The 144,179-nt window shown below is 43.9% G+C and overlaps 1 long non-coding RNA gene across 1 annotated transcript; it reads right to left on the bottom strand.

The window, feature by feature from the left end:
- Window positions 1-45,797: 45,797 nt before the first annotated feature.
- LOC126149671 (uncharacterized) lies at window positions 45,798-118,566 on the bottom strand. The gene is made up of 3 exons (XR_007531077.1): window positions 118,415-118,566; window positions 92,295-92,355; window positions 45,798-46,073 (listed from the first exon to the last, which is right to left on the bottom strand). It is a non-coding gene; the product is annotated as an uncharacterized LOC126149671 (long non-coding RNA).
- Window positions 118,567-144,179: the final 25,613 nt, after the last annotated feature.

Below are 144,179 nucleotides of genomic sequence, written 5' to 3'. Positions count from 1 at the left end.
TACACCTTCTAGAGCACGTTGGGTGGCACGGGATACATGCGGACGTGCATTGTCCTGTTGGAACAGCAAGTTCCCTTGCCGGTCTAGGAATGGTAGAACGATGGGTTCGATGACGGTTTGGATGTACCGTGCACTATTCAGTGTCCCCTCGACGATCACCAGTGGTGTACGGCCAGTGTAGGAGATCGCTCCCCACACCATGATGCCGGGTGTTGGCCCTGTGTGCCTCGATCGTATGCAGTCCTGATTGTGGCGCTCACCTGCACGGCGCCAAACACGCATACGACCATCATTGGCACCAAGGCAGAAGCGACTCTCATCGCTGAAGACGACACGTCTCCATTCGTCCCTCCATTCACGCCTGTCGCGACACCACTGGAGGCGGGCTGCACGATGTTGGGGCGTGAGCGGAAGACGGCCTAACGGTGTGCGGGACCGTAGCCCAGCTTCATGGAGACGGTTGCGAATGGTCCTCGCCGATACCCCAGGAGCAACAGTGTCCCTAATTTGCTGGGAAGTGGCGGTGCGGTCCCCTACGGCACTGCGTAGGATCCTACGGTCTTGGCGTGCATCCGTGCGTCGCCGCGGTCCGGTCCCAGGTCGACGGGCACGTGCACCTTCCGCCGACCATTGGCGACAACATTGATGGACTGTGGAGACCTCACGCCCCACGTGTTGAGCAATTTGGCGGTACGTCCACCCGGCCTCCCGCATGCCCACTATACGCCCTCGCTCAAAGTCCGTCAACTGCACATACGGTTCACGTCCACGCTGTCGCGGCATGCTACCAGTGTTAAAGACTGCGATGGAGCTCCGTATGCCACGGCAAACTGGCTGACACTGACGGCGGCGGTGCACAAATGCTGCGCAGCTAGCGCCATTCGACGGCCAACACCGCGGTTCCTGGTGTGTCCGCTGTGCCGTGCGTGTGATCATTGCTTGTACAGCCGGAGCAAGTATGGTGGGTCTGACACACCGGTGTCAATGTGTTCTTTTTTCCATTTCCAGGAGTGTATTTCTTATGTCTATTGCGAATTTCTCTTATCCACTCTCCGGTTTCTCCAACACATTTATTGTTATTTTTATTTACTTTTTATTTTATTGTGGCCCTCAGACATTATCCACTTTGCCAGCTTGCGATACATGACATAGTACGAATAATAGGAAGACATTTTTAGTAACTGATCGACTATCGTGTAGTCTTCATGACCTGATCGTGGTGTTTCCATGACCTGATCGTGGTGTTTCCATTTAAACGGTTATTAATTACATTATACTTTTTGAGTCAGTAAAATGTTTTATGTGTGATTATACAGCGACACTTTATTCGTTGTAAGTAGTGTCTTCATTCTGGCGGGAAGTTGTCCACGAACCACGAAGCACTGTAGTAAATTGGTTGTCACATGGTATCATAGTGGGCAGGCGAAAACTACGTGATCGATGTCCTCCTCCACACAAGCACATACGGATGAGTACAAAAAACTGGTTCAAATGGCTCTGAGCACTATGGGACTTAACATCTGTGGTCATCAGTCCCCGAGAACTTAGAACTACTTAAACCTAACTAACCTAAGGACATCACACACATCCATGCCCGAGGCAGGATTCGAACTTGCGGCCGTAGTGGTCACGCGGTTCCAGACTGAAGCGCCTAGAACCGCTCGGCCACACCGGCCGGCTACGGATGAGTCAATCAGCTGTAGCCGACACAGGTGCGGTCGGAAGCATCCGTGGTTAAAGCGGAAGCGGTGTTTGGTAGCCAGGAATTTTCTGTGGAACATATCGAGATCCAAGGAAGGATAGCTACACAACGTCTTCCTCTATAGTGGTACGATAGATGCCACTTACTGCTCCACAAGGTTCTCTCCTGCCGCCGCTGCCCTTGCTGAAGTTCTGCGTAACGAACACGTTCTTACGACTTTGCCGCTTGCAGGACGGTACTCTTAGCCAAATCGTCGACAATTTCGTTGTTCCCGATACCACGGTACCACTTTATCCACAGCATGGTGATTTTCTTCTTACGACGCTGCAGTTCATCAAAATGGTCTACAATCTGGTATACCAAGTAGTTGTTGGTACTACCGACAACATGATTCTGTATGAGCAGCGTATTTTTTAGAATATTGACTGTATCTTTATGTAAATAGTTAGCACATTTAAGTCCCTGTATAATGCAATGAGCTTCGCAGTATGCACCGACGCTTCCGGAGGGAGTTGGAATTGACCACAGTGGCGTGTATGTTTGTCATAATACGCGCAACCGACACCATCTGAGTACGTGATCCATTTGTGAGTATGTTCTTATCCACTTAAAAAGTGCTTTAAGAATTTCGGGCTCTAATTAGGTTCCATGTATGGTACAGATCCGAACTGCGTCAGCCTTTCCGCTCTCTCAAGCCACTTCTCGTCTCTCGAGTTACGGTCGCTGCTCGTTACATGGCAATAGCGTCGTTTTCACAACTTCAATTCATTATAACTCAGACAATTTGGACGAAATATTTATAAATTATATAAAACTTACCTCGAAAATCAATGTGTCTGTTGGTAAAAGTTGGATCAAAATCCCTAAAAAAGTACCTGAGATTACCAGAATGAGATTTTCACTCTGCAGCGGAGTGTGCGCTGATGTGAAACTTCCTGGCAGGTTAAAACTGTGTGCCCGACGGAGACTCGAACTGGGGACCTTTGCCTTTCGCGGGCAAGTGCTCTACCATCTGAGCTACCGAAGCACGACTCACGCCCGGTACTCACAGCTTTACTTCTGCCAGTATCTCGTCTCCTACCTTCCAAATTTTACAGAAGCTCTTCTGCGAACCTTGCAGAACTAGCACTCCTGAAAGAAAGGAAGGTAGGAGACGAGATACTGGCAGAAGTAAAGCTGTGAGTACCGGGCGTGAGTCGTGCTTCGGTAGCTCAGAAGGTAGAGCACTTGCCCGCGAAAGGCAAAGGTCCCGAGTTCGAGTCTCGGTCGGGCACACAGTTTTAACCTGCCAGGAAGTTTCATATCAGCGCACACTCCGCTGCAGAGTGAAAATCTCATTATGGAAACATCCCCCAGGCTGTGGCTAAGCCATGTCTCCGCAGTATCCTTTCTTTCAGGAGTGCTAGTTCTGCAAGGTTCGCAGAAGAGCTTCTGTAAAGTTTGGAAGGTAGGAGACGAGATACTGGCAGAAGTAAAGCTGTGAGTACCGGGCGTGAGTCGTGCTTCGGTAGCTCAGATGGTAGAGCACTTGCCCGCGTAAGGCAAAGGTCCCGAGTTCGAGTCTCGGTCGGGCACACAGTTTTAACCTGCCAGGAAGTTTCATACCTGAGATTAGCCTGCACTTACAGACGGTCGGAGGAGGCGACATGAATGTATATATTGAGAGAAGCGACAAGATTATAGAGTTAACTAGGTACCTATGAACTCATCGTCTCCCCTCTGATCACCAACGCTGGTACTCTGGGCGCCTTCACAAACACGTGTATCCGTCCGTACAATTATACAAACTCCACATACTATCTCAACGCAACGTCGACCAACCCCTCTTCCAGGCAATGAGATGTGCCCCGACATTTATCCCTCCTACCAACTTTAACTCTTTCTCTCCTATCCCACTCCATATCAGGGCTTCCTTCTCTGTTACCTCTCTTCCACCCCCATCCCTGTTCTCTTGATGATGTGTTGGCAGAAGAGCCAACACCGTATAGCTAGAGGAGGCCGAAATGCACGCGTTAAAGCTCACGCAGGCCGGCGTGAGGTTTGGAAAATGACGAGGAATTATAGTAGCCAAAAATAGTACATAGCTTCTGGAATACTTAACTTTAATCCATAATTGTTGTACATCGCTCTTGATGATACATAAGTGCAATCTCAATATACACTGGTAATGGCGCCTTGCTAGGTCGTAGCAAAAGACGTAGCTGAAGGCTATGCTAACTATCGTCTCGACAAATGAGAGCGTATTTGTCAGTGTAGCATCGCTAGCAAAGTTGGCTGAACAACTGGGGCGAGTGCTAGGACGTCTCACTAGACCTGCCGTGTGGCGGCGCTCGGTCTGCAATCACTGACAGTGGCGACACGCGGGTCCGACGTATACTAGCGGACCGCGGCCGATTTAAAGGCTACCACCTAGCAAGTGTGGTGTCTGGCGGTGACACCACACTTGAAGTCACTGCCCTATCCACACACCACACTACACCTCACCCTCCGTATTTACCGCCAACTGTATTCGCGTTATCCACGTCCTCCCAATGATCTCCATCGTTTTCCCAGCTAACGGACCCCTATGTACGAGGGTTGCCCAGAAAGTAATGCACCACATTCTTTTCTCAGCCGAGAACAATGCTACGAATGAGAAAAGGTACGTATGTATTATTTGAAGTGTCCTGTGTGAGCGCGCCAAGTTCCTGTCATTTCCGAGAGATCGCGCAGCTGCAGGACAGTTTCAAACTGGCGTCTGTAGGTGATGTACGTTACAAGCAACGTGCCGTCATTGAATTTCTCACTGCAGAGAAAGAAACTGTGGGGAATATTCACAAAAGGCTTTGCAAAGTTTATGGAACATCTGCTGTCGGCAGAAGTACTGTTAGTCGCTAGGCATGGAAAGTGTGGCCGTCAGAAGGTGGCTCGGCGGAGCTTCACGATTTTCATCGGTCGGGTAGACCATTCACTGTTGTCACCCCTCGGACTTCCACTTGTTGGGGCCCTTTAAAGGATGCCATTCGTGGGAGACATTTTGAGGACGATGAGGAGGTGATTCATACAATGAATCACCAGCAGCATAAGGAGTGGTGCCGACAGGGCACACACGCTCTTGTTTCGCTATGGAGGAAAGCTACAGAACGGGATGGAGATTAGTGGAAAAATATAGGGTGTGTAGATAAAACATCATTCTTTCTTGTGTTTAATTCTGATTATGTTCAATAAACAGCTGTTGAAGAAAAAAAATGCGGTGCATTGCTTCCTGGGCAACTCTCATATTTACCCACATCCCTCAGACGTCTGGAACATATTCTCTTCTTCCACAAAACTTCTCACCGAATTTTAAGTAAAATAATAGTGCTGCAATGCTTTTTTGTAGAATATCACCCCACTACAATTGTGTTTTAAATTGTATATAGCAGCCGCGCGGGGTAGCCGCGTGGTCTCGGCCGTCTTGTCACAATTGGCGCAGCTTCCCCCGCCGGAGGATTGGACCCTACCTCGGGTATGGGTGTGTATGTTGTCCTTAGCGTAAGATAGTGTAAGTTAGATTAAGTAATGTGTAAGCCTAGGGACAGATGACCTCAGCAGTTCGGTCCCATAAAAAATTATTGTATATACAGGGTTATAACAATTGATTGAAGCGATTTCATAAATTCACTGTAGCTCCATTCATTGACATATGGTCACGACACACTACAGACACGTAGAAAAACTCATAAAGTTTTGTTCAGCTGAAGCCGCACATCAGGTTTCTGCCGTCAGAGCGCTCGAGAGCGCAGTGAGACAAAATGGCGTCAGGAGCCGAGAAATCGTATGTCGTGCTTGAAATGCACTCACATCAGTCAGTCATAACAGTGCAACGACACTTCAGGACGAAGTTTGTAACGTCCCCTTAGAAGAATTGTATACGAGACTGTGCTTAAACTGACACAATATTTTTAGCGCAACGCAATCTGACTTTCAAAAATCCCTACAAAAGAATGGCCCTGACTAACATTAACCTATACGTTTCACAAATCACTTAACTCACAAAAAATCTTCCTTACTCGAACTACTGCAATACAACGAGCGCCACTACTGCCAGCTAAATAAAAGATTCAAACTACGGAAGGCAGTAACTACTGATAGGCATAGTTAGCAAATGAAAGATTTTAATAGAGAACAAACAATGTATTTACCTTAATATCATCACAAGTCATAATATATGTAATTTCAAAACTCCGCCATCTCTCTCCTCACATCCACCACTGCTGGCGGCTCACCCCTAACTGCGCAACGCTACGCGCTGTTCACATCCAGCTGCCGCTGCCCAACTCTACAATGGCAGACAACAATGCAAACTAGCCACAGACTGCACACAGCACAGCCAGTGATTTTCATATAGAGCGCTACGTAGCGTTTCCAATAAGAAAACATAAACAGCCTACTTACAAGTTCAATAAACATCCACTAACTGCTAACTCCATTCGGCGATGGTATGCGCAGTTTAAAGCTCCTGGATGCCTCTGTAAGGGGAAATCAACGGGTCGGCCTGCAGTGAGCGAAGAAACGAATGAACACGTGCGGGCAAGTTTCACGCGTAGCCCGCGGAAAATTGGCTCATGCCAGAACTGGAGACCGACAGCGCCGACTTCATCTTTCAACAGGATGGTGCTCCACCGCACTTCCATAATGATGTTCGGCATTTCTTAAACAGGAGATTGGAAAATCGGTCGTGGTGCAGATCATGATCAGCAATTCATGTCATGGCCTCCACGCTCTCCCGACCTAACCCCATGCAATTTCTTTCTGTGGGGTTATGTGAAAGATTCAGTGTTTAAACCTCCTCGACCAAGAAACGTGCCAGAACTGCGAGCTCGCATCAACGATGCTTTGGAACTCATTGATGGGGACATGCTGCGCCGAGTGTGGGAGGAACTTGATTATCGGCTTGATGTCTGCCGAATCACTAAAGGGACACATATCGAACATTTGTGAATGCCTAAAAAAACTTTTTGAGTTTTTGTATGTGTGTGCAAAGCATTGTGAAAATATCTCAAATAATAAAGTTATTGTAGAGCTGTGAAATCGCTTCAATCATTTATAATAACCCTGTACTTTGCACCCTTTTACCTGTCTGTCTTTAATTTTTCAGTTTAAAAACGGAAATTAGTCCTCATATTTCTTTCTCATCTTTGTTATATTTTTAAGACTGCTCTTGGCTCAAGAGTGCGGTATTGTACGCTGACAGCCCACCCCATATATGGGCGAGGGGAATGAAATAACAATTAAAAAAAGACATTATAGAGTTTTGCCATGCATCTCTTATAGTTCTTACAGACTGTACTAGTTGGATCTTGAGTTTGTATTGTTTGCCTACTGTTAATGGTTTTCGCAAATCACACATCTAGGGAATGTGACGTTTCAATGTTGGGCTGCTATAGTTTTCAATTTTTTTTTTTTTTTGAAAGTTTACCAAAAGCAGTGGAGCAGAAATGAAACATTTGAACAGAAAAGGGATTCTATAGTCCACCCAACTCCTCGTCCATTAAATACAAGATACAGAGTATTCGTAAAGAGCTCATGATAGCGTGGCATCCTTTGCCTTGTCTAATGGGCGGTAAGCATATACAGGGTTATTACAAATGATTGAAGCGATTTCACAGCTCTACAATAACTTTATTATTTGAGATATTTTCACAATGCTTTGCACACACATACAAAAACTCAAAAAGTTTTTTAGGCATTCACAATTGTTCGATATGTGCCCCTTTAGTGATTCGGCAGACATCAAGCCGATAATCAAGTTCCTCCCACACTCGGCGCAGCATGTCCCCATCAATGAGTTCGAAAGCATCGTTCATGCGAGCTCGCAGTTGTGGCACGTTTCTTGGTAGAGGAGGTTTAAACACTGAATCTTTCACATAACCCCACAGAAAGAAATCGCATGGAGTTAAGTCGGGAGAGCGTGGAGGCCATGACATGAATTGCTGATCGTGATCTCCACCACGACCGATCCATCGGTTTTCCAATCTCCTGTTTAAGAAATACCGAACATCATGATGGAAGTGCGGTGGAGCACCATCCTGTTGAAAGATGAAGTCGGCGCTGTCGGTCTCCAGTTGTGGCATGAGCCAATTTGCCAGCATGTCCAGATACACGTGTCCTGTAACGTTTTTTTTCGCAGAAGAAAAAGGGGCCGTAAACTTTAAACCGTGAGATTGCAGAAAACACGTTAACTTTTGGTGAATTGCGAATTTGCTGCACGAATGCGTGAGGATTCTCTATCGCCCGGATTCGCACATTGTGTCTGTTCACTTCACCATTAAGACAAAATGTTGCTTCATCACTGAAAACAAGTTTCGCAGTGAACGCATCCTCTTCCATGAGCTGTTGCAACCGCGCCGAAAATTCAAAGCGTTTGACTTTGTCATCGGGTGTCAGGGCTTGTAGTGATTGTAAACGGTAAGGCTTCTGCTTTAGCCTTTTCTGTAAAATTTTCCAAACCGTCGGCTGTGGTACGTTTAGCTCCCTCCTTGCTTTATTCGTCGACTTCCGCGGGCTACGCGTGAAACTTGCCCGCACGCGTTCAACCGTTTCTTCGCTCACTGCAGGACGACCGGTTGATTTCCCCTTACAGAGGCATCCAGAAGCTTTACACTGCGCATACCATCGCCGAATGGAGTTAACAGTTGGTGGATCTTTGTTGAACTTCGTCCCGAAGTGTCGTTGCACTGTTATGACTGACTGATGTGAGTGCATTTCAAGCACGACATACGCTTTCTCGGCTCCTGTCGCCATTTTGTCTCACTGCGCTCTTGAGCGCTCTGGCGGCAGAAACCTGAAGTGCGGCTTCAGACGAACAAAACTTTATGAGTTTTTCTACGTGTCTGTAGTGTGTCGTGACCATATGTCAATGGATGGAGCTACAGTGAATTTATGAAATCGCTTCAATCATTTGTAATAGCCCTGTACTTTGCACCCTTTTACCTGTCTGACTTTAATTTTTCAGTTTAAAAACGGAAATTAGTCCTAATATTTCTTTCTCATCTTTGTTATATTTTTAAGACTGCTCTTGGATCAAGAGTGCTGTATTGTACGCTGACAGCCCACCCCATATATGGGCGAGGGGGTTGAAATAACAATTAAAAAGAGACATTATAGAGTTTTGCCACGCATCTCTTATAGTTCTTACAGACTGTACTAGTTGGATCTTGAGTTTGTATTGTTTGCCTACTGTTAATGGTTTTCGCAAATCACACATCTAGGGAATGTGACGTTTCAATGTTGGGCTGCTATAGCTTTCAATTTTTTTTTTTTTTTGAAAGGTTACCAAAAGCAGTGGAGCAGAAATGAAACATTTGAACAGAAAAGGGATTCTATAGTCCACCCAACCCCTCGTCCATTAAATACAAGATACAGAGTATTCGTAAAGAGCTCATGATAGCGTGGCATTCTTTGCCTTGTCTAATGGGCGGTAAGCATATATTGATGAAAAGCACAATGGTCTGGGTCATACCCGCTCACCACCACGCAATAGGCATAAAGCACTTCAAGCTACACAATTGTATTGGTCTTCTTTCTGGGAAAGATGGCTGAACCGCGACGCAGAAGAATCTCACTGCCGCTTCCGTCGTCCTGGCAAGAAAAGGCAATTGTCGCCGTAGCCAGCTCCAGCGTCTGCGTTCGCAGGCGACCGACCGATAACATAATGTACCCGATTCATGGCAACTGGCAGACTGAGGAGTCTGTCTCACTAAGCCCAACGCGAAAAAGTCGAAAGTTGCTGGCGAAGAGCATATGAATTACTTGGTACCTTGAAGACGCCACTTACATCGGAACATAGGTAGGCTGAAAATGTACCAAACAACCTCCCAAGCTGTCTCTCGCGATAGGGACTGCTCAGAGGAAGAGAGGTTTGGAAATGTCCAGCGGCATAACGGTATTTTTACACAGACATGTGACTCGGATAGAATATCAACCTCCAAATAACTGACATCGATAAAGAAATATCGAATATGCGTTTACTTATTATCTATCCTACCAACAACTGTTGGAGGCGTTAAATTCTCAGGTTGCAGACAGGTAGAAAGACGGACTGTAAGTGATTGGGGGACGCGAAGACACGTTAAAACAATACATCGCAGAAATGAAGCATAAGCCTTGGCCCAAACGTCAGGGCGGCCCAAGCCTCCCATAAGCGGGCGTCTCGCAGTAACCTCATAACCCACCCGAAACATAGAGTTTCGCCAGATAAACCGTCCAATAGTCATTGTAACTTTCTCAACATTACCGCAGGAAGGGGAAAAATTTGGGCAACAAGTAGGCTTTACTCAGCACATAAAGATTCCAAGGTTTGACCTTTTATTGAGCAACGAGAAGGAGCGACGCTCGTGTTCAAGGATCGCCCATTGAATTCTGTCTGTTAAGGACTTCTAGTCTTCATCGGAGAACAATCAATCATAACACCCAACAGCCACGTCTATGGAATCTCATAACCAACTCGTTCAAACGCATGATCAAAATCAATAAAAAGTAAAGCTCCCACAACAGGAACAATGGTAGTAATGGAGATGAGGTCGAGACATTCAGTATTGGGTGACAGGAGAGTAAGACCAGGGAGAAAACATTGGTAACGTGTGACAATGTCAGCAAGTAAAACTGACAAACGGCTATTTATCGTCCGTGCTACGATTTTGCAATCAAAGTAGAGTAGCGTTATCCGTCGGACCTGATAGACGGACAGACGTCCCGTATTTTTGGGAACTGTAACAATTTTTCCGATCTTAAAGGAGGGTGGAATGTGTACCCCTTGCACCACTTCATTCACCTTAGGTGTTACCGCATCTCTATTAGAGTCCAAAACCGAACATAAAATTCTTTGGGAAGCCCGTCCAAATCCGGCGGTCTGTGGGAAGGAGAGTAAATACAACGTCAGATACCTCATCACTGTGAAAAGGTACCAAAAACTCCTCGTGAAGAGCTGGCATAACAACACTATCAAGGAGGGAAGTAATATCAGCAGACGGTATACAATATGATGCCACTCATGAGTAAACGTTGGAAAAAACATCGGTAAAGTCACGCGTTATATCAGGTTGGTATGATCAGTCACGTTCATGTATAGAACGAATGATAGTGAAACACGTCCTTTGAGATCGCGTTAGGACCCTAATTAGATGATACAGAGACGCCAACTCATTCTGTCGAGCCGGCCGGTGTGGCCGTGCGGTTCTAAGCGCGTCAGTTTGGAACCACGTGACCGCTACGGTCGCAAGTTCGAATCCTGCCTCGGGCATGGATGTATGTGATGTCCTTAGGTTAGTTAGGTTTAAGTAGTTCGAAGTTCTAGGGGACTGATGACCTCAGTAGTTAAGTCCCATAGTACTCAGAGCCATTTGCACCATTTTTCATTCTGTCGAATCGAACGTGGCTGGGAACAAAATCGGAGACCATCTAAATTGAAGAGCCAAAAAAGCTGGTATATGCATTCGTATTCAAATACAGAGATGTGTAAACAGGCAAAATACAGCGCTATGGTAGGCAACGCCTATATAAGACAACAAGTGTCTGGCGCAGTTGTTAGATTCGTTACTGCTGCTACAATGGCAAGTTATCAAGATTTAAGTGAGTTTGAAAGTGGTGTTACACGGGCCAAAGCATCTCCGATGTATCGATTAAGTGGGCATTTTCCCGATTCCATGAATCCATGGACCCTGCATGTCAGCATGGGACTAGGCTGGTGGAGGCTGTGTAATGGTGTGGGACGTGAGCAGCTGGAGTGATATGGGACCCCTGATACGTCTCGATATGACTCTCGCCGGTGATACGTACGTAAGCATCCTGCCTGACCACTTGCATCCACTCATGTCCATGTGCATTCTGACGGACTTGGGCAGGGCAATGGCAGCAGGGCAGTAAGACAACCCTTAAGTCCGGAATTGCTACAGGGTGGCACCAGCAACTCTTCTGAGTTTAAACACTTCCCCTGACCACCAAATTCCCCAGACATGAACATTATTGAGCATATCTGGGATGCCTTGCAACGTGATGTTCGGAAGAGATCTCCACCCCTCCTACGGATTTATGGACAGCCCTGCAGGATTCATGGTGTCATATCCCTCCAGCACTACTTCAGACATTAGTCGAGTCCATGCCACATCTCTTTGCGGAACTTCTGCGTGCTCGCGGGGGCCCTACACGATATTAGGCAGGTGTACCAGTTTCTTTGGCTCTTCAGTGTAATTATCTTTTGAGTTGCAGGAGTTTCGCCTTCATGCGGTGAACTTCCATAACTTCTAAAGGGATGCCACGAGCACTATCATAAAGATCACAATGGACAGCATAAAAAAATTCCCGAGTGCTCCTAATTTCAACCGCTTTACCAGCACTAAAACGCATGACTGCAGTGCGAAGCCAAGGTTCGGCAGTGGCATTTTACCATTCCATAATTGACAGCTAATGCATTTGGGATAGGCTTGCCCACCCATACACGGCAGCGGTGCCTTCATCCAGAGAGGGGACCGCCAGATGTAAGATACACTACTGGCAATTGAAATTGCTACACCAAGAAGAAATGCAGATGATAAACGGGTATTCATTGGACAAATAAATTATACTAGAACTGACGTGTGATTACATTTTCACGCAATTTGGGCGCATAGATCCTGAGAAATCAGTACCCAGAACAACCACCTCTGGCCGTAATAACGGCCTTGATACTCCTGGGCATTGAGTCAGACAGAGCTTGGATGGCGTGTAAAGGTGCAGCTGCCCATGCAGCATCAACACGATACCACAGTTCATTAACAGTAGTGACTGGCGTATTGTGACGAGCCAGTTGCTTGGCCACCAGTGACCAGACGTTTTCAGTTGGTGAGAGATCTGGAGAATGTGTTGGCCAGGGCACCAGTGGAACACTTTCTGTATCCAGTAAGGCCCGTACAGGACCTGCCTCATGCGGTCGTGCATTATCCTGCTGAAATGTAGGGTTTCGCAGGGATCGAATGCAGGGTAGAGCCACGGGTCGTAACACATCTGAAATGTAGCATTCACTGTTCAAAGTATCGTCAATGCGAACAAGAGGTGACCGAGACGTGTGACCAATGGCACCCCATACCATCACGCCGGGTGACGAATACATGCTTCCAATGCGCGTTCACCGCGATGTCGCCAACCACAGATGCGACCATCATGATGCTATAAAGAGAACCTGGACTCATCCGAAAAAAATGACGTTTTGCCATTCGTGCACTCACGTTCATCGTTGAGTACACTATCGCCTGCGCTCCTGTTTGTGATGCAGTGTCAAGGGTAACCGCAGCCATGGTCTCCAAGCTGATAGTCCATGTTGCTGCAAACGTCGTCGAACTGTTCGTGCAGATGGTTGTTGTCTTGCAAACGTCCCCATCTGTTGACTCAGAGATCGAGACGTGGCTGCACGATCCGTTACAGCCATGCGGATAAGTTGCCTGTCATCTCGACCGCTAATGATACGAGGCCGTTGGGATCCAGCATGGCCTTCCGTATTACCCTCCTGAACCCACAGATTCCATATTCTGTCAACAGTCATTGGATCTCGACCAACGCGAGCAACAATGTCGGCAACAATGTCGCGATACGATAAACCGCAATCGCGATAGGATACAATCCGACCTATATCAAAGTCATAAACGTGATGGTACGCATTTCTCCTCCTTACATGAGGCATCGCAACAACGCTTCACCAGGCAACGCCAGTCAACTGCTGTTTGTATATGAGAAATCGGTTGGAAACTTTCCTCATGTCAGCACGTTGTAGGTGTCGCCACCGGCGCCAACCTTGTGTGAATGCTCTGAAAAGCTAATCATTTTCATATCACAGCATCTTCTTCCTGTCAGTTAAATTTCGCGTCTGTAGCACGTAATCTTCGTGGTGTAGCAATTTTAATGACCAGTAGTGTATTTAGCTTCGAAATTGTGCAAGAAATATGCACCCGCTGCGGGAGCTGGTTAAGTGTCATTGAAACAGCACAGTGGTAAGTGAACCATATCATTTATTTCACGACAATAGTTGTAACGGGAATCTGATCCAGAGGTCGTAAGACGCAGCTGAAACCTCATCCCCTTCCCCCCCGCCCCACCTCTCAGCAAATCAATATTTTTCGTGGATTCTGTCACATATACCAGACCCAGATGGAATATAAAGAAAAGTTAAGGTGAGGTTATAAAAAAGCCCCCTTTAAACCGACCGTCGTCCAGCGCTTCAAACTTCGTCAACGGAACACTGTCTCTACAAAGCACAGCCATGCCAGTAGAACTATCTGGTGCAACATTAAAAAATATGGAACACCCAGGGAGACAAAGTACATCAAATAACACTTCCTGCAAATACAAAACGTCAGCTTGGGATCCATAAATAAACTGTCGTAAGATAGCAAGCCATAATGGAAAGCTTATCCGATTAGCACTTAGGGGAAGAAACGTATACGCCTGCATTAGTTAACACGTGGAAGGCATGGGAGCAGAACAAGAAAAGAATTTACGTATCACGTCCCGCTCTTCTCAACACCAGCAGACGGCGGAGACGAAGGTACAGGTTTTCAATCCTCTGCACCGGAAGGTGCAGGTTCTATGCGTTGTTTTCTTCGGCGCGACGCTGCACGCTCAGGCTGGAAACGTTGTCTTACACCACTCCGTCTGTGGAAATTTGCGTTAGAATAGGGAATTCTACCATATCTGCAGTCACATTGTGTGGTTCTTGGCCAAACATCAATTCGCAAGGCGCAAAATCAGTTGCATCATGCCTTAAGTTGTTAATTACATTCTCAAAATACTTAATGTGTTCTGCCCAACTTGAGTGTTTCCGAGCACAATAAGTCCTGCAAAGCCTTTCAATTCTCTCATAATACGTTCACTCATATTTCCTTGGGGGAAATACGCAGATATTTTCAGATGTTTCACTCCGGCCTTATCCAGACATTCTTTAAATCTATCAGAAGGAAATCGAGGCCCATTGTCTGACAGCAAATTCTTCGGAACGCCAACGTTCACGAAGAAATCTTTTTCCAACTTTTCTACCAACGTTTTTGCATTTGCTCTTTTTTATTGGGTATAGCTTAACATAATTACTAAATCCATCCACAGCAACACAAACATGGCTGCACCCACCTCTCGAAGCAGGAAGAGGGCCAAACAAATTACAAGCCAGTAAATCTAGGGTTTCAGTTGGCTCTACTGAATGCATATCCCCTTGTATTCTGGTGTTAGCAGCACGGACTTTCTGGCACACTACACAAGATGCTAGACGCTTGGCAACACGGCGGTACATGTTGTCAAACACAACCTTCTCTTTTAATTTGGCAATGCACTTCTTTGCACCGTAGTGCCCATACCTCAGGTGTACATAGTCGGTTAGTATGTCTACATGTTGTGAGGGAAAGCACAGTTTCCACTATGAAACTCCTACATTTTTCTTACTAAACTGAATACCTTTATGCAGACAATAGTATTGCGAAACCTTAGGATAGTTCGCATTTCCTCAATAGTTCTTCACTAATTTCAGCTGGTCATCTGCATTCTGCTCACGTCTCAAGTTCTTAATCACCTTCTTTAATGCACTTTCTTCCTTTGCTTCGTGCAACGCAAACATTCGTACTTCACTTAGGTCTGTTGCTGTAATTCCCGAGTCATCACAGAGCTCCGCACTTCTAGATAACCCGTCACCTACCAAATTATCTTTCCCTTGAATATATCTAACCTCAAGGTCAAACTGCTGGAGATACACTGACCATCTTACCAAACGAGCATTCCTCAACTTACAGGTCTTTAAAAAGCTCAACGCCTTATGGTCACTGTAAACAATTATCTTGTAACCTAATAGATACTGCTCAAATTTCTGTACCCCAAATACAATTGCCAATGCTTCCAGTTCTGAGATGCCATAATTTCTCTCTGCAGCCTGTAAAGATCGACTTGCGAAAGCTATGGTCTTGTGCACTTCTTGTTCGTTCTCTATTTCTACTTGGAATATCTCCACAGCTATACCATAGCCACTAGCTTCAACAGACATACAGAATGGTTTTTCAAAATCAGGATGATGTAAAATAGGACTATTAATTAAAGATTGTTTAACACCTCGAACGCCTGTTGGCATTCTACTGTCCAAACCCAAGGGGTATTCTTTTTCAGCAGGAGGTGAAGACAGGGCGCATTAAAAGCGTGATCACTAACAAAACGCCTATAGAAGCCGAAAAGACCGAACATCGATCTCAACTGCTTCTTGTTTCTGGGAGCCTCAAATTTTTCAATGACTGCTAGCTTGCCTGGGTCAGGCAGAATGCCTTTTCCACTTATCATACATCCCAAGAAACCTATTTCCTCTTTAACGCACTCTGTCTTTTCAATCTTTAGTTTCATGCCACCTCTCTCAATAGCCTCTAACACTTCCTCTAATAAAACTATGTGTTCTTCCCAGGTAGGAGTTGCTATTAACAGATCATCTACGTAGACTGTGATTTTATTAATTAAGGCTGGTCCTAAGACATGGCACATCACACGTACGAAGGCACAAACAGAGGTAGTAAGTCCGAAAGGTACCACACGGTATTGGTACCAAACTCCTTCGTACAAGAAAGCTGTGTACTTCCTTGAACTTTCCGCCAGTGGCAAATTCCAATATCCACACGTGATGTCCATAGAAGTTAAGAATTTTACTCCCCGGAACTTTTGCAATAACTCGTCCATGTTCTGCGGTCTATCACTTTCCCTAACCACTATTTCATTCAACCAACGAGCGTCCAAGACCAATCTGACACTCCCGTCTCTTTTTGGTACAACAACGAGAGGATTATTGTACTCACTGACAGCTTTTTTAATCACGCCCCACTCTAGCATTATCTGTATCTCCTTTCGAACCGCCTCCTTCTTAGCTACATGTATTTGGTATGGCTTCCTGAAAAACACTTGGCCAGGTTTCTCCTTTAATTGTCATTCATAACCTTTGACCACGCCAGGTCGATTTGAAAATACCTTCTGATGCCTTTTTAAAACCTGTCTCAGTTCTTCCTTCTGATTATCTGAAATTTTATCGATTTCCTGCAATTTAGCTTCTATTTTGTCCAAAATAATTGCTTCTTCTTCTTCTGTGTTTAGCTTACTTTTACTAAGATTAACACCTTCGTCCCAATATTTCCTATTTTTCAGAACTCGTATAGGCAGCTCCCAAGTTTCATCATTAGTTACTACATGTTTATCAATAAAAGGTACCGTAATTACTCCGGTTATCGGCAAGACCATTTTCAACTGGCTTATTTCCAAGTCAATAACACTTTGATATTTTGACAAGAAATCTATGCCAATTAAAACCTCAATACTGAGATTATTTACAATTAAGCATGGATGATCAATTAAATTACCATTAATGTTAAAGGGCAGCAAAGCTTCTTGTTTCACCGTTTTTGACACCTTGTCAGTAGCACCAATTATTCTTAGTCCTGATACCCTCATTACGGTAAGCTTGTGGTGGTTGCTTGGTTGGTTTGGGGAAGGAGACCAGACAGCGTGGTCATCAGTCTCATCGGATTAGGGAAGGATTGGGAAGTAAGTCGGCCGTGCCCTTTCAGAGGAACCATCCCGGCATTTGCCTGGAGTGATTTAGGGAAATCACGGAAAACCTAAATCCGGATGGCCGGACGCGGGATTGAACCGTCGTCCTCCCGAATGCGAGTCCAGTGCCGAACCACTGCGCCACCCCGCTCGGTGCTTGTCTTTACTAGGTAATGCATCAAAGAAGGACTGAGATATCGCACTCAACTCACTTCCACTGTCTAAGAGACAACGTACATTGATACCCAACATATTCACTATTATTATAGGGTGGCTTATTCTAGGTTGTACAGGTGGTTCCTCAAACTCATCCAATAGTTCCTCTTGGATTTGTCTCCAACTAAAGTGATCGACATCTGTCTTCATTAAATTTAGTTCAAAGTGTGTAGGGGTTTTCTGAACTACATTTTCAGCTGCCTTTTCGAGTCGGTCTATTAATTTCAAATCGAAACACCGCACGACTTCATTACATTTAATTTGCTGAACATGACCCAAATTACTGTAGTTTGAGCGATTCTGCGCCTCCAGACCGGGCATAAAACTAGTTACAGCTAAACCACTTTCACTATTATTGTCGGGTTCCTTCTCAAGTGACAACTGGCTTCATCGACCCACAACAGGCTATCCTCTACATTCTCAGTTACCTCCTGTCCTAAATCTATTAGTACAGTATCAACAACCTGCACAGGCACTTTAGATAAGAGAACATCATCCTTATCGTAAATATAAGCATGAATTTCTTCTGCTTCTTCACCTGACAATTCAGTATTTTGTAGCTCTTCCCTACCGTTACACTGCTGCGCCTTCTCTTTCTCTTCCCACTTAGAAAGCGTCTCTAACACGGTATCTATCAAATACTGTGAGTGATCTAATATTTCTGCTGTATCCTTAGATGCTACCGACCCCTCATCCACATGTTCAGTCTGAGTATTCTGATATGTTGTAAGTAGGCTGTTTAGGTTTCTATATTGGTAACGCCACATAGTGCTCTGTATGGAAATCACTGGCTGTGCTGTGTGCAGTCTGTGGCTAGTTTGCATTGTTGTCTGCCATTGTAGTGTTTGGCAACGGCAGCTGGATGTGAACAGCGCGTAGCGTTGCGCAGTTGGAGGTGAACCGCCAGCAGTGGTGGATGTGGCTAGAGAAATGGCGGAGTTTTGAAATTTGTAAGACTGGATGTCATGAACTGCTATATATATTATGACCTTTGAACACTATTAAGGTGAATACATTGTTTGTTCTCTATCAAAATTTTTCCTTTGCTAACTATGCCTATCAGTAGTTAGTGCCTTCAGTAGTTTGAATCTTTTATTTAACTGGCAGTAGTGGCGCTCGCTGTGTTGCAGTAGTTCGAGTAACGAAGATTTTTGGTGAGGTAAGTGATTTGTCAAAGGTATAGGTTAATGTTAGTCAGGGCCATTCTTTTGTAGGGATTTTTGAAAGTCAGATTGCGTTGCGCTAAAAATATTGTGGGTCAGTTTAGTGTTGATCAGAATAGGTAAAGAGCGAAATGTCTGAGTGCGTTCAGTTCTGCTCAGCTGTTTGAAAATCAAATAATGTAAGAGGTTTATCAGCACAGAACGCGAGTACGGCTGTGGCAATGCTCTCATGTAATGTTACTTAAAATCCGTCTTGATTGCAAAAAATTTTTTATTCATATGACCGGTTTCGGTTCATTCAGAACCATCTCCACACGCAACAGTTGTCATCTTAGTAGGTCGTCATAAATGCTAAAATAGGCGTTATGATTGAATTCGTTTTGTTCGTTGAGGATTAAACCCGGATCTTTATTTTTGTGGGTGTATATTTCGATCTCTTCCAAAATGTTAAGAAACCGCCCCTTATGAGCTCTATGCAGGATTTCTAAATTGTTTTCAATATTCGTGACTGAGTGCTTTGTCGCAGCCATATGCGCCCCAAAAGCTGTTTTGTTTTGAGAGTAGGTGTGCGCATATGGCTGCGACAAAGCACTCAGTCACGAATATTGAAAACAATTTAGAAATCCTGCATAGAGCTCATAAGGGGCGCTTTCTTAACATTTTGGAAGAGATCGAAATATACACCCACAAAAATAAAGATCCGGATTTAATCCTCAACGAACAAAACGAATTCAATCATAACGCCTATTTTAACATTTATGACGACCTACTAAGATGACAACTGTTGCGTGTGGAGGTCCAGGCCGATGGACGAGAGATGGTGCACGGTGGAGAAGCCGGAAGACGCGTGCAGCGCCTGGCGTCGTTGACGGGGCCCTCCTGTGCGGCCCTCTTGCCCGCGGCGATGGACATCAGACGACTGAGCGCACCGCGGCACAACACCAAAATGGCGGGAACCACGGAAGCAGACCGTAGAGGAAAACAAGTTCACACCAGCACCATAGAAATATAAATCGCCCTATGCTTTTAGATCGTATAAAAATGATAATTTTACAGTTTTTTAATCCTGACAAGTACAGATTTTAACTTTGACATCTACATATTTTAACCAAATATTTTTAATATAAAAAAGATGTACTGAATACAGTATGTACAAATGGAATGTAACAAATGTACCAGACGCCACCTGTCGGTTATAGTGTTATAATTAATATAAATGACGTGCACTCTGCCAACCAATTTTATGTGACGTAGCATGTAAAAGTTGCTGGATTTGGACGGGTTACTCCTGTAACTGAAATATCAGGTACGTTCCGGTACATTTGATGTTGATTAGATAGGATGAAAAACATTTGCTTCCGTGAAATAGTAAATTAGTATAATTATTTTTACAGATCTGAAGATGGTTCTGAATGAACCGGGTTCTGAATGAACCGAAACCGGTCATATGAATAATAAGAAATTTTTTGCAATCAAGACGGATTTTAAGTAACATTATAAAATCACTGATTGCTGTTATCCCATAAGACATTATGTCTGTTTTTGCAATGCTCTCTTGGGCAGTAGTGGGCCGCTGCAGGTATTTCGCGAGACAGCCTGACGGTGAGGCGAGGCGACGTGCGAGAGTGCGTCATAGACTAAGTTAGATTAATCTGAATTGGACTTGACGTACGGCAGTATCGTCATACATGAACGACGTGTACTGGACACGAAATGGTTTAGGTTCCGCAGCAAGGTGACTTTTATGAGGTGACGTCGAACGTGGAGGAATCACTAGAGCAATGAACGTATACAACAGTGTTAAACTTGCGACGGACAGAACTATGCAACACGGCACGTGTGAATGCATTACTCAGCGATACTGTTCCAGAGCATCAATTGGCGAGTAGTGGTTCTGGGTCCACCTCCGTGTTGATGGTATTGACAGCGGCATTAGACTGTTTGCCGATTATGTTGATGATCTACAGGAAAGTGGTATCACACGAAAGCTGAGAACAGGTCAATGACGATTTGCAGAAAATAAATGCGTGGTGTAATGACTGGCAGTTATCTCTAAATATTAGTAAGTGTAACCTACTGCGTATAACATGGCGAAAATCCCCATTAATGTACAAGTACAAAATAAATGCCCAGTCTTTGGAAGTGGTAACGTCCGTCAAGTATCTGGGTGCGAATATTCGAAATGATCTCAAATGGAATGACCAGATTACACAAGTAACGGGCAAGGCGAACTCTTGATTGTGGTTTATTAGTAGAATCCTAAAGCGATGCAGTCCTTCAACAAAGGAAATTGATCCAATACGCTAGTTCGTTCAGTCTTATTGTTCGTCTGTATGGGACCCTTATCAGTTGGGCTTGTTTCAAGAGATTGAGAAGGTCCAAAGAAGAGCAGGAATATTCGTGACTGGTACATTTAGCCATCGCGAGAGCGTTACAGATCTCATAGAAAGTTTGAACTAGGACACACTTAAAGATAGACGACGCGCTAAACGGAAGGGGCTGCTCACCAAATTCCGAAATCCGATCTTCTCCGAGGATATAGAGCATATACACTCCTGGAAATGGAAAAAAGAACACATTGACACCGGTGTGGCAGACCCACCATACTTGCTCCGGACACTGCGAGAGGGCTGTACAAGCAATGATCACACGCACGGCACAGCGGACACCCCAGGAACCGCGGTGTTGGCCGTCGAATGGCGCTAGCTGCGCAGCATTTGTGCACCGCCGCCGTCAGTGTCAGCCAGTTTGCCGTGGCATACGGAGCTCCATCGCAGTCTTTCACACTGGTAGCATGCCGCGACAGCGTGGACGTGAACCGTATGTGCAGTTGACGGACTTTGAGCGAGGGCGTATAGTGGGCATGCGGGAGGCCGGGTGGACGTACCGCCGAATTGCTCAACACGTGGGGCGTGAGGTCTCCACAGTACATCGATGTTGTCGCCAGTGGTCGGCGGAGGGTGCACGTGCCCGTCGACCTGGGACCGGACCGCAGCGACGCACGGATGCACGCCAAGACCGTAGGATCCTACGCAGTGCCGTAGGGGACCGCACCGCCACTTCCCAGCAAATTAGGGACACTGTTGCTCCTGGGGTATCGGCGAGGACCATTCGCAACCGTCTCCATGAAGCTGGGCTACGGTCCCGCACACCGTTAGGCCGTCTTCCGCTCACGCCCAAACATCGTGCAGCCCGCCTCCAGTGGTGTCGCGACAGGCGTGAATGGAGGGACGAATGGAGACGTGTCGCCTTCAGCGATGAGAGTCGCTTCTGCCTTGGTGCCAATGATGGTCGTATGCGTGTTTGGCGCCGTGCAGGTGAGCGCCACAATCAGGACTGCATACGACCGAGGCACACAGGGCCAACACCCGGCATCATGGTGTGGGGAGCGATCTCCTACACTGGCCGTACACCACTGGTGATCGTCGAGGGGACACTGAATAGTGCACGGTACATCCAAACCGTCATCGAACCCATCGTTCTACCATTCCTAGACCGGCAAGGGAACTTGCTGTTCCAACAGGACAATGCAGGTCCGCATGTATCCCGTGCCACCCAACGTGCTCTAGAAGGTGTAAGTCAACTACCCTGGCCAGCAAGATCTCCGGATCTGTCCCCCATTGAGCATGTTTGGGACTGGATGAAGCGTCGTCTCACGCGGTCTGCACGTCCAGCACGAACGCTGGTCCAACTGAGGCGCCAGGTGGAAATGGCATGGCAAGCCGTTCCACAGGACTACATCCAGCATCTCTACGATCGTCTCCATGGGAGAATAGCAGCCTGCATTGCTGCGAAAGGTGGATATACACTGTACTAGTGCCGACATTGTGCATGCTCTGTTGCCTGTGTCTATGTGTCTGTGGTTCTGTCAGTGTGATCATGTGATGTATCTGACCCCAGGAATGTGTCAATAAAGTTTCCCCTTCCTGGGACAATGAATTCACGGTGTTCTTATTTCAATTTCCAGGAGTGTATTGTTACCATCAACTTTCTAATCGCGCAATGGTCACCATTCAAAGATAAGGGAAATTAGAGCTCGTACTGAGGCGTTCAGACAGTCGTTTTTCCCTTACGCGATCCGCGAGTGGAACAGGGGGGCGGGGGGGGGGGGGATATATACTTTGGCGCGAATTGTGCCCTCCGCCACACACCGCTTGGCGGCTAGCGGAGTATATATGTAGATTTAGAAAAGTTATATATGATCGATAAAAAGGATCTAGAGTAGGTACTCACCATCGGCTCCAATCTCACGTACTTTATTTCTAAAATCTACCCAGAGCAGAAGGAGGTAGTGTATTTATCACGAACTTAAAGTGAAATACGTATTACTGGCAACGTTTTTATTTTCACTGGATTATACAATTTGAAAAAAAAGGAACATGTAGTATGAAACTACAGAACAGACTAGCAAAAAAAAAAAAAAAAAAAAACAGATAAAAATATTAAAAGTGAATTCTTCCACCGAGTCAAGCCTGTCATGGCATATCACACTGCACACTGATAAGATATGAATTCCTGTGACAGCTCTTTAATATCGTAATTGTTGAAACTCGATTACATCAAAACTATATTTTTTTGTTTACATCCTTCTACCATTCATGTCATCACGCATTTACACCAACAAATATGTAACGCGCTATTCATTCTCTCTACATCTACAAATATACCCCGCAAGCCACAGCGCGTGGCGGTGGGTGTACCATTTCTCCCATGCAAGTGCAGTCCGATAGGACTTACCTCGGGTGATCTGGTGGTGGAGATCCCAGACATTCGAAGAGTTCTGACGTGTAGGTTTCATGGTGTCCTATATGCTGTCTCCTTCAACTGTCTAGCTACACAGATTTACCTGTCTGTTGACATGGTGTGTTTTATTAAATGCTTTTTCAAGTTTGAAGCGGTTTCCCGAAGACTTGAAACAGATTTTCCATCTCACTTTGATATTATCCAGTTTATATATCAAGTGTCAGTTTTTGTAGGCGCCATTCTGTCTGCTGGTTCAGCAGTTCTCGCACTTAAACTGTTTTAAACAGCAGTACAATAGCAAATAAGTAAGGCGAATAGTGAAAACAAGGAGATTCTAAATGAACAAACTGCTAACGTAATGCCGCCATAGTTGGCGTACAGTCAGTTGACCGCTCGTACGCATAGCGCTCGTTCAGTTGTCGCCCAGTTGGTGCTTCCTCGTTTAGTTTCGCCAAGTGTTCGAATGGAGTCCTGTGGCCAATATTTTGGGTAAATAGTGAAGCTGTAATAAATCACTACGAGGATCATACGTCCTGTAGCCTCATCGAACGCCGAATGCAGTACTGGAGCACTCAGCAGTCGCAGATATCGACCATCCCATGCATCTGCCGAAAGTGGAGGGCCTGTCTGCCGTTAAGTCATCACCATTAACTGTCGATTCCAGCCGATTCCATGTCCGCACCACGTCACACTTACAGGACACACTTACAGATAGACGACGCGCTAAACGGAAGGGGCTGCTCACTAAATTCCGAAATCCGATCTTCTCCGAGGATGTAGAGCATATATTATTACCACCAACTCAGCTCGTACTGAGGCGTTCAGACAGTCGTTTTTCCCTTACGCGATCCACGAGTGGAACAGCCGCCAGCAGTGGTGGATGTGGGGAGAGAAATGGCGTAGTTTTGAAATTTGTAAGACTGGATGTCATGAACTGCTATATACGCTCCTGGAAATGGAAAAAAGAACACATTGACACCGGTGTGTCAGACCCATAATACTTGCTCCGGACACTGCGAGAGGGCTGTACAAGCAATGATCACACGCACGGCACAGCGGACACACCAGGAACCGCGGTGTTGGCCGTCGAATGGCGCTAGCTGCGCAGCATTTGTGCACCGCCGCCGTCAGTGTCAGCCAGTTTGCCGTGGCATACGGAGCTCCATCGCAGTCTTTAACACTGGTAGCATGCCGCGACAGCGTGGACATGAACCGTATGTGCAGTTGACGGACTTTGAGCGAGAGCGTATAGTGGGCATGCGGGAGGCCGGGTGGACGTACCGCCGAATTGCTCAACTCGTGGGGCGTGAGGTCTCCACAGTACATCGATGTTGTCGCCAGTGGTCGGCGGAAGGTGCACGTGCCCGTCGACCTGGGACCGGACCGCAGCGACGCACGGATGCACGCCAAGACCGTAGGATCCTACGCAGTGCCGTAGGGGACCGCACCGCCACTTCCCAGCAAATTAGGGACACTGTTGCTCCTGGGGTATCGGCGAGGACCATTCGCAACCGTCTCCATGAAGCTGGGCTACGGTCCCGCACACCGTTAGGCCGTCTTCCGCTCACGCCCCAACATCGTGCAGCCCGCCTCCAGTGGTGTCGCGACAGGCGTGAATGGAGCGACGAATGGAGACGTGTCGTCTTCAGCGATGAGAGTCGCTTCTGCCTTGGTGCGAATGATGGTCGTATGCGTGTTTGGCGCCGTGCAGGTGAGCGCCACAATCAGGACTGCATACGACCGAGGCACACAGGGCCAACACCCGGCATCATGGTGTGGGGAGCGATCGCCTACATTGGCCGTACACCACTGGTGATCGTCGAGGGGACACTGAATAGTGCACGGTACATCCAAACCGTCATCGAACCCATCGTTCTACCATTCCTAGACCGGCAAGGGAACTTGCTGTTCCAACGGGACAATGCACGTCCGCATGTATCCCGTGCCACCCAACGTGCTCTAGAAGGTGTAAGTCAACTACCCTGGCCAGCAAGATCTCCGGATCTGTCCCCCATTGAGCATGTTTGGGACTGGATGAAGCGTCGTCTCACGCGGTCTGCACGTCCAGCACGAACGCTGGTCCAACTGAGGCGCCAGGTGGAAATGGCATGGCAAGCCGTTCCACAGGACTACATCCAGCATCTCTACGATCGTCTCCATGGGAGAATAGCAGCCTGCATTGCTGCGAAAGGTGGATATACACTGTACTAGTGCCGACATTGTGCATGCTCTGTTGTCTGTGTCTATGTGCCTGTGGTTCTGTCAGTGTGATCATGTGATGTATCTGACCCCAGGAATGTGTCAATAAAGTTTCCCCTTCCTGGGACAATGAATTCACGGTGTTCTTATTTCAATTTCCAGGAGGGTATATTATGACCTTTGAACACTATTAAGGTGAATACATTGTTTGTATTCTCTACCAAAATCTTTCATTTGCTAACTAGGCCTATGAGTAGTTAGTGCCTTCAGTAGTTTGAATCTTTTACTTAGCTGGCAGTAGTGACGCTCGCTGTATTGCAGTAGTTCGAGTAACGAATATTTTTGGTGAGGTAAGCGATTTGTGAAAGGTATAGGTTAATGTTAGTCAGGGCCATTCTTTTGTAGGGATTTTTGAAAGTCAGATTGCGTTGCGCTAAAAATATTGTGGGTCAGTTTAGTGTTGATCAGAATAGCTAAAGAGCGAAATGTCTGAGTGCACGGAGGGTGATGACGTGGACCTGCTCATTGGTCGCGATTGTCCTTCGTGGCACGATGGATGTTCACTCTACTATTCCACAGACGTCTGTAATGCGTCCCTACTGGTGCTTTCCTTTCAACTGAAATTATGCAGCCCTTTAGAGTTCGGCATTCTGTCCATAGGTAGAGATTAAGGGAACTCTGGGTATGTTTACAAACTACACAAGGAATGCCCTTCGAATCGGTACAGGAACAGTGACAAAAGCAACAAACCTGCGTGAGACATCGGAGTGATGCAACACTTTTGTTGATGTGCGCAGACAACTGCATCACCTGCCAATTGTGTGTCGTTTCTATTACTTCTACGAAGAGCAAAGACCGTAACACATGTTCCTGGGGCACGCCTGAAGTTACTTCTACATCTGTCGAAGATTCTGAATGCCAGATAACACGCTGGGTCATCCGTACCTGGAAGTTCTCAAATCAGTCGCCAAAAATAGTTATGTGGTACCGAATCAAATGCTTTCTAAAAGTGAAGAAATAGTGCCTCTACTTGATTTCCTTGATCTGTCGCTTTCAGCACGTCGTGTGAGACAGTTATGAAACGTCCCCTTAGAACAAATTATACATGACTGTGCTTAAACTGACACACAATATTTTTTAGCGCAACGCAATCTGACTTTCAAAAATCCCTACAAAAGAATGGCCCTGACTAACATTAACCTATACCTTTCACAAATCGCTTACCTCACCAAAAATATTCGTTACTCGAACTACTGCAATACAGCGAGCGTCACTACTGCCAGCTAAATAAAAGATTCAAACTACTGAAGGCACTAACTACTGATAGGGATAGTTAGCAAATGAAAGATTTTAATAGAGAACAAACAATGTATTTACCTTAATATCATCAAAAGTCATAATATATGTAATTTCAAAACTCCGCCATTTCCTCCCACACATCCACCACTGCTGGCGGCTCACCTCTAACTGCGCAACGCTACGCGCTGTTCACATCCAGCTGCCGCTACCAAACACTACAATGGCAGACAACAATGCAAACTAGCCACAGACTGCACACAGCACAGCCAGTGATTTTCATACAGAGCGCTACGCAACGTTGCCAATAAAAAAACCTAAACAGCCTACTTACATAAAGAAAACATAAACAGCCTACTTACATAAAGAAAACATAAACAGCCTACTTACACAGTTAACGCTTGCAGGCGACTTGAGCGCAATGACATATGTGCTACTCCTGCCAAACAGCGTGTACCAAGCCAATTAATTTAACTAGGGAACAACTAGGAGTCTCGGCTTCACCGAAGGTGTAGGAAATGAATCAGACTGTGGCTTAACAGTCGAGCTCCTATATTTTTTTTTTTGTACATACAACCATGACCTATAGTTAAAGGTATTCATGATTGTCTGGTTTAATTGAAGGAGAAACGGAAGATATCCAATCTAACGAAAAGGACTGATTAGCCACTGTAGAGTGCTTTATTCCTAAGTTATGGAATTGTTTTAATTGAAGGGGTCGGAGAGATATAGTCATAAGCCACATCGAACTACTTTTGAGATACAGCGAGTTTCAAGTTCCACGGAGGTCTGAAAATGTTTAATACAAAATAGAAACCTTATTTCTACTGCAAACACTTGCTTAATACTTGCGAAGCATGTTGTTAAATTGTCAACTCTCTGCATGCTATAAAATATTAATTTTAGAATGATTCTAATTAAGATGTAGTCAACGGTGGCTTATGACTATATCTCCCAAAATTGTTTAAAACATAAAGTATGAATTTGTAAGCATTTATTTTAACTACTCTTACACAGCAAGCAGAATATATAATTTTTACACATTAATATATACATATCAGGTATCTGAGATGTATAAATTACTTTTTCATTGATACAGTTACATCAAGGAAGTTCCTCTACGTCATCATTGTACACATTATTTCCAGTACATTACTGAAAGAAATCTTGATTTGCTGCAGGTATGTATGGCATAAGAGGCAGTACATCATCAATTTTTTTCTGGTTAACTGGTAGTGGCTTTCTGTACTTTATTAGCAGCTGAAATTGATTTGGTTCAACTAGCCTTCCTTTCTTTTTGACACGAATATCCACTGACATGAAAGCTCCTATGTATGAATAAAAGTGCTTTACACTTAGCTTGAGGGGATCTTCAGGCTCAAACTTAAATTGAGTAGCTTCACTGAAATGGTGGGAATCTCCAGACGTGGACTATGTACGTTTTGAGATCAATGTCTTCCAGCTTTCCAAACTTCTGAAGTCGTCTTTTTCCATTTTAGTTACAATGAAGTGTTTTGGACTCGCAGATTTTATTACTTCTGTCCATTCATCTGGAGTGTACACTATTGGACGTCTGTTTCTTGCATACCGTTCAATGTGACCAAAATCACGATCACAAGGTATGATGGTGTGACCTACCACAGGGAAGTAATGCTGGACAGAATCAAATCTTTTGGTAGCAACAAGGGACCTTTCCGAAGCAATAATAGTCCATTTCTTTGCCTGACCCTTGCAGTTGTCTGTGATTATGTGGAGAGGTTTTGTCTGAGGATTAGTTCTCTCCAAGTACTTTAATATGCAGCTCCCAACCTCATCTGAACCCCGTCCTCCATCTTTCTCGCTCCACAGAAACATATAACCCTTATTTGATTCACGGTCGTGGGTACCATAGTTGTATGTCCATATTTTCCTCTTGTAAAATGCTGGACCAACTGTTAGTTTAGGTGTGGGGAACGTTTGCTGCATGTCCTTTGCTATCACATGATGCTCTTTCGAAGTTTCTTTAGCCAGAGCAGCTAAAGACGGAATCATATTTTGTCCTCTGTCAGCCTTTTTGATATGCAGTTCATATTGTTCTTTCTTTTCTGTGACTTCTTCTGCACATAATTCTGGGTTATTTATTGCAGTTAGAAATCCATCACCTTTTGAACACGTGTCACTTTTTGGTAGTTTGAAGGTAGTTTGAAGGCTATGTTTAATTTAGATACGAAAATTTCTCTGAATTTACTTTCAGATACTGCAGGAACCTGCTTTTCCTTGCCGTATTCTGAGTATTTATCTCGAAATAAGGAATCAGTTGTGAGTTCACAATCCAAATACACTTTATTGGGGTTCTGTTGCCTACTGTAATGACTGTTATATTTCGGTATGTCGTTGAGAAATTCTCTAACACTTTGTACAGCTTCGTCTTGAAATTTATGTGGGTAGTTTCCATGTTTTCCTGAAAGAAAACAAAATATGAGCTTATATCCTCTTCCTAATAGAAATATTTGTGTAGTACTCAGTTTGAGTACATCCCTAAATTATAGCACAGAGTAACATACAAACCTCTTCCATCTTCTTTTGGCACTGCAAATCCCTGCTTCATTTGATGTTGCAAATTCCTCATTCTTCGTGCATGTATCTGTAAGCCTTGAATCATTAGGAAAGTTTCCTTGCAAATCATGACTCCTATTCCGCATGCCCTTACGTCATAAGAAAATGTAACATCCCTGGATGATATTTTCTTGGAAGTCTTTTTTGGATAGCTTTGAAAGAAATTATGACAAATATAACAAAATGAAATAAATATACAAAATATTAAACCACTTGTATTTAAATAGTGAACAAACCTACGCTTTTTCGGTTCCATTTTCATACAGATCATCAGGTAAGTATTCTGGGCATTAAAGTTTCCTATGTCCCAAAATGAATGAAAAATGTTTTCTTCCTCTCCAAGCAGTTTTGTGAAGCATTTATTTAAACTAGTACAGGGACTTCCTATAGTAGCAGCCTGAACAGTCTTGTAGGTTTTTAAAGACTTATACTGCTGACCAGCATTTCGTCGACGTTTTGCTTTATTTTTCTTCCACTGATCAATAGTTCTCTTTCTTTTCCGTGAAGGCTTTGGTTTTTCGAGTGATTCTTCATTTATTCTACTTATTTCAAGCTATAATACGAAGAGCAAAATAGTCCAAGAATTAGCGTGAGATATAGTCATAAGCCACACAACACATTAAATTTCGCTAAAATCACATTAATGAGAAAATATTTTTTACACATCTTTTGTCTTTGAAACTACATTATTGCACCATTAAGCAGTAATATAAATGTGCCCATCAAGTTTCATCATTAACACACAGGATGGCTGTCAAATGAGTTGGCAATGTTGAGAGAAACAAAGTCACAAGCCACAGGAAATTAATCACCAGAAATAAACCGTTTTATATACTTACCGAAACATCATCTGAGCTGTAACTGCTGGTCGATGGATGCCAAGATTAATCACTGTCAGGATCCAAAGGGTAAAGCTCTTCACTTCCACTACTGTCTGTGTCAAATATAAGTTGAAGACCCGAAGACGCTTCAGACGTCCCTGACCCACCTGCCATTTTGCCGTGGCTTGTGACTGTGTATCTTCTGAAACTACCATCAGATGGCACAGCATAGAACTGCACTCCGTCATAGACTGCCATCAATTGCAGTAACATGGAACTTTTTCAACACATAGTGAAGAAGACATTGTTAAGAATGCCGCAACATGAAAAACTCAATTTCGTGAAAGTTGTGGCTTATGACTATATCTCTCCGAGCCCTTCAATTGTGTACTTCTTCCTGATTTATCTTTACCAATTTCCATCCAATTCTGCATTTAGCGTAATTGATATTGTAGTTAATTTGTTTGTATTTTTCGACCCACAGACTTGATCATCAACCATCTTACTATTAAAGAACCTTATAATAGATGGGAATTTTGATTCACAGTTGTGAACACCTCATGTCAATATTTTACCATCTTGTACGTGTTATAATATATCATGAAGTCATACTTGGAGTGAAAGTAAACCTCATTTTTTGCTAACAAGTTGTTACACCTGAACCCATACTCTGGTTTCTGTTAGCGATAACGTTTCCTTTACAGGGAGCGTAGTGGAACCGACATGAAGACCATTGTCTGATTACATCACTGTCAATACTGCTGGACTCTTCTGAAGTCTGCATGTGTGAGATGGTATATCCCCAGCTCGCAGGCCGTAGGATCAGCACCAAATTCCTAAAACACTCACAGATAATACTTGCACAACTATTATAGGAAGATAGACTAGAACCAGTCTCACGCATGTTAGGCCATCTCCTTAAATTTTCTTTCCCCACAACTCGCTATCTCAGAAAACATCTATTTTGTACACCTATTAATTCTTTTTATATCTGCCACTATCATTATTGTTATTATTTTCATTGTGTTATTATTATTATTATAACATTATTATTATTATTATTAGTGGCTGCAGCAGCAGCAATAGTAGTAGGTGTAGAGCCAGTATTAACTTTATTAATTCATAGTCAGTATTATTTACTCACGTCGTCTATACAGACATTCAAATCATTTTAATAACACTTAAATTTTTTATTTATTTGGTAAAAATGTAAATGTCGTGCGACTAGGGCCTCCCGTCGGGTAGACCATTCGCCGGGTGTGAGTCTTTCGATTTGACGCCACTGCAGCGACTTGCGCGTCGATGGGGATGAAATGATGATGATTAGGACAACACAACACCCAGTCCCTGGGCGGAGAGAATCTCCGACCCCGCCGGGAATCGAACCCAGTAACTTAGGATTGACATTCTGTCGCGCTGACCACTCAGCTACTGAGGGTGGACATTTATTTGGTAAGTACGATGGGGAAAAACGTACTGTATGTGTGTAAATCTGGTCGGATATAAGAGAGGACCTGATGGCCATAACCAATTCAGATTAAATAAATAAATAAGATTGAACAAAGAGGGGCACGTTTCGTCACGGGATCTATTAGTGGAGAGGACAGCACTGTGGAGATGGTTAACATAGTTCTGTGGAAGACGCTGCAAGAGAGGCGCCGTTCTTAAAAGAGAGGTTTACTGTTGAACACACACGGTGTCTAATTCACAAGAGGAATTGGGTATCGTAATACTCTCTCCCACACACGTCTCGTAAAGTGGTCTCAATGAGGATCAATCAATTAGAGTTTCTATCAGGTGTAGAAGTATGAAACTAGAATTTGATTACAATAACTATACGTCTGTTGTTTGGAACTGATAAACTATATTTATTTCAAAATAATTTCCATTGCTCTTCGTACATTTCTCCCACCTCTCCGGCAGACTATGAATGGCACGCAAAAAAAAAAAAAAAAAAAAAATATATATATATATATATATATATATTTGTATATACATATATATAGGGCGAGTCACCTAACATTACCGCTGGATATATTTCGTAAACCACATCAAATACTGACGAATCGATTCCACAGACCGAACGTGAGGAGAGGGGCTAGTGTAATTGGTTAATACAAACCATAAAAAAATGCACGGAAGTATGTTTTTTAACACAAACCTACGTTTTTTTTTAAATGGAACCACATTAGTTTTGTTAGCACATCTGAACATATAAACAAATACGTAATCAGTGCCGTTTGTTGCACTGTAAAATGTTAATTACATCCAGAGGTATTGTAACCTAAAGTTGACGCTTGAGTACCACACCTCCGCTGTTCGATCGTGTGTATCGGAGAACACCGAATTACATAGGGATCCAAAGGGAACGGTGATGGACCTTAGGTACAGAAGAGACTGGAACAGCACATTACGTCCACATGCTAACACCTTTTTATTGGTCTTTTTCACTGACGCACATGTACATTACCATGAGGGGTGAGGTACACGTACACACGTGGTTTCCGTTTTCAATTACGGAGTGGAATAGAGTTTGTCCCGACATGTCAGGCCAATAGATGTTCAATGTGGTGGCCTTCATTTGCTGTGTCCGCCGCTCGTGGTCTCGCGGTAGCGTTCTCGCTTCCCGAGCACGGGGTCCCGGGTTCGATTCCCGGCGGGGTCAGGGATTTTCAGCTGCCTCGAGATGACTGGGTGTTTGTGTTGTCCTCATCATTTCATCATCATCCAGGAAAGTGGCGAAATTGGACTGAGCAAAGATTGGGAAAAGGTACGGGCGCTGATAACCACGCAGTTGAGCGCCCCACAAACCAAACATCATCATCATCTCTTCATTTGCTGCACACAATGGCAATCTCTGACGTAATGAACGTCGTACACGCCGCAGTACATCTGGTGTAATGTCGCCGCAGGCTGCCACAATACGTTGTTTCATATCCTCTGGGGTTGTAGGCACATCACGGTACACATTCTCCTTTAACGTACCCCACAGAAAGAAGTCCAGAGGTGTAAGATCAGGAGAACGGGCTGGCCAATTTATGCGTCCTCCACGTCCTATGAAACGCCCGTCGAACATCCTGTCAAGGGTCAGCCTAGTGTTAATTGCGGAATGTGGAGGTGCACCATCATGCTGATACCACATACGTCGACGCGTTTCCAGTGGGACATTTTCGAGCAACGTTGGCAGATCATTCTGTAGAAACGCGATGTATGTTGCAGCTGTTTGGGCCCCTGCAATGAAGTGAGGACCAATGAGGTGGTCGCCAATGATTCCGCACCATACATTACAGTCCACGGTCGCTGTCGCTCCTACTGTCTGAGCCAGCGAGGATTGTCCACAGACCAGTAATCCATGTTCCGTAGATTCACTGCCCCGTGGTTTGTGAACCCCGCTTCATCGGTAAACAGGTAGACCTGCAACGCATTCTCTGTTAATGCCCATTGACAGAATTGCACTCGATGATTAAAGTCATCACCATTTAATTGCTGATGTAGCGACACATGAAACGGGTGAAAGCGGTGACGATGCAGTATGCGCATGACACTACTTTGACTCAGTCCACCGGCTCTCGCAATGTCCCGTGTACTCATGTGTGGGTTCATGGCAACAGCAGCTAACACACCAACTGCACCCGCTTCTCCTGTGACGGGTCTGTTACGGACCCGTTAGCGTGCTACGACCATACCTGTTGCATACAGTTGGCGGTAGATGTTTTGCAATGTGCGGCACGTTGGATGCTCTCTGTCCGGGTACCGTTCTGCATACACCCTGCAGGCTTCAGCTGCATTTCGTCGACACTCGCTATATATGAGTATCATCTCCGCCTTTTCAGAGTTCGAATACACCATGGTCACAGTTCCTACAACACTACACTATCACAGACGTCTGGTAACACGGTGTACTACAGTTGGTCTGCGGGCGGAGACGAATGCAGAATAACAATAGCAGCAAGCGCTACATGCGGACACTGCGACAGCTAGACCAAACCACAACAGTGCACTACAGCCACACTCGTAAACACGGTCGTCATCGTAAACATGTCCCTGCAGATGCTGCTCGCTGACCGTGGCCCGTGTTTGTTACAACACGCAACTGAACGTCGGAGGTTTCAAGCGTCAACTTTAGGTTACAATATCTCCGGATGTAATTAACATTTTACAATGCGACAAACGGAACTGATTACGTATTTGTTTATATGTTCAGATGTGCTAACAAAACTAACGTGGTTCCATTTAAAAAAACGTAGGTTTGTGTTAAAAAAACATACTTCCGTGAATTTTTGTATGGTTTGTATTAAACAATTACACTAGCCCCTCTCCTCACGTTCGGTCTGTGGAATCGGTTCGTCAGTATTTGATGTGGTTTACGAAATATATATATATATATATATATATATATATATATATATATATATATATATATATATATATATATAATAAAAAATAAAATAAAAATAAATAATAAAAAATAAAATAAAAACAGTTCTTCTTTTGTAGCGAATCTGTCAGCTAGCCATTTTCGTACATTTTCATTCGAACTGAAGCGTTGTTCAGCGAGAGCGTGTCCCAATGATAATCGGACGGAGCCAAGTTTGGAGAATAAGCTGCATACCCTAGTATTTCTTAACTGAACGGCTCGATCCTTTCCCTGACCCGTTTTTCTGTGTGTGATGGGGTGTTATCGTGGAATAATATGACTTTGTGCTGACTGTTTCCGTATTACGGTCATTTATCACATAATGCTCGATTTAAATCGATCATTTGTTGTTGATTGCGATTAGTGTTAACGGTTTGACCAGGTTTCAGCAGCTCATACGACGGTAATCCCAAAAGAAAGGTCTCCTATTTTTTTTTTTAAGTTCAGAACTCTGTTTGTGTGGCAGTTGGTCACACTGTTATGTCGAGTGCTTCATGCTCTGTGTGTAAAAATGCGCACGCCGCCCTCAGGCGCTCAGTCTTAGCTTGGCAATCGTTGAGAATGGAGATACAGTCGGATGTTACCGCCAAGTGCGAAATGCGCGCAGTTATTCGCTTTTTGAAAGCAAAGGGCACTGAGACCACAATTAACGCTGACAGGTACTGTAAGACTCTGAAAAAACTCAAACGGGCAATTCAGAATCGGAGAAGAGGAATGTTGAGCTAGGGCGTACACATTCTCCATGACAACGCTCGCCCACAAAAATGATTCAAATGGCTCTGAGCACTATGGGACTTAACATCTATGGTCATCAGTCCCCTAGAACTTAGAACTACTTAAACCTAACTAACCTAAGGACAGCACACAACACCCAGTCATCACGAGGCAGAGAAAATCCCTGACCCCGCCGGGAATCGAACCCGGGAACCCCGGCGCGGGAAGCGAGAACGCTACCGCACGACCACGAGCTGCGGAAGCTCGCACATACAATGCTCGGCAAACTGTTTCAGTGGAACATAATCACCCACCCACCCTAGAGTCTTGACTTGGCGCCCAGTGACTATCACCTGTTCCCCAGGTTAAAACAACATTTGGCTGGAAAGCGATTCAGCTCCGACGACGAGGTGAAAGAAGAGGTTCATAACTTTCTGAACAGCATGGCGGCGAGCTGGTATGACATGGGCATACACAAACTGCCAGAGCGTCTACAAAAATGCATCGACAGAAATGGCGATTATGTCGAAAAATAGCTAAATGTTCAAGCTGTAACCTGAAGTAAACCATTGTAGAAATAAACAGATCTACAGGGTGTTTCAAAAATGACCGGTATATTTGAAACGGCAATAAAAACTAAACGAGCAGCGATAGAAATACACCGTTTGTTGCAATATGCTTGGGAAAACAGTACATTTTCAGGCAGACAAACTTTCGAAATTACAGTAGTTACAAGTTTCAACAACAGATGGCGCTGCGGTCTGGGAAACTCTATAGTACGATATTTTCCACATATCCACCATGCATAGCAATAATATGGCGTAGTCTCTGAATGAAATTACCCGAAACCTTTGACAACGTGTCTGGCGGAATGGCTTCACATGCAGATGAGATATACTGCTTCAGCTGTTCAATTGTTTCTTGATTCTGGCGGTACACCTGGTCTTTCAAGTGTCCCCACAGAAAGAAATCACAGGGGTTCATGTCTGGCGAATAGGGATGCCAATTCACGCCGCCTCCTGTATGTTTCGGATAGCCCAAAGCAATCACACGATCATCGAAATATTCATTCAGGAAATTAAAGACGTCGGCCGTGCGATGTGGCCGGGCACCATCTTGCATAAACCACGAGGTGTCCGCAGTGTCGTCTAAGGCAGTTTGTACCGCCACAAATTCACGAAGAATGTCCAGATAGCGTGATGCAGTAATCGTTTCGGATCTGAAAAATGGGCCAATGATTCCTTTGGAAGAAATGGCGGCCCAGACCAGTACTTTTTGAGGATGCAGGGACGATGGGACTGCAACATGGGGCTTTTCGGTTCCCCATACGCGCCAGTTCTGTTTATTGATGAAGCCGTCCAGGTAAAAATAAGCTTCGTCAATAAACCAAATGCTGCCCACATGCATATCGCCGTCATCAATCCTGTGCACTATATCGTTAGCGAATTTCTCTCGTGCAACAATGGTAGCGGCGCTGAGGGGTTGCCGCATTTGAATTTTGTATGGATAGAGGTGTAAACTCTGGCACATGAGACGATACGTGGACGTTGGCGTCATTTGGACCGCAGCTGCAACACGGCGAACGGAAACCCGAGGCTGCTGTCGGATCACCTGCTGCACTAGCTGCGCGTTGCCCTCTGTGGTTGCCGTAGGTGGTCGCCCTACCTTTCCAGCACGTTCGTCCGTCACGTTCCCAGTCCGTTGAAATTTTTCAAACAGATCCTTTATTGTATCGCTTTTCGGTCCTTTGGTTACATTAAACCTCCGTTGAAAACTTCGTCTTGTTGCAACAACACTGTGTTCTAGGCGGTGGAATTCCAACACCAGAAAAATCCTCTGTTCTAAGGAATAAACCATGTTGTCTACAGCACACTTGCACGTTGTGAACAGCACACGCTTACAGCAGAAAGACGACGTACAGAATGGCGCACCCACAGACTGCGTTGTCTTCTATATCGTTCACATCACTTGCAGCGCCATCTGTTGTTGAAAATTGTAACTACTGTAATTTCGAAAGTTTGTCCGCCTGAAAATGTACTGTTGTCCCAAGCATATTGCAAAAAACGGTGTATTTCTATCGCTGCTCGTTTAGTTTTTATTGCCGTTTCAAATATACCGGTCATTTTTGAAACACCCTGTATGTACTTTAAAAAAAAATAGGAGGCCTTACTTTTGGGATTACCCTCGTAATAGATGACACCATTCTGATCACACAAAACACAGAGCATTGTCTTCTTTCCAAAGCGATTTGGTCTTGAAGTGGATGTCGATGGTTTGCCTGGATTCACCCATGATTTACGACTCTTATGATTCTCAAAATATACCCATTATCACCAGATGTTACTATTCGATGGAGAAACGACTTTCTTTTGTATCTGACGAGCAGCATTTCACGTCTTTCGATTTGTTCGCAGTCTTTCGTTCAGTTCACGCGGAACCCATTTTCCTACTTTCTGCACCTTTCCCATAGCTTTCACCCGAACAAAAACTGCCTTTTGCATCACATTCAGATGCTGAGTTTGAATGTCATCTTCATCCAATAAGGCCTGAAATTCGTTGTCTTCGAACTTTTTTGTGTTTCTCGCGCTCGTCGTTTCTTAAGCCAGAATAACCACTTTAGAATGTTTTGAACCACTCAAAACACTGTGTTTTTCCTAGAGCATGCTCGCCGAAAGCTTCGATAAGCATTCGATGCGATTCTGCAGCAGTTTTCTTCAAATGATAACAGAAAACCAATGCTGCCCACAAATCGTAGTTCGCAGGCACAAGACTCGGGTTTGAAACAGGTACCGATGTTTGGAACTTGGGTTACTATGTGTTGACATTCGTCGTCAGCCGTTACAGGAAGCAGATGGCGCTTCAGACGCGGTCTACACTAACACTATAGGGAAATGCCGGTTTCATACTACTACACCTGGTAAGTAGTTTTTTTGACAACTATTCACTGCACGCGTCGTTCGCGAATGGAACAGGGAAGGTGAGGTAAAGTTGATGATACACTGTGACACTCTTTTTAATGAGTACATACGCAGCTGTAGAGCATGAACTCGTACTGACAGATAACAATTTAGTACCTAACTTTAACACAATACTCTGCAAGCAGTATCTTATATGGAACTTTTGTAGAACCTGAAATTACTTGGCACATGGTGATGAAATAATAAGTAACGTAGAGGATTTTAATTTCATAGGAATTGAGATAGACGGGAAGCTTTCTTGGGAGCATCACACTCCGAATCTTGCGGGGCAACTAAATTCTTCCGTCTTTACTGTAAGAATAATGCTCACTGAATCTGACATGGATAGTCTTAGTTCCTCTATGTTATCTACAGTAGTAGCATATTTCATCACAGCTCTGGTCTTGGCAGAGTATTTTATCAGCACAGAAGGCGACCGTGAGGACGATGTGCGGTGTCAGTTGCCCAACTTCATGCAGTGCATTGTTCGGGAGTCTCGGATTCTGTCGCCCATGTCCACATGGTGTTTGGGGTTATTCTCCAGTGCTTTTGTCTGTAAGATGCATTTGTGTTATGCACGTTCGCAAACTTCATTTGCCTTCTTTCGATATCTACACCTTTTATTTTCTTATTAGCGTTTTATGAATTAGATGGGCGCTCGTTTCATACCAAATACATTTGGTATACTTGGTCACGGAGAATCTGACGAAATAAACTTACTTTACATATGTCTTGCGTACTTAGCCAACTACGATTATTATACAGTAACATCATTTGTACTACACTAAGTGGCTGTTCCCTACCCAGTCCCAAAATGACGAGTAGTAAAATAATGCTCATCACCATCATCATAATCATTAATTAATCATTCACTGCTTAATTCGGCCTCCTGTCTCTTACTATCTGTTGTTTATTATCTTCAAAAAGCAATGGAAACGCCTTGTTCGTGTAGCCATCCTTCACTGTCACCATCTGTATGATTTGCTTATAGTGGATGCAGTTCATTTCACTGATAATACTTTGTAATACTCGATGTCCAGGACACACCTCTTCAAATTTTTGCACGAAATTTTCCTTCCAGCATGTTTTTATTGATCTGTTATGTAGAACTGTGTGTCCAGTTAAATTAGTTTTACTTCTCTCGATCATGTTAGACATTGCCCTTTTCCCTGTAATTTATTTTCTTAATTATTCATTAGATTTTTCTCTCAGACAAGGATTTTTTTCGGGTCCTTCTCCATTTCCACCGCTCTTTTGACTGTAATTTTTCCATTTCCTGTTTACCGTGAGTTAACACTTCATAATTACAACTTGAAATGGTGCAAATAAAAGTTTTGATGAATTTCTTTGTTGTTTCTACATTAAGATGGGTGTTTGTTGATAAATTATTCTTATTTCTGAATTCTTGGTTAGTTACTGCTGCCATCTGAAACGCTAATTTCATGAATTACTGATTTAAATCTTTTTTATAATTTGACTTTGAATGATCATAATTTTAAAGAATGGCTGCCAGTTTATGAGCAAGAACTGAAAAAGAAAGAAAAAACGTCCCTTACATTAATGCTACCTGGCGGATAGCCCTGGTAGCTCTGTAAAAAATAAAATCAGCCAAGTTGATTATTGACACCTAGTTCAGACATCAGTTTGATTGACTGACACTGCAAGTTATTTACAAGTTCTATGTTTTGATGGGTGAACTGCAAAATAACTTTTACTTTTGTCACCATTGTAACCTGATAATCTATCACAAAAAAATCTCGTTCTTATGTTCCTTTAGTCTTAATTACAGATGTGATAACGGCAGTAACAGGAACGACGTTATATATGAAGTAATATACTTGTATTAAGCGACCTAAAGATTTTCTTCACAAAGTATTTTGCTTTTCTGTTCTCAGTTCTGTCCCTATTTTTATGCCCAATGTGAATTTTTCCATTGCACATGTGGAAACATCACATTTTTGAACTGTTTGTATATTTGACACATGTGCTTCTTTTGCGTCAGAATTATGCACTAGTTGCAATCTTTTAGTAGTTTACTTCTGAATAATTTAGTTTTCGGAACTAGCTCAAAGCCATTTTTTTGCTCTGATTTATTTCTTTTAGTTTTCGTCCCCTTGTTTTCAGTTTAATAAATAAACAAATTCGCCAAGTTTTTCAACAATCCCATCACTTGCCGTTACTATTGTCCTATTCGTAGACTGTCTCTATATTGTTTTGGTCTTACTGTCGTTAATGTTGAACCTTACTGTCATACTTACATCGTTCAATCTGCCCATCATTTCCCGACGTTGTGCTGGACGGGAAGAAAGCAGATGTTAAAATGAAATTAGAGGTATGAACCATTGCTCGTGGCCGATGTCTGGTGTCAAGAGTCCTCAGCTCAAGACACGTGTTTTCTTGTTGAGTGTTGGGGGACAGTTGACACAGAGGGAAGGCTACCCCGTCAGAATAGCCAAACTTGTCTCATAACAGTCATGGATATGAGTCAAATTTTCTCCGGGTTTTTGGCAAGTTGAAAGCACTTGAGCTAATGGAAGTTATCAGTAACGTCACGTGTAATTTATGTTTTTCAAACCTTGCACATTATACTAAAACTTGCAAAAATTGATTTTCGGTCAGATGTTTAAATACACTGGAACACATAATAAAGCTTCTCTTTGCTAAGAAATGTGCACCAATCGCTCATGACTCTGAATGAAATAATTTTGGGTATTAGGCCGCCTCACTGTAAAACACTAAAGCAACTAAACTACCGACGTTTCGACCGACTTGCTACTCAGTCGTCGTGAAGAGAACCGCAGCTTGTCGGTCGAAACATCGGCAATTCATTCGCTTTAGTGTTTTACAGTGACCCTGCCTAGTACCCAAAACTATTTTATTCAAAATGATCGGCCGTGAAAGCATACGAACTTATACACATTACGCTGGTTGCAAAATAAAATAACTCATCTCCGAAGATTCGGTGTTTGATATGAAATACGCTGCTACAAATTGAAATGGCAACATCATAAAAGAGGCACGCAGCAAATGTCAAACTTCAATGCAGATACTAGGTGGGTGGAAACGCAGATGATTAGCTCTTCAGCCCAACCTCAGCCATGGGTAGTGCGTTACCCACATTTCTCACCCACAGGAAACATCTGGTGACTGTGTAAGTAGGCTGTTTAAGTTTTTATATTGGTAACGCCACGTAGCGCTCTGTATGAAAATCAGTGGCTGTGCTGTGTGAAGTCTGTGGCCGGTTTGCATTGTTGGAATTTGCTATTGTCGTGTTGGGCAGTTGGCTGTTAACAGCGCGTAGCGTTGCGTAGTTGGAGGTGAGCCGCCAGCAGTGGTGGATGTGGGGAGTGAGATGGCGGAGTTTTGAGAGCGGATGAGTTCTGAGGGGCTGTATGGGTTTGACTGGTACTGATTCTTGTGTAACATGTCTTCAAAATATTTCACAAGACTGGAAAATTCAGATTGTTCGAAATGTTTCATCATTATGATGCTATGTTTTACTCGGTCTTGTGTAGCTTGAGACCGATATTCTGAGAGGAAGGCATGATAAAATTCTCCTTCACTGTGACAATCGTGAATGACCGATCGCATTCTTGCAGCTGGTTCATTCTCTAAGTAGCCACACATAAATTCTAACCTGTGCTTCAGTGACCAGTTGGGAGGAAAACAATGAGACAATTGATGGAGCCGTGCTTGTGGATGAATGTCGTTGCCAGAATTCTTAAATGTTTTGAATTTACTTGTAGTAATGAACAGCTTATAGTCAAAATCATCATGTCGGCGAGTCGCATATCGGTCATTGTTACTGCTTTTCGTCGGTTCCATCACAAAATTCGGTGTACCTTGCCAATTTCTTTCATAATTTCCGAAGTGCCTTGTGTTATTATTTTGTGGCTGTTCCGTATTTCTATGTCCCTCTTCCCGTAGTGGAGCGCGAGTGTCCTCTGAAATATGTAATTCTTGTATAACCTGTGTCAACTGATCTTGTACTTCCGGGATTTATCTTTGGTGTTGCGTATTAATTTGATTCTGATTTTGTCTGAATTTCCTAATTTGTTCGTACTCTTTTGTATCATTAAAGACTACCGGTCTTGTGTCATTCAGATTATCATCTACCTTTGTAGATAAGTTAGTGAACTGATCCGAAAGTTTGGCTACTTTCTCCGATAGTGAACTTATTTCCTCAGTGTGTTTTTCTGAACTAAGTATCAGAGTGTTCATTTGTGTTGAAATCGTATCTACTGTCTCCTTTAAGTTTTCCCGAGTTTTTGCAAGTTGCGTAACCGAATCGATAGATGCAACTGAGTCAATTTTAGCTTGCATGGTGTCGTGATTTTCATGAACAATAGCTTGCAGTTCTTTTATGGCTGCTCCGTGATTCTGTAATGCATTTTCATGACGCGAAAAAATAGATTGAAAATGCTTACAAATTTGTGTGTTTACGTCATTACAGACTTTTTGACATTTTGATTCGATTTTAAGTAACTCAGCAGTTAAACCTTCAAGTGTTTGTTCAAGCGTTTGTTCCATTGAGTCTAACTTTTGAAGCTGTTTCTGTGTTTGTCTCTGATTTTGTTCCATCGTGTCTAACTTTTGCTGTGTTTATCTCTGATTTTGTTCCATTGTGTCTAACTTTTGAAGATTTTGTTCCATTGTGTCTAACTTTCGAAGATTTTGTTGCATTGTGTCTAACTTTTGAAACTTTTGTCCCATTTGTTGCATTAATTGTAATAACAATGCACTGGTGTCTGAAACATTTTCCTCAGTGCTATTCGGCTGTGCATTTCAACCGCCAATATGCGCATTTTGAAAAGCAGAAAATGTGACTTTACTTATTTGACAAAACGGTGAGGACGCAAAACCTGAATCTACAGTATTTGCAAGATTGTGTCCTGTCATTTCGGATTCCTGAGGCGAGCTGTTGCCGGCCGATCGATCGATAATGCTTCCCTGTTCACTAATTGTTTCACTGTCTACACCATTATTTGCAGCCCGCTCCATTTCCCTATGCACAATTACCAAATTACTACTTTGAATATTAGTTAATTCATTACACGGTGGCGCTAACACACTGCTTTCGTCTTCACTGTCATTTCTCAGTTTACTTTGGAGCCTAGTGTTACGTTTTTCACACACCATAATTATCATGTATTTCACATGATAACAAGAAAAGCACAATTTGAAGAGCAAAAATAAGAGAATACATGAACATAGCACTGAAAATAATATCTAGTGTTTGCACGTGTGTTAATAATTCAGCAAGGGACTGGTTAACAGAATTGCTGGTTCTAAGGTCATACCAAACAGTTTGTGAGTGCACAGGTGGTGGTTTATGGACTTGCTATATTGTCCGCAAGACTCTTCGATGGTGATTGTGCACCTGTACAGTCGCAACAGATGGCTGCTGGCCGTTTCTACAAGGACTACAGTGGGTCTGCACCTTTGATGGCCCACCATTACCATAACTTCTACAAGGACTAAAGTGGGTCTACACCTTTGCTGACTCACCAGTCCCATTATTTCTATAAGGACTGCAGTGGATCTGCACCTCTGGTGGCCCACCAATACCATAATCTCTACCAGAACTACAGGGGGTCTGCTCTGTAATGACCTACCTACCAATATTCTTCAAAACGTCGACTGACCCTGCAGTAGGTTTGCTCTGTTGTGGCCCATTACCTGTCTGCATATGAAGAGTCAGCACTGTCTTTCCGTTGGAAGGACAAGACTACTTCTTCAAGACTGCATGGAAATCCACCACTTCCGTGTGCATTTTCTTTTACTGCTCAGACTTTGAGAAAAAAAACTGTCATGAATGATCAGGACTGTCTTTATGGACTGTGAGAAAATCTTTGCTTTTGACCAACAGTGTATCTATAAGTGTGTGCATTTGATACCTTTGTTATTGTAATTATGAAAATTTTTATCAAATCATTATTGGCCACTGCCCAAAACAATTTGTAAAATTTTTTGTAGTGAGCATGGGGGCTATGTAAGTAGGCTGTTTAGGTTTTTATATTGGTAATGCCACGTAGCGCCCTGTATGGAAATCAGTGGCTGTGCTGTGTGAAGTCTGTGGCTGGTTTCCATTGTTGGAATTTGCTATTGTAGTGTTGGGCAGTTGGCTGTTAACAGCGCATAGCGTTGCGCAGTTGGAGGTGAGCCGCCAGCAGTGGTGGATGTGGGGAGTGAGATGGCGGAGTTTTGAGAGCGGATGATGTGGACGTGTGTCCATCAGAGACAGTAAATTTGGGTAAATACATTGTTTGTTCTCTATCAAAATCTTTCATTTGCTAACTATGCCTAGCAGTAGTTAGTGCCTTCAGTAGTTTGAATCTTTTATTTAGCTGGCAGTAGTGACGCTCGCTGTATTGCAGTAGTTCGAGTAACGAAAGGTATAGGTTACTGTTAGTCAGGGCCATTCTTTTGTAGGGATTATTGAAAGTCAGATTGCGTTGCGCTAAAAATATTGTGTGTCAGTTTAAGCACAGTCATTTATAATTTTTCTAAGGGGACGTTTCAACTGGTAGCTGAGACACTGGAACACCAGCACTCTCCAGTCAATTGCGAGTCATACTCTGCGGAACAAAGTAGTTCCAGCATTCGGCGACGTATCTGTGATCCAGGCTCAATTAATCTCGATGCCCTGCCAAGCTGGAGACGTATCCGTACCTAGTGTCAGCCGTGGTACCTCTGTGTACTAAAGTTCGCATGCTATACACTCCCAAATTACCTACAAATTCTGTCATGGTTCCTTCCTAGGGCACTATATATGCAAAATAAATAAAATTTCGTTATTAACGATCCTTGCTCGTGATGCTTTTTTAAGGTCTGCCAGTGTGTGAATAATTTAATTTCAGCGTTAAAACTACCTTGCATGTCCTCACTCCTGGTGTTCATTACCTGAATCTATGCTCCTACTGAGTACGAAATTAAGACTGATAAATAGGTTAAAGCAAATATCAACTCACCTTGCCTTTCATATTTTTAATTATAGAGTGTGTAATTTCATGTTTTGAGTTTTTCACTTGTAGGCTGTTAAAGTACAAATTTGATAAGTTTGACATCTGCATATGCAAGATACCAACAAGTTTATAAAGACATCAAACCAGTTAAAAGAGTGGATGAATATGCAATACCAACAAAATCCTAAATAATGTACAATATAGTGCACTGTTAGCTCGTGGTAGCACTCCTTGAATATCAGCTATCAACTTCTGCATGCCATGAACAGTACAGAACCAGTAATTAAATCCGATGTCACTACATTCATAAATTTATGTTCAAAGGCTATGCATAATGTTCAGACTTTAATGATGTTTCTCTTTCTGAATACTGTTGGTATCTCCATATTATTTATAATGAAAATGATGGTTAGTTCTTTTATTTACGAAATTTCTTTATTTTTATATGAGTGAACAGCACACATTTCATCGAAGATTCTGCATTTTAGGAGTATTCAACTCTGTGGTAGGTGATGTTTCTCTTCTTTCTCGGGAGATGGAGAGTTAGGATTTTATTTTACATTTCACAAAAATATTGTCGTTCGTAATATAATGTCTCACAAGTCATTTTTGTGTAGTATTTGTGTCCATATTCCTTTTTCTTAAATCCAGCGACAAATCACACGCTTGTGACGGGTGTTCCCCACTCCTACTAGGATACAGCCCTCCAGTCTGAGTATCTTCAGTTCTTCTAATTCTGAAAATAGGATGAAAAATTTGTTTAGTCTCTTATAATATAAATGAAACATATATTACGCAGGAACCTTTAGGCAAGGTGACGAATACTGGAGTATTATTGACCACTCAATTTATATGACAGTTTCTCACATATCTACTTGACGTACTCACTCCGAAGACTAGTTTGGTTGGTTCTACAAGTTAACCTATCTTTGAATAACTACTGCAACCTACATACATGTGAACCAACTTACTTACCTCCATCTCCAATTCTTAGCCCTCACGCATCTCAAATTGATGATTCTTTGATGCCTCAGAATGTGTGGAATCAACCTTCCATTCTTTTAGTCATGTCGTAACATAAACTACTTTTTTCTCCTTTCTCGATTCAGTGACTGTTCATTGGTACAGTGACCATATCTCAAAAGCTTCTATACTCTTCTTGTCTAAACTGTTTATCTTCCACGTTTCACTTCCGGACAAGCCTGCACCCCTCACGAATACCTTCAGAAAATACTTCCTAACACTTAAATAACTATTGGAGTTAACATATTTCACTTCGCAAAAAACTTCTGTTGCTATTGCCTGTCTGCATTTTATATCCTCTATACCACTGTTACTATTGTCGCTCCAATAGGAAAATTCCACTACTATCTCATTCTCTCAGCATCACCTGATTAAATTCGGTTGCATCCCCTTATCCTTGTTTTACGTTTGTCGATATTGATCTTATGACCTCTTGGCGAGGCATTATCTATTCCATGCAACCGAATGAGACAGTCGCAAGGTCAATGTGTTGTGCAATAGTATCATTGGTCCATGCTTTATCAGCGATGCTACCGGCAATAGTGCTATTTGTCTGGAAATGTTAGAAGAGTTTGCGTTGCACAGTTTGATCCCCTGTGACATCACGTCATATCTAGGAGGATGCCTCAGTGGCCCCTAAATATCTTTAAGTATCTAGGCAAAAAGTTTCCGGACAGGGGACTTGTCGAAATGATCCAATTTGGTGTCTGCCAATGTCACCTGATCTCACATCACTAGACTGCTGCCTGAGAGATTACGTAAAGGATCAGGTGTACAGAATCAAGACTACAGGGCTTGAAGATACCCATTCACAGTTCCTCAAGAGGAGTTAGGGAGAAATTAAATATCTACGGCCCATTTCACTAGTGGTGCACGCATTGACATGTGTGGATGAGGAAAAAAAACTTCATGAATTATGTTTTTACGTGTTAAAGTTATTGAAGTTTGAAGTTGTAAGGATAATTAATAGCCACTGGGTTTTTACATAACAATTCTGATAATTTAGAAGTAAGGGGAGAGGACTTAAATAAATTTCTTCGATTAAGGGTATCCAGGCCTAGCAAAGTAACTGTACTGCTATATGAATCTATATGCGTTTCTTGTTTCGGTGTGGACGGCTATAAGAGCATAGAAAGGCCAACGTAAAAATCACGTCGACGTCTTGGCCTTCCGCCCCACTTTTCGAGGTTGGATTTGGATCCATGTTGCCAAAAACAATTCCAGTGTCACTTCATTGTGTCTAATTTATGCCTAACTTGCATGAACTGAGAGATGGTGGGTGGGGTGTAGGAGAGAGTGTAGAATTTTTCCAGACAAAGTAAAATGACAAACTTAAATAATTATTCGCTTTTAAAAGGTGTGGCAGTTCCCCCAAATGTCTTGAAGCAATACGTTCTGCCAAGACTGTCAAAAATTTTATTTTCCTCAATTGGCCAACTTCTGTAGAAATACCATCATCAAGTGGCATATGTAGTCAGATACAAGGAAATATTACGTAAATGAGGCGAACATAAAACAACAATCATTTGCATTCACTTTTATATATGTCTGTTCTTTCACGTTCACACATTGTAATGTAACCTTCCAGTACTAGTGGTGGTAAAACTATACGTAAGTTGGAAGATTGCTGTTGCTTTGTCATGTCTTACAGGTCGTGCAAGCTACCGTCTGTAGTAAATGGTTTCTTAAATCCGTGTGGTCCACGAAATTACGGTCACTGCGAGTTGTTGCCGGGTATTAATAGTTTCTAGCGGAAGGTTTTAACCAACTGGTAAAAATTTGAACGCGACAGATAACGCAATATATTTGAATCACTACAGAAGGCACCTATACAGGGCTTAATAGGCAGTATATAGCTTTTATTTGCTTTCTTGACCCAGAATTCGACTGAGGTACTGACTTTCACCTATTCTTTATGATAGAGGGAGAAAACAATCAGTCGAGGGTAGATATTGATATTTATTCAGTACCGATGGTATTTCAGCAACTATACGAGTTTCTCTTGCAATATACATCATCAAAACTGGTCTCTATAGTTATTATGGTTCAGTTTCGACACTTAATTATGGAATGGGTCAGGGGCTTCAATGTAATTTTATACAAACCCACAATCATACCTAAACCCATGCTTATTACTTTCAATTGCTATAGGTGACTCAGAACAAGTTCAGCAAAGAGACTAGAAACAAACCTAGGTCAGGGTGGAAAAGTATTTATCAAATCAATGGGCATCAAAATCCGATACTTTTCCTAGTGACACGACTTTAATCCATGTATTTTACTTATCGCACAACATCGCCAACAAATCAAATAGTTATGGGGGAGCACAAGACACGTCATCACTTCAATGCTATTCGACACACGTAGCCAAGTTTCGGTAGCCAACAGAAATCTACAAAAAAAAACGGACACACAAGATTTTTCCTTCCCTATTTTACACTCGCCCACTATAGTATGATTATTCATCGTGTAAAATACATTTTCAGACCGAAACTACAGTTTATCAATGTGGCGGTTGCTCCAATCGTCCAAGCAAGTTCACAAAGGAAACACATGGAAAACAAATAAAAATCTCCCAAAATATTACTGCAAATGAGAGAGCAGACTAAAATACATTGAATGAGTGAATTTTTGTTAAGCACAGAGCAAAAATATGACCGTGAGCTTAAGGCCCATGGTGCGTGGCCTGACCAATTCACAAACGCAAAGTTCTACTGAAATTCGAATAAATTGTGGAAATAAATTCCCTTATGGGGTTTAGTGGTAATGTCGCACCAGATTTCAACATCTGGGCTTCGCTACCGAGCAGATTTCAGACAATCTAATACCTTTGTTAACATTACCAAAACGAGAGCTGCGCCTCCATGTCCGTCCAGCGCCGCGACCCAGGAACAAGTTCTCGTCCGCACACCCCGCCTAACCGTTATTCGTCCAAAAGGTGGTCTAGGGGATGGTTCGGCAACCTAACAGAGCCAATCCTCTGGTCATCGTGATGTCTCTGACCTGTCTTGCCCACCATCTTTGCCAAGCTTGTTCACGTTTAGGGGTTGGTACTGTCCTACTACAGAACGACTACACATGCAATGCTACGATCTCTGACCAGAGCTTTCTGCTACATCACATACTATCTCATTCATGCAGTCGAAGGTCGCATACGGAAAAGGATACAAGGAAACGTGGCACACATGAAATAAAATGAATAAATAAATAAACACCACTTGGTCCATTCTCTTCTGTTTGTCACACACGGAATTCGCTTCTGCGGAATCAAAACACGTAAAACTTCCTTGTGTCTGACTCAAGTTGCCTCTTGATATTGGTATTTCGATATAAACTTTGCAACTGAAGAAAAAAGCTTAGTTGTTGTTACGCAATGTACTGTACAGCCACATTCTGTGAGCATCTGTCGATAATCTGAATAATCACCTTTTCCAGCGCGGACTGCTGCGAGAAATGCGGGAACAGAGTCAGTGAGGATATGGAAGGCACCGACAGGGAAGTGGGGCCATGCCGACTCTAGTCCCGTGGCCAGATGATCTAGGTTTCTCAGATGAGGATAAAAAAATGGTTCAAATCGCTCTAAGCACCACGGGATTTAACATCGAAGATCATCAGTCCTCTAAGAACTACTGCCTGTAGTCTATTTTCGACAAGGGTCTTATTGGCCGAAGGCTTACATTGTAACAGTCTGCGACCGAACCGCCGAATCTTTCCATCAGTAAATGGGGTATGTTCTCAACTGACTCGGTTGTTTTAACCCCCTCCACTGACGGAATGACCCGCTTCCTAATTCCGTATGTATAAAACCAATACGGACTTGTAGCTGTCACGCCTTTTCGCTTACTGCTACGTATTTTAACTGTAAATAGCTCAGTCCTAATGGTAAGAGGTAGTAGTGAATTCACGTTGTTAATATTTGAATACAGCACAGCTGCCACAAGCTCAGCTCACTTTTACTCCACTCCTACCCTCGCCATTGCACCACATTAACTAGGTGCTACGTGGACCTTGCTAAATTCACTTGCGTATACATTTTTGACCGTTACTCGCCAGTATTTACCTAATGATTAGTACACTCCTAACCGGACTATTTCCCTAAGAGCTGTGATGATTGAACGGATTCGATCCACGGCCTACAGTGCCCTACAGTTCACACGGTAACACTGCCTACCTGACCCACTTAACTTGGTAGTGAGCTTATGTATCCATTCACCACTGCTAGCAGCAGTGGATAATCCTTTCAGCACGACGAGAGCAGCAGACTTACCGTCGAATCCTCCTGAAAATACTTATAACTACGGTCGCCAGCTCTGAAGGAGCAAAAGAATAAATCAATTTTTGGCTCGTTTCAAAGTGAAATGGCTTGAGTTGAATTTAAACTTAATTCTGAATATTACTATTTCTGATCAATCTAGGTGATTCTACAAAGCAAATACTCTCTCAATTTCTGTGAGGTGGCTTGGTAATTACTACCAAGACAGTTTATGCAACTGGGGTTAACAAAATTCTATCCTTCAACTTATTTAATGATTTTGGATATTACTCTTTGGACAATTGATACAGAATTAGTTAAGTGACTTTACTTGAAAGGTTACTCAGAAAAATTTAAGTAACTATAAATAGGCGACTCATTCTGGTGTGACCATTGCTCTTTTCAACATTCTTATACGCTAAAGTATTCTACAACCAAAAGAATTGTAAATGAAAGAGGCGATGGTGGCCTCAGTCTGATTTCACTATACTATGTTTGAGGTTACTACACTTTACAATGAACAACATGCGTCGTAATTTTACTCATTACTATATTCTGTCCTCTGCACTTGCATAAAAGAAAACTGGTATTCTCCTTTTACATGTATACAAAGTTTGACTTAACAATTGCAAGCAGTCTTGCCTTGGGTAGACGTGTCGGTGCTGGTGGTGAGATGCATGTGGCTAACGCAGCTCTTCACGCCTCATGCCCTTAATGGCAGCTGGAACTACGAGCTGTAGCACTCGTATAAGCTACTGCACATCCGCCATAAAATCTGGGCGCAGGAACTCTTACAATCAGCCCCAGTGGCATAGAGGCGGCTTCGACAACCATTCGTCGGGTTCTACTCCACAAACGGCGACGATATTCGCCTCTTCTCTGCTGCACAATCACTTTTGCGTGAGCACAGTTACGCACATCCGATCACGTCAACACTCCCCAGGCCATTCCATTGTTCAGTCCTTGTGTCTCCAGCTACCTCTAGCTACGCTCGTATCACCAAGAGTGGGGGCGTTCCCCTACCACCTTTTTACCGAAATCATTTAGTATTTAAGAATATTTATATTTATTACCCTGGAGTTCATACCAGTCATAATGATTTACTACTAGCGCTTTACAACATTAAATTATACAGTAATAACTTATAATTACCAAGAAAAAGAATACATTTGACTCCGAGAGCTTAGTGCATTGTCTGACAGGTAGCGCTAATTCCCAGTTTCGCCAATAGATGGCATCAGGGTGCACTCCCTGGCAGTCTCACACAAGCGCGCCCATTTCCGACGTGCGGGCTCCAAATTACTGTCAGCCCACCATCATTTCAGTTCCGTTACAAGTCTTTTCGTTGTGCCTATTAACGAAATTTCAATTTTTAATTTTTTCGGTGGTTGGCACGGAATCTCCTCTCTTCCTAGGTATTACACGTTGCGGAAAATGCGTTGATAGAGGTTGAAAGAGGTTCGCCGCAGAGTGGCACGGCCGTTGTAAACGTCAAACCCTGCCGCCCTGCGCAACAGCGAGCTAGTTCAGTACATCAGAGGAAATGGTACGTTCGTGTGTGGCTTGTTTGGACTGCGTTTCTTGTTTTCCATTGCTATTCAAGCGCGAGCGTGATCGCCGGAACACTGCTGCTCACCTATGAACACTCTTACATTCTGCGCAGTTCCGTGCTGATCCCATCCATTCTGAGCTGCTCTGCGCTGAGCTTTTGTGCGTGCTGCAGTGCTGCGTGGTACACGGCACCCAGCGTGGACGTGGCTTTATAACATTTGCAACCGACGTCCTCTATTGTTTATTGGATATAATCCAATCTGTGTCTCCTGCCACAGTGTTTACCTTCTACAGGTCCCTCTAGTACGATTCCCTGATGTCTTAAAACGTCCTATCATCCTATACTTGTCAATGTTCCCTATGTGTTCCTCTGTACGCTCAATCTGCAGAGAACCTCACCTCCTAATTTCTTACCAGTCCACCTAATTTTCAACTCCCTTCTATAGCACCACATCCCAAACGCTTCCATTTTCTTCTGATCTGGTTTTCCCACAGTCCATGATTCACTACCACACAATTCTGTGTCTCAGACGTACGTTATCGAAAGTTTCAAACTGAGGCCTCTGGTACTAGTACACTTCTCTTAGCCAGGTATTCCCGCTTTTCTTTCCTTTATATCAACCTTGTCTCGCCAGTCAGGCGCTATTTTGCTTCCAAGGTAGCAGAATCCCTTCATTTCGTCTACTCCCTGGTCTCAGGTTTGACAGAAGTTCTTTGCTGATCTAATTTCTGCTACACCTCAATACTTCCGTCTTTCTAGACCCTTCATTCCATTCGAAAGACCCTGTAATTGATCCTCTCTTTCACTGTGGGTAACAGTGATGTCAGCCTACTAAAGTTTTCAAAGTGATACTGGCATAATTTTCACTTATCTGGGTCTCGATATTTGAGTTGCGTGTCTCTTCATTAAAATAAGCTGACATACCCAGAGGCGTCCGCTCTTCTCATCTACCTTTCTCAGACGTTGCGCTATCATCACTTCAACATTAGTACATCTAAATCAACAACCAGGAGATTGTATTTACGAGAATTCACAATCAGATGGCACTTGTAAAAATTAAGGTATCAAAATGTTTCTAGTAGCGTACTCAGCGAACGACATGTCGCAAAGTACCGGGTGATCAAAAAGTCAGTATAAATTTGACAACTGAATAAATCACGGAATAATGTAGATACAGAGGTACAAATTGACACACATGCTTGGAATGACATGGGGTTTTATTAGAACCGAAAAAAAATGTTCACAAAATGTCCGACAGATGGCGCTTCATCTGATCACAAGAGCAATAATTAGCATAACAAAGTAAGACAAAGCAAATACACTCCTGGAAATGGAAAAAAGAACACATTGACACCGGTGTGTCAGACCCACCATACTTGCTCCGGACACTGCGAGAGGGCTGTACAAGCAATGATCACACGCACGGCACAGCGGACACACCAGGAACCGCGGTGTTGGCCGTCGAATGGCGCTAGCTGCGCAGCATTTGTGCACCGCCGCCGTCAGTGTCAGCCAGTTTGCCGTGGCATACGGAGCTCCATCGCAGTCTTTAACACTGGTAGCATGCCGCGACAGCGTGGACGTGAACCGTATGTGCACTTGACGGACTTTGAGCGAGGGCGTATAGTGGGCATGCGGGAGGCCGGGTGGACGTACCGCCGAATTGCTCAACACCTGGGGCGTGAGTCTCCACAGTACATCGATGTTGTCGCCAGTGGTCGGCGGAAGGTGCACGTGCCCGTCGACCTGGGACCGGACCGCAGCGACGCACGGATGCACGCCAAGACCGTAGGATCCTACGCAGTGCCGTAGGGGACCGCACCGCCACTTCCCAGCAAATTAGGGACACTGTTGCTCCTGGGGTATCGGCGAGGACCATTCGCAACCGTCTCCATGAAGCTGGGCTACGGTCCCGCACACCGTTAGGCCGTCTTCCGCTCACGCCCCAACATCGTGCAGCCCGCCTCCAGTGGTGTCGCGACAGGCGTGAATGAAGGGACGAATGGAGACGTGTCGTCTTCAGCGATGAGAGTCGCTTCTGACTTGGTGCCAATGATGGTCGTATGCGTGTTTGGCGCCGTGCAGGTGAGCGCCACAATCAGGACTGCATACGACCGAGGCACACAGGGCCAACACCCGGCATCACGGTGTGGAGAGCGATCTCCTACACTGGCCGTACACCACTGGTGATCGTCGAGGGGACACTGAATAGTGCACGGTACATCCAAACCGTCATCGAACCCATGTTCTACCATTCCTAGACCGGCAAGGGAACTTGCTGTTCCAACAGGACAATGCACGTCCGCATGTATGCCGTGCCACCCAACGTGCTCTAGAAGGTGTAAGTCAACTACCCTGGCCAGCAAGATCTCCGGATCTGTCCCCCATTGAGCATGTTTGGGACTGGATGAAGCGTCGTCTCATGCGGTCTGCACGTCCAGCACGAACGCTGGTCCAACTGAGGCCCCAGGTGGAAATGGCATGGCAAGCCGTTCCACAGGACTACATCCAGCATCTCTACGATCGTCTCCATGGGAGAATAGCAGCCTGCATTGCTGCGAAAGGTGGATATACACTGTACTAGTGCCGACATTGTGCATGCTCTGTTGTCTGTGTCTATGTGCATGTGGTTCTGTCAGTGTGATCATGTGATGTATCTGACCCCAGGAATGTGTCAATAAAGTTTCCCCTTCCTGGGACAATGAATTCACGGTGTTCTTATTTCAATTTCCAGGAGTGTATGATGTTCTTTACAGGAAGTGCTCAATATGTCCACCATCATTCCTCAACAATAGCTGCAGTCGAGGAATAATGTTGTGAACAGCACTGTAAAGCATGTCCGGAGTTATGGTGAGGCATTGGCATCGGATGCTGTCTTTCAGCATCCCTAGATATGTCGGTCGATCACGATACACTTGCGACTTCAGGTAACCCCAAAACCAATAATCGCACGGACTGCGGTCTGGGAACTGGGAGGCCAAGCATGACGAAAGTGGCGGCTGAGCACACGATCAACACCAAACGACGCGAGCTTTCACGCGTCTAGCAATTTCATGATTTACACTAGACGCAGACAGCTGGGCTGCACTGGTTCCATCCCGGGCAGTACGGGGTGGTGGCAGGAAGGGTATCCAGCTACCCCCTCAAATGAACCCTGCGAAGTCCGATTGTAGCCGTGCCGCCTGCGGGACAAGGCAGAAGAAGAAGAAGAGTTCAAATACAGAGATATGTAAACAGGCAGAAGACGGCACTGCTGTCGGCAACGCTGGCACAGCTGGCAGATCGGTTACTGCTGCTACAATGGCACTGTACTGGTAGTTAGGACAGCTTGGCTGTGGAAGTGGAATGGTAGCCCACAACATAGACAACAGTATTCACAATTACAAGCACCCAAGCTTTAATGATCTCCTAGAAATAAAGGCTCTTAACAAATCTCAATTAAGCAAGGACATAAACTTGGTTACAAACATACAGGGTGTTTCAAAAATGACCGGTATATTTGAAACGGCAATAAAAACTAAACGAGCAGCGATAGAAATACACCTTTTTGTTGCAATATGCTTGGGACAACAGTACATTTTCAGGCGGACAAACTTTCGAAATTACAGTAGTTACAATTTTCAACAACAGATCGCTGCAAGTGATGTGAAAGATATAGAAGACAACGCAGTCTGTGGGTGCGCCATTCTCTACGTCGTCTTTCTGCTGTAAGCGTGTGCTGTTCACAACGTGCAAGTGCGCTGTAGACAACATGGTTTATTCCTTAGAACAGAGGATTTTTCTGGTGTTGGAATTCCACCGCCTAGAACACAGTGTTGTTGCAACAAGACGAAGTTTTCAACGGAGGTTTAATGTAACCAAAGGACCGAAAAGCGATACAATAAAGGACCCGTTTGAAAAATTTCCACGGACTGGGAACGTGACGGATGAACGTGCTGGAAAGATAGGGCGACCCCGTACGGCAACCACAGAGGGCAACGCGCAGCTAGTGCAGCAGATGATCCGACAGCGGCCTCGGGTTTCCGTTCGCCGTGTTGCAGCTGCGGTCCAAATGACGCCAACGTCCACGTATCGTCTCGTGCGCCAGAGTTTACACCTCTATCCATACAAAATTCAAACGCGGCAACCCCTCAGCGCCGCTACCATTGCTGCACGAGAGACATTCGCTAACGATATAGTGCACAGGATTGATGACGGCGATATGCATGTGGGCAGCATTTGGTTTACTGACGAAGCTCATTTTTACCTGGACGGCTTCGTCAATAAACAGAACTGGCGCATATGGGGAACCGAAAAGCCTCATGTTGCAGTCCCATCGTCCCTGCATCCTCAAAAAGTACTGGTCTGGGCCGCCATTTCTTCCAAAGGAATCATTGGCCCATTTTTCAGATCCGAAACGATTACTGCATCACGCTATCTGGACATTCTTCGTGAATTTGTGGCGGTACAAACTGCCTTAGACGACACTGCGAACACCTCGTGGTTTATGCAAGATGGTGCCCGGCCACATCGCACGGCCGACGTCTTTAATTTCCTGAATGAATATTTCGATGATCGTGTGATTGCTTTGGGCTATCCGAAACATACAGGAGGCGGCGTGGATTGGCCTCCCTATTCGCCAGACATGAACCCCTGTGACTTCTTCCTGTGGGAACACTTGAAAGACCAGGTGTACCGCCAGAATCCAGAAACAATTGAACAGCTGAAGCAGTACATCTCATCTGCATGTGAAGCCATTCCGCCAGACACGTTGTCAAAGGTTTCGGGTAATTTCATTCAGAGACTACGCCATATTATTGCTACGCATGGTGGATATGTGGAAAATATCGTACTATAGAGTTTCCCAGACCGCAGCGCCATCTGTTGTTGAAAATTGTAACTACTGTAATTTCGAAAGTTTGTCTGCCTGAAAATGTACTGTTGTCGCAAGCATATTGCAACAAACGGTGTATTTCTATCGCTGCTCGTTTAGTTTTTATTGCCGTTTCAAATATAGCGGTCATTTTTGAAACACCCTGTATGTTAACCTTCAACCAGTGAATAACCTCAATAAAGAATTACCAATCAATAAAACGTAGTTAAAGGACTGCTTTACAAAAATGCTTAAATTATGTAAAATCATGAAAGGTAAGTTACAAATTTTATGTTAAGCTTCAACAGGTGAATAACCCCAATAAAGAATTCTTATTTAAATAAAACATAGATAGGAAAATGCCTTACCAAAATGCTTGAATTGTGTAAAATCATGAAAAGCTGAGTTGCAACTTTTCTCACAAACTACTGAGGAATTTACAGCAAATAAACAAGTTTGATCTGTTTAACCAGAAGGTAACTGCCAAGTCCAAGCGACCGAAGCCACTCAGAGGGGACGACCGCCCCAACGCTGGTCATCAACCGACATCGTCACGGCCCAGTGGCCACCGTGCTAAGACAGACTCACGTTTCGGTAAGCGACCGACAGCAACACAGGAGTAACAGTGACTGAAAGTCGGCGTACGCCTTACGAAACACGGCACACCCTGAAGCGGAAGCAGGCACAGCTGACTAGCGGCCATACAACCGCGAGCAAACAAATCTCACGCCGCCCGTACTAACGCGGGAAATGATTGCGAGCGACAAGACGTCACGCGCAAAGCAGCAACCGCTCCTACCCCTCGACCACAGAATGTGGCCTGTCTCCTTGTCTATAGTAATACAATTTATAGCACACAAGAAACGATTTAATAATGGCATTAGTTCAACGCAGGATCAGTTAACAGTTAGGTCCAGTAAAGAGTTACCAACGGCTTTACCTCCAAACCAACTTCCGGACCACAGGCGGAAATTAGTAAACTTGGCATGAATTTTCACCAGACCGATAAACAAGAAATCAAATTAAACAGTTACCAAAAATACAGTCACGATACTCAAGCGCCGGTCGCGGTGGTCTAGTGGTTCTAGGCGCGCAGTCCGCAACCGCGGGACTGCTACGGTCGCAGGTTCGAATCCTGCCTCGGGCATGGATATGTGTGATGTCCTTAGGTTAGTCAGGTTTAAGTAGTTCTAAGTTCTAGGGGACTGATGACCGCAGAAGTTAAGTCCCATAGTGCTCAGAGCCATTTGAACGATTTGATACGCAAGCCCTTCAAGACCTTGCTATCTTACTCACAGTTATCATTAACGGCGAAACTTACACAAATGAATAAGAAGAAATTCACCATTGAAAGTTTTGTGGCGGGGTTCGTAGCGACAAACACATCGCTGTAGAAACGGCTTACGAAATCACCGCCACACTTTTAATAGCGGGCCGACCGGTCCGCTGGAACAGTGAACAGAAAGATGAAAACCCAAACACTCTGATTAAATAAAAGTCGGTACTTATCTTTATTAACGAAGATACAGAAACACAGTAGTGAACTCCGTGTCTACAGAAATCTGTCTAGTTCGAGTCGGAGCGGCTAGGTCAGCGTCGGCTGACGACAAACAACAACTCTGCTGCGATGAACACACAACTGACTAGCAAGTACACAAATCGGTAGCGAGTATACAACTGAGCGGCGAATACAGAACTGTCCTAGCGCTCGCGCCTCCAGCGCTTAAGAAGCCAGAAGCCAGCGGTGGCGCGCGCAGACTTGCGGCGATTTCCTGTATCGCTGGCGCTGCTTATGCGGACGGCGTCCGGACTTTGATGCTGCCAACCTTTTGGCAGCGGGCTCGGTTGGCATTACTGGCTAGGATATAACAGAAAGCAAAAAAATAACACACCACAAAGGTTAAATTAATTATTTTGCAGACGAGCTAGTCACTGAAAGCTCAGTTCCACAAGATTAGGACTAACCTCACTCGGCAGCAATACTTTTCTGTGCGTGATAACTAGGTTGCCCAAACAGGACTCCGAAACCCAAAACAACAGGTCACACGTTAGCTGTCTTGTTCTCGGATACTGGGCACCACCGGGCTAAGACAATCGGGACAAAAAGATCTCTGAAATTACAGCTGCCTGCAGCAAAACAAACGAGTCAGGGTGCATGAACGTAAAGCACAAGCCACTGTTCCAGCCGGAGCGTAACCTTTCCAATGCACGTACGGACAGAACAACACACGTGGGCATAAAGGGAGCAGCAGATGCGTCCCGAGCAAACTATACTGCGCCAAAATACGACCCACGTCACGTCCACAAACCGGAGCACTGCTCCCGGAGCTGTTGTCTGCTCGCTGGACTGCCGCAACTCTGTGTCCCCCGGAAAGCGATGCAGACTGCCGCCTTGCTCGACGCTCCCTTCTCGGCCGTGCACAGCAACTCTTCTCTTGTCGCCTCAGAGTGCGGCCGCAGTGTCCGTTCTCCCCTGCTGTCCGCCCCAGACCCCTGTACACGCACTCCCTCCCTCGTTAGGACCCGCTCCGACAGGAGGCGCTAGCGATCGCACGTAGTGCCAACCTCGACCAGAGGAGCAATCGATAGCGTCTTCCTCCCGAGAGCCGCGCCACTGCTCAGGCACATTCAAAGACCTTGTAAAAAATAACTAGACTCACTGATGGCGCTGCAGTCGCGGGATAATTTGAACCTTCGGCTGGACGCCATTATAGTGGTTGTAGTCTGATGTGTTCTGTAGTATTGTTGTTTATGAAGACCCTGATTCAACGTTGTATATTTGTTGGGGCGTACATACAGTATTTGTTACTCGTAATTCTACTGTCTGTACGTTCCAATCAAAAGAAGTACAATGGTGAAGAGTTGTGCAGCGATTAATTGAACAAATAAACTCGAGAAAGGAACGAATATTACATTTCACAGGTATGTGAATATTTTAAGTTGTTTTGTACGTCAGTGCACTTGCTTAATAAATGTTTTTGTACCACGGTATTAGCATAATGTCTGTGCATCTATTTGCAGTTTTCCTTTCTCAAAACCACAGCTGTTACAAAAACGGTTACACGCTGTCAGGAGGCAAGATTTCCGACCGACAGAATACCATTTTATATGTTCTGATCATTTTGTAGAAAGCTGGCTTATCGGTAGTGCTTTCATAGTCTAGGTTAGGTTGAAACTTGATAATTTGGTCGTGAGTTGCCAAAGCACTACGCCATATATAACGCACTTTTCGTCATAAAATCTAAAGCAAGGTAGAGTCAGAAAATATCTATTAATATAGTGGGCAAATCTTCGAGTATTTTGATGCATTTTGCGTACATCTATCGTAAATGAACTACGAAAAATGCTAGGGGTCCAGTACATAACTTTTCGCTACGGCAGATTCCATGTAGAACGTAAGATAAATTCATAAACAGTGACTAGTTGCTGTTTGTTAAAAAATTAAAAAGTATATTGTAGTAACGTATTTAAATGAGGCTTTATGTTTGTGACCTAAGGCATTGTAACCTAAGGCATTTTATAACCAAAATGCGATGTATAAACATTCGAACTCCGCGCGTCAGTTTACCACTCTAATGGCCGCCGGCCGGCTGTTCCATTTGTCCGCTCTTCACAGTCGACCACTCGTGCGGTTGTGGGGGCCTGGGCACATTATCAAGAGTTAAGTGAGTTTGAACGTGGTGTTGCAGTCGGCGCACGAGAGATGCCCCACACCATCTCTGAGGTATCGATGAAGTGGGGGTTTTCCTGTGCGACTACGTCACGACTGTACCGCGAATATCAGGAATATCAGGTATTTAGTAAGACATCAACATCTCCAACACTGTTGCGGCCAGAGAAAGATCGTGCAAGAACGGAACAAACCGTGACGGAAGGGAAACGTTTAAGGTCGGGACACACACGTCCGGCCCGTGTGAAGGCCGAGCGTCGGACGAGTGACGACCGTGCTCCGGTCCTTTCCTGCAAGGGTCACACATGACCAGGGCACGTCCGTGTCTTTGTTGTTCCTTGTAGTGACTCTGACGCGGTGATCTGTGTTTCTCTAATTTCACTAATTTTCATAATAGTGAATCAGGACTTGTAGCACTTCCTTTAGACGAAGAGGAAAAAGAACGAAGGCAAATAAGAAGAAGAGATTTATGGACCACAGTGCCTGGCAAACAAGACCAGTACAGGGAGAGTTTCGAACATTATTTTCTCACCTCATCTTTAGATGGAAAGCACGCAACAATACAGGCTCCAAACAACTCAGGAAGTCTCTATTTGAATTACAAAAAAAAAACATATTTCATTGTGCTTCTTGCTCTGGTTGACCCATGTTATAGTTTTATTGCAATACACGTGGGAGCGTACGGAAAAAAACTCTGATGGAGGCATTCTAGTAAATTCAAACCTTGGAAAGTCATTGGAAAACAATATGCTTAGCGTCCCAAAGAGTAAAACGTTGCCCGGAACTGATGTTGAACTTCCAATGGTAATTGTAGGCGATGAAGCTTTTCCTCTCAAAACATACTTGATGCGACCATATCCTGGAAGGAACTTAACAAATGATAAGGCTATATTTAATTATCGTTTGAGTCGGGCAAGAAGAATATCGTAAAATGCATTCGGTATATTGCAACAGAAATTTCGATTATTTAGAAGAATCCTTCAGGGAGATCCTAATAACCCTACAATGATTGTGACGGCTGCGTGTGTCCTGTACAACTTTATTCGAAAAATGGAAGGTTATAGGGCGCCCGAACAGAGGATGGATCAAAAGGAAACCGCTGAGGGATCCGGAAGATCATAAAATCTTCGAAACCTACCTCGAATTCGTGGGAGATCAACAGATGCTGCATTTGCTGTACGAGAACAAGTCAAAAAATTCCTGAATTCTCCACAAGGGACTGTGGAATGGCAAGAACATGTCGCCTTGGCAATGTAACGATGACATAAACCAAACACCTGTTTGTAAAATAAAAAGTAAATAAATATCTTTCGGGTATTAAAACTTGTATAGTTTTTATCTTACCTTTGGCTTGTAGATCTGTTGCAATTGTCTTCCAAACTCTGTGTTTGTACTCGATATTCCTGTAGTTTTCACTTCCCTGATCGTAAAGAACAGGAAAGTTACGAACTTCTTCTATTAGTCGTTCCACATTCGTGTTCTGTACGCAGAACAGTCTTGCGCAGTTGCACAGCTCACAAGACAATTCTACCGTCAGGCCGTGTCCGTCACGTGAAAAATTAAACACGGCGAATCCCGCCCGGCCCGGCTTCGGCCCGTTGACTTTCCCCGTGCACGGCCCGGTCAAGTGGGGCCCCCCCCACATTTGTTTTAATGATGTATTTCGTTGTCCGGGTGAAGGCCGATACTCGGACGTGTCTCGGCACGGACACGGTCCGGACATGTGTGTACCGACCTTTAACATGACAGACACGCAACCCTTCCGCAAACTGCTACAGACGGCAATGCTGGGCAATCAACAAGTGTCAGTGTGTAAAGCATTCAAAAAACATCATCGATATGGGCTTTCGTAGTCGAAGGCCCACTCGATTACCCTTGATGACTGCACCACACAAAGTTTTACACCTACCTTGGGCCCGTAAACACCGACATTAGACTGTTAATGATTGGAAGCATGTTGCCTGGTCCGACGAGTCTCGTTTCAAACTATATAAACGGATGGATGTGTATGGGTATGGAGGTCACCTCATGAATCCATGGACCCTGCACGTCAGCAGGGGACTGTTCAAGTTGGTGGAGGCTCTGTATCGGTGAGGGCCGTGTGCAGTAGTGTGATACGGAACCCCTGATACGTCTAGATACGACTCTGACAGGTGACACTAATGTAAGCAACCTGTCTGATCATCTGCATCCGTTTACGTCCAATGTGTATTCCGACGGACTTGGGCAACTCCAGTAGGACAATATGACACCCCACACAGTCAGAATTGCTATAGAGTAGTTCCAAGAACATTCTTCTGAGTTCAAACACTTCCACTGACCACCAAACTCCCCAGACTTGAACATTACAGAGCATGTCTGGGATGCCTTGCAACGTGCTTTTACGGATTTATGGACAGCCCTGTAGGATTGTCGGTGTCAGTTCTCTGGGGACATCTAACGTTCCGCCTGATGTGATCATTATCCAAAATACTCATGAAATGCTGAGTGCGGAGAAGATTGCTTAATTGCAAGCGGAGCAGATACGCTTGTCTGTTGAGACACTCTTTCCGTTTCTAATGAGCTGGCCGCTGTGGCCGAGCGGTTCTAGGTGCTGCAGTCCGGAACCGCGTTACTGCTACGGTCGCAGGTTCGAATCCTGCCTCGGGCATGGATGTGTGTGATGTTCTTAGGTTAGGTTTAAGTAGTTCTAAGTCTAGGGGACTGATGACCTCAGATGTTAAGACCCATAGTACTTAGAGCCATCTGAACCATCAGTTTCTAATGAACTCTTATTTCAAGGGCGCAGGGTCCATGTTTCCCATAAGTTGCTCACCAGTGTGGAAGCTGCACCAGGGGCGGGTTTGATGCTACATAATGATGCTGACAAAAAGTTGTAATATTCTATGAAGATGAAAACTTCTAAATACTTAGTGTGACACAATTTATACTGATAGAACTTTGAGTTGTTCCACAAAGCTTTTTTGGGCTATTTACGACTCATGAGCTTGTCAATGGACAATTTAATCCAATGGCTTTTTTCTTTGTTGAACGATAATAAGCTGCTGAATGTCGTAATCTATGTCTGAAATTGTCTCCGTCAACAATGTTTTCAGAGTTTGAGCCAAATTTCAAAATTCTACATTGCAATGGGAGCAGTTAAAGGGTTTTGAAAAAGTGATCCTTCAACGTTTTTTGCGAAGTGGAGATAATTATATAGAGAAAAACGCACTGTTTCTTCCATCCACGTATACAGAACTAAACTGGAATAGAGAGAAACCGCTAATGCTTGCGATAGGTGCCACAGCAAGCGCAATACCCAGCTGTACTCCTGTAGCCCAGTTACATAACATTTCTTGACGTACTCCGGCAAATTCAACTTGACACCAAAATTGCAATAAATTCCTCAAAAAGAAAAAAAAAGGAAGTTCTTGTCAGGATTGAAAATTTATGAAGCAACACACAGCAAACTTCAAAGATGAAAAAATTACAAGAATACATTATGTGAAATTTGTTTCCTATAAGATCATGCGTAAGGCAGTTCACCACCTCGTGTCCCACCCTGAGTAATGCCAAGCGAACTTGTACAGAAACCACTAAGTCATATTTAAGCAACAGGAGGACAATCAAAATTGTTTTCCATTATTACTTGCAAGAACGGCCTTGACGCAGTGGATACACCGGTTCCCATGAGATCACCGAAGTTAAGCGCTGTCGGACGTGGTCGGCACTTGGATGGGTGACCATCCAGGCCGCCATGCGTGTGTGTGTGTGCGAAATCTTATGGGACTTAACTGCTAAGGTCATCAGTCCCTAAGCTTACACACTACTTAACCTAAATTATCCTACGGACAAACACACACACCCATGCCCGAGGGAGGACTCGAACCTCCGCCGGGACCAGCCGCACAGTCCATGACAGCAGCGTCCCTGACCGCGCGGCCAATCCCGCGCAGGCTGCCATGCGCTGTTGCTATTCTTTCAGGGTGCACTCAGCCTCGTGATGTCAATTGAGGAGCTACTCGACCGAATAGTACCGGCTTCGGTCAACAATACCACCTTACGACCGCGAGAGCCGTGTGCTGACCCCACGCCCCTCCTAACCGCGTCCTCCACCGAGGATGACACGGCGGTCGGATGGTCCCGGTAGGCCACTCGTGGCCTGAAGACGGAGTGCTTTTTTTGTTACTTATAACAGAAAAATGTTTCACAGCTTCGACTAGAAGTATGTAAGTTACTATCTGCTTCGAACGGGAGGTTTTGGTGTATAGCTTTCTTTATAAGCCCCCTAAGTCGGTGAAATGCCCAGTTCGCGTGATTCTGAATCATAAGACAGTCACCGCAGACTGTTAACACAGGGCGGTACTTACCGGACTCAGCTGAAACGTCTTCACACAGGCTCCATTAACGTAAGTTGTCCCGTCTTCGCACCTGTCAGGCAATACGATGGTCTTGCGCCACACAGTCCGGAACGTCCGCCCGTGGGCCCTTCTGAGCGTGGTGGAGTTGACAGGGGGCTCCATCGCAAACACCGCAGTTTGGAGGACGAGAAACAGCGACAGCACTCGCAACCACATCCTCGCCGCTTCAGGACGGAATGATGGCGCAACACGCGGAAAGTTCGCCTTTATACCGTCAGCTGACCCCAGAGACTGAGTGTGGGAGTTTAATAACGCAAAAGGGAACCCACGACAGCAGCAAACGTCGCCTGGTGGATCGTTGCCAGTCTCAGCTGCGCGGATTCAATTACGCATGCATCGAAATAGCCGATTACAGCGGGGGAATCACTCGGGATGGAGGCAAATGGAAACAGCGTCAGAGCCACGCTCTGCTTCTCTCCCTTTGTAGTCCCTATCTTCCTCACGTTATCCTCTGTGTTTGCACATTTTAACGATATTTTATGATCTAAAGCTGATTGCTAGCGCAATCGAAAGCGGTAATATCATTTTATAAATTCTTAGCGTACACAATTATAGTTTGTATGATTGATGTGACTGCAAGTTAAATTTATGCTGTTATTTCCACTAAAAGAAAAGCCTTTCTTAACTGTTAGACGCAAGAACAGATCTTTTTTTAATTTCGAAGATCATACATAACACAGAATGAAGCCAGTGAATATTTGTACACGCGTGTTCAGGAAAAACAGAACACCTTGAACAACTAGAGATAGGATGTTTATACGCATAGGACATGTATATAAGTATGTTTTGCAGAAATGATTATCATTTCAGTCAGCTCGGTTCAGTATGTGTTCTGTTGCCTAGTAGACAGGCCGGCCGCTATGGCCGAGCGGTTATAGGCGCTTCAGAGGCCCTATTCTGTGTCGTTTATACCGACCGGTGTAGCAGGTTAGTCTCGGTAGTGACGCCAGTTTCGGTTCTTTATCGAAATATCCTATTCAGTAAACTTCTGAGACTTGCTACCGAACGGTCCTCCCACCGATTTTGCACACAATTGTACCGAGAGGTTTTGGATTTCGGTCTGGCCCTGACGATCGGTGAGCTGTGGTTTATTGGCACCTATAATTTGTTATTTTAAATATATTTAGCGGTTTTAAGTTTGGATTTAGTGATTATGTTACTAAAGAATGACCAGAGGACGCATCCAGTTGGAAAGTGAGTTCGTAATAGACTATTTTCCTTTCTTATAAATATGGTTACGTTAGGTTGTTACTGTGAACGATTAAATCCCACTCTTCCATGAAAAAAAATAGAAAAAAAAGTTTTCGGTCAATATTCTCTTAAAATACGTGTTATTTTTATGCAAATAAGAGTTGAAACATCATTAAATATCAAGACATCGGCTCTGCTTACGTATATTACATGAGTGTGAACTGACGTTACTAGTGCCTCTGTGTACTTTTTCCCACAAATGTGTTAGTTAGTAGTTATCGAAACGTGTTTACAACTTTCAAGTAACAATGGAAAGCAATTATGCGAAGCCTGATATTGGAAACCTTCCAAATTATCACTCATTTATGACTTAAGCAGCACCGTTTGGCAACGAAGTCAGCCTATGTTCCTCTACACAATACTACAAGAATTGAGCATTGCCTGTCTGTTGTTAGGCGTTGCCAAATGGTTAGCGCGCGTGAATACGATACGAAACGCAACGGCTTCGAGCACGGATGGGGTACAAAATATTTTTTCCCTCTTCATATATGCAACACATTATAAGACAATGTTATTCGTGTAAGTGAAGATTTTTCTGCAATATTTGTTATTACTTACGTGTAAGAGCGCACTTCCTCAGTAATGATTTCGTGATTTCTATGTGTTTAAAAATCGAAATATGAAATTGATGTGAATGAAACAACCGAGAGTGACTTATTATTTTTTTCGTGTCAGAAATAGTTGACCATTCTTTCGGAATATGTAGCGATTTACGAGTATGCAGTTCGACAGGAATGTAAGAAGACAGTGTGTTCAAGTGTGTGTGAAATCTTATGGGACTTACCTGCTAAGGTCATCAGTCCCTAAGCTTACACACTACTTAACCTAAATTTTCCTAAGGATAAACAAACACACGCATGCCAGAGGGAGGACTCGAACCTCCGCCGGGACCAGCTGCACAGCCCATGACTGCAGCGCCTAAGACCGCTCGGCTAATCCCGCACGGCAACGACAACTTAAAATACTGGGAATGTAAATAGCAGCAGTCTTCTTCATAATCTTGCTTGTCACAAGTCGGATCCTCAACAACAGTAGACAGAGATGAAAGATCTCCGCCGTAGTATTTTGAAACTTTAGCACCATATATGAAACATTTTCATTCGTGAGAAGCATGTTATAAACTTGGACGAACTGCAGGAGCTCGAAATTGCGATTTTTCAATTTTGTTTTAATACCCAAATCGTTGACATATGATATAGGGAAGTGGGCTACCTTATCATTTGGATGTCTTGCAGCGAGTTATAACCACATTCTGTTTATCTTCTTATTCGTTGAAACTCTCGGAACCAATTTTTCGAGCTCATTTTCCGAAAAGTAAACTCCAAAACACGATGTCAGTGTGAATGAGAAGAAGATGACATAATGCGGCATTTACGACAATCTGCAGAATACGGTCAAATACGGTATCTTTTCGGTACTTGGAAGAATACCGCGCCTGTGTCGCCTGCTAGTCGCTTTGTGTTCGTGGCGCTGTGCGCGCTGCAGTGCGCATGCGGGGCCGCTTGCTTGTGATTGGCTTTCCCGACACAAACCGACAACAGCGCTTCGGTTCTCTAGACCCGAACGGTATCGCTTCCTAAATACATACTGAATAACGCAGGGGCTCTAAATCGAGTACTAGACCGTTCGGTGTTCTTGAGTACCGAAACGATCGGCACAAAACCGGAAAGATACAGAGCAGGCACCCAGTTCGGAACCGCACTGCTGCTCTCGTCGCAGGTTCGAGTCCTGCCTCGGGCATGGATGTGTGTGTTGCCCTTGGGTTAGTTAGGTTTAATTAATTCTACATCTAGGGGACTGATGACCTCAGATGTTAAGTCCCATAGAGCCAATGAACCATTTGAACGTATTAGACACTGGGTTGTTCGTGGGCCAGATAACTTGTTCCATGCATGGCGGCATCGACGCTTAAAAGGCGCCGACGCCGTCCTGTGATAAGCCATCCATGCTGCGTTCACCTGGTTCCAAAATGGTTCAAATGGCTCTGAGCACTATGGGACTTAACTTCTGAGGTCATCAGTCCCCTAGAACTTAGAACTACTTAAACCTAACTAATCTAAGGACATCACACACATCCACGCCCGAGGCAGGATACGAACCTGCGACCGTAGCGGTCACGCGGTTCCAAACTGAAGCGCTTAGAACCGCACGGCCACACCGGCCGGCTCCAAAGTTCATCTGTGGTGGTTGGCAATGGGTCACAGTACTGTACTGACCGTTTAACCATATCCCACACATTTTCGACTGGCTAAAGACTGGTGATACGGCAGGCCGTGGCAAAAGGATGACATCCTGTGACTCAGAGAGGGCTCATTATCGTGCAGCAAAATGTGGTCTTGCATTGTCTTGCTGAAAAATGGCGTCTGGGGTGCTGTGCAAAAAGAGTATAGTTACAGGTCGCAGGATGTCATTCACGTAGGTCACACTAATCACCGTGCCCTCGACACGCGCCAACTGTGATTTGTGGTCGTACCCAATAGCATCCCACACCGTGTAAGGCCTCGAGTTGGGACTGTGTGTCTTGTGTGAATGCAGCCACTGTGATGCCGCTTCCCCTGCCTGCCGTGAATCAAAATCTGGCCATCATTTACAGACAAGCATAATCTGTATTCGTCCGAAAACACTATCTGATGTCATTCCTGTCCCCAGTGACGTCATTCCATACACCATTGCCGTCTAACATGTTTCACATTCGTCAAAGGTTGTCGGAGAAGTGGACGACGCGCGCGTAACCCATACCGTAATAAATGGCGACCGACTGTCACCCCTAATAGTGTGCGATGTGTTACACTGCCCAACAGTTGCGCCGTAGCCGAAGACGATGCAGATCTGTCCTGCAATATTATTCGGATGAGGTGTCGATCGTCTGGTGGGTTGGTCTGGGGGGCGCGACCTGACCCATCTGGCCGTGTCCTGTGGCGTTCCATGAACCATTCTCCACGCACGCGTTGCATTGCCGAAACACTTCGTCCCACATGCGCAGAAATTGATAGGATGGCTGCATCACATTCTCTCATGACAATACCAAGTTTTCTTTCAAACTCACCTATTTGCCCTTACGTCACGCGCGTACATCTGCGAGGTATGCTGTACGTCTGCTCAAGTCATACTGATCCATTACCTTCGGTTTATAGCGACAACGTGCGGCGCCTCCCGCCGGAGATTCGAGTTCTCCTTCGGACATGGGTGTGTGTGTTGTTCTTAGCATAAGTTAGTTTAAGTAGTGTGTAAGTCTAGGGACCGATGACCTCACGAGTTTGATCCCATTGGAATTCACACACATTTGAACATTTATAGCGACAACGGGAGGCACATTTGCCGGTAGATGGTGTGGCACCACGATATCGATATTGACCTTGTACCCTCGGGCAGACATGGTTCAAATGCTAGCCATTTCTGTAGAACGTACTAATATACATATCCTATCACTAGTCGTTCAAGGCGTTTTATTTATTTATTTATTTATTTATTTATTTATTTTTGTTTTTACATGAGTTACTCGGTAACTTCATAAAACTGAGAGAGCATACTTTGATTTGAATTCTAATATCAAGCATCCCTACCGGAATGTAAACCCATTTTACACAACTGGCCATTAAAATTGTTACACCACGAAGATGACGTGCTACAGACGCGAAATTTAACCGACAGGAAGATGATGTGATATCCAAATGATTAGCTTTTCAGAGCATTCACACGAGGTTGGCGCCGGTGGCGACACCTACAACGTGCTGGCGTGACGAAAGTTTCCAACCGATTTCTCATACACGAACAGCAGTTGACCGGCGTTGCCTGGTAAAACGTTGTTGTGATGCCTCGTGTAAGGAGGAGAAATGCGTACCATCACGTTTTCGATTTTGATGAATGTCAAATTGTAGCCTATCGCGATTGCGGTTTATCGTATCGCGAGATTGCTGCTCGCGTTGATCGATATTCAATGATTAGAAGAATATCGAATCCGTGGGTTCAGGAGGGTAATACGGAATGCCGTGCTGGATCCCAACGGCCTCGTATCATTAGCAGTCGAGATGACAGGCAACTTATTCGCATGGTTGTAACGGATAGTGCAGCCACGTCTCGGTCCCTGAGTCAACAGATGGGGACTTTTGTAAGACAACAACCATCTGCACGAACAGTTCGACGACGTTTGCAGCAGCATGGACTATCAGCTTGCAGACTACGGCTGCGGTTACCCTTGATGCTGAATCACATACAGGAGTGTCTGCGATGGTGTACTCAACGACGAACCTGGGTGCACGAATGGCAAAACGTCATTCTTTCGGATGATTCCAGGTTCTGTTTACAGCATCATGATGGGTGCATCCGTGTTTGGCGACATCGTGGTGATCGCACATTGGAAACGTGTATTCGTCATCGCCATCACCCGGCGTGATAGTATGGGGTGCTATTGGTTACACGTCTTGGTCACTTCTTGTTCGCATTGACGGCACTTTGGACAGTGGACGTTACATTTCAGATGAGTTACGACCCGTGGCTCTACCCTTCATTCGATCCCTGCGAAACCCTACATTTCAGCAGGATAATGCACGACCGCATGTTTTAGGTTCTGTACGGGCGTTTCTGGATACATAAAATGTTCGACTGCTGCCCTGGCTAACACATTCTCCAGATCTCTCACCAATTGAAAACGTCTGGTCAATGGTGATCGAGCAACTGGCTCGTCACAATAAGCCAGTCACTACTCTTGATGAGCTGTGGTATCGTGTTGAAGCTGCATGGGCAGCTGTACCTGTACACGCCATCCAACCTCTGTTTGACTCAATGCCCAGGCGTATCAATGCCGTTATTACAGCCAGAGGTGGTTGTTCTGGGTACTGATTTGTCAGGATCTATGCACCCAAACTGCGTGAAAATGTAATCACATGTCAGTTCTAGTATAATATACTTGTCCAACGAATACCCGTTTATCATCTGCATTTCTTCTTGGTGTAGCTGTTTTACTGGCCAGCAGTGTATTAACGCAATGCAAATGTTTATACACACTGTTTCTTCACTCAAACTGTCAGCCAATATGTCACACACTTTGATGAACTAAAACTTGATTCTTGTCCTCTTAAAGTTTTACCTGAGAAAGTGCTGACGAATATCTATATGTTTTGTCCTCGGATGATGGAAGTCTGTAGATGTCAACTTTACTGCGCTTTGATTGTCGCAGTGCATGACAGGTGCGTTATTTCCTCGTTGACCGAGCTCAGTTTGTAGCTATTGAACTGGATGGCTTCCTGAACTGCCGACGCTATCACCATGTATCCCGCCTCGGCCGTACAGAGTGCTACAGTTCGCTGTTTGTACGTATTGGCTCAAATGGCTCTGAGCACTATGGGACTCAACATCTTAGGTCATAAGTCCCCTAGAACTTAAAACTACTTAAACCTAACTAACCTAAGGACATCACACACACCCATGCCCGAGGCAGGATTCGAACCTGCGACCGTAGCAGTCCCGCGGTTCCGGACTGCAGCGCCAGAACCGCTAGACCACCGCGGCCGGCTGTTTGTACGTGTTCCACGCAACACCGCCTTTCTGGTAACTGAAAAAAAAAATAAACATATGCAGTACATGAACTCCTATGCAGAGTGTTCCGGTAACAGCCTGCAAAAATGTAACACCATATAGTAAATGCTCCACAGGACATTTTGATGTAGGGAACCTGGGATCGGAGATGTGGAAGTAAACTTGTCTCCGATTTGTGTATCATTACTGTTTTCCAGCTTATTTACAATTAACATGTGTACAAGTTTACGTGTACTGTATATTTATTCAAGTGTACGTTCTTTATTTCCTGCAAGGAAACAAGGATGACGAGCTTGATTATTAAGAAGTCCTGACGCAGGCCGTTTGAATGGCCACCTGATCTAGAGGTTCGTACAAAGAGTTCTATCTGAGTTGTTGGAGAACGTGCCATTGGCTACTCATGAGGATGTGGATGTCCGCAATGCTGTATATCCTTGTCGCTGGACTGGCGAGGGACACCTATTCCACGGCCTGTTGGGTCACCTGACCTGAATCCCCTTGCTTATTTCCGTTGAGAATGTCTAAAGCCAGTTGTGGATGAGACCCCGATGGATACGAAGATCGAATTAGTTGCCAGAATTGTATCTGCCTGACATGTGATTCGAAAAACACCAGGGATATTTGTCAGGGTGGGTCAGAATCTTGTTCGCCGATGTCATGCTTGCATTGGGATTGATGGCGTTAGTTTCAGCACATTTTGTAAGATATAGTGCAAATGATACGTTAATTGTGTGAATGATGGTATTTTCAGATAACTGTAAGTAATGACAATAAAAAAGTACATCATAATGCGGTTTTTTTCTATTATCTCCTTGAGCTGGTTTCACCGAGCGCGGGTTCACTACCTCAAACTGTTGAGTGGAGCATCCTCTATGTCCTGTTAAATTTTTTGCATCCTCTTACGGAAACGGCCTGTATGTAGGATCGTTAGCCTAGTCTGCATCACAATATCCAGTTATTTCCATATAGTCTTCTTTAGTAAAACAGTCGCAGATCCTTGGTTCCCTGAAGACATCAGAGAAGCCGTTTCACAGCGAGCGAGTGTTATTTCTGTGTGTCAATGCAGTACTGACTTTCCATGTTTGCAGCATATGAAATACGGGTCCTATCACTTGTGCAAGATACAGCAGGCATCCTGTCAACTGTCTGTGGGGCATGTTGTCTCTCCTTTCACTAGGGTTTTTATCAAATTTTCAAATTTACTTCAATAGTAGTCCGAACAGGTCTGCACTCCGACAAAAAAAAATTCAGTGCTTCACTAATAAGCGTCTTTTGATCTAGCTTATTCACACGTGTCTCACGATTTCTAATTTTCTTCATGCCAATAAATTGTTTCACTTCACCTATATTTTTGATGCAAAATTTTTTTCTTTTAGTTTATCTTTCGCGTCAAGATTGTTTCTCTGGTAGTTAGCAAAAATGAGTATATTGTATTCCAGCACAGTAAGGAATAAAACACTACTGAGGATGTTATGTTAAATGAAATGATCCGCACTGAATGCAAACTATTGTCGTCTAAAGTCACGAGCGATTTCGTGCCAATAGAAGACGCATCCTCAGGTGACCTGTACAAAAATTAATAAACTAAAAAATTATGAATATTTGTTAAGGTCTATTGTAAAGAATTATTTGTAAATAAAGTTTTCTTTACTAATTTTTGTGAAGATTACCTAAGGATGTTTCCTCAATTGGCGCGAAACGTGACTCTGCATAAACGTATTTTAGAGCCAGTTCAGATCATTTCATTCAAAAAACACTATCAGTTTGTCCACAGAACAATATTGTTGGTTGGTTGGTTGGTTGGTCGGTTGGTTGGTTGGTTTATGGATGGAGACCAGACAGCGAGGTCATCGGTCTCATCGGATTAGGGATGGTCGGGGAAGGAAGTAGGCCGTGCCCTTTGAAAGGAACCATTTCGGCATTTGCCTGGAGCGATTTAGGGAAATCACGGAAAACCTAAATCAGGATGGCCGGACGCGGGATTGAACCGTCGTCCTCCCGAATGCGAGTCCAGTGAACAATATTGTTGCGGCAGAAGCTGAGTAGCACTGTGGTTTAGTGGTTATGATAATAAACTGTTGCATGGAGGATCGTGAGCTCAAAACTCATGTGGACTGTACAATTTTAATTTCTATACTAGGTTCGAGTACATTCTAGAAGTATCCACAAATGTCAAGAATCATTCTACTGGAATATTCTGTAGCTGTTTCTGGCCGAGGGCAGTTATCTCGGCGCTCTTGTATGTGCAAGTGATGAATAAACCTTCTTTAAATGTTAAGGGAAGTTAGTGTTCGTAATTCATGTAATTACACCTTCTCCTACGTGACAGTATATACAGGGATCAGTTCTTGACTATACAGAGACGTATGTGACTAACATACCTTGGCGCATTCATCGGACTTGTCTAGTGGTGACGTATCAATCTCGGTGTCAGTGTCACTCTGCAGAGATAACTTACTACATCCACGTGATCCACGTCTAGGTTATATTCAGCAGCCAAAGCAAACAGGTAACGAACCGAGTTGTACCTCATAACCGGTGAGCAGATATAAATAAAATCAGCATCTAATCTTTGAACACATCCTTTAACCACTATCTTGCCTTATAACGAATTATTTCTCCCTTCTCATTTATCTTAATTTGAAGTACCCGTTAACAAGGTAAATCTCTTTTCCGTTGTGGAAGATCTACCAATGACAAAGTTTTATTTTTCATCAAGTTGTTACATTCTTCATCATTACGACTTGCTAAGGTTTGACGTCGTTGGTAGTAATCATTGGTTCTGTATGGTAGATGGCGATTCTGGTGCCACATTTGGTTTCTTTGTACAGAAGAAGTGTTGGAATTATTCCGCTGATTCTCCCAGTTTCTCTGGTTGTTACTGTACCGCCGATTATTTTGTAGGGTAATGGCATATTGACTATTGCGGAACGACATTGATGGAAGGGGATGATAATTTTGATTCCTGTATGGGTAGGCATTCACAACATTCTGCTGATACTGGGATTGTGGAAGAAAGCATCCTGAATTTCCATATTGAGGTCTATTATTCGGAAACTGCCTGCCGTTATTACGGAAACGGTTGTCTCTATTCTTTTGTGATTCCGGGAAAGTGTGTTGACTAGATCGTGGATTGTGTGTTTCGACCAGTTCAAGAAGCTGTAAAACATCACGAAAAGTGTTCAAGTTTTCTCTGCGATTTCCTGTCAGCAACGGAACTCTCAATGATGTAGGTAATTTTGAAATACAAAGCTGAATGAGACTGGAAGGGCTGTAAGGTTCAGTTAAATGGTGATTCTGTTGAATCATGTGGTCAAAATATTGTGTTAAAGTGCCATTATAAAAGGGTGGCATATTTAGCAAATGATCTTTCACACCACGCTGTGATGTCGGATTCCAGTAAGCATCAAGAAATTGTTGTTGGAATGATTGGAAAGACAAACATTGCCGTGCAATGTATTTCATTCGCGTTGCAGGTTCGCCTTCCAAGTAACTGCAAACAAGTTATAATTGATGTGCCACTGGCCAATTTGGAGGAAAAGCGAATGTAAATTGCTGAATCCAATCAAGAGGATGTAAATCACTCGTGTTATTCCGGAACGTCTTAAATTTCTTAATTGACAGGAAGAGTTTGTAATCTACATTGTCTTGGCGTGGAAAAGAATGAGCATAATGGGGCAAAGGAAAATTGCCTGGGAAGGTACTACTTTGTACAGGGTAATCTCGTGCAAATGAAGCCTGTGAAGTTAAGAATGGTGGCTGTTGTTGCTGGTCTTGCAAACGGATTTTCCTGCTGTTCTGGGACAAAATTACGAGGCGCACTGTCGTTCTGTAATTGTTGCTGAATATCGGAAAATTTACTATGAACTGAGTTGAGTTCTCGTTTTTGTTGTTCGTTAATAGTAATTTGTTTACTCTTAAATTTAGCCAGAGCTTGGTAATCAGTTGTCTGTGAAAAGGGAACTGGGGTTGACTGATCAAATTCATTTTCTGCATGAGTTCCCAAAGCGCCTACCCTTTCCGTTACGTTTTATAATTCTGAGTGGAATTGCTCACCCTGTTCACTGACCTTTGTTTTAAGTTGAGTGACGTCAGATGTCAGGGATTCGATACATGATTCTAAGGCCTGTATGTGCTCAGAATCAGCAGCGGAAGTTTGTTGCAACTTTTTAATAGATTCTGGTGGAAGTACTGCATTGATTCTGTCCGTAAGGTCAGTAACGTCGAGCTTATGCGTTTCAGTGATATCCTTTAATTTATTGTCAGTTACTTCTTTAAATGTGTCGATAGTTTGGGTTAATTTCTGAATGCTACCTGTGAGGTATTCGTCACGTTTTGCGTTCTGTTCATCACGCTTAGCATTCTCTGCACGGTACTGAGCAAATTGTTCATCACGTTTAGCATCACGTTCGCTCAGTAGTCGAAGAAAACAATCTAATTTATCTTCAGCTAGCGCTGGGGATGTCACCTCGGGATTTGGGTGTTGCAACTCATATTGCTAGGGAGGGTTGCTAACAACTGTTTGAGAATTCTCAGATGAAACAATTTCTCTGTCTGTGGAAGAATACTGCAAGAGAAATTGGCTGTCGGAATCAACCACATGGCTTTGTGAAGGTTGAATTAACATGAACGAGTCATGGGAAACTGTTTCTAATTGGCTTACTGCATTCTGAGAACCCGAAGGCAGAAGAGGAACCGATGCGGAATTTTGTGGCTCTGTGGCGTCATTACTTGCCGCAGCATTGTTATCAAATTCCTGATCGCTTTGTGAAGTAGGAGGGTTAGCTGACAAAACTAGGTCATTGTCCGGTTGTTGTTGCTTACGCGATTTTAAGGAACTGATTAATTGTACTTTGTTTTGGACATCTTGAGGGAGACAATATGGCAGACAGAATCTCAAAATGGTTATAATTCACATGACGATATATTGTACACAAAAGGTAAAATATTTAAAATAGACACATAAAATCAGTATAATCAGAAGCAGAGCTAAAAAAATAAATATTCACAAGCGTAGCATCAAACTCAATATTACGCAACTAGCAATGCAGCGTGCAGCTGAAACAGTGGTGGCGAAAAGAATGCTCGAAAACGAAGTCCACAGTTACAGAAAATATCTCCAAGAACGTCACCACAGAGGATGTCGCCAAGTGAAAGTATCATTGATGAGATTGTTCTAAATTAATTATTCGGCAAACCTGCATCTGACTGCGTCTGTGAACTTGTTTCTTGCACTGCTCCATTTTGCCAGAAATGCAACATGTATCTGACTCAGAAATGAAATTTAAGAGAATAATGCCGTTTGTGCAATGGCATTAAGATGGTACTGGAAAATTAACTTTTGGCCCAGATGTTTACTTGGTTCTTTCATTGGTGGGTAACTTTACTCTACTACTCATCTTCATATTCAATTTAAGCAAAGGATTTGGATTATGATTCAGGCTGTTAGATTTAAACGCAATGTTTATCTCAAGATATATCTTGTTAAAATTTTAAGTCATACGCAAAACCTACCGTAGCCCGAAACACTCTTACAAAAAATTTTACGAAAAGATTACTGTGTCAAAACTTTGGACATACAAATCGTCACTCTGAATATTATCTAACAAAACCAATTTGATATCATTATATATCTTCTCTCATTTACGTGCTAAGGTTTGGTCTGGGGCAGCGAGCGCGACCTACCTTACAGCTGTCACCACACGTCTGCTTTCTCCGGGCACCTACCTGCGACTCCTCGGTTTTTTACTGCACACGCCGGGCTCTCTTAACCATCAAAGAACCTCCTACTGAAAGATATTATACTCGTTCCACCTTGCGTTTGGCAATTACCGACTATATTCTAGAGCTACCGTGATCAGACCTTAGCACATACCTTTCAGTACTTCTAAGCTAATGGAAGCTATCAGTAGCGTCATGTGTAATTTATGTTTTTCAAACCTTGCACATTATAGAAAAACTTGCAAAAATCGTTTTTTGTCATATTTTTAAACAAACTGAAAGACATAATAAAGCTTTTCTTTGCTAAGAAATATGCACCAAACGCTCATGACGCGGAATGAAATAATTTTGGGTATTAGACAACTTAACTGTAAATCACTAAAGCAACTAAACTGCCCTCATTTCGACCGACTTGCTACTCAGTCGTCGTGAAGAGAACCGCAGCATGTCGGTAGAAACTTCGGCAATTTATTTGCTTTAGTGTTTTACAGTGACCCTGCCTAGTACCCAAAACTATTTTATTCAAAATGATATGGCCGTGAAAGCATACGAACTTATACACATTACGCTGGTTGCAAAATAAAGTAACTCATCTCCGAAGATTTGGTGTTCGATACGAAATACGCTACTACAAATTAAAATGGCAACACCATGAAACAGGCACGCAGAAAATGTCAGACTGCAGTGCAGATACTAGATGGGTGGATACGCAGATGATTAGCTCTTCAGTCCAACCTCAACCATGGGTAGCACTTTATCCAGATTTCCCACTTACAGGAAACATCTCCTGACTGGTTGCTGAGTCACTGGAACACCAGCACTCTCCAGCCTATGCGAGTCATACGCTGCGGAACAAAGTAGTTCCAGCATTCGGCGACGTACCAGCATCTGTGATCCAGGCTCAATTAATCTCGATGCTCTGCCAAGCTGGAGACGTAGCCGTGGTAGCTCTGTGTACTAAAGTTCGCATGCTATACACTCCCAAATTACCTACAAATTATATAATGTGTCCTTCCTAGGGAAATATATATGCAAAATAAATAAAATTTTGTTATCAGGGATGCTTGCTCATGTTGCTTTTTTAAGGTCTGGCAGTGTGTGAATATTTTAATTTCAGCGTTAAAACCACCTTGCATGTCCTCACTCCTGGTATTCATTACCTGAAACTAAGCTCCTAATGAGTACGAAATTGATGAGTTCTATATTATGACTGATAAATGGGTTAAAGCAAATATCAACTCATCTTGGCTTTCATATTTTTAATTATAGAGTGCGTAATTTCATGTTTTGAGTTTTTCACTTGTAGGCTGTTAAAGTACAAATGTGATAAGTTTGACATCTGCATATGTAAGATGCAAACAAGTTGATAACGACATCAAACCAGTTAAAAGTGTGGGTGAATGTGGAGCACTAACAAATTCCTAAATAATGTACAAGGTAGTGCACTGTTAGCTCGTGGTAGCAGTCCTTGAGTATCAGCTGTCAACTTCTGCATGCCATGAACAATACAGAACCAGTACGTAAATCCGATGTCACTACGTTCATAAATTTATGTTCAAAGGCTATGCATAATGTTCAGACTTTATTGATGTTTCTCTTTCTGAATACTGTTGGTATCTCTACATTATTTATAATGAAAATGATGGTTAGTTCTTTTATTTACGAAATTTCTTTATTTTTATATAAGTGAACAGCAAACATTTCATCGAAGATTCTGCAATTTAGGAGTATTCAACTCTGTGGTAGGTGATGTTTCTCTTCTTTCTCGGGAGATGGAGAGTTAGGATTTTATTTTACATTTCACAAAAATATTGTCATTCGTAGTATAATGTCTCACAGTCTTTTTTGTGTAGTATTTGTGTCCACATGACGTTTTCTTAAATCCAGCGACAAATCACACAGTTGTGACGGGTGCACCGCACTCCGAGAAGGATACAGCCCTCCAGCCCAAGTATCTTCAGTTCTTCTAATTCTGAAAAAAAGGATGAAAAAAATTTTTAGTCCCATATACTATAAATTAAACAAATATTACGCAAGAACCTTTCGGCACGGTGACGAATACTGGAGTATTATTGACCTCTTAATTTATATGACAGTTTCTCACATTTCTACTTGACGTACTCAGTCCGAAGACTATAGTTTGGTTGAGTTCTACAAGTTTGCCTACATTGCGAAAGCCTCTTCATCTTTGAATAATTATTGCAACCTACATACATCTGAACCAGCTTACTTACCTTCATCTCCAATTGTTAACCCTCACATGTGTCGCTTTGATGATCTTTGATGCTCCAGAATGTGTCCAATCAAACTTCCGTTATTTCAGTGAACTCGTAACATAACTATTTTTCTTCTCCTTTCTCGATTCAGTGACTGTTCATTGGTACAGTGACCATATCTCAAAAGCTTCTATACTCTTCTTGTCTAAATTGTTTATTTTCCACGCTTCACTTCCGGACCCCACACGAATACCTTCAGAACATATTTCCTAATACTTACATATCTATTGGAGCTAACATATTTCATTTCGCAAAAAAATTGTATTGTTATTGCCTGTTGCATTTTATAGCCTCTATACCACTGTTGCTGTTTGTTATTTTGCCGCACCAATAGGAAAACTCCACTACTATGTCTTGGTGTCTCATTTCCTGATCTAACTCTATCAGCATCACCTAATTAAATTCCGGTGCATTCCCTAATGCTTGTTTTACGTTTGTCGATATTGACCTTACGACAGCTTGGCGAGGCAATATCCATTCCATGAAACCGAATGAGACAGTGACAAGGTCACTGTGTGGTGCAATAGCATCATTGGTCCATGCTTTATCAGCGATGCTACCGGCAATTGTGCTGTTTATATGGAAATGTTACAAGAGTTTGCGTTGCCACAGTTTGATCCCCTGCGACATGAAATCATATCTGGGAGGATGCAGCTATGCCTCAGTGGCCCATAAATATCTTTGAGTATCTAGGCAAAATGTTTCCGGACGGGAGACTTATCGAAATGATCCCATTTGGTGTCTGCCAATATCACCTGATCTCACAACACTAGACTGCTTCCTGAGAGATTACGTAAAGGATTAGGTGTACAGAATCAAGATTACAGACTACATGACTTAAAGACACCCATTCACAGTTCATGAAGGGGGCTTAGGGAGCAATTAAATACCTACTGCCCATTTCACTCGTGGTAGACGAAGTGACATGTGTGGATGAGACGACAAAACTTTATGAATTATGTTTTTACGTGTTAAAGTTACTAAAGTCGGAAGTTGTAAGGATAATTAATGGCCACTGCGTTTTTACATAATGATTCTGGTAATGTACAAGTAAGGGGAGAAGACTTACGTAAATTTCTTCGATTAAGGGTATCTAGTCCTAGAAAAGTAACTTTACTTCTGTATGAATATATATGCGTTTCTTCTTTTGGTGTGGACGGCTACAGGAACATAGAAAGGCCAGCGTAAACATCACGTCGATGTCTTTTCCTTGCACCGCACTTTTCGAGGGTGGATTTGGATCAATGTTCTCCAAAAGCTATTCCAGTGTCACTTCTTGTGCCTAACAGTATATATACTGAGAGAGAGTGGTGAGGGGAGGGGGAGGAGGGTGGAGGAGAGAGTACAGAATTTTTACAGACCAATTAAAATGACAAACTTAAATAATTATTCGTTTTTGCAAGGTGTGGCAGTTCCCCAAATGTCTTGAAGCAATACGTTCTGCCAAGATCGTCAAAAATTATATTTCCCTCAATTGGCCAACTTCTGTACCAATACCATTATCAAGTGGCATATGCAGACAGATACAAGGGAATATTACGTAGATGAGGCCAACATAAAACAACAATTATTTGCATTTCACTTTCATATATGGCTGTGTAATATCTCTTTATATTCGATGAATTATTCTGATACAATTCTACCCTTGAATGACGTTTACAAATTTTCTATCTTCATACTCGCAGAATCCATGCGAAAAGTAGTTCATACAATAGCTATGCCATGAGCGCATAAGTATTCTTTGTAGTACTCTCTCTGGTGGTTGTTAATCATAAAAAAAAGGAGAGAAGGGAGCTTCCGAGATTGTCTTCGTGCCGATTAGCCTGAGCTTGGTTTGGAAGAACTGTAATCTGATTATTGAGATTTATCACGGAAGATAACTGATACGAACTGTACGATTAAAAGGAAATATATATAGATGGCTCCTTGAAATAAATGTGTGTATTTGAAATTTGAGAATTAATGATATTTATCGATATCTTGCGTAGTTGTTAATCAGAAGGGACTTCCGAAAGACTGGATACGAACCTGCATTTAATAATCCAAGAGCTCCATTACTTCTTCGGAAGGTTAAACTTCATCAAAGCCAAATATCCGCTTGATCTGAGGTTTCCCGACTGATTATACAACGCTCCCAAAATTACGAGGCATTTTATTTGTACAGATTAGCAGACTGCCGCAAAGCACGAGCCTGCAGAGAAGAAGAATCATCGCCTGATTTCATTCTAACAAGTAAAATATCAGAATCATTTTGAGTGACTGAGCTATGACTGTGTTTCCTATCATGAATGATTGATTGCTTGAACGAATTGAGACCTACAGAATTACGTAGATAGGAGGAAAAATTACAGCTGTTCTTTCATGCTCATATATTTACTTAAAACTTCCTTGTGTCTGACTCAAGTTGATATTGGTATTTCGATATAAACTGAACAACTGAAGAAAAACAAATTTAACAGTCGTTGCGCAATGTACCGTACGGCCACATTCTGTGAGCATCTGCCAAAAGCCTGAGTAATCACCCCGCAGCGCGGACAGTTGCGAGACACAGAGGAAGGGAGTCAGTGCGCATCTGGAACGCACACGAGGGATGTGGGGCCTTGCCGACTCCAGTGGCGTGGCCAGGTGATCGAGGTTCCTCAGATGAGGGTCGATGGCGTGTGTGGCACTCTGGTACCGCGCGCCGCGGTGTTTGAATCCCCGCCAGACGTCACGGACGTCGAAGAACGCTAGAGGTCTCTGCACCATCGCGCCATAAGCTGTGGCTGTGCGCGCCTTCTGGCCCGCATTTAGTGTGAGGGCGCCACAGTGGAACACGTGGTTGCAGCGGCCCATAGTGGTGTCGCCAATAGCGTACTTAAGCGCCTGCCTCTCGCTCAGCCTGCTCCCCCCTACCCTCCATCTCTACACCGTCCATCTCCTTTCCCAAGGTGGCTTCCATCAACTCCCCCTCCCGGATGATGCCCTCTCTCCCTCCATTTATCCCTCCTATCAACTCTGATCCTCACTCGCCCTCCTTTCCTCTGTCCTTTTCCCAGGCTCCCTCTCCCCCCCTTCCATCCTCTTTCTTCCCCACCTCCCCTCTCTTTGCCCCTTCTCTCCCCCGGATCCTTTTACATTTCCCTCCTCTGCCTCCTCTCATTCCCTCTTGCGTCTGCCCTTCTGCCCCTTTATTAGTCCTTTCCCTCCTTGGTTCCCCCCCCCCCCCTTTTCGTTTTTTCCTCTCCTCCCTCCTTGTTTTTCCCCCTACTCCAGGTCCCCCCCCCCCCATCTGCCTTGGGTCGGGAGTGCCATCTTTGTGCCGCCTTTTTCGTGCAGTGTTTTACATTGTGTTTTTCCAGTGCGTGCTCCATGTTGTGTTTTTGGGACGTGTAGCGAACAGCCATCATACTGTCGCTGGGTGTGCTTTTATTACTTGCGAACAGAAACCAGACTGCCGCCATGATTGTTTTTTTTTTTAACTGTGTGTCTACTGTGTTACTTGTCTGTTTCCTGTATCTTTCATCTACATTGCCACCCCCTTTGCTTTCTGTTTTAACTTTCCGCAATTTTACGCCATTTTTCACTTTAAATCGCCATTTTATCGCCTATTTTTTCTTGTTTCTTTCTCCTTCCTTTATTTAAAAAAAGGTCTGCAGGCTGTAGAGCAGCGTAGTAAGCTGCTGCCGGCCCGCCCCCTTCGGGGGGAATTGAAAATCAATAAAGAAAAAAAAAAAAAAGCTCAGCCTGCCAGTCTAACCTTGCGTGCGTCTCAGGACATGCCGCCTCGCCTTAGCGAATTTACTTTCGTGTTTTGTTTACGAATGGACGCGGTTGTCTAGTTAGGTTTTCTTGACTCTGTTGTTTCGTTCTTGTTGTTGTTCGTTCTGTCCTTCGCTGGTCGTTTCCGTCCTCCCCCGTTGTGTTGTTGTTCGCGGGCCGCTCCGCGGGTCCCACCGCGTTTTCCGTCACTTGAACCCTGCGACTGTTCCGTTCGCCATTACAACAGGCAAGATCGAAGTTGTCCCACAGATTCCCGATTGGTATTAAATCTGGGGAGTTTGGTGGCCAGGGCGGAACGGTAAACCCATCCTGGTGCTCTTCAAACCACGGACGTACACTGCGACCTGTGTGACACCTTGTATTGTCCTGCTGATAGAGGCCATCGTGGCGAGGAAAAACGTACTGCATGTAGCGGTGGACATGGTCTCCAAGAATATATGCAAACTTGTTTTGATGCATTGCGCCGTCCGGAATGACGAGATCACCCAGGGAATGCCACGAAAACATTCCCCAGACCATAACGTCCTCTCCTCCTGCCTGGACCCTTCCCACGATTGCTGGAGGATGCTTGCTTACAGACGTTGCCCGTCATTCACGCCAACAGCCATCTGACACGAACTGCGGTGCTGGAACCCTACCAGTCTGCAACGCCGATGACCAGCAGACAAGGTGGATACATGAACAAGCAAAAAAAAAAAAAAAAAAACTTTTCCTTAACCCCTCATTTTAATCTGTATGTGAGTCGTAAAACTTGCAGTACAGTGGAGAAGCGTATGTACTTTATTACATGTTGTTCGCGACGTGGGCTACTACTCGTAGAAACTTTTTGGTACATTAGGCGTAATTTTTACAACTGTCATCTGATTGTGATTTCTCGTAAATATAAAGCCATGGTTGTAGTTTTAAATGTACTAACGTTCAAGTGATGATAGCGCAACGTCTGAGAAAGGTAGATGAGGAGACTGAACGCTGCTGGGAATATGAGCTTATTTTATGAAGAGACACGCAAAGCAAATATCGAGGACCAAGGTATGTGTAAATTATGCCACTATCGTTTTAAAAACTTTAGTAGCCTGACATCATTGTTATCCACAGTGAAAGAGAGGATTAATTACAGGGTCTTTCGAATGGAATGAACGGTCTAATAAGCAAAAGTATGGAATGAAAATAAACGAATGAAGGACAGAAGTATTGAGGAGTAGCAGAAATGAGATTAGCAAAGAATTACTCTCAAACCTGAGACCAGGAAGTAGATGAAGTGAAGGGATTCTGCTACCTTGGAAGCAAAATAAGGCCTGACGGGCGAGACAAGGATGATATAAAGGAGAGCAAACAATTGTATGGTAGTGAATCATGGACTCTGGGAAAACCAGATCATAAGAAAATGGAAGCTTTTGGGATGTGGTGCTGTAGAAGGGTGTTGAAAATTAAGTGGACTGGTAAGAAATGAGGAAGTGAGGTTCTCCGCAGAATCAGCGTACAGAGGAACACATGGTAAACATTGACCAAAATAGGGAATAGGATGGTAGGACGTGTTAAGACATCAGGGAATCGTACTAGACAGGGAATCGTACTAGAGGGACCTGTGCCAGGTAAACACTGTGGTAGGAGACACAGACTGGATTATATCCTATGAAGAACAGGGGACGTCGGTTGCAAATGTTGTTATAAAGCCGCGTACACAATGGGTGCAGTGCAGCACGCAGCATCGCAGCACGCACAAAATCTCGGCGCCGAACGGCGCTTAGCAGCGCGGAACTGCGCAGAATGTAAGTGTGTTCGTGTGAGCAGTAGTGTTCCGGCAACTACGCGCGCGCTTCAGTAGCAATGGAAAACAAGAAAAGCCATCCAAACAGAGCCGCACAAGAACCCACCATTTCCTCTGATGTACTGAACTAGCTCGCTGTTGCGCAAGGCGGCAGGATTTCACGTTTACAACGGCCGTGCCACTCTGCGCCGAACCTCTTTTAACTCTCACCAATGCATTTTCCGCAATGTGTAATATCTAAGAACAGAGGAGGTTCCGTGCCAACCACCGAAAAAAAAAAACTGAAATTTCGTTAATAGGCACAACAAAAAGACTGTCACAACATAAACTTTCGGCCAATAAGACCGTTGCCAATAATGGGCGACACAAACACACACACACACGCACACACACACACACACACACACATACACACACACGCAAACGCAGCTCACGCACGCATGACTGCAGCCTCTGTCAGCAGAAACCACACTGCACACAGTAGCAATATCGATCTATCCATCTATCAAAAATGGTTCAAATGACTGTGAGCACTATTCGACTTAACTTCTGAGGTCATGAGTCGCCTAGAACTTAGAACTAATTAAACCTAACTAACCTAAGGACATCACACACATCCATGCCCGAGGCAGGATTCGAACCTGCGACCGTAGCGGTCGCTCGGCTTCAGACTGTAGCGACTAGAACCGCACGGCCACTCCGGCCGGCTGTCCATCTATCCATATATCCACAATTACTTCTCCTCTCAAGGCATTACCTACAAACAAATCCAGGGTACAGCTATAGGTACCCTCATGGCACCACCCTATGCCAAACTATTCATGAACCACACAGAGGAATCCTTCCTAACCTCAACAGTTCCACACCCATTAGTTCCACCTGGTCCTACTCAACCGAACAAAGTACCTTCCTAGTTGTTGACCTCCACCTCAAAGATTGCTCCATCAGTACCTCTGTACTGGTCACATGGAATACCTCCATTTCGACACCTGCCACCTGTTCCATACCAATAAGTCCCTATCATACAGCCTAGGCACTTGTGGTCGTCGCATCTGCAGTGACAGGTGCTCCCTCTCGAAATATACCAAGGGCTTCACAGACAGTAATTATCCTCACAACCTTGTACAAAAACAAATCTCCCATGCCTTATCTTCCCTGCTTCCCACAACCTCCCAAAGTCTTATTGTCTAGCCACAGAGGAGCATTCCCCTCAGTACCACACAGGACTGGAGCTACTGAATTACATTCTCCACCAGGGTTTCAACTATCTCTCGTCGTGCCCTGAAATGAGAACTGCCCTGCCCACTATCCTTCCCATTCCTCCCACAGTGGTATTCCACCATCCACCGACCCTAAACGGTATACTCGTCTTTCCATACAAATCCCTGCTCCCAACCCGTTACTTCATGGCTCACATCCCTGTAATAGACCTAGATGCAAGATCTATCACATACATCCTCCCACCACACCACCTACTCCAATCCAGTCAAAAGCATCACGTGTCCCATCAAAGGCAGGGCTACTTGTGAAACCGGTCATGTAATCTACAAGCTAAGCTGCAACTTCTGTGTTTCATTCTATGTGGGAATGACAACAAACAAGCAGTCTGTTTGAGTGTACGGCAACCATAAAACTGTGGCCAAGAAACAAATGGACCACCCTGTTGCTGAGCACGCTGCCCAACACGACGTCCTTCATTTCGATGACTTCTTCACAGCTTGTACCTCATGGGTCCTTCCCACCAACACCAGCTTCTCTGAACTGCGCATGTGGGACCTCTCTCTCTCGCCCCACCTCCAGCTCTCCCCCGCCCTCTAACCTCCCAACAGGACCTACCTACCCTGCTCTCTCTCCACCTCATCCTTGTGCGCTCACAAGCAGCACTTCACAGTCCCCCATCCCTGCCCTGCTATCCTTCCCCCTTCTCACCCCAACCTCTTCCTTACCTCCATCCAGTTACCACTCCCAACATAAACACTGCTGCTGTTTCTCGCAGTGTGGCTTCAGCCGCCATAGGTTGCAGTCATGGGTGTGTGAAATGCATTTGTCCTTGTGTGTGTGTGTGTTGTCTTTTTTCGACAAAGGCCTTATTGGCCGAAAGCTTATACTATGACAGTCTTTTTATTGTGCCTATCTGCGACTCAGCATCTCCCCTATATGATGAGTGGCAACTTTCCTTTACATAACACATTTTTACATTCCTTCCAGGATTTTCCATTGTTTGAAATTTCATTAAACGTGTTTATCTTTTATTAATAACATACGTTTTAAATAAGTACTGATGTGTAATAGGGGTACTCAGCCACAAAATATCTTTTATCGCACTCTTAGCAACACGAACACATCTCCCATAATGTTTACATCAAGTGGAGCGATATTTTATGACCACAACAAGAAATTAAACAACAAATAGAAATTTCGTTAACTGTCGTTTATTTTCATTCACAATATACTTTTTGAAGTTATATAGATGTGTAACAAGGTTTCAAAACCTGAAAAAAATGAATATACTTATTGCGCAAAGTCAAATTTACTACCAAAACTAAAATTTGTGGTTTAAGTTTCGCTGAAAAATTTAGAAAAATCACGGAATCAGCTATTCTAAATTATTTTAAAAAATAAATATTTTTTCATAATCTTAAAATATAAACCAGAGTAGATACGATATTTTCCAAAGGTGGGCACAAAGTACACCTCCCCCCCGCCTTGATATTGCATGAGTTAATGGTTTTATGCGTCGCGAAGCGCCACATATGGGTCGTGCTTAAGATGAAGAGCCCGTTGTAAGCCTGTTGACAAAATTTTTAAAAATGATAATATTGACGTGCATTATTGACACTAGCACCACGACTGAAATTCAATGTGGTGTGTTTTCTATCAGCCTTATAGCATTCTGCAGTGCGTCATCTTGCTAAATGGTCTTCTAATCTGCCTTTATCGCACGTTGGCTGTCATCCTATAAATGCAGTTCCATTAAGATGGTAATCCTACTCAAAAATTTAGAAAACCCGATTTTTGTTTGGCTTAAAATGTTCTGCAGAATGTCTACTTTATTATAGTGTTCATACCAAGTTGGCCAGTAATTTCGTTATGGAGTTAGTGGGCTATCTGTGAAAAAGTGTCTCTGAGAACCATTCACAATAGGGAAAAAATTACAGACATTACGGAAATCATGAACACCCTCGAATGTGAGATCTCACCAGCCTGTTTCAATTTCCGGACAAAAGCGGACGAAAAAGTATTGAGCGAGCAGTGCAGAAGATGAGGGGAGCTCTCAAACAGGCCCACAAGAGTAACCATGGCGACGAAGAAAGGGGAGCAGGGCCTCCTGGATTTGTAAGCAATGTAGCTCAAAATTTTGAACGCGTTTTTCTCGAAACCGTATGTCAAATTGGCGAGAAACATAACTCGAGAGCGGTACGTAGAATTTGGATCACAGTTTGATGCTGGCATTGTAAACTTACACAATAAGTAGCCGTTCTGCGAAATCTTCAAAAGTCTATATTCAGTGTCCTCTTTTGTCTCGATTTTCTGGCTGAAGAAAATTATATTTGTTTCAAAACGTCAGCTTTTTGTTATGACTTACTGTTTTTCAATTATTCTGTGTATGAGGACAGAAAATGTATTAACAATGACATACACACTGCAGAGCCAAAGAAACTGATATAGGCATGCATATTCAGATACAGAGATATTGGCCTACCTGGTTACCCGAGAGCGCTAATATGCTGCTTCCTGGACTTGGGTAGGCGAGCCGGCCCCGGATCGTTCACCCGGCGGATTAACGACGAGGGCCGGTGTGCTGGCCAGACTGGATGTGGCCTTTAGGCGGTTTTCCACATACCACTAAGTGAATACCGGGTTGGTCCCCACGTCTGTTACACTACTCGCAGACATTTGCAGCGCGTTCTCACAATTTCATGATTTACACTAGATGCAGACAGCTGGGCTACGCTGATAACATCCCAGGCGGTACCGGATGGTGGCAGGAAGGGCATCCAGGCACCCCTATAAATGAATCCTGCAAAATCCGATTGCAGCCGTGCCAACCCTGCGAAAACTGCGGGACAAGGCAAAAGATGAAGAATTCAAATACAGAGATATGTGAACAGGCAGAAGACGGCACGGCTGTCAGCAACGCCCATGTAAGGCATCTAGTGTCTGGCACAGTTGGCAGATGGGTTACTGCTGCTACAATGGCACGTTATCAAGATTTAAGTGAGTTTGAATGTGGTATTGTAGTCGGCGCATGAGAGATGGGCCAAAGCATCTCCAAGGTAGCGGACGAAGTGGGGATTTTTCTGTACGACCATTTCACGGCTGTACCGTGAATATCAGGAATTCGGTAAAACTTCAAATCTCCGACAATGGTGCGGCCGGAGAAAGATCCTGCAAGAACGGAACCAACCATGACTGAAGAGAAACGTTCAACGTGACTGACGTGCAACCCTTCCGCAACCTGCTACAGACGGCAATGCTGGGCCATCAACAAGTGTCAACGTGCGAACTATTTAACAAACATCATCGCATCATCGATATGGGCTTTCGGAGTCGAAGGCCCACTCGTGTACCCTTGATGACTGCACGAAACAAAGCTTTACACCTCGTTTGGGCTAGAAAACACCGACATTAGACTGTTGATGACCGGAAACATGTTGCCTGGTCGGACGAGTCTCGTTTTAAACAGTATGAACGGATGGATGTGTATGGGTATGGAGACAACGTTATGAATCCACGGATCGTGCACGTCAGCAGGGGACCGTTCAAGCTAGTGAGGGGCGTGTGCAGATGGAGTGATACGGAACTCCTGATACGTCTAGATACGACTCTGACAGGTGACACGAATGTAAGCATCCTGTGTGATCGTCTGAATCCATTCATGTGCATTCTGCATTCCGACGGACTTGGGCAATTCCAGCAGGACAATGCGACACCCAACACGGCCAGAACTGCTATAGAGTGGCTCCAAGAACACTGAGTTTAAACACTTCCGCTGACCACCAAACTCCCCAGACGTGAAAATTACTTAGCATGTGTGGGTTGCCTTGCAACGTGCAGTTCAGAAGAGATCTCTCAACCCCTTCTAACTTTTATAGATTTATGGACAGCCCTGTAGGTTGACGGTGTCAGTTCCCTGGGGGCCTATAACGTTCCACCTGGTGTGTTCATTATCCAAAATACACATGCAATTCTCAGTGCAGAGAAGATAACTTAATTGTAAGTGTAGCAGATACGCTTCTCTGTTGATACATCTTTCGTTTGTAATGAGATGGCCGCTGTGGCCGAGCGGTTCTAGGTTCTTCAGTCCGGAACTGCGCTGCTGCTATGGTCGCAGGTTCGAATCCTGCCTCGGGCATGGATGTGTGTGATTTCCTTTTGTTAGTTAGGTTTAAGTAGTTCTAGGTCTAGGGGACTTATGACCTCAGACCCATAGTGCTTAGAGCCATCTGAACCATCAGTTTCTAATTAACTCTTTTTTCAAGGGCGCAGGGTCCATGTTTCCCATAAGTTGCTCGCCAGTGTGAAAGCTACAACTGAGGCGGATTCGTTGCTACACAATGATGCTGAGAAAAAGTTGTAATATTCTGTGAAGCTGAGAACCTCTAAATACTTCGTCAGTGTGACAATTTGTGTTGATCGAACTTTCAGGTGTTACACAAACTTTTTTGGGCTATTTACGATTGATGAGCTTGTTAAAGGACAATTTTTTCCAATGGCTTTTTTTTTTGTCGTACGATAAGAAAACTTTACCCTATCAGCAGTAGTTGATGAATGTAGTAATCTATGTCTGACATTATCTCTGTCAACAATGTTTTCAGATTTTCAAGAAAGCGTAATGGAAGGTGCAAGTGAAATGGTGTAAAAATTCAAGGTTGTAAATTTCATCTGACACAGAGCTGGTGGCGAAAGGTACAAATGTTGGGACCTGCACACGACTACTACCCCAGAAATGAAATCGGGAAGTTTCTGTCTTATTTATTTTGTTGGCCAACGCTGGATCCTGATATGGTTGGTCAGTGTTTTAGTTGAGCGATACCTGTTGAGAAAACTTACAGGCGTTCTGTGACTACTTAGTGCACTGCACGACAAAACTTAAGGATCACTCTTTCGAAACCCCGTAACTGCCTGCCGTTGACACGCATCAGTTTGAAATTTGGCTCAAAGCTGTCTACAACTGAACGGCCTTTCCGCAATGGATACACTGGTTCCCGTGAGATCACCGAAGTTAAGCGCTGTCGAGCGTGGTCGGCGCTTGGATGGGCGACCATCCAGGCCGCCATGTGTGTGTGTGTGTGTGTGCGAAATCGTATGGGATTTAACTGCTAAGGTCATCAGTCCCTAAGCTTACACACTACTTAACCTAAATTATCCTACGACAAACACACACACCCATGCCCGAGGGAGGACTCGAACTTCCACCAGGACCAGCCGCATAGTCCATGACTGCAGCGTCCCTGACCGCTCGGCTAATCCCGCGCAGGTCGCCATGCGCTGTTGCTACTCTTTCGGGGTGCACTCAGCCTCGTGATGCCAATTGAGGAGCTACTCGACCGAATAGTAGCGGCTTCGGTCAAGAATACCACCTTACGACCGCGAGAGCCGTGTGCTGACCCCACGCCCCTCCTAACCGCATCCTCCACCGAGGATGACACGGCGGTCAGATGGTCCCGGTAGGCCGCTTGTGGCCTGAAGACGGAGTGCTTTCTTTGTTACTTATAACAGAAAAATGTTTCACAGCTTCGACTAGAAGTATGTAAGTTACTATCTGCTTCGAACGGGAGGTTTTGGTGTATAGCTTTTTTTATAAGCCCCCTAAGTCGCTGAAATGCGCAGTTCGCGTGATTCTGAATCATAAGACAGTCCCCGAAGACTGTTAACACAGGGCGGTACTTACAGGACTCAGCTGAACCGTCTTCACACAGGCTCCATTGACGTAAGTTGTCCCGTCTTCGCACCTGTCAGGCAATACGATGTGCTTACGCCACACAGTGCGGAATGTCCGCCCGTGGGCCCTTCTGAGAGTGGTGGAGTTGACAGGGGGCTCCATCGCAAACACCGCAGCTTGGAGGACGAGAAACAGCGACAGCACTCGCAACCACATCCTCGCCGCTTCAGGGCGGAATGATGGCGCAACACGCGGAAAGCTCGTCTTTATATCCGCAGCTGATCCCAGAGACTGAGTGTGGGCGTTTAATAACGCAAAAGGGAACCCACGACAGCACCAAACGTCGCATGGTGGATCGTTGCCAGTCTCAGCTGCGCGGATTCAACGACGCATGCATCGAAATAGCCGATTACAGCGGGGGAATCACTCGGTATGGAGGCAAATGGAAACAGCGACAAAGCCACGCTCTGCTTCTCTCCCTTTGTAGTCCCTATCTTCCTCACGTTATCCTCTGTGTTTGCACATTTTAACGATATTTTATGATGTAAAGCTGATTGCTAGCGCAATCGAAAGCGGTAATATCATTTTATAAACTCTTAGCGTACACAATTATAGTTTGTATGATTGATGTGACTGCAAGTTAAATTTATGCTGTTATTTGCACTAAAAGAAAAACCTTTCTTAACTGTTAGACGCAAGAACAGATCTTTTTTTAATTTCGAAGATCATACATAACACAGAACGAAGCCAGTGAATATTTGTACACTCGTGTTCAGGAGAAACAGAACACCTTGAACAACTAGAGATAGGAGGTACATACGCATAGGACATGTACATCAGTATGTTTTGCAGAAATGATTATCATTTCAGTCATCTCGGTTCAGTATGTGTTCTGTTGCCTAGTAGACAGGCCGGCCGCTATGGCCGAGCGGTTCTAGGCGCTTCAGAAGCCCTATTCTGTATCGTTTATACCTACCGGTGTAGCAGGTTAGTCTCGGTAGTGACGTCATTTTCGGTTCTTTATCGAAATATCCTATTCAGTAAACTTCTGAGACTTGTTAGCGAACGGTCTTCCCACCGATTTTGCACACAATTGTACCGAGAGGTTTTGGATTTCGGTCTGGCCCTGACGATCGGTGAGCTGTGGTTTATTGGCACCTATAATTTGTTATTTTAAACATATTTAGCGGTTTTAAGTTTGGATTTAGTGATTATGTTACTAAAGAATGACCAGAGGACGCATCCAGTTGGAAAGTGAGTTCGTAATAGACTATTTTCCTTTCTTATCAATATGGTTACGTTAGGTTGTTACTGTGAACGATTAAATCCCACTCTCCCACAAAAAAAATATTCTCTTAAAATACGTGTTATTTTTATGCAAATAAGAGTTTAAACATCATTAAATACCAAGACATCGGCTCTGCTTACGTATATTACATGAGTGTGAACTGACGTTACTAGTGCTTTTGTGTATTTTTTCCCACAAATGTGTTAGTTAGTAGTTATCGAAACATGTTTACAACTTTCAAGTAACAATGGAAAGCAATTATGCGATGCCTGATATTGGAAACCTTCCAAATTATCACTCATTTATGACTTAAGCAGCACCGTTTGGCAACGAAGTCAGCCTACGTTCCTCTACACAATACTACAAGAATTGAGCATTGCCTGTCTGTTGTTAGGCGTTGCCAAATGGTTAGCGCGCGTGAATACGATACGAAACGCCACGGCTTCGAACACGGATGGGGTGCAAAATATTTTTTCCCTTTTCATATATGCAACACATTATAAGACAATGTTATTCGTGTAAGTGAAGATTTTTCTGCAATATTTGTTATTACTTACATGTAAGAGCGCACTTCCTCAGTAATGATTTCGTGATTTCTATGTGTTTAACCATGGACCTTGCCGTTGGTGGGGAGGCTTGCGTGCCTCAGCGATACATATAGCCGTACCGTAGGCACAACCACAACGGAGGGGTATCTGTTGAGAGGCCAGACAAACGTGTGGTTCCTGAAGAGGGGCAGCAGCCTTTTCAGTAGTTGCAAGGGCAACAGTCTGGATGATTGATTGATCTGGCCTTGTAACACTAACCAAAACGGCCTTGCTGTTTTCGTACTGCGAACGGCTGAAAGCAAGGGGAAACTACGGTCGTAATTTTTCCCGAGGGCATGCAGCTTTACTGTATGATTAAATGATGATGGCGTCCTCTTGGGTAAAATATTCCGGAGGTAAAATAGTCCCCCATTCGGATCTCCGGGCGGGGACTACTCAAGAGGATGTCGTTATCAGCAGAAAGAAAACTGGCGTTCTACGGATCGGAGCGTGGAATGTCAGATCCATTAATCGGGCAGGTAGGTTAGAAAATTTAAAAAGGGAAATGGATAGGTTAAAGTTAGATATAGTGGGAATTAGTGAAGTTCGGTGGCAGGAGGAACAAAACTTCCGGTCAGGTGACTACAGGGTTATAAACACAAAGTCAAATAGGGGTAATGCAGGAGTAGGTTTAATAATGAATAGGAAAATAGGAATGCGGGTAAGCTACTACAAACAGCATAGTGAACGCATTATTGTGGCCAAGATAGATACGAAGCCCACACCTACTACAGTAGTACAGGTTTATATGCTAACTAGCTCTGCAGATGACGAAGAAATTGAAGAAATGTATGATGAAATAAAAGAAATTATTCAGACAGTGAAGGGAGATGAAAATTTAATAGTCATGGGTGACTGGAATTCGAGTGTAGGAAAAGGGAGAGAAGGAAACGTAGTAGGTGAATATGGATTGGGGCTAAGAAATGAAAGAGGAAGCCGCCTGGTAGAATTTTGCACAGAGCACAACTTAATCATAGCTAACACTTGGTTTAAGCATCATGATAGAAGGTTGTATACATGGAAGAACCCTGGAGACACTAAAAGGTATCAGATAGATTATATAATGGTAAGACAGAGATTTAGGAACCAGGTTTTAAATTGTAAGACATTTCCAGGGGCAGATGTGGACAATGACCACAATCTATTGGTTATGACCTGTAGATTAAAACTGAAGAAACTGCAAAAAGGTGGGAACTTAAGGAGATGGGACCTGGATAAACTTAAAGAACCAGAGGTTGTACAGAGTTTCAGGGAGAGAATAAGGGAACAATTGACAGGAATGGGGGAAAGAAATACAGTAGAAGAAGAATGGGTAGCTTTGAGGGATGAAGTAGTTAAGGCAGCAGAGGATCAGGTAGGTAAAAAGACGAGCGCTAGTAGAAATCCTTGGGTAACAGCAGAAATATTGAATTTAATTGATGAAAGGAGAAAATATAAAAATGCAGTAAATGAAGCAGGCAAAAAGGAATACAAACGTCTCAAAAATGAGATCGACAGGAAGTGCAAAATGGCTAAGCAGGGATGGCTAGAGGACAAATGTAAGGATGTAGAGGCTTATCTCACTAGGGGTAAGATAGATACTGCCTACAGGAAAATTAAAGAGGCCTTTGGAGATAAGAGAACCACATGTATGAACATCAAGAGCTCAGATGGAAACCCAGTTCTAAGCAAAGAAGGGAAAGCAGAAAGTTGGAAGGAGTATATAGAGGGTCTATACAAGGGCGATGCACTTGAGGACAATATTATGGAAATGGAAGAGGATGTAGATGAAGATGAAATGGGAGATACGATACTGCGTGAAGAGTTTGACAGAGCACTGAAAGACCTGAGTCGAAACAAGGCCCCCGGAGTAGACAACATTCCATTGGAACTACTGACGGCCTTGGGAGAGCCAATCCTGACAAAACTCTACCATCTGGTGAGCAAGATGTATGAAACAGGCGAAATACCCTCAGACTTCAAGAAGAATATAATAATTCCAATCCCAAAGAAAGCAGGTGTTGACAGATGTGAAAATTACCGAACAATCAGTTTAATAAGCCACAGCTGCAAAGTACTAACACGAATTCTTTACAGACGAATGGAAAAACTAGTAGAAGCCGACCTCGGGGAAGATCAGTTTGGATTCCGTAGAAATACTGGAACACGTGAGGCAATACTGACCTTACGACTTATCTTAGAAGAAAGATTAAGGAAAGGCAAACCTACGTTTCTAGCATTTGTAGACTTAGAGAAAGCTTTTGACAATGTTGACTGGAATACTCTCTTTCAAATTCTAAAGGTGGCAGGGGTAAAATACAGGGAGCGAAAGGTTATTTACAATTTGTATAGAAACCAGATGGCAGTTATAAGAGTCGAGGGACATGAAAGGGAAGCAGTGGTTGGGAAGGGAGTAAGACAGGGTTGTAGCCTCTCCCAGATGTTATTCAATCTGTATATTGAGCAAGCAGTAAAGGAAACAAAAGAAAAATTCGGGGTAGGTATTAAAATCCATGGAGAAGAAATAAAAACTTTGAGGTTCGCCGATGACATTGTAATTCTGTCAGAGACAGCAAAGGACTTGGAAGAGCAGCTGAACGGAATGGATGGTGTCTTGAAGGGAGGATATAAGATGAACATCAACAAAAACAAAACGAGAATAATGGAATGTAGTCGAATGAAGTCGGGTGATGTTGAGGGTATTAGATTAAAGTAGTAAAGGAGTTTTGCTATTTGGGGAGCAAAATAACTGATGATGGTCGAAGTAGAGAGGATATAAAATGTAGACTGGCAATGGCAAGGAAAGCGTTTCTGAAGAAGAGAAATTTGTTAAAATCAAGTATAGATTTAAGTGTCAGGAAGTCGTTTCTGAAAGTATTTGTATGAAGTGTAGCCATGTATGGAAGTGAAACATGGACGATAAATAGTTTAGACAAGAAGAGAATAGAAGCTTTCGAAATGTGGTGCTACAGAAGAATGCTGAAGATTAGATGGGTAGATCACATAACTAATGAGGAAGTATTGAATAGGATTGGGGAGAAGAGAAGTTTGTGGCACAACTTGACCAGAAGAAGGGATCGGTTGGTAGGACATGTTCTGAGGCATCAAGGGATCACCAATTTAGTATTGGAAGGCAGCGTGGAGGGTAAAAATCGTAGGGGGAGACAAAGAGATGAATACACTAAGCAGATTCAGAAGGATGTAGGTTGCAGTAGGTACTGGGAGATGAAGAAGCTTGCACAGGATAGAGTAGCATGGAGAGCTGCATCAAACCAGTCTCAGGACTGAAGACCACAACAACAACATGTGTTTAAAAATCGAAATATGAAATTGATGTGAATGAAACAACCGAGAGTGACTTTATATTTTTTTCGTGTCAGAAATAATTGACCATTCTTTCGGAATATGCAGCGATTTCCGAGTATGCAGTTCGACATGAATGTAAGAAGACAATGTGTTCAAGTGTGTGTGAAATCTTATGGGACTTAACTGCTAAGGTCATCAGTCCCTAAGCTTACACACTACTTAACCTAAATTTTCCTAAGGATAAACAAACACACCCATGCCCGAGGGAGGGCTCGAACCCCCGCCGGGACCAGCTGCACAGCCCATTACTGCAGCGCCTAAGACCGCTCGGCTAATCCCGCACGGCAACGACAACTTAAAATACTGGGAATGTACATAGCAGCAGTCTTCTTCATAAACTTGCTTGTCACAAGTATTTATCTGCGGTCGGATCCTCAACAACAGTAGACAGAGATGAAAGATCTCCGCCGTAATATTTTTAAAACATTAGCACCATATATGAAACATTTTCATTCGTGAGAAGCATGTTATAAACTTGGACGAACTGCAGGAGCTCGAAATTGTGATTTTTCAATTTTGTTTTAATACCCAAATCGTTGACATATGATATAGGGAAGTGGGCTACCTTATCATTTGGATCTCTTGCAGCGAGTTATAACCACATTCTGTTTATCTTCTTATTCGTTGAAACTCTCAGAACCAATTTTTCGAGCTCATTTTCCGAAAAGTAAACTCCAAAACACGATGTCAGTGTGAATGAGAAGAAGATGACATAATGCGGCATTTACGACAATCTGCAGAATACGGTCAAATACGGTATCTTTTCGGTACTTGGAAGAATACCGCGCCTGTGTCGCCTGCTAGCCGCTTTGTGTTCGTGGCGCTGTGCGCGCTGCAGTGCGCATGCGGGGCCGCTTGCTTTTGGTTGGCTTGCCCGACACAAACCGACAACAGCGCTTCGGTTCTCTAGACCCGAACGGTATCGCTTCCTAAATACATACTGAATAACGCAGGGGCTCTAATTCGAGTACTAGACCGTTCGGTGTTCTTGAGTACCGAGACGATCGGCACAATACCGGAAAGATACAGAACAGGCACCCAGTCCAGAACCGCACTGCTGTTCTCGTCGCAGGTTCGAGTCCTGCCTCGGGCATGGATGTGTGTGATGTCCTTGGGTTAGTTAGGTTTAATTAGTTCTACGTCTATGGGACTGATGACCTCAGATGTTAAGTCCCATAGAGCCAATGAACCATTTGAACCTATTAGACGCTGGGTTGTTCGTGAGCCAGATAACTTGTTCCATGTATGGCGGCATCGACGCTTAAAAGGCGCGGACGCCGTCCTGTGATAAGCCATCCATGCTGCGTCCACCTGGTTCCAAAGTTCGAACGGTTCAAATGGCTCTGAGCACTATGGGACTTAACTTCTGAGGTCATCAGTCCCTAGAACTTAGAACTACTGAAACTAATCTAAGGACATCACACACATCCACGCCCGAGGCAGGATCCGAGCCTGCGACCGTAGCGGTCAGGCGGTTCCAAACTGAAGCGCTTAGAACCCGGCTCCAAAGATCATCTGTCGTGGTTGGCAATGGGTCACAGTACTGTACTCACCGTTTCACCATATCCCACACATTTTCGACTGGCTAAAGACTGGTGATATGGCAGGCCGTGGCAAAAGGATGACATCCTGTGACACAAACAGGGCACATTATCGTGCAGCTAAATGTGGTCATGCATTGTTTTGCCGAAAAATGGCGTCTGGGGTGCTGTGCAAAAAGAGTATAGTTACAGGTCGCAGGATGTCATTCACGTAGGTCACACTAATCACCGTGCCCTCGACACGCGCCAACTGTGATTTGTGGTTGTACCCAACAGCATCCCACACCGTGAAAGGCCTCGAGTTGGGACTGTGTGTCTTGTGTGAATGCAGCCACTGTGATGCCGCTTCCCCTGCCTGCCGTGAATCAAAATCCGGCCATCATTTACAGACAAGCATAATCTGTATTCGTCCGAAAAAACTGTCTGATGTCATTCCTGTCCCCAGTGACGTCATTCCATACACCATTGCCGCCTAGCATGTTTCTGAACATTCGTCAATGATTGACGAAGAAGTGGACGACGCGCACGTAACCCATGAGGTAATAAATGGCGGCCGACTGTCACCCCTGATAGTGTACGATGTGTTACACTGCTTCACAGTTCCACCATAGCTGAGGACGACGCAGATCTGTCCAGCAATATTATTCGGATGAGGTGTCGACCGTCTGGTGGGTTGGTCTGGGTGGGGCGACCTGACCCATCTGGCCGTGTCCTGTGGCGTTCCATGAACCATTCTCCACGCACGCGTTGCATTGCCGAAACACTTCGTCCCACATGCGCAGAAATTGATAGGATGGCTGCATCACATTCTCTCATGACAATACCAAGTTTTCTTTCAAACTCACCTATTTGCCCTTACGGTACGCGCGTACATCTGCGAGGTATGCTGTACGTCTGCTCAAGTCATACTGATCCATTACCTTCGGTTTATAGCGACAACGTGCGGCGCCTCCCGCCGGAGATTCGAGTTCTCCCTCAGATATGGGTGTGTCTGGTGTTCTTAGAATAAGTTAGTTTAAGTAGTGTGTGAGTCTAGAGACCGATGACCTCACCAGTTTGATCCCATTAGAATTCACACACATTTGAACATTTATAGCGACAACGGGAGGCGCATTTGCCGGTAGATGGTGTGGCACCTCGATATCGATATTGACCTTGTACCCTCGGGCAGACATGGTTCAAATGGTAACCATTTCTGTAGAACGTACTAATATACGTATCCTATCACTAGTCGTTCAAGGTGTTTTTTTTTTGTTTGTTTTATTTATTTATTTATTTTTTTTACATGAGTTACTCCGTAACTTCATAAAACAGGGAGAGCATACTTTGATTTGAATTCTAATATCAAGCATCCCTACCAGAATGTAAACCCATTTTACACAACTGGCCATTAAAATTGTTACACCACGAAGATGACGTGCTACAGACGCGAAATTTAACCGACAGGAAGAAGATGTTGTGAAATGCAAATGATTAGCTTTTCAGAGCATTCACACCAGGTTGGCGCCGGTGGCGACACCTACAACGTGCTGACATGAGGAAAGTTTCCAACCGATTTCTCATAAACGAACAGTAGTTGACTGGCGTTGCCTATTAAAACGTTGTTGTGATGCCTCGTGTAAGGAGGAGAAATGCGTACCATCACGTTTTCGAATTTGATGAATGTCGGATTGTAGCCTACCGCGATTGCGGTTTATCGTATCGCGAGATTGCTGCTCGCGTTGATCGAGATTCAGTGATTAGAAGAATATCGAATCCGTGGGTTCAGGAGGGTAATACGGAATGCCATGCTGGATCCCAACGGCCTCGTATCATTAGCAATCGAGATGACAGGCAACTTATTCGCAAGGTTGTAACGGATAGTGCAGCCACGTCTCGATCCCTGAGTCAACAGATGGGGACTTTTGCAAGACAACAAGCATCTGCACGAACAGTTCGACGACGTTTGCAGCAGCATGGACTATCAGCTTGGAGACTACGGCTGCGGATACCCTTGACGCTGCATCACATACAGGAGTGTCTGCGATGGTGTACTCAACGACGAACCTGGATGCACGAATGGCAAAACGTCATTCTTTCGGATGATTCCAGGTTCTGCTTACAGCATCATGATGGGTGCATCCGTGTTTGGCGACATCGTGGTGATCGCACATTGGAAGCTTGTATTCGTCATCGCCATCACCCGGCGTGATAGTATGGGGTGCCATTGGTTACACGTCTCGGTCACTTCTTGTTCGCATTGACGGCACTTTGAACAGTGGACGTTACATTTCAGATGAGTTACGACCCGTGGCTCTACCCTTCATTCGATCCCTGCGAAACCCTACATTTCAGCAGGTTAATGCACGACCGCATGTTTTAGGTTCTGTACGGGCGTTTCTGGATACAGAAAATGTTCGACTGCTGCCCTGGCTAACACATTCTCCAGATCTCTCCGCCATTGAAAACGTCTGGTCAATGGTGATCGAGCAACTGGCTCGTCACAATAAGCCAGTCACTACTCTTGATGAACTGTGGTATCGTGTTGAAGCTGCATGGGCGGTGTACCTGTACGCGCCAACCAATCTCTGTTTTACTCAATGCCCAGGCGTATCAAGGCCGTTATTACGGCCAGAGGTGGTTGTTCTGGGTACTGATTTGTCAGGATCTATGCACCCAAACTGCGTGAAAATGTAATCACATGTCAGTTCTAGTATAATATACTTGTCCAATGAATACCCGTTTATCATCTGCATTTCTTCTTGGTGTAGCAGTTTTACTGGCCAGCAGTGTATTAACGCAATATAAATGTTTATACACACTGTTTCTTCACTCCAACTGTCAGCCAATATGTCACACACTTTGATGAACTAAAACTTGATTCTTGTCCTCTTAAAGTTTTACCTGAGAAAGTGCTGACGAATATCTATATGTTTTGTCCTCGGATGATGGAAGTGTGTAGATGTCAACTTTACTGCGCTTTGATTGTCGCAGTGCATGACAGGTGCGTTATTTCCTCGTTGACCGAGCTCAGTTTGTAGCTATTGAACTGGATGGCTTCCTGAACTGCCGACGCTATCACCATGTATCCCGCCTCGGCCGTACAGAGTGCTACAGTTCGCTGTTTGTACGTATTCCACGCAAAACCGGCTTTCTGGTAACTGAAAAAAATAAACATATGCAGTACATGAACTCCTACGCAGAGTGTTCCGGTAATAGCCTGCAAAAATGTAACACCATATAGTAAATGCTCCTCTGAACATTTTGATGTAGGGAACCTCGGATCGTAGATGTGGAAGTAAACTTGTCTCCGATTTGTGTATCATTACTGTTTTCCAGCTTATTTACAATTAACATGTGTACAAGTTTACGTGTACTGTATATTTATTTAAGTGTACGTTCTTTATTTCCTGCAAGGAAACAAGGATGACGAGCTTGATTATTAAGAAGTCCTGACGCAGGCCGTTTGAATGGCCACCTGATCTAGAGGTTCGTACAAAGAGTTCTATCTGAGTTGTTGGAGAACGTGCCCATGGCTATTCATGAGAGTGTGGATGCCCACAATGGTGTATATCCTTGTCGCTGGACTGGCGAGGGACTCCTATTCCACGGCCTGTTGGGTCACCTGACCTGAATCCCCTTGCTTATTTCCGTTGAGGATATCTAAAGCCAGTTGTGGATGAGACCCCAGATGGATACGAAGATGGAATTAGTTGCCAGAATTGTATCTGCCTGACATGTGATTCGAAAAACACCAGGGATATTTGTCAGGGTGGGTCAGAATTTTGTTCGCCGATGTCATGCTTGCATTGGGATTGATGGCGTTAGTTTCAGCACATTTTGTAAGATATAGTGCAAATGATACGTTAATTGTGTGAATGATGGTATTTTCAGATAACTGTAAGTAATGACAATAAAAAAGTACACAGTAATGCGGTTTTTTTCTATTATCTCCGTAAGCTGGTTTCACCGAGCGCGGGTTCACTACCTCAAACTGTTGAGTGGATCATCCTCTATGTCCTGTTAAATTTTTGCATCCTCTTACCGAAACGGCCTGTATGTAGGATCGTTAGCCTAGTCTGCATCATAATATCCAGTTATTTCCATGTAGAATTCTTTAGTAAAACAGTCGCAGATCCTTGGTTCCCTGAAGACATCAGAGAAGCCGTTTCACAGCGAGCGAGTGTTATTTCTGTGTGTCAATGCAGTACTGACTTTCCATGTTTGCAGCGTATGAAATACGGATCCTTTCACTTGTGCAAGATACAGCAGGCATCCTGTCAACTATCTGTGGGGCATGTTGTCTCTCCTTTCACTAGGGTTTTTATCAAATTTTCAAATTTGACTTCAATAGTAGTCCAAACAGATGTGCACTCCGACAAAAAAAAAAATTCAGTACTTCACTAATAAGCTTCTTTTGATCTAGCTTATTCACACATGTTTCACGATTTCTAATTTTCTTCATGCCCATAAATTGTTTCACTTCAGCAATATTTTTGATGCAAAATTTTTTCTTTTAGTTTTCTTTCGCGTCAAGATTGTTTCTCTGGTAGCTATCAAAACTGAGTATATTGTCTTCCAGCACAGTAAGGAATAAAACACTACTGAAGATGTTATGTTAAATGAAATGATCCGTACTGAATGTAAAGTATTGTCGTCTAAATTCACGAGCGATTTCGTGCCAATAGAAGACGCATCCTCAGGTGACCTGTACAAAAATTAATAAACTAAAAAATTATGAAGATTTCTTAAGGTCTATTGTAAAGAATTATTTGTAAATAGATTTTTCTTCCACAATTGACGCGAAACGTGACTCTGAATAAACGTATTTTAGAGCCAGTGCAGATCATTTCATTCAAAAAACACTATCAGTTTGTCCACAGAACAATACTGTTGCGGCAGAAGCTGAGTAGCACAGTCTGCTTTCGGCGGTGGCGCGGCACGGACGTGTTGTCCCGGCCGCGAGCGTCCGTGGACGAGGAAGTGTTGACACCGCCGGTACTCGCCCGTGTTGTTGTCTGACTCGATCGCCATGGCACACAATTTTCGAAAGACTACGATCCAGTTTACTTTCGACAACGAATATGCCAGACTCAAAGCTTTCGAAATAAAGCGTGTTTTGAGGGAAGAAGTTTGTTTACCTGCTGCAGACATAAATGGAATACACCTGTCCATTGTAAGCAGTACAATGTACGTAAGGATTACTGATGAAGGTGCGGTGAAAGAACTCTCTCCGCTGCTCAAAGAGGATTTAAATTTCGACACTCCGATGGCCATATCAGCGATGTAACAGTAGCTCCTTCAGGATTGGGTGTGACGGCCATTCAGATCTTTGAATTGCCGTTTGAGGTGCCAGAATCGATGGTTACTGAATCGCTGCGACCATATGGAACGGTACTTAGTCATACGCCTGAACGCTGGGCAAGTTTTAGCACCTATCCTGTGCTAAACGGCGTCCAACAGGTGCGGATCGTCCTTACTAAACATATCCCTTCTTATTTATACATTGGAGGATCTCGAGCTATTGTGATCTACGATGGCCAGCCACGCACCTGTTCTGACTGTGGTGGAGAAGGACATATCCGCTCGGAGTGCATACAATGCCGCGTCGTGCAACTGCCACATGGAGAAGCGTCACAGCGAGAAGTTCCCACGCAACTGCCGATGACCTACGTGTCGGTGGCCCGCCGGGAGGTGTTGCCAAGTTCGGAGCGTGACAAGGACGTGTTTCTGCAAGAGCAGATCGAGTTACGGGAGCATGGAGGTGACTCGAAGAATGTCCCTAGACTCACGTCACATCAGATGAGGGAGGAACCCTCCGAAAAGTCACATGTACATGCGGCGTGGAAGTAGAGGTCGGGAAAGTGGCGCCGGCAACGGACCAACGAACGATCGACGAACACAGTGAGGCAACAGAGGGCAGGGCACGCAAACAGCGATCGCCGGAGCGTCGCAAAAAGCGTCGCCATAGTTCGGGTGACACGTCCCACCCTAGCCTAGGGGACACGGAAGTTATCCTAGCCGAAGAACTGTCTGACACGGAACACGTGCCTTCAGAGGACGGTGACAGGATTCCGTGAGATGGTGACCGGATGTCCTGCCTTTCAGATGGTCCCTCTTCATTGACACCGACTGACCCAGCGCTGCCGACGAAGGAGTCAGTGACGCCAATGTCCCGGCAGCCACATCGAAATACATCAGAGGACTTTTCTCGGATTGATGACCACTGCGACTGGGCGGAACCAGTCGAAGACAGACAGGAATTGCCACCCCGAAATTATAACAACTCACTTACAGGATGCACACCACGGAACGACAACAACGGAGGGCAACCCGTTGGCGGGCACCCCTCTGAGCGCGAATAGTGGACTAAATCCCTTGGAGTTCTCAATGACATGACACGAGCATGACAACGACAACGGCCAAAGCATATATGGTGGGCACAGTGAACATTAACACAGCACGTTCGCTTGCAAAGATGCAACTTCTCCGGGTCATGATTTACGCCACAGACGTTGATATTCTGCTGATGCAGGAAACCTGCAATGCTGCTTTTCCCGACGTTCATGGATACAACACTTATCTAGCGCCGACTCCAGGTGGAGAACGTGGCACAGCGATACTAGTCAGGGAAGGGATTCCGATGTGTGACCTCGATTACCTTCTTTCGGCTCGGGGTTTGGCTATGACCGTGAACGGCATTCGTATCGTCAACATCTATGCACCCTCCGGATCTGACAATCGACAGGCGCGTGCACGATTCTACTCGGAGGAGATTGCCCCCCTATGTCATGGGAGGTATGACCACATCTTGGTAGGGGGAGATTTTAACTGTGTACTCGCACCGAAGAATCAAACTCCTAATTTCAGCTCCTGCCACGCTCTGAACACGATCTGCCGGGACATGGCCCTACTGGACACGTGGGAAAAGATCCATGGGCAGCGAGATGGCTACACGTACTTTACTAGCCACTCGGCGAGCAGGCTGGATCGGCTTGATGTTTCTGACAGAATGCGGCATCACGTGTTGGCTGCTGAACGTTGGCCCGCAGCTTTTACGGATCACCTTGCATATTTATGCACGTTAGCCCTCCCACGGCAGTGGGTCTGGCGGAGTCGTAGTTCCTGGAGACTTAATTCATCCTTATTGGTGGATCTCGAATGTCGCCAGCGGATCGAAAAAACATGGCAGACATGCACTCGCCGTCTGCCGCTGCACGGCACGGTTCTTTCATGGTGGCTGCAATGTGCAAAACCGGCGATACGAAGAGCTCTCATAACGTATGGCAAGGAAAAAGCGACATGGCTCCGAGATACACTTGATTATTACTACATGGTGCTCCGCGACCTGTCCTCCAAGGCCCCATCGCCCGAGCGTCAAGCGGAAGTCCATCGCATTCAGACCTGCATTTTATCGATCACGAGACGTCGACTGGAGGGACTTTCGGTCCGTGCTCTGTGCTTGGACAACGTCGATGGAGAACGTATTGGCATGCATCATGTGTCCAAGGGACATGCGCGTAATCGCCTATCCCTGATCACAGCGCTCCATGATGACGACGGTCGGCCCTTGACGTCACAACAGGACATTGCTGCTGAGTTTCTGGAGCATTACCGCCTCCTTATCACTGGGACGCCGACGGACAATCGGAGAGGAGAAGAAATTTTGCGACAGATGCAAACGGAGGTGGATGGTACGGATGCAGAGGCGCTATTGGAACCCCTAACGGAAGATGACATCCGGGGCGCACTCGCGAAGGGTGCGGTGCATAAATCCCCTGGGCCAGATGGGTTGACACTCGAATTTTATCGCGCATTTGCGGATTTAATGATGTCCCAGTTGGTATTGATGTATAATGAGTTATTGAGCCCTGACACGGACGTTCCGTCGCAGTCCACAGCGGGATTGCTTACACCAATACCGAAATCGACAGCGAGTGTCAGCGCCCATCAATTTAGACCGCTCACGATGCTCAATACTGACTACAAGATCTTTGCGCGAATGTTGGCGGCAAGGCTCAAGACTGTAATATCCAATACAATACCACCAGACCAGGCTTGTCTCGGGGTTCGGAGCAACATACATTCTATCCTAGGCGAATACCGTGACGAAATTTCCCTGACGGACGCTTGTCGCATGCGAGCGGTGTTCGTATCGGTGGATTTTGATCGTGCCTTTGACAGGATCAACCATGATTTCCTTGACTCGACCATGCGACGCATGGCGATACCACAGGATTTTATTACCGTCCTCATGCGACTCCTTCGCGGCGTTGTTCGACGGTGAGAGTCAATGGCAGGGAGGTAGGAACGATTCCTGTTTGCAGCTCAGTTAGGCAAGGATGTCCCTTGTCGATGATACTGTTTACAATAGCGCTCGAACCACTGATGCAGACTCTTAGACGGACTCTAACAGGCGTCCGACTCCGTGCGAGCTCCTTCACGTGTCGTGCATATGCCGACGACTTGATGATACTCGTCCTGTCGGAGAGCGAAGTAAGTAAGTAAGGTGGTTACCCTTCTTACTACGTACGGAGTAGCTGCGGGAAGCAGGGTCAACATGAATAAAACCAAGATCATGCACATCGGTCGAGGGCTGGACGCTCTGCACAGTCCGTTTACGACGGTGGGCATCTTGAGATACTTAGGTGTCTTATTCACCCGATCGCTACGGCAATCATCTACGTCTCCTCCAGCACGTCCGACTGCACATACGCAACAATTCACTCCGGACGCACGACCTGCTCCAAAGGGTGGACTACACTAATGTTCACTTGGCCTCGCGACTGCCGCACCTGGCACAGGTGCTGCCAATGCCACATGATATTGCTGACAGATTAATGGCGGCCTTTGGATACTATGTCAGCCAAGGAATGTTGGTTAATATCAAATACGAGACTTTAACTCTCCCACGCCATTCTGGAGGACTTAACCTCACGGATGTGCGGAAAAAGGCTCTAGCTCTATACCTGCGAGCGACGCTACGAACGTGGAACCAACGGCAACACGCCATCACATCGGCCATCCTGGATGTGCTTCTTCCCACGTCCTTTGAACCGCCGGTGGCGGTAGGCACAATTTCGCCCTCTTTTTCTCACGCCGCGCGATTCTTTGTTGATTTTAGTTATGGTCAGTTACAGATACCTTCTACAAGAATCCCCACAGATATATCGATACTTGCGGCGTCATCATGGCAGCAATGTTGTCGAACTTAAATACCCAACGCGAGACTGGCGACAGATTTGGCGAGCTGTCCATACACCTCTCTTCACCACGGCAGCGAGATCGTCATGGTATACATTCATCAACCGCAAGACAGTCAACCGCCAACGATTGTACGACATTCGCATGGTAGATTCCCCACTCTGCCTTATATGTGGCATGCAGGACACCGACGAACATTCTCTGCAGTGCGGTGAGGCAAAGGATGTTTGGCAGCTGACGCAACGCACCATGGCCCTCCTCCGACGCTCCGAAGAATCCACGATCACGACGGACGCTTTATTTTTCCCTGACGCTGTCTTTTTCCCCTCACAAAAAACGTCGGCAATTCGATGGATTGGAGGACACGCATCGCACTACGTGCTCTCCCGGGCCTTGATATCGGGCATGGACTATTGGCATTATCTACTAGAACAACACGAAATCATCCGACGCCACTCTAAATATAAAACGCATTTTGCGAACTTTCTAGGCAGCATGTTTCATAACCCCCCGAAGCGGTGGGGAGTCCCAGGTTTACGTTGTTTCGAGGGATAGGATTTACTGCCAGTGAAGTGTCGAGGATGTCACTTCGTCCCTATATTTCTTTCCCTTCTTTTTCGTATATGATTTTTCTTTTGGGGCATTAAATTTAAATGAATAAATAAAATATTATTGTTACTAATAAAAAAATTACATAATTGTACAATGTTTCTTCCCGCTGCCTCTCCCTTATCCTGTCAGGAGACGGGGACACCGTGGCCAGGCCTCCAACTACGACCTCTGCCCACTCTGCTCCCTGTTAGATTTAAAAAATTAAAAAAATAAGAAATAAAAAAGAAAAAAGGTGGATAGAGCGTCTGCTAAAAAAAAGCAGTCAAAGCATTAGGCTACCAAACTGCTTGTCTGTGTTCGAGTTTTTGTAGTACCTTTTATTCACTCGATATTTTTTTCAGTGTATCTGACAATATTCTAATAATCCGAATACTTTTCTTTGCAACTTTCTGAAGTTAAGCATCGAGATGTGTGACTAATTTCAAATAAGTATATTAAAAAAAAAGAAAAAAAAGTAGCACCGTGGTTTAGTGGTTATGATAATAAACTGTTGCATGGAGGATCGTGAGTTCAAAACTCAAGTGGACTGTACAATTTTAATTTCTATACTCGGTTCGAGTACATTCTAGAAGTATCCACAAATGTCAAGAATCATTCTACTGGAATGTTCTGTAGCTGTTTGTATACTGTACGTGTTCTGGCCGAGGGCAGTTCTCTCGGCGCTCTTGTATGTGCAAGTGATGAATAAACCTTCTTCAAATGTTAAGGGAAGTTAGTGTTCGTAATTCATGTAATTACACCTTCTCCTACGTGACAGTATATACGAGGATCAGTTCTTGACTATACAGCGACGTATGTAACTAACATACCTTGGCGTCTTCATCGGACTTGTCTGGTGGTGACGTATCAATCTCGGTGTCAGTGTCACCCAGGAGAGATAACTTACTGCATCCAGGTGATCCACGTCTAGGTTATATTCAGCAGCCAAAGCAAACAGGTAACGAACCGAGTTGTACCTCATAACTGGTGAGCAGATATAATTAAAATCAGCATCTAATCTTTGAACATATCCTTTAACCACTATCTTGCCTTATAACGAATTATTTCTCCCTTCTCATTTATCTTAATTAGAAGTACCCGTTAACAAGGTAAATCTCTTTTCCGTTGTGGAAGATCTACCAATAACAAAGTTTTATTTTTCACCAAGTTATGACATTCTTCATCATTACGATTTGGAAAATTCTGCTGACTGTACTGATGAGTGTGTGGGCGATCAAAGGTTTGTCGGCGTTGGTAGTAATCATTGGTTCTGTATGGTTGATGGCGATTATAGTGCCACATTTGGCTTCTTTGTACAAAAGAAGTGTTGGAATTATTCCACTGATTCTCCCAGTTTCTCTGGTTGTTACTGTACCGCCGATTATTTTGTATGGTAATGGCATATTGACTATTGCGGAACGACATTGATGGAAGGGGATGATAATTTTGATTCCTGGATGCGTAGGCATTCACAACATTCTGCTGATACTGGGATTGTGGAAGAAAGCATCCTGAATTTCCATATTGAGGTCTATTATTCGGAAACTGCCTGCCGTTATTACGGAAACGGTTGTCTCTATTCTTTTGTGATTCCGGGAAAGTGTGTTGACTAGATCGTGGATTGTGTGTTTCGACCAGTTCAAGAAGCTGTAAAACATCACGAAAAGTGTTCAAGTTTTCTCTGCGATTTCCTGTCAGCAACGGAACTCTCAATGATGTAGGTAATTTTGAAATACAAAGCTGAATGAGACCGGAACGGCTGTAAGGTTCAGTTAAATGCTGATTCTGTTGAATCATGTGGTCAAAATATTGTGTTAAAGTGCCAAATTGTGAATTATAAAAGGGTGGCATATTTAGCAACTGATCTTTCACAGCACGCTGTGATGTCGGATTCCAGTAAGCATCAAGAAATTGTTGTTGGAATGATTGGAAAGACAAACATTGCCGTGCAATGTATTTCATTCGCGTTGCAGGTTCGCCTTCCAAGTAACTGCAAACAAGTTATAATTGATGTGCCACTGGCCAATTTGGAGGAAAAGCGAATGTAAATTGCTGAATCCAATCAAGAGGATGTAAATCATTCGGGTTATTCCGGAACGTTTTAAATTTCTTGATTGACAGGAAGAGTCTACATTGTCTTGGCGTGGAAAAGAATGAGCATCATGTGGCAAAGGAAAATTGCCTGGGAAGGTACTACTTTGTACAGTGTAATCTCGTGCAAATGAAGCCTGTCAAGTTAAGAATGGGGGCCGTTGTTGCTGGTCTTGCAAACGGATTTTCCTGCTGTTCTGGGACAAAATTACGAGGCGCACTGTCGACCTGTAATTGTTGCTGAATATTGGAAAGTTTACTATGAATTGAGTTGAGTTCTCGTTTTTGTTGTTCGTTAATAGTAATTTGTTTACCCCTAAATTTAGCCAGAGCTTGGTAATCAGTTGTCTGTGAAAAGGGAACTGGGGCTGACTGATCTAATTCATTTTCTGCATGAGTTCCCAAAGCGCCTACTCTTTCCGTTATGTTTTATAATTCTGAGTGGAATTGCTCACCCTGTTCACTGACCTTTGTTTTATGTTGAGTGACGTCAAATGTCAGGGATTCGATACATGATTCTAAGGCCTGTATGTGCTCAGAATGAGCAGCGGAAGTTTGTTGCAACTTTTCAATAGATTCTGGTGGAAGTACTGCATTGATTCTGTCCCTAAGGTCAGTAACGTCGCGCTTATGCGTTTCAGTGATATCCTTTAATTTATTGTCAGTTACTTCTTTAGATGTGCCGATAGTTTGGGTTAATTTCTGAACGATACCTGTGAGGTATTCGTCACGTTTTGCGTTCTGTTCATCACGCTTTGCATTCTCCGCACGGTATTGAGCAAATTGTTCATCACGTTTAGCATCACGTTCGCTCAGTAGTCGAAGAAAACAATCTAATTTATCTTCAGCTAGCGCTGGGGATGTCACCTCGGGATTTGGGTGTTGCAACTCATATTGATGGGGAGGGTTGCTAAAAACTGTTTGAGAATTCTCAGATGAAACAATTTCTCTGTCTGTGGAAGAATACTGCAAGAGAAATTGGCTGTCGGAATCAACCACATGGCTTTGTGAAGGTTGAATTAACATGAACGAGTCATGGGAAACTGTTTCTAATTGGCTTATTGCATTCTGAGAACCCGAAGGCAGAAGAGGAACCGATGCGGAATTTTGTGGCTCTGTGGCGTCATTACTTGCCGCAGCATTATTATCAAATTCCTGATCACTTTGTGAAGTAGGAGGGTTAGCTGACAAAACTAGGTCATTGTCCGGTTGTTGTTGCTTACGCGATTTTAAGGAACTGATTAATTGTACTTTGTTTTGGACGTCTTGAGGGAGACAATATGGCTGACAGAATCTCAAAATGGTTATAATTCACATGACGATATTTTATACACAAAAGGTAAAATATTTAAAATAGACACATAAAATCAGTATAATCAGAAGCAGAGCTAAAAAATAAATATACACAAGCGTAGCATCAAACGCTATATTACGCAACTAGCAATGCAGCGTGCAGCTGAAACAGTGGTGGCGAAAAGAATGCTCGAAAACGAAGTCCACAGTTACAGAAAATATATCCAAGAACGTCACCACAGAGGGTGTCGCCAAGTGAAAGTATCATTGATGAGATTGTTCTAAATTAATTATTCAGCAAACCTGCATCTGACTGCGTCTGTGAACTTGTTTCTTGCACTCCTCCATTTTGCCAGAAATGCAGCATGCATCTGACTCAGCAATAAAATTTAAGAGAATAATGCCGTTTGTGCAATGGCATTAAGATGGTACTGGAAAATTAACTTTTGGCCCAGATGTTTACTTGGTTCTTTCATTGGTGGGTAGCTTTACTCTACTACTCATTTTCATATTCAATTTAAGCAAAGGATTTGGATTATGATTCAGGCTGTTAGATTTAAACGCAATGTTTATCTCAAGATATATCTTGTTAAAATTTTAAGTCATACGCAAAACCTACTGTAGCCCGAAACACTCTTACAAAAAATTTTACCAAAAGATTACTGTGTCAAAACTTTGGACATACAAATCGTCACTCTGAATATTATCTAACAAAACCAATTTGATATCATTATATATCTTCTCTCATTTACGTGCTAAGGTTTGGTCTGGGGCAGCGAGCGCGACCTACCTTACAACTGTCACCACACGTCTGCTTTCTCCGGGCACCTACCTGCGACTCCTCGGTTTTTTACTGCACACGCCGGGCTCTCTTAACCATCAAAGAACCTCCTACTGAAAGATATTATACTCGTTCCACCTTGAGTTTGGCAATTACCGACTATATTCTGGAGCTACCGTGATCAGACCTTAGCACATACCTTTCAGTACTTCTAAGCTAATGGAAGCTATCAGTAGCGTCATGTGTAATTTATGTTTTTCAAACCTTGCACATTATAGAAAAACTTGCAAAAATCGCTTTTTTGTCATATTTTTAAACAAACTGAAAGACATAATTAAGCTTCTCTTTGCTAAGAAATGTGCACCAAACGCTCATGACGCGGAATGAAATAATTTTGGGTATTAGACAGCTTCACTGTAAAACACTAAAGCAACTAAACTTCCCTCATTTCGACCGACTTGCTACTCAGTCGTCGTGAAGAGAACCGCAGCATGTCGGTACAAACTTCGGCAATTTGTTTGCTTTAGTGTTTTACAGTGACCCTCCCTAGTACCCAAAACTATTTTATTCAAAATGATATGGCCGTGAAAGTATACGAACTTATACACATTACGCTGGTTGCAAAATAAAGTAACTCATCTCCGAAGATTCGGTGTACGATACGAAATACGCTACTACAAATTAAAATGGCAACACCATGAAAGAGGCACGCAGCAAATGTCAGTCTGCAATGCAGATACTAGATAGGTGGATACGCAGATGATTAGCTCTTCAGCCCAACCTCAACCATGGATAGCACTTTATCCAGATTTCCCATCCACAGGAAACATCTCGTGATTAGTTGCTGAGACACTGGAACACCAGCTTTCTCCAGCCACTGCAAGTCATACGCTGCGGAACAAAGTAGTTCCAGCATTCGGCGACGTACCAGCATCTGTGATCCAGGCTCAATTAATCTCGATGCTCTGCCAAGCTGGAGACGTAGCCGTGGTAGCTCTGTGTACTAAAGTTCGCATGCTATACACTCCCAAATTACCTACAAATTATATAATGTGTCCTTCCTAGGGAAATATATATGCAAAATAAATAAAATTTTGTTATCAGGGATGCTTGCTCATGTTGCTTTTTTAAGGTCTGGCAGTGTGTGAATATTTTAATTTCAGCGTTAAAACCACCTTGCATGTCCTCACTCCTGGTATTCATTACCTGAAACTAAGCTCCTAATGAGTACGAAATTGATGAGTTCTATATTATGACTGATAAATGGGTTAAAGCAAATATCAACTCATCTTGGCTTTCATATTTTTAATTATAGAGTGCGTAATTTCATGTTTTGAGTTTTTCACTTGTAGGCTGTTAAAGTACAAATGTGATAAGTTTGACATCTGCATATGTAAGATGCAAACAAGTTGATAACGACATCAAACCAGTTAAAAGTGTGGGTGAATGTGGAGCACTAACAAATTCCTAAATAATGTACAAGGTAGTGCACTGTTAGCTCGTGGTAGCAGTCCTTGAGTATCAGCTGTCAACTTCTGCATGCCATGAACAATACAGAACCAGTACGTAAATCCGATGTCACTACGTTCATAAATTTATGTTCAAAGGCTATGCATAATGTTCAGACTTTATTGATGTTTCTCTTTCTGAATACTGTTGGTATCTCTACATTATTTATAATGAAAATGATGGTTAGTTCTTTTATTTACGAAATTTCTTTATTTTTATATAAGTGAACAGCAAACATTTCATCGAAGATTCTGCAATTTAGGAGTATTCAACTCTGTGGTAGGTGATGTTTCTCTTCTTTCTCGGGAGATGGAGAGTTAGGATTTTATTTTACATTTCACAAAAATATTGTCGTTCGTAGTATAATGTCTCACAGTCTTTTTTGTGTAGTATTTGTGTCCACATGACGTTTTCTTAAATCCAGCGACAAATCACACAGTTGTGACGGGTGCACCGCACTCCGAGAAGGATACAGCCCTCCAGCCCAAGTATCTTCAGTTCTTCTAATTCTGAAAAAAAGGATGAAAAAAATTTTTAGTCCCATATACTATAAATTAAACAAATATTACGCAAGAACCTTTCGGCACGGTGACGAATACTGGAGTCAGAAAGTATCTATTAATATAGTGGGCAAATCTTCGAGTATTTTGATGCATTTTGCGTACATCTATCGTAAATGAACTACGAAAAATGCTAGGGGTCCAGTACATAACTTTTAGCTACGGCAGATTCCATGTAGAACGTAAGATAAATTCATAAACAGTGACTAGTTGCTGTTTGTTAAAAAATTAAAAAGTGTATTGTACTAACGTATTTAAATGAGGCTTTATGTTTGTGATCTAAGGCATTGTAACCTAAGGCATTTTATAACCAAATTGCGATGTATAAACATTCGAACTCCGCGCGTCAGTTTACCACTCTAATGGCCGCCGGCCGGCTGTTCCATTTGTCCGCTCTTCACAGTCGATCACTCGTGCGGTTGTGGGGGCCTGGGCACATTATCAAGAGTTAAGTGAGTTTGAACGTGGTGTTGCAGTCGGCGCACGAGAGATGGCCCACAGCATCTCTGAGGTATCGATGAAGTGGGGGTTTTCCTGTGCGACTACGTCACGACTGTACCGCGAATATCAGGAATTTGGTAAAACATCAACATCTCCAACACTGTTGCGGCCAGAGAAAGATCCTGCAAGAACGGAACAAACCGTGACTGAAGAGAAACGTTTATCATGACAGACACGCAACCCTTCCGCAAATTGCTACAGACGGCAATGCTGGGCAATCAACAAGAGTCAGCGTGTAAAGCATTCAAAAAACATCATCGATATGGGCTTTCGCAGTCGAAGGCCCACTCGCATACCCTTGATGACTGCACCACACAAAGTTTTACACCTAGCTTGGGCCCGTAAACACCGACATTAGGCTGTTAATGACTGGAAGCATGTTGCCTGGTCGGTCGAATCTCGTTTCAAACTATATAAACAGATGGATGTGTATGGGTATGAAGACCACCTCATGAATCCGTGGACCCTGCACGTCAGCAGGGGACTGTTCAAGCTGGTGGAGGCTCTGTATCTGTGAGGGCCGTGTGCAGTAGTGTGATACGGAACCCCTGATACGTCTAGATACGACTCTGACAGGTGACACTAACGTAAGCAACCTGTCTGATCATCTGCATCCGTTTATGTCCAATGTGTATTCCGACGGACTTGGGCAACTCCAGTAGGACAATATGACACCCCGCACGGTCAGAATTGCTATAGAGTAGTTCCAAGAACATTCTTCTGAGTTTAAACACTTCCACTGACCACCAAACTCCCCAGACTTGAACATTACAGAGCATGTCTGGGATGCCTTGCAACGTGGAGTTCAGAAGAGATCTCTCAACCCCTTCTAACTTTTTAAGATTTATAGACAGCCCTGTAGGTTGACGGTGTCAGTTCCCTGGGCGCCTATAACGTTCCACCTGGTGTGATCATTATCCAAAATACTCATGAAATGCTGAGTGCGGAGAAGATTGCTTAATTGCAAGCGGAGCAGATACGCTTGTCTGTTGAGACACTCTTTCCGTTTCTAATGAGCTGACGCTGTGGCCGAGCGGTTCTAGGTGCTGCAGTCCGGAACCGCGCTACTACTACGGTCGCAGGTTCGAATCCTGCCTCCGGCATTTATGTGTGTGATGTTCTTAGGTTAGGTTTAAGTAGTTCTAAGTCTAGGGGACTGATGACCTCAGATGTTAAGACCCATAGTACTCAGAGCCATCTGAACCATCAGTTTCTAATGAACTCTTATTTCAAGGGCGCAGGGTCCATGTTTCCCATAAGTTGCTCACCAGTGTGGAAGCTGCACCAGGGGCGGGTTTGATGCTACATAATGATGCTGACAAAAAGTTGTAATATTCTATGAAGATGAAAACTTCTAAATACTTAGTGTGACACAATTTATACTGATAGAACTTTGAGGTGTTACACAAAGCTTTTTTGGGCTATTTACGACTCATGAGCTTGTCAATGGACAATTTAATCCAATGGCTTTTTTCTTTGTTGAACGAAAAGAAGCTGCTGAATGTCGTAATCTATGTCTGAAATTGTCTCCGTCAATAATGTTTTCAGAGTTTGAGCCAAATTTCAAAATTCTACATTGCAATGGGAGCAGTTAAAGGGTTTTGAAAAAGTGATCCTTCAACGTTTTTTGCGCAGTGGAGGTAATTATATAGGCAAAAACGCACTGTTTCTTCCATCCACGTGGACAGAACTAAACTGGAATAGAGAGAAACGATCAATGCTTGCGATAGGTGCCACAGCAAGCGCAATACCTAGCTGTACTCCTGTAGCCCAGTTACATAACATTTCTTGACGTACTCCGGCAAATTCAACTTGACACCAAAATTGCAATAAATTCCTCAAAAAGAAAAAAAAGGAAGTTCTTGTCAGGATTGAAAATTTATGAAGCAACACACAGCAAACTTCAAAGATGAAAAAATTACAAGAATACATTATGTGAAATTTGTTTCCTATAAGATCATGCATGAGACAGTTCACCACCTCGTGTCCCACCCTGAGTAATGCCAAGGGAACTTGTACAGAAACCACTAAGTCATATTTAAGCAACAGGAGGATAATCAAAATTGTTTTCCCTTATCACTTGCAACAACGGCCTTGACGCAGTGGATACACCGGTTCCCATGAGATCACCGAAGTTAAGCGCTGTCGGGCGTGGTCGGCACTTGGATGGGTGACCATCCAGGCCGCCATGCGTGTGTGTGTGTGCGAAATCTTAAGGGACTTAACTGCTAAGGTCATCAGTCCCTAAGCTTACACACTACTTAACCTAAATTATCCTACGGACAAACACACACACCCATGCCCGAGGGAGGACTCGAACCTCCACCGGGACCAGCCGCATAGTCCATGACAGCAGCGTCCCAGACCGCTCGGCTAATCCCGTGCAGGCCGCCATCCGCTGTTGCTATTCTTTCGGGGTGCACTCAGCCTCGTGATGTCAATTGAGGAGCTACTCGACCGAATAGTAGCGGCTTCGGTCAAGAATACCACCTTACGACCGCGAGAGCCGTGTGCTGAACCCGCGCCCCTCTTAACCGCATCCTCCACCGAGGATGACACGGCGGTCGGATGGTCCCTGTAGGCCGCTCATGGCCTGAAGACGGAGTGCCTTTTTTTATTACTTATGAAAAATGTTTCACAGCTTCGACTAGAAGTATGTAAGTTACTATCTGCTTCGAACGGGAGGTTTTGGTGTATAGCTTTTTTTATAAGCCCCCTAAGTCGGTGAAATACCCTGTTCGCGTGATTCTGAATCATAAGACAGTCCACGCAGATTGTAAACACAGGGCGGTACTTACCGGACTCAGCTGAACCGTCTTCACACAGGATCCATTGACGTAAGTTGTCCCGTCTTCGCACCTGTCAGGCAATACGATGGCCTTGCGCCACACAGTCCGGAACGTCCACCCGTGGGCCCTTCTGAGAGTGGTGGAGTTGACAGGGGGCTCCATCGCAAACACCGCAGCTTGGAGGACGAGAAACAGCGACAGCACTCGCAACCACATCCTCGCCGCTTCAGGACGGAATGATGGCGCAGCACGCGGAAAGTTCGCCTTTGTACCGTCAGCTGACCCCAGAGACTGAGTGTGGGAGTTTAATAACGCAAAAGGGAACCCACGACAGCAGCAAACGTCGCCTGGTGGATCGTTGCCAGTCTCAGCTGCGCGGATTCAATTACGCATGCATCGAAATAGCCGATTACAGCGGGGGAATCACTCGGTATGGAGGCAAATGGAAACAGCGACAAAGCCACGCTCTGCTTCTCTCCCTTTGTAGTCCCTATCTTCCTCACGTTATCTTCTGTGTTTGCACATTTTAACGATATTTTATGATGTAAAGCTGGTTGCTAGCGCAACCGAAAGCGGTAAACTCTTAGCGTACACAATTATAGTTTGTATGATTGATGTGACTGCAAGTTAAATTTATGCTGTTATTTGCACTAAAAGAAAAGCCTTTCTTAACTGTTAGACGCAAGAACAGATATTTTTTTAATTTCGAAGATCATACATAACACAGAACGAAGCCAGTGAATATTTGTACACTCGTGTTCAGGAAAAACAGAACACTTCGAACAACTAGAGATAGGAGGTTCATACGCATAGGACATGTACATCAGTATGTTTTGCAGAAATGATTATCATTTCAGTCATCTTGGTTCAGTATGTGTTCTGTTGCCTAGTAGACAGGCCGGCCGCTATGGCCGAGCGGTTCTAGGCGCTTCAGAGGCCCTATTCTGTATCGTTTATACCGACCGGTGTAGCACGTTAGTCTCGGTAGTGACGCCATTTTCGGTTCTTTATCAAAATATCCTATTCAGTAAACTTCTGAGACTTGTTACCGAACGGTCCTCCCACCGATTTTGCACACAATTGTACCGAGAGGTTTTGGATTTCGGTCTGCCCCTGTCGATCGGTGAGCTGTGGTTTATTGGCACCTATAATTTGTTATTTTAAACATATTAAGCGGTTTTAAGTTTGGATTTAGTGATTATGTTACTAAAGAATGACCAGAGGACGCATCCAGTTGGAAAGTGAGTTCGTAATAGACTATTTTCCTTTCTTATAAATATGGTTACGTTAGGTTGTTACTGTGAACGATTAAATCCCACTCTCCCATAAAAAAAAATAGAAAAAAAGTTTTCGGTCAATATTCTCTTAAAATACGTGTTATTTTTATGCAAGTAAGAATTTAAACATCATTAAATATCAAGACGTCGGCTCTGCTTACGTATATTACATGAGTGTGAACTGACATTACTAGTGCCTTTGTGTACTTTTTCCCACAAATGGGTTAGTTAGTAGTTATCGAAACGTGTTTACAACTTTCAAGTAACAATGGAAAGCAATTATGGGAAGCCTGATATTGGGAACCTTCCAAATTATCACTCATTTATGACTTAAGCATCACCGTTTGGCAACGAAGTCAGCCTACGTTCCTCTACACAATACTACAAGAATTGAGCATTGCCTGTCTGTTGTTAGGCGTTGCCAAATGGTTAGCGCGTGTGAATACGATACGAAACGCCACGGCTTCGAGCACGGATGGGGTACAAAATATTTTTTCGCTCTTCATATATGCAACACATTATAAGACAATGTTATTCGCGTAAGTGAAGATTTTCTGCAATATTTGTTATTACTTACGTGTAAGAGCGCACTTCCTCAGTAATGATTTCGTGATTTCTATGTGTTTAAAAATCGAAATATGAAATTGATGTGAATGAAACAACCGAGAGTGACTTTATATTTTTTTCGTGTCAGAAATAATTGACCATTCTTTCGGAATATGTAGCGATTTCCGAGTATGCAGTTCGACAGGAATGTAAGAAGACAGTGTGTTAAAGTGTGTGTGAAATCTTATGGGACTTAACTACTAAGTTCATCAGTCCCTAAGCTTACACACTACTTAACCTAAATTTTCCTAAGGATAAACAAACACACCCAAGCCCGAGGGAGGACTCGAACCTCCGCCGGGACCAGCCGCACAGCCCATGACTGCAGCGCCTAAGACCGCTCGGGTAATCCCGCACGGCAACGACAACTTAAAATACTGGGAATGTAAATAGCAGCAGTCTTCTTCATAATCTTGCTTGTCACAAGTATTTATCTGCGGTCGGATCCTCAACAACAGTAGACAGAGATGAAAGATCTCCGCCGTAATATTTTTGAAACATTAGCACCATATATGAAACATTTTCATTCGTGAGAAGCTTGTTATAAACTTGGACGAACTGCAGGAGCTTGAAATTGCGATTTTTCAATTTTGTTTTAATACCCAAATCGTTGACATATGATATAGGGAAGTGGGCTACCTTATCATTTGGATCTCTTGCAGCGAGTTATAACCACATTCTGTTTATCTTCTTATTCGTTGAAACTCTCAGAACCAATTTTTCGAGCTCATTTTCCGAAAAGTAAACTCCAAAACACGATGTCAGTGTGAATGAGAAGAAGATGACATAATGCGGCATTTACGACAATCTGCAGAATACGGTCAAATACGGTATCTTTTCGGTACTTGGAAGAATACCGCGCCTGTGTCGTCTGCTAGTCGCTTTGTGTTCGTGGCGCTGCAGTGCGCATGCGGGGCCGCTTGCTTTTGATTGGCTTGCCCGACACAAACCGACAACAGCGCTTCGGTTCTCTAGACCCGAACGGTATCGCTTCCTACAGGGTGTTTCAAAAATGACCGGTATATTTGAAACGGCAATAAAAACTAAACGAGCAGCGATAGAAATACACCGTTTGTTGCAATATGCTTGGGACAACAGTACATTTTCAGGCGGACAAACTTTCAAAATTACAGCAGTTACAATTTTCAATAACAGATAGAGTTGCAAGTGATGTGAAAGATATAGAAGACAACGCAGTCTGTGGGTGCGCCATTCTGTACATCGTCTTTCTGCTGTAAGCGTGTGCTGTTCACAACGTGCAAGTGTGCTGTAGACAACATGGTTTATTCCTTAGAACAGAGGATTTTTCTGGTGTTGGAATTCCACCGCCTAGAACACAGTGTTGTTGCAACAAGACGAAGTTTTCAACGGAGGTTTAATGTAACCAAAGGACCAAAAAGCGATACAATAAAGGATCTGTTTGAAAAATTTCAACGGACTGCGAACGTGATGGATGACCGTGCTGGAAAGGTAGGGCGACCGCGTACGGCAACCACAGAGGGGAACGCGCAGCTAGTGCAGCAGGTGATCCGACAGCGGCCTCGGGTTTCCGTTCGCCGTGTTGCAGCTGCGGTCCAAATGACGCCAACGTCCACGTATCGTCTCATGCGCCAGAGTTTACACCTCTATCCATACAAAATTCAAACGCGGCAACCCCTCAGCGCTGCTACCATTGCTGCACGAGAGACATTCGCTAACGATATAGTGCACAGGATTGATGATGGCGATATGCATGTGGGCAGCATTTGGTTTATTGACGAAGCTTATTTTTACCTGGACGGCTTCGTCAATAAACAGAACTGGCGCATATGGGGAACCGAAAAGCCCCATGTTGCAGTCCCATCGTCCCTGCATCCTCAAAAAGTACTGGTCTGGGCCGCCATTTCTTCCAAAGGAATCATTGGCTCATTTTTCAGATCCGAAACGATTACTGCATCACGCTATCTGGACATTCTTCGTGAATTTGTGGTGGTACAAACTGCCTTAGACGACACTGCGAACACCTCGTGGTTTATGCAAGATGGTGCCCGGCCACATCGCACGACCGACGTCTTCAATTTCCTGAATGAATATTTCGATGATCGTGTGATTGCTTTGGGCTATCCGAAACATACAGGAGGCGGCGTGGATTGGCCTCCCTATTCGCCAGACATGAACCCCTGTGACTTCTTTCTGTGTGAACACTTGAAAGACCAGGTGTACCGTCAGAATCCAGAAACAATTGAACAGCTGAAGCAGTACATCTCATCTGCATGTGAAGCCATTCCGCCAGACACGTTGTCAAAGGTTTCGGGTAATTTCATTCAGAGACTACGCCATATTATTGCTACGCATGGTGGATATGTGGAAAATATCGTACTATAGAGTTTCCCAGACCGCAGCGCCATCTGTTGTTGAAAATTGTAACTACTGTAATTTCGTAAGTTTGTCTGCCTGAAAATGTACTGTTGTCGCAAGCATATTGCAACAAACGGTGTATTTCTATCGCTGCTCGTTTAGTTTTTATTGCCGTTTCAAATATACCGGTCATTTTTGAAACACCCTGTAAATACATACTGAATAACGCAGGGGCTCTAATTCGAGTACTAGACCGTTCGGTGTTCTTGAGTACCGAGACGATCGGCACAATACCGGAAAGATACAGAACAGGCACCCAGTCCGGAACCGCACTGCTGCTCTCGTCGCAGGTTCGAGTCCTGCCTCGCGTATGGATGTGTGTGATGTCCTTGGGTTAGTTAGGTTTAATTAGTTCTACGTCTATTGGACTGATGACCTCAGATGTTAAGTCCCATAGAGCCAATGAACCATTTGAACCTATTAGACACTGGGTTGTTCGTGGGCCAGATAACTTGTTCCATGCATGACGGCATCGACGCTTAAAAGGCGCGGACGCCGTCCTGTGATAAGCCATCCATGCTGCGTCCACCTGGTTCCAAAGTTCGAACGGTTCAAATAGCTCTGAGCGCTACGGGACTTAACTTCTGAGGTCATCAGTCCCCTAGAACTTAGAACTACTTAAACCTAACTAATCTAAGGACATCACACACATCCACGCCCGAGGCAGGATCCGAACCTGCGACCGTAGCGGTCACGCGGTTCCAAACTGAAGCGCTTAGAACCGCACGGCCACACTGTCCGGCTCCAAAGTTCATCTGTGGTGGTTGGCAATGGGTCACAGTACTGTACTCACCGTTTCACCATATCGCCCACATTTTCGCCTGGCTAAAGACTGGTGATACGGCAGGCCGTGGCAAAATGATGACATCCTGTGACACAGAGAGGGCTCATTATCGTGCAGCAAAATGTGGTCGTGCATTGTCTTGCTGAAAAATGGCGTCTGGGGTGCTGTGCAAAAAGAGTATAGTTACAGGTCGCAGGATGTCATTCACGTAGGTCACACTAATCACCGTGCCCTCGACACGCGCCAACTGGGATTTGTGGTTGTACCCAATAGCAACCCACACTGTGAAAGGCCTCGAGTTGGGACTGTGTGTCTTGTGTGAATGCAGCAACTGTGATGCCGCTTCCCCTACCTGCCGTGAATCAAAATCCGGCCATCATTTACAGACGAGCATAATCTGTATTCGTCCGAAAACACTATCTGATGTCATTCATGTCCCCAGTGACGTCACTCCATACACCATTGCCGTCTAGCATGTTTCTGCACATTTGTCAATGATTGACGAAGAAGTGGACGACGCGCACGTAAACTATAAGGTAATAAATGGCGGCCGACTGTCACCCCTGATAGTGTACGATGTGTTACACTGCTCCACAGTTGCACCATAGCTGAGGACGACGCAGATCTGTCCTGCAATATCATTCGGATGAGGTGTCGATCGTCTGGTGGGTTGGTCTGGGGGGCGCGACCTGACCCATCTGGCCGTGTCCTGTGGCGTTCCATGAACCATTCTCCACGCACGCGTTGCATTGCCGAAACACTTCGTCCCACATGCGCAGAAATTGATAGGATGGCTGCATCACATTCTCTCATGACAATACCAAGTTTTCTTTCAAACCCACCTAATTGCCCTTACGGTACGCGCGTACATCTGCGAGGTATGCTGTACGTCTGCTCAAGTCATACTGATCCATTACCTTCGGTTTATAGCGACAACGTGCGGCACCTCCCGCCGAAGATTCGAGTTCTCCCTCGGGTATGGGTGTGTGTGTTGTTCTTAGGATAAGTTAGTTTAAGTAGTGTGGAAGTCTAGGGACCGATGACCTCACCAGTTTGATCCCATTGGAATTCACACACATTTGAACATTTATAGCGACAAAGGGAGGCACATTTGCTGGTAGATGGTGTGGCACCACAATATCGATATTGACCTTGTACCCTCGGGCAGACATGGTTCAAATGCTAGCCGTTTCTGTAGATCGTACTAATATACATATCCTATCACTAGTCGTTCAAGGTGTTTTATTTTTTTTGTTTTATTTATTTAATTTTTTTTACATGAGTTACTCCGTAACTTCTAGCGTTAAAAGATTCTTTTTTTTGGCTTTTCACATTTAACCAAATATAACATTGATGATGATAATTTACGGCAATGTTTGCCGACAAGATAAAGAATGCAACCTTTTAACACTAGATTGCGTACTCACGGCAGTTCTCCTTGGCCGTTTTTTTTGTACGACTTGGAAAGAGAGAAAAATTAATGAATGATCGACGATACGTCGGTTCTCGATTGTGTTCAGGAGACGTACAGATTGATTGCGTGAAAATAGTTTCTCAAATGACCTCTTAACCCGGATTGCTTTCACGCAATCAGACTCTTCAATGAAATTACCTAAGGGACCTATTTGAATAATAAAAAAAAAAATCGGAAATAAATGCAAAACAGTGAAATTTTGTAAAAAAGTTGTCCGATCGGAAATTGAACACATTAATGGTCTCCTAAATACAATCGAGAGCGAACCTGTAACAACGTTCATTTAAACATAAACATTATTTGTGGTTAATTTAAAGAAAAGAATAAGCATAGATTCTCTGTACAGTGAAGCATCAATATATTCTCAACGAACAAAGGCGTTAAACTATAAACATTAACAAATTTACAATGAATACAAAACTTACATTTTTATGTTTTTCTCATACATGGAGCAGTCCAACAATCGCTGCTTTTGTATGTGTGATATTTTGTAAAAATTAAATGTCCTGGCGTGCGCGTAAGTATTTTTTTATCGTCACAAAGTTTACAAAAGCGTTTTTTTCTTGGTGATAACGTGGTTTTTTCACACTAAATGAAATATAACTTGTACCGGTGCTATACAACACGTTTTAACAAGTCGGCGACCAAACATCAAAGGTAATAAGTACATGTTAACACATCGGCGACCAGAACTACAACTAACTATAAAGACTCTAGAATTTTCCTAACAAATGATAAATTGTTCTTTCTTCTGTTTCGCAGCTTCTTGCTATCAAGCGCTGCGGCAATGATTTTAAATATCTGCGAACAGTGAGTCATAGTGTTTAAAAATACTTTTTAAACGCTGGCCGCGCGTCTTGGTATAGGCGCACCCTGATAAACAGATTTCGTTTCTTTACTCTAGCGTTGTCATGCTTAGTATCATTACAAACTACAGCTCGATGGCTGTCCTTTTCTCATATGCAAAATGTCTGAAATCCAATAATATCACAAACTTCATAAAACTGAGAGAGCATACTTTGATTCGAATTCTAATATCAAGCATCCCTACCAGAATGTAAACCCATTTTACACAACTGGCCATTAAAATTGTTACACCACGAAGATGACGTGCTACAGACGCGAAATTTAACCGACAGGAAGAAGATGTGATATGCAAATGATTAGCTTTTCAGAGCATTCACACAAGGTTGGCGCCGGTGGCGACACCTAAAACGTGCTGACATGAGGAAAGTTTCCAACCGATTTCTCATACACGAACAGCAGTTGACCGGCGTTGCCTGGTAAAACGTTGTTGTGATGCCTCGTGTAAGGAGGAGAAATGCGTACCATCACGTTTTCGATTTTGATGAATGTCAAATTGTAGCCTATCGCGATTGCGGTTTATCATATCGCGAGATTACTGCTCGCGTTGATCGAGATTCAATGATTAGAAGAATATCGAATCCGTGGGTTCAGGAGGGTAATACGCAATGCCGTGCTGGATCCCAACGGCCTCGTATCATTAGCAGTCGAGATGACAGGCAACTTATTCGCATGGTTGTAACGGATAGTGCAGCCACATCTCGATCCATGAGTCAACAGATGGGGACTTTTGCAAGACAACAACCATCTGCACGAACAGTTCGACGACGTTTGCAGCAGCAAGGACTATCAGCTTGGAGACTACGGCTGCGGTTACCCTTGACGCTGCATCACATACAGGAGTGTCTGCGATGGTGTACTCAACGACAAACCTGGGTGCACGAATGGCAAAACGTCATTCTTTCGGATGATTCCAGGTTCTGTTTACAGCATCATGATGGTCGCATCCGTGTTTGGCGACATCGTGGTGATCGCACATTGGAAGCGTGTATTCGTCATCGCCATCACCCGGCGTGATGGTATGGGGTGCTATTGGTTACACGTCTCGGTCACTTCTTGTTCACATTGACGGCACTTTGAACAGTGGACGTTACATTTCAGATGAGTTACGACCCGTGGCTCTACCCTTCATTCGATCCCTGCGAAACCCTACATTTAAGCAGGATAATGCACGACCGCATGTTTTAGGCTCTGTACGGGCGTTTCTGGATACAGAAAATGTTCGACTGCTGCCCTGGCCAGCACATTCTCCAGATCTCTCACCAAATGAAAAAGTCCTGTCAATGGTGATCGAGCAACTGGCTCGTCACAATAAGCCAGTCACTACTCTTGATGAACTGTGGTATCGTGTTGAAGCTGCATGGGCGGTGTACCTGTACGCGCCATCCAAGCTCTGTTTGACTCAATGCCCAGGCGTATGAAGGCCGTTATTACGGCCAGAGGTGGTTGTTCTGGGTACTGATTTCTCAGGATCTATGCACCCAAACTGCGTGAAAATGTAATCACATGTCAGTTCTAGTATAATATACTTGTCCAATGAATACCCGATTATCATCTGCATTTCTTCTTGGTGTAGCAGTATTACTGGCCAGCAGTGTATTAACGCAATATAAATGTTTATACACACTGTTTCTTCACTCAAACTGTCAGCCAATATGTCACACACTTTGATGAACTAAAACTTGATTCTTGTCCTCTTAAAATTTTACCTGAGAAAGTGCAGACGAATATCTATATGTTTTGTCCTCGGATGATGGAAGTCTGTAGATGTCAACTTTACTGCGCTTTGATTGTCGCAGTGCATGACAGGTGCGTTATTTCCTCGTTGACCGAGCTCAGTTTGTAGCTATTTAACTGGATGGCTTCCTGAAATGCCGACGCTATCACCATGTATCCCGCCTCGGCCGTACAGAGTGCTACAGTTCGCTGTTTGTACGTATTCCACGCAACACCGCCTTTCTGGTAACTGAAAAAAATAAACATATGCAGTACATGAACTCCTATGCAGAGTGTTCCGGTAATAGTCTGCAAAAATGTAACACCATATAGTAAATGCTCCACTGACCATTTTGATGTAGGGAACCTGGGATCGGAGATGAGGAAGTAAACTTGTCTCCGATTTGTGTATCATTACTGTTTTCCAGCTTATTTACAATTAACATGTGCACAAGTTTACGTGTACTGTATATTTATTTAAGTGTACGTTCCTTATTTCCTGCAAGGAAACAAGGATGACGAGCTTGATTGTTAAGAAGTCCTGACGCAGGCCGTTTGAATGGCCACCTGATCTGGAGGTTCGTACAAAGAGTTCTATCTGAGTTGTTGGAGAACGTGCCATTGGCTGTTCATGAGAGTGTGAATATCTGCAATGCTGTAAATCCTGGTCGCTGGACTGGCGAGGGACTCCTATTCCACGGCCTGTTGGGTCACCTGACCTGAATCCCCTTGCTTATTTCCGTTGAGGATATCTAAAGCCAGTTGTGGATGAGACCCCGATGGATACGAAGATGGAATTAGTTGCCAGAATTGTAGCTGCCTGACATGTGATTCGAAAAACACCAGGGATATTTGTCAGGGTGGGTCAGAATCTTGTTCGCCGATGTCATGCTTGCATTGGGATTGAAGGCGTTAGTTTCAGCACATTTTGTAAGATATAGTGCAAATGATACGTTAATTGTGTGAATGATGGTATTTTCAGTTAACTGTTGTAAGTAGGATGTTTATGTTTCCTTATTGGCAACGTTACGTAGCGCTCTGTATGAAAATCACTGACTGTGCTGTGTGCAGTCTGTGGTTTGCATTGTTGTTGGCTATTGTAGTGTTGGGCAGCTGGATGTTAACAGCGCGTAGCGTTGCGCAGTTGGAGGTGAGCCGCCAGCAGTGGTGGATGTGGGGAGAGAAATGGCGGAGTTTTGAAATTTTGTAATAGTGGATGTCATGAACTGCTATATATATTATGACTTTTGATGACTATTAAGTTAATACATTGTTTGTTCTCTATCAAAATCTTTCATTTGCTAACTATGCCTATCAGTAGTTAGTGCCTTCCGTAGTTTGAATCTTTTATTTAGCTAGCAGTAGTGGCGCTCGCTGTATTGCAGTAGTTCGAGTAACCAAGATTTTTGTGAGGTAAGTGATTTGTGAAACGTATAGATTAATGTTAGTCAGGGCCATTCTTTAGTAGGGAGTTTGGAAAGTCAGATTGCGTTGCGCTAAAAATATTGTGTGTCAGTTTAAGCACAGTCATGTATAATTTTTCTAAGGGGACGTTTCATCAGTTAACTGTAAGTAATGTAAATAAAAAAGTACACAGTAATGCGGTTTTTTTCTATTATTTCCTTAAGCTGGTTTCACCGAGCGCGGGTTCAGTACCTCAAACTGTTGAGTGGAGCATCCTCTATGTCCTGTTAAATTTTTGCATCTTCTTACGGAAACGGCCTATATGTAGGATCGTTAGCCTAGTCTGCAACACAATATCCAGTTATTTCCATGTAGTCTTCTTTAGTAAAACAGTCGCAGATCCTTGGTTCCCTGAAGACATCAGAGAACCCGTTTCACAGCGAGCGAGTGTTATTTCTGTGTGTCAATGCAGTACTGACTTTCCATGTTTGCAGCATACGAAATACGGGTCCTATCACTTGTGCAAGATACAGCAGGCATCCTGTCAACTGTCTGTGGGGCATGTTGTCTCTCCTTTCACTAGGGTTTCTATCAAATTTTCAAATTTGACCTCCGAACAGGTCTGCACTCCGACAAAAAAAATTCAGTACTTCACTAATAAGCGTCTTTTGATCTAGCTTATTCACACGTGTCTCACGATTTCTAATTTTCTTCATGCCAATGAATTGTTTCACTTCACCCATATTTTTGATGCAAAATTTTTTCTTTTAGTTTATCTTTCGCGTCAAGATTGTTTCTCTGGTAGCTAGCAAAAATGAGTATATTGTATTCCAACACAGTAAGGAATAAAACACTACTGAGGATGTTATGTTAAATGAAATGATCTGCACTGAATGCAAACTATTGTCGTCTAAAGTCACGAGCGATTTCGTGCCAATAGAAGACGCATTCTCAGGTGACCTGTACAAAAATTAATAAACTAAAAAATTATGAAGATTTCTTAAGGTCTATCGTAAAGAATTATTTGTAAATAAATTTTTCTTTACTAATTTTTGTGAAGATTACCTAAGGATGTTTCCTTAATTGACGCGGAACGTGACTCTGAATAAACGTATTTTAGAGCCAGTTCAGATCATTTCATTCAAAAAACACTATCAGTTTGTCCACAGAACAATATTGTTGGTTGGTTGGTTGGTTGGTCGGTTGGTTGGTTGGTTTGGGGTTGGAGACCAGACAGCGAGGTCATCGGTCTCATCGGATTAGGGAAGGTCGGGGAAGGAAGTAGGCCGTGCTCTTTGAAAGGAACGATCCCGGCATTTGCCTGGAGCGATTTAGGGAAATCACGGAAAACCTAAATCAGGATGGCCGGACGCGGGATTGAACCGTCGTCCTCCCGAATGCGAGTCCAGTGAACAATATTGTTGCGGCCTAAGCTGAGTAGCACTGTGGTTTAGTGGTTATGATAATAAACTGTTGCATGGAGGATCGTGAGTTCAAAACTCATGTGGACTGTACAATTTTAATTTCTATACTAGGTTCGAGTACATTCTAGAAGTATCCACAAATGTCAAGAATCATTCTACTGGAATGTTCTGTAGCTGTTTGTATACTGTTCGTGTTCTGGCCGAGGGCAGTTATCTCGGCGCTCTTGTATGTGCAAGTGATGAGTAAACCTTCTTCAAATGTTAAGGGAAGTTAGTGTTCGTAATTCATGTAATTACACCTTCTCCTACGTGACAGTATATACGAGGATCAGTTCTTGACTATACAGCGACGTATGTGACTAACATACCTTGGCGCCTTCATCGGACTTGTCTGGTGGTGACGTATCAATCTCGGTGTCAGTGTCACCCAGGAGAGATAATTTACTACATCCACGTGATCCACGTCTAGGTTATATTCAGCAGCCAAAGCAAACAGGTAACGAACCGAGTTGTACCTCATAACCGGTGAGCAGATATAATTAAAATCAGCATCTAATCTTTGAACACATCCTTCAACCACTATCTTGCCTTATAACGAATTATTTCTCCCTTCTCATTTATCTTAATTTGAAGTACCCGTTAACAAGGTAAATCTCTTTTCCGTTGTGGAAGATCTACCAATGACAAAGTTTTATTTTTCATCAAGTTGTTACATTCTTCATCATTACGATTTGCAAAGGTTTGACGTCGTTGGTAGTAATCATTGGTTCTGTATGGTAGATGGCGATTCTGGTGCCACATTTGGTTTCTTTGTACAGAAGAAGTGTTGGAATTATTCCGCTAATTCTCCCAGTTTCTCTGGTTGTTACTTTACAGCCGATTATTTTGTGGGGTATTGGCATATTGACCATTGCGGAACGACATTGATGGAAAGGGATGATAATTTTGATTCCTAGCTGGGTAGGCGTTCACAACATTCTGCTGATACTGGGATTATGGAAGAAAGCATCCTGCACTTGCATATTGAGGTCTATTATTCGGAAACTGCCTGCCGTTATTACGGAAACGGTTGTCTCTATTCTCTTGTGATTCCGAGAAAGTGTGTTGACTAGATCGCGGATTGTGTGTTTCGACCGGTTCAAGAAGCTGTAAAACATCACGAAAAGTGTTCAAGTTTTCTGTGCGACCTCCTGTCAGCAACGGAACTCTCAATCATCTAGGTAATTTTGAAATACAAAGCTGAATGAGGAAGGGCTGTAAGGTTCAGTTAAACGCTGATTCTGTTGAATCATGTGGTCAAAATATTGTGTCAAAGTGCCAAATTGTGAGTTATAAAAGGGTGGCATATTTAGCAACTGATATTTCACAGCACGCTGTGATGTGGGATTCCAGTAAGCATCCAGAAATTGTTGTTGGATTGATTGGAAAGACAAACATTGCCGTGCAATGTATTTAATTCGCGTTGCAGGTTTGCCTTCCAAGAAACTGCAAACAAGTTCTAATTGATGTGCCACTGGCCAATTTGAAGGAAAAGCGAATTTAAATTGCTGAATCTAATCAAGAGGATGTAAATCATTCGGGTTATTCCGGAACGTCTTAAATTTCTTGATTGACAGGAAGTGTTTGTAATCTACATTGTCTTGGCGTGGAAAAGAAGGAGCATCATGGGGCAAAGGAAAATTGGCTGGTCAGGTACTACTTTGTACAGGGTAATCTCGTGCAAATGAAGCCTGTGAAGTTAAGAATGGGGGTTGTTGTTGCTGGTATGCAAACGGATTTCCCTGCTGTTCTGGGACAAAATTACGAGGCGCACTGTCGTCCCGTAATTGTTGCTGAATATCGGAAAGTTTACTATGAATTGAGTTGAGTTCTCGTTTTTGTTGTTCGTTAATAGTAATTTGTTTACTCTTAAATTTAGCCAGAGCTTGGTATTCAGTTGTCTCTGAAAAGGGAACTGGAGTTGTCTGATCTAATTAATTTTCTGCATGAGTTTCCAAAGCGCCTACCCTTTCCGTTATGTTTTATAATTCTGAGTGGAATTGCACACCCTGTTCACTGACCTTTGTTTTAAGTTGAGTGACGTCAGATGTCAGGGATTCATGATTCTAAGGCCTGTATGTGCTCAGAATGAGCAGCGGAAGTTTGTTGCAACTTTTCAATAGATTCTGGTGGAAGTACTGCATTGATTCTGTCCCTAAGGTCAGTAACGGCGCGCTTATGCCTTTCAATGATATCCTGTAATTTATTGTCAGTTACATCTTTAAATGTGTCGATAGTTTGGGTATTTGGATGTTGCAACTCATATTGCTGGGTATGGTAGCTAAAAACTGTTTGAGAATTCTCAGATGGAACAATTTCTCTGTCTGTGGAAGAATACTGCAAGAGAAATTGGCTGTCGGAATCAACCACATGGCTTTGTGAAGGTTGAATTAACATGAACGAGTCATGGGAAACTGTTTCTAATTGGCTTACTGCGTTCTGAGAACCCGAAGGCAGAAGAGGAACCGATGCGGAATTTTGTGGCTCTGTGGCGTCATTACTTGCCGCAGCACTGTTATCAAATTCCTGATCACTTTGTGAAGTAGGAGGGTTAGCTGACAAAACTAGGTCATTGTCCGGTTGTTGTTGCTTACGCGATTTTAAGGAACTGGTTAATTGTACTTTGTTTTGGACATCTCGAGGGAGACAATATGGCAGACAGAATCTCAAAATGGTTATAATTCACATGACGATATTTTGTACACAAAAGGTAAAATATTTAAAACAGACACATAAAATCAGTATAATCAGAAGCAGAGCTAAAAAATAAATATTCACAAGCGTAGCATCAAACTCAATATTACGCAACTAGCAATGCAGCGTGCAGCTGAAACAGTGGTGGCGAAAAGAATGCTCGAAAACGAAGTCCACAGTTACAGAAAATATATCCAAGAACGTCACCACAGAGGATGTCGCCAAGTGAAAGTATCATTGATGAGATTGTTCTAAATTAATTATTCCGCAAACCTGCATCTGACTGCGTCTGTGAACTTGTTTCTTGCACTCCTCCATTTTGCCAGAAATGCAACATGTATCTGACTCAGCAATAAAATTTAAGAGAATAATGCCGTTTGTGCAATGGCATTAAGATGGTACTGGAAAATTAACTTTTGGCCCAGATGTTTACTTGGTTCTTTCATTGGTGGGTAACTTTACTCTACTACTCATTTTCATATTCAATTTAAGCAAAGGATTTGGATTATGATTCAGGCTGTTAGATTTAAACGCAATGTTTATCTCAAGATATATCTTGTTAAAATTTTAAGTCATACGCAAAACCTACCGTAGCCCGAAACACTCTTACAAAAAATTTTACGAAAAGATTACTGTGTCAAAACTTTGGACATACAAATCGTCACTCTGAATATTATATAACAAAACCAATTTGATATCATTATACATCTTCTCTCATTTACGTGCTAAGGTTTGGTCTGGGGCAGCGAGCGCGACCTACCTTACAGCTGTCACCACACGTCTGCTTTCTCTGGGCACCTACCTGCGACTCCTCGGTTTTTTACTGGACGCGTCGGGCTCTCTTAACCATCAAAGAACCTCCTACTGAAAGATATTATACTCGTTCCACCTTGCGTTTGGCAATTAGCGACTATATTCTGTAGCTACCGTGATCAGACCTTAGCACATACCTTTTAGTACTTCTAAGCTAATGGAAGCTACCAGTAGCGTCATGTGTAATTTATGTTTTTCAAACCTTGCACATTATAGAAAAACTTGCAAAAATCGCTTTTTTGTCATATTTTTAAACAAACTGAAAGACATAATTAAGCTTCTCTTTGCTAATAAATGTGCACCAAACGCTCATGATGCGGAATGAAATAATTTTGAGTATTAGACAGCTTAACTGTAAAATACTGAAGCAACTAAACTGCCCTCATTTCGACCGACTTGCTACTCAGTCGTCGTGAAGAGAACCGCAGCATGTCGGTAGAAACTTCGGCAATTTATTTGCTTTAGTGTTTTACAGTGACCATGCCTAGTACCCAAAACTATTTTATTCAAAATGATATGGCCGTGAAAGCATACGAACTTATACACATTACGCTGGTTGAAAACTAAAGTAACTCATCTCCGAAGATTTGGTGTTCGATACGAAATACGCTACGACAAATTAAAATGGCAACACCATGAAAGAGGCACGCAGCAAATGTCAGTGTGCAATGCAGATACTAGATGGGTGGATATGCAGATGATTAGCTCTTCAGTCCAACCTCAACCATGGGTAGCACTTTATCCAGATTTCCCACTTGCAGGAAACATCTCCTGACTGGTTGCTGAGTCACTGGAACACCAGCACTCTCCAGCCTATGCGAGTCATAGTCTGCGGCACGAAGTAGTTCCAGCATTCAGCGACGTACTCGTGTCTGTGACCCATGCTCCGTTAATCTCGATGCCCTGCCAAGCTGGAGACGTATCCGTACCTAGTGTCAGCCGTGGTAGCTCTGTGTACTAAAGTTCGCATGCTATACACTCCCAAATTACCTACAAATTCTGTCGTGGTTCCTTCCTAGGGCACTATATATGCAAAATAAATAAAATTTTGTTATCAGGGATGCTTGCTCGTGTTGCTTTTTTAAGGTCTGGCAGTGTGTGAATATTTTAATTTCAGTTTTAAAACCACCTTGCATGTCCTCACTCCTCGTATTCATTACCTGAAACTAAGCTCCTACTGAGTACGAAATTGATGAGTTCTGTATTATGATTGATAAATGGATTAAAGCAAATATCAACTCATCTTGGCTTTCATATTTTTAATTATACAGTGCGTAATTTCATGTTTTAATTTTTTCACTTGTAGGCTGTTAAAGTACAAATGTGATAAGTTTGACATCTGCATATGTAAGATGCCAACAACTTGATAACAACATCAGACAAGTTAAAAGTGTGGATGAATGTGGAATACCAACAAAATCCTAAATAATGTACAAGATAGTGCACTGTTAGCTCGTGGTAGCACTCCTTGAATATCAGCTATCAACTTCTGCATGCCATGAACAGTACAGAACCAGTAATGAAATCCGATGTCACTACACTCATAAATTTATGTTCAAAGGCTATGCTTAATGTTCAGACTTTATTGATGTTTCTCTTTCTGAATACTGTTGGTATCTCCACATTATTTATAATGAAAATGATGATTAGTTCTTTTATTTACGAAATTTCTTTATTTTTATATAAGTGAACAGAACACATTTCATCGAAGATTCTGCATTTTAGGAGTATTCTGCTGTGTGGTAAGTCTTGTTTCTCTTCTCGGGAGATGGAGAGTTAGAATTTTATTTTACATTTCACAAAAATATTGTCATTCTTAATATAATGTCTCACAAGTCATTTGTGTGTAGTATTTGTGTCCACATGCCTTTTTCTTAAATCCAGCGACAAATCACACGCTTGTGACGGGTGTTCCCCACTCCTAGCAGGATACAGCCCTCCAGTCCGGGTGTCTTCAGTTCTTCTAATTCTGAAAAAAAGGATGAAAAAATTTTTTAGTCCCATATACTATAAATTAAACAAATATTACGCAAGGAACTTTCGGCAAGGTTACGAATACTGGAGTATTATTGACCTCTTAATTTATATGGCAGTTTCTCACATATCTACTTGACATACTCAGTCCGAAGACTAGTATGGTTGAGTTCTACAAGTTAGCCTGCCTTGCGCAAGCCTCTTCATCTTTGAATAATTACAGCAACCTATATACATCTACCAGCTTACAAACATTCGTCTCTAATTGTTAACCCTCACATGTGTCGAATTGATGGTTCTTTGATGCTCCTGAACGTGTCCAATCAAACTTCCGTTCTTTTTGTGAAGTCGTAACATAACTAGTTTTTTCTCCTTTCTCGATTCAGTGACTGTTCATTGGTACAGTGACCATATCTCAAAAGATTCAGTACTCTTCTTGTCTAAATTGTTTATCTTCCTCGTTTCACTTCCGTACAAGCCTGCACCCAACATGAATACCTTCAGAAAATATTTCCTAATACTTACATATCGATTGGAGTTAACATATTTCATTTCCCAAAAAAATTGTATTGTTATTGCATGCTTGCATTTTATTGCCTCTATACCACTGTTGCTGTTTCTTATTTTCCCGCACTAATAGGAAAACTCCAGTACTATGTCTTGGTGTCTCATTTCCTGATCTAACTTTATCAGCATCACCTAATTAAATTCCGGTGCATTCCCTAATGCTTGTTTTACGTTTGTCGATATTGACCTTACGACAGCTTGGCGAGGCAATATCCATTCCATGAAACTGAATGAGACAGTAACAAGGTCACTGTGTGGTACAATAGTATCATTGGTCCATGCTTTATCAGCGATGCTACCGGCAATAGCGCTGTTTATATGGAAACGTTGTGCGCTGTGCGGTGCCACAGTTTGATCCCCTGCGACATGACGTCATATCTGGGAGGATGCAGCTATGCCTCAGTGGCCCATAAATATCTTTAAGTATCTAGGCAAAATGTTTCCGGACGGGAGACTTATCGAAATGATCCCATTTGGTGTCTGCCAATATCACCTGATCTCACATCACTAGACTGCTTCCTGAGAGATTACGTAAAGGATTAGGTGTACAGAATCAAGATTACAGACTACATGACTTAAAGACACCCATTCACAGTTCATGAAGGGGGCTTAGGGATCAATTAAATACCTACTGCCCATTCCACTCGTGGTAGACGCATTGACATGAGTGAATGAGGAAACAAAACTTTATGAATTATGTTTTTACATGTTAAAGTTACTAAAGTCGGAAGTTGTAGGGATAATTAATGGCCACTGCGTTTTTACATAATGATTCTGGTAATGTAGAAGTAAGGGGAGAAGACTTAAGTAAATTTCTTCGATTAAGGGTATCTAGTCCTAGAAAAGTAACTTTACTGCTGTATGAGTATATATGCATTTCTTCTTTCGGTGTGTACGGCTACAGGAACATAGAAAGGCCAGCGTAAACGTCACGTCGATGTCTTGGCCTTGCACCGCACTTTTCGAGGGTGGATTTGGATCAATGTTGCCCAAAAGCTATTCCAGTGTCACTTCTTCTGCCTAAGAGTGTATATACTGAGAGAGAGTGGTGAGGGGAGGAGGAGGAGGGTGGAGGAGAGAGTATAGAATTTTTACAGACCAATTAAAATGACAAACTTAAATAATTATTCGTTTTTGCAAGGTGTGGCAGTTCCCCAAATGTCTTGAAGCAATACGTTCTGCCAAGACCGTCAAAAATTTTATTTCCCTCAATTGGCCAACTTCTGTACCAATACCATTATCAAGTGGCATATGCAGACAGATACAAGGGAATATTACGTAGATGAGGCCAACGTAAAACAACAATTATTTGCATCTCACTTTCATATATGTCTGTGTTTTCACGCTCACATATTTACTTAAAACGTCCTTGTGTCTGACTCAAGTTGATATTGGTATTTCGATATAAACTAAACAACTGAAGAAAATCAAGTTTAACAGTCGTTGCGCAATGTGCCGTACGGCCACATTCTGTGAGCATCTGTCAAAAGCCTGAGTAATCACCCCGCAGCGCGGACAGTTGCAAGACATAGAGGAAGGGAGTCAGTGCGGATATGGAAGGCGCGCGAGGGATGTGGGACCTTGCCGACTCCAGTGGCGTGGCCAGGTGATGAGGATCGATGGCGTGTGTGGCACCCTGGTACCGCGCGCCGCGGAATTTGAATCCCCACCAGACGTCATGGACGGTGAAGAACGCTAGAGGTCTCTGCACCATCGCGCCATAAGCTGTGGCTGCGCGCGCCTTCTGGCCCGCATTTAGTGTGAGGGCGCCACAGTGGAACACGTGGTTGCAGCGGCCAATAGCGGCGTCGCCAATAGCGTACTTAAGCGCCTGCCTCTCGCTCAGCCTGCTCCCCCCTACCCTCCATCTCTACACCCTCCATCTCCTTTCCCAAGGTGGCTTCCATCAGCTCACCCTCCTGGATGATGCCCTCTCTCCCTCCATTTATCCTTCCTACCAACTCTGATCCTCAGCCCCCCCCTCCTTTCCTCCGTCCTTTCCCTGGGCTTCCTCTTCCTCCCCCCCTCCATCCTGTGTTTTCTCCCCGCCTATCATCTCCTTTCTCTCCCCCCCCCCCCCCGAGTCTTTTTGTACTCCCCTCCTCTGCCTTCCCCAATCCCTGGCCCGGTTGCTCAGCAGCCCCCACCCCTCTTATGGATTATCCTCTTCCATTGGCTCCTTTCCCCCCTCCCCTTTCACTTTTCCTCTCCTTCCCCCCCCCCTTTTTTTCCCGTCATCTGACCAGTTTCCCCCATCTGCTCTCGGGTGTGGTATGTCGTATTTGTGCCAACTTTGAGCGCAGTGTTTAAGTGAGTGCTCGGTGTTGTGCGTCCTTCCACAGTGTTGCGAACAGAAATCATGCTGTCGCTGGGTGTGCTTTTCATATCTCTTGTGAACAGAACCCAGACTGTCGCCGTGTTTTTTTAATTGTCTGTCTATTGTTTTTCTGCTTCCTGTGTGTTTTATTATCTTCATCAACCCTGTGTTTTATGTTTTACGCTCCAGAATTTTCTGCCATTTTTACCTTTAAGTCACCGATTTTATCGCCAACTGTTATTATTTTTTATTATCTTCATCTTTTTAAAACAAATTCTGTAGGCTGAAGAGCGGCGTAATAAGCTGCTGCCAGCCCGCCCCCTTTAGGGGGAATCGAAACCCAATAAAGGAAAAAAAAAGCTCAGCCTGCCAGTCTAACCTTGCGTGCATCTCAGGACATACCGCCTCGCCTTAGCGTATTTACTTTCGTGTTTTGTTTACGAATGGACGCGGTTGTCTAGTTAGGTTTTCTTGACTCTGTTGTTTCGTTCTTGTTGTTGTCATAAAGTCCTTCGTTGGTCGTGTCCGTCCTCTCCTATTGGGTTGTTTTTCGCAGGCCGCTCCGCGGGTCCCACCGCATTTTCCGTCACTTCAACCCCGCGACTGTTCCGTTCGCCATTACAACAGGCAAGATCGAAGTTGTCCCACAGATTCCCGATTGGTATTAAATCTGGGGAGTTTGGTGGCCAGGGCGGAACGGTAAACCCATCCTGGTGCTCTACAAACCACGGACGTACACTGCGACCTGTGTGACACCTTGTATGGTCCTGCTGATAGAGGCCATCGTGGCGAGGAACAACGTGCTGCATGTAGCGGTGGACATAGTCTCCAAGAATATGTGCATACTTGTTTTGACCCATTGTGCCGTCCAAAATGACGAGATCACTCAGGGAATGCCACGAAAACATTCCCCAGACCATAACGTCCTCTCCTCCAGCCTGGACCCTTCCCACGATTGCTGGAGGATGCTTGCTTACAGACGTTCCCCGTCATTCAGGCCAACAGCCATCTATCACGAACTGTGGTGCTGGAACCCTTCCAGTCTTCACCGCCGATGACCAGCAGTCAAGGTGGATACATGAACCAGAAAAAAAAAAAAAAAAAATTCCTTAACCCCTCATTTTAATCTGTATTTTATTCTGTATGTGAGTCGTAAAACTTGCAGTAGAGTGGAGAAGCGTATGTACTTTATTACATGTTGTTCGCGACGTGGGCTGCTACTCGTAGAAACATTTTGGTACATTAGGCGTAATTTTTACAACTGTCATCTGACTGTGATTTCTCGTAAATATAATGCCATGGTTGTAGTTTTAAATGTACTAACGTTCAAGTGATGATAGGGCAACGTCTGAGAAAGGTAGATGAGAAGACTGAACGCTGCTGGGAATATCAGCTTATTTCATGAAGAGACACGCAAAGCAAATATCGAGGACCAAGGTATGTGTAAATTATGCCAGTATCATTTTAAAAACTTTAGTAGCCTCACATCATTCTTATCCGCAGTGAAAGAGAGGATTAATTACAGGGTCTTTCGAATGGAATGAACGGTCTAATAAGCAAAAGTATGGAATGAAAATAAACGAAAGAAGGACGGAAGTATTGAGGAGTAGCAGAAATGAGATTAGCAAAGAATTACTCCCAAACCTGAGACCAGGAAGTAGATGAAGTGAAGGGATTCTGCTACCTTGGAAGCAAAATAACGCCTGACAGGCGAGACAAGGATGATATAAAGGCGAGCAAACAATTGTATGGTAGTGAATCATGGACTCTGGGAAAACCAGATCATAAGAAAATGGAAGCGTTTGGGATGTGGTGCTGTAGAAGGGTGTTGAAAATTAGGTGGACTGGTAAGAAATGTGGAGGTGAGGTTCTCCGCAGAATCAGCGTACAGAGGAACACATGGTAAGCATTGACAAAAATAGGGAATAGGATGATAGGACGTGTTAAGACATCAGGGAATCGTACTAGACAGGGAATCGTACTAGAGGGTCCTGTGCCAGGTAAACACTGTGGTAGGAGACACAGACTGGATTATATCCTATGAAGAACAGGGGACGTCAGTTGCAAATGTTGTTATGAAGCCGCGTACACACTGGGTGCAGTGCAGCACGCACAAAATCACGGCGCCGAGCGGCGCTTAGCAGCGCGGAACTGCGCAGAATGTAAGTGTGTTCGTGTGAGCAGTAGTGTTCCGGCAACTACGCGCGCGCTTCAGTAGCAATGGAAAACAAGAAAAGCCATCCAAACAGAGCCGCACAAGACCCCACCATTTCCTCTGATGTACTGAACTAGCTCGCTGTTACGCAAGGCGGCAGGATTTCACGTTTACAACGGCCGTGCCACTCTGCGCCGAACCTCTTTTAACTCTCACCAATGCATTTTCCGCAATGTGTAATATCTAAGAAGAGAGGAGGTTCCGTGCCAACCACCGAAAAAAAAAACTGAAATTTCGTTAATAGGCACAACAAAAAGACTGTCACAACATAAACTTTCGGACAATAAGACCGTTGCCAAAAACACACACACACACACGTACACACACACAAACATACACACACGCAAACGCAGCTCACGCACGCATGACTGCAGCCTCTGCCAACAGAAACCACACTGCACACAGTAGCAATATCGATCTATCCATCTATTAAAAATGGTTCAAATAGCTCTGAGCACTATTCGACTTAACTTCTGAGGTCATGAGTCGCCTAGAACTTAGAACTAATTAAACCTAACTAACCTAAGGACATCACACACATCCATGCCCGAGGCAGGATTCGAACCTGCGACCATAGCGGTCGCTCGGCTCCAGACTGTAGCGACTAGAACCGCACGGCCACTCCGGCCGGCTATCCATCTATCCGTCTATCCACAATTACTTCTCCTCTCAAGGCATTACCTACAAACAAATCCAGGGTACAGCTATAGGTACCCTCATGGCACCATCATACGCCAAACTATTCATGAACCACACAGAGGAATCCTTCCTAACCTCAACAGTTCCACACCCATTACTTCCAACTGGTCCTACTCAACCGAACAAATTACCTTCCTAGTTGTTGACCTCCACCTCAAAGATTGCTACATCAGTACATCTGTACTGATCACATGGAATACCTCCACTTCGACACCTGACACCTGTTCCATACCAATAAGTCCCTATCATACAGCCAAGGCACTTGCGGTCGTCGCATCTGCAGTGACAAGTGCTCCCTCTCGAAATATACCAAGGGCTTCACAGACAGTAATTATCCTCACAACCTTGTACAAAAACAAATCTCCCATGCCTTATCTTCCCAGATTCCCACAACCTCCCAAAGTCTTATTGTCTAGCCACAGAGGAGCATTCCCCTCGTAACTCAGTACCACCCAGGACTGGAGCTACTGAATTACATTCTCCACCAGGGTTTCAACTATCTCTCGTCATGCCCTGAAATGAGAACTGCCCTGCCCACTATCCTTCCCATTGCTCCCACAGTGGTATTCCACCGTCCACCGATCCTAAACAGTATACTCGTCTTTCCCTACAAGTCCCTGCTCCCAAATCCTTACTTCATGGCTCACATCCCTGTAATACACCTAGATGCAAGATCTATCACATACATCCTCTCACCGCACCACCTACTCCAATCCAGTCAAAAGCATCACGTGTCCCATTAAAGGCAGGGCTACTTGTGAAACCAGTCATGTAATCTACAAGCTAAGCTGCAACTGTTGTGCCCTGCTATCCTTCCCCCTTCTCACCCCAACCTCTTCCTTACCTCCATCCAGTTACCACTCCCAACATAAACACTGCTGCTGTTTCTTGCAGTGTGGCTTCAGCCGCCATAGGTTGCAGTCATGGGTGTGTGAAATGCAATTGCCCTCGTGTGTGTGTGTGTGTGTTGTCTTTTTTCGTCAAAGGCCTTATTGGCCGAAAGCTTATATTATGACTTTTTATTGCGCCTATCTGCGACTCAGCATCTCCCCTATATGATGAGTGGCAACTTTCCTTTACATAACACTTTTTTACATTCCTCCCAGGATTTTCCATTGTTTGAAATTTCATTAAACATGTTTATCTTTTATTAATAACATACATTTTAAATAAGTACTGATGTGTAATAGGGGTACTCAGCCTTAAAATATCTTTTATCGCACTCTTAGCAACACGAACACATCTCCCATAATGTTTACATCAAGTGGAGCAATATTTTATGACCACAACAAGAAATTAAACAAAAAATAGAAATTTCGTTAACTGTCGTTTATTTTCATTCATAATATACTTTTTGAAGTTATATAGATGCGTAACAAGGTTTCAAAACAAAAAAAAATGAATATACTTGTTGTAAAAAGTCAAATTTACTACTTACTTGGTTTAAGTTTCGCTGAAAAATTTCGAAAAATCACGGAATCAGGTATTCTAAATTAATTTAAAAAATAAATATTTTTTCATAATCTCAAAATATAAACCAGAGTAGATACGATATTTTCCAAAGGTGGGCGCAAAGTACACCTCCCTCCCTGACTTGATATTGCATGAGTTAATGGCTTTAAGGCCGGTTCCCACTACGGCTGCCGCGTGTCAAATCCGCGCGTCAGCGGCGTGGTTGCCATGGAAACGACGTCAGCGGCACGGGGCGGCGGGCTCCGCGTCACGGTTTGACCATGTCGAACCGCTTCCTTTGCCGCGTGCCGCGCTCCAGGTGCACGCCGCCAATCACAGAACGGTTCAAATGGTTCAAATGGCTCTGAGCACTATGGGACTCAACTGCTGTGGTCATAAGTCCCCTAGAACTTAGAACTACTTAAAGCTAACTAACCTAAGGACAGCACACAACACCCAGCCATCACGAGGCAGAGAAAATCCCTGACCCCGCCGGGAATCGAACCCGGGAACCCGGGCGTGGGAAGCGAGAACGCTACCGCACGACCATGAGATGCGGGCCAATCACAGAACACGCTGAGCGTGACGTCAGGTACGGAACCCCGGGCCACGCGAACTTTCGCCAAACCGCTGGCGCGGACGCGGCGGCAGCTATGAAATACTTATCATCCGATTCTAAGAAAACTATTCGGTAGAAAAATTTGATTCTTGGGAATGTTACAGCCTGATATCTTGTCTCGATAAAGAACAGAATTTCTTTTCGTTACTCGTGGTGGTTACTTGCTGTATCGCATTTACGTAAACCTTTACACGAAATTTTAATGAGCGTGCAGAGGTAAAAACGCATTGCGTGGACTTTGCGTGCAGTTCATTTTAGGTAATACATTATTGCGTATGAAATTTAGTCAACATATCGAAATTGTTTTTAAAGCTGAGAGCAGCTCGATAGCTATCACCGTTCTCGAGATATTGAATGATAAGTCGGCGGACGGGCTGTGCGGTGACCGCGCGCAGCTCGCTCGCGACGCGACCGATACTTCGTGCTGCTCGTTGTAAACCATGTGGTTGTATCAACCGCAAATTTCGTAAACGTTTCAAGAAATCGAAACGTGTTTTTTG

This window comes from Schistocerca cancellata, chromosome 1, assembly GCF_023864275.1.
Source record: "Schistocerca cancellata isolate TAMUIC-IGC-003103 chromosome 1, iqSchCanc2.1, whole genome shotgun sequence".
Classification (NCBI taxonomy): Eukaryota; Metazoa; Arthropoda; class Insecta; order Orthoptera; family Acrididae; genus Schistocerca; species Schistocerca cancellata.
The sequence above is the reverse complement of the archived record's forward strand: the minus strand, read 5'-3'. Positions and strand labels throughout refer to the sequence as shown.